The sequence below is a fragment of the Saimiri boliviensis genome, chromosome 11 (genome assembly GCF_048565385.1).
Source record: "Saimiri boliviensis isolate mSaiBol1 chromosome 11, mSaiBol1.pri, whole genome shotgun sequence".
Classification (NCBI taxonomy): Eukaryota; Metazoa; Chordata; class Mammalia; order Primates; family Cebidae; genus Saimiri; species Saimiri boliviensis.
This window is the reverse complement of record NC_133459.1, coordinates 78116826-78261004: the sequence shown is the minus strand read 5'-3', so window position 1 is coordinate 78261004 and position 144179 is coordinate 78116826. Positions and strand designations below refer to the sequence as shown.

At 34.9% G+C, this 144179-nt stretch overlaps 1 long non-coding RNA gene across 1 annotated transcript; it reads right to left on the bottom strand.

Moving 5' to 3' along the window:
- Positions 1–25487: 25487 nt before the first annotated feature.
- LOC141580408 (uncharacterized) lies at positions 25488–139693 on the bottom strand. Its single transcript, XR_012512616.1, has 4 exons — positions 139514–139693; positions 134235–134282; positions 27904–28035; positions 25488–25711 (listed from the first exon to the last, which is right to left on the bottom strand). It is a non-coding gene; the product is annotated as an uncharacterized LOC141580408 (long non-coding RNA).
- Between the last annotated feature and the right edge of the window lie 4486 nt (positions 139694–144179).

Sequence of the window (144179 nt, the reverse complement as noted above, 5' to 3'; positions counted from 1 at the left end):
CTAGCAAATGAAATTACCCCTGAGTTCAGCCTCCTGTATAAGTTTGAGAAAAATCCGTATTTAACTTTCCAAAATTTATTTCTGGTCACCAGTAGTAGTTTGTACCATAGATAAATTCTATACATATCTACTTACCTTTGTAAAATACTCTCTGATTACCTTGTATATTTTAACATTTTCTATTAAATGTATAAGTAGACATTTATTTATCTACTTATATCATTTTATACAGTCAAAAACTAATTGACTTTCATAATCATTTTGATAGTATGCTTTCTTCACCTAATTTTTTGAGTAAGTAAACTGTAGAAATGGAAACAACAGCCTCCAAATGAATTAGTTAAAAAATATTATAGGTAAGTTTCTTTCATGATTTCTTTGTTCAGAAGGCTACTAATATTTTATTTTTTATTTTGAATTGTTTCCCCACTATGGTAATTTTGAGTAAAAGGCAAGCAGAATCCTCAATGTCTGCTTAAAGACATATGGTCCAGTGAAAATTGTAATACTCTATAGGGGACATTTTATACTGATATATTTACAATATTTCCCTTCCCCTGTCTCTTTGCATACTAGAAAATGAACAAATGTAGGAATAGAGTAGATTCACTACATAATATTAGGTGGAAAAATATGTAAATAGCACATTGGGGTAATATCAAACTTTTTAGCCTTTATCATAAGCGTTATATCAGTATGCAGGAATCTTCAAAATAGAAAGCAATTATACATCTTTAGTGAAGCATTTTTTTTTACTGACTAAAATGATTGACCTAGCAGTTCTAAAACCCCATGGAATTATATCAAACTGGCACAAGACATCCAGTTGTCAATTTTAGTTGACATATTAATCCATCTCTCCCTTGGCTATGCTTTAGTAAATCAACTGCACTGCATTAATCAGAAGGCTAGTGGGTGTAATTGGGTGACAACTGTGTAAAAGGGGAAGAGCGTGGGAAAATTGCATAAATTCATGTCTGTCTTAGGGCCGAAGTAGAAATGTATAAATAAATCTATGAGTTGGCCATTAATTCATATGGACTAATACCAGAAAGCTATAATCTCTGAAGATACTTACTAAATGAATTAAGTTAATATAATTTTCAAAAAATATGGAAATGTAGGAACTTATGAGCAGACATTTCATATCTATGCATTCTTATGTGTTACATAAAAACAATAAGAATTTTCTGCACCTTCATTAGTTAGGGTGGCCAATCTGAAACTGTCCAGTCATTCTAAGCTAAACTCAAACTATACTTGTTATTTACTACTGAATGCCATTTGGAGATTTATTTCCTAGCATGTTATTATGTTCTGGTTTATGATATGTTTCCAGAGGGTTAACACGTTTCATGTCATTATTAATTCAAAACATATTTATTAATTCTAGTTAAGAATTTGGAAGCGCTTTCACTAGTTTTGCCTCTCTAGCTCCCAAAAGAGATGTATTGTGTGGATTTATCAAATTAGTATATGACTATGACTTATTCATTCTGAAGTGATAGAACATTCAAATTATGTTTAAGAAAATTATAACAGTGAGAAATTTTATATATTTTTCTCTTTTTCTAGTCTTCTGATTTTCCTTCTCATCTTACCTCCAAGAAGCTTTAAAATATTGGCCAGGTTAAAATGATACATAAAAATTCAAACTTTTTTTTAAATCCCTGATAATAACTTGTGGTAAGAAATGAAGTTGTGGTGGATATGGAAAGATATAAGAAGAACTTGACACACCAGTATGGTTGAAACTTATATTATAATTGCTTTTCATAAGGTACTTTAAAATTAGTTTTAAGGTTTGGGATCTGAGTTTTACCCAAGAGTATTGTTTACTCAGATGACAGAAAATAATTTAACTTATGATAACTGTACCTAACTAGAAGACATTTAGTCATTTTAATTTTACAAATGAATTTTCCGGAATGATATGTTTAGAATCTTTCTATATGTCTGTAAGGAAAGAAGGAAAATGCAAGTGGTCAGAGCTCAATTATAAGCTATATTTGTCACCATGTAATCATAACCTTTCTCATTTATATTTCAATCACAAATGTCATTTTCACCCTTTAAGGATTTTTATGAAGTTGTTAGTAATATAACATCTAGAATTTAGACCTGGAAAGCAGAGGAACATATTGAGTAAATGGAATGGAATATCTCTGCAAACCACGTCTACTAAAATGCACATATATTGCTCAAATTCTAAGATTGCCATCTTGAATTAGATTTTATAGTACATGAATATTGTTGATAAATTCTAGAATAAAATTTAAACAATAGCCTTATACTTATAGCATCTGAAAGTTCTGTGTTTGCAGATATAGAGTTTATGGATTTTTATGTGACAGAGAAAGCTCTTCAGCAAAACAGCCTAGTTCATTAAGAGGCTTCCAGACTCTGAGGAGAGCCAATTCTAAATGGGCAGTAGAGTATCTCAAAGACAAAGCTCTAAACTTGATGCGAACTTAGAAGTGGATGCTTAGGCTGTATTCTCATCTTGCAAATAAACACTTATCTTTGAGGACACTATTATTTTACAGTGAGCAAATAATCCGCACTTTAGATAGATAAAAAGAGAGATGCGTATTAGTCTCTGATGTTTGAAGGGAAATTCAAAACAAACTTGTTGGTAAATTTTTTTTGTCTGTGTGCGGAACTACAACATTCCTTTGCTTTAGATAAAGCATTAACATCAGTCCAAATCAGTAAGGAAAGTCAGATTTTCAACAGGAATTTTTGATAGTTTTAGATCAAAGGATTAACCCATATTCAATGATTAACTAAAGTGTCTGCAGGGATTGCATTGGATGCTTACATAGTAGCTGTGTCTTCACTTTTCAAGGTAATGTTTCACAGTACATTGATTTTAAAAATATGTGTTATCCAAAATAGAATTGAATTCAGCTTTTTTGTTCTTTCCACCATGTAATTTTAAATAGTTTATTAGAAATGATTGGCAGCTGGATTTCAAATTTTATATATTTCATTTCAGAGGGAAATAAAATTCCTTCTTGTTGAACAATGCATTTTGCATGAGCTTTTGCATTTAATTTGTTAGATCATTTTCCTTCTGCTGGGACATATACTCAGTAAGATTTTGGTTTTCTTTTCTTGATTGTTGTTAATGTTGCTCTGATTTTTTTTTTTCCTCACAACTACTGATACGGTATAATAGGACAACCAACACCATTATCAAGATAGGTAAGATGTGTTATAATCACAGACAATGCTTTTATAATGATAAAATCAGTAAAAACAATGCCAGAGTGGGAGAGGATTGACCAAAAAAAAATCACACAAAAGTCAAATAAAGTAAGTGCTATTGGATACTTATTGCACATAATATACAAAATTTAAGATACTGATTTTCAAATATCCATACTTTATTCCTTAGAAAGGAAATGAAACAAATATAATGCAGTTAGGAAGGCAAGTTACACGATTACAAAAATGAGTCCATTTAAACATTTTTCAGGCCACTCAGTGGTTGTCATACTTGAATTACCAATGCAGCCAGACAAATTACCAACCACCAAGCTTTTTCTTCCTATGCTTCTTGTCTCAGAGTCCTTTATGATTTCATTTGGGTTTTCTTTGCATATTTTACCTTTGCTTCTCTCAGAATATAAGTTGTCTAAGCTGTATTCAGTTATAATTACATAAAGTCAAAATCAGTGCTAAATAAGGATTTTTAATAATTACCAGTGAGCTTAATCCCAGCATGTAAAAATGGTGTATAAAACCTGAGTTTAAATGAAATCATACAGTTTCATAAAGCATATTCTATGAGGTTTTTGTCTTTCAGCCACTTCAGCATAATGATTAAATTAGATTGCACAAAAAAATTAAAAGAAGCATTTTCCATAAAGCCATTGATCAAATTTAAAAAACTAGCTCTTACTAGTATGTTTTTAAAATCAAATTGTATTAAGCTAACTTTCTTTATTCTTATTTATTCAATGGCTATGTAATTAAATCCATCCTTCTCTATTATGCCATTAATTATTCATATATAAATATTATCACAGTAAGGTTTTTGCAGCATCCAACTAAAATGTCTAAGAAAAGATGTATTCTGAGACTAAAGTGACGAAGATATTGTAAAGCTATTGCTGAATCAGCTAAACTTGCCATATTGATTAAAGTAAGCATTTAACTTTCACACACACAAGAAACTTCTAGTTTTCTTTTCCTGAGTTACTGTCAATTATTAAAATGACATGTTTAACTGCTGCTTCTGCTCTTTCAAAAATGTTTATACGAGAATTATTGGTTATTGCCAATTAAAATTATGCAGGAAAAGTTTACCTATGAAAAAGACCATGCCGTTACATTAATTTGTTCTAACATTTTAACATCTTACGTTATCATATGTGTTAGAAGATTTGCTGCTGATAGATCATTGTAATGAATGCATGTGGGACTGTATAGACTTTAGGAAACTAAATTCACTATGGTCATAACAATGGACTTTGCTTTCTGACTGTTTTGGCCTCTTTCACTTAGATAACCACTAGATAGGGCTAACCTGGAATTTATCATAGTGGGTTCCAAGACACCTCCAAAGCACATTCTATTTCCTACCGATTTCCACTAACTTCCTTTCCAACTTTTCTTTTTCCAGTATCTTTCTAACTCAGTTCCAATTCCAAGGCCTATCCTAAACATGCTCCTTTGCCTGACTCTTTTCATCTCTGGTATTTCCATCTCTTCTCTATTCCTCCAAACTGTCCAAACTTCTATTCTGCATGTTAAGTCATCTAGTAGATGAGATACACATGCAGGTAACTACCTTGCTCTTCATTGTTTCTGGCTCTTCAAACGATCCAATTTAGTAATAAATATGAAAATTTCCAAATTTTCTATTAGGACTCTTATTGCTATGCTTAACATTTTAATATTTTATATAGTTTCTGACATTTTAGTTCCATTTATTTCAAAAAATCTAAATTAATTTGACTTTACCTGAAACACATTTGACTACTCTCTCACATCTATAGCCAATATAGGATCATAACAGTCTTTAGAGACACCATGAATGTTTGAGGTACATCAAATCTGTAGTCCAGAGCAATAGGTGTCTAGATGAGGTTTTTAAATATTAGATTTATACTTTATTATAGTTTTGAAGTTTAGATGGGCTTTCTAAAGAACTAAAAATTATTCCCATGAGAGTGATTAAAAACTTGAGTAAAGCTATAAGGAATCAGAAAAAGGATCATTGTAACATAGTAGTACCTATTCACAGAATTCTTTTTAGTCTTTTATGTATTTTTTATGTCATAAAGTAATGCTGAATATGCAAGCTAGTATCTTGCCTTTAAAACATTTATTTTTATCTATGTAGTTTTATATCACAGGCATTTCTTTACATTCTATACAGATACTTCTGATAATATTTAGAATTTAGACTCTGGAGGCTACCAATCTAAACTTTGTTCTTGGCTTTGCTCCTTTTAGCTGCATAACCTTGTATAAACTCAAGTTCTGTGAGCCTCTATTCTTAGATATATGCCATGGCGGTAATTATAAGGCTGTGATGGCTAATTTTATGTGTCCACTTGAAGGGCATTTTGGATGAGATTAACATTTATATCAGTGAACTTTGAGAAAGCAGATTGCCCCTCCAAGATGTGAATGGGCCTTATATAATCAGCTGTAGAACTGAAAAGAATTTAAAAAACGGGCCACCCCAAGTGAGAGGGAATCCTCCACAGAGTGTCTTTGGACTGGGTCTGCAATATTGGCTTTCCTGGGTCTTCAGCCTACTGGCTTTCACTGCAGATTTTAGAATTGTCAGCCTTCATAATTGTACAGGTTAAGTTTTTATGGTCAGTCTCCGTGTGTGTGTGTGTGTGTGTGTGTGTGTGTGTGTGTGTGTGTATCTTAATGATTTTGTTTTTCTGGAGAACCCTGAATAATACAAGTGCCTACTTCTTTGAGTTGTAAAAATTAAATGAAATAATAAATGTAAAGTACTCAGTTCTTGTCATATAATTAATGCTGTATAAGAATAAGCTAGTCTTCCTTATAATGCTTTTCATAATATTTAAAAGGCTATATATTTTTAAACTACAAATAATGAATGTAGTTTATGCTGTAATGAAAATCTGAATGCATCTTTTTTATTTTTCTAAATTTCTGTTTTTTTCCATAAGAAAAGATTCATAGACATAGAATTATTGGGTTAATAGAAGCAGCTATTTAAGTTCCCCTGCAACTGTTTGGCAAATTAATTTCCAGAGAAGTCACCACATTATTCTCAAGCCATATATGAAGGGGCCACACTAACTGCACCCATGCCACATGCTGTCATTCTGAAGTGATGCTCTTTCCTTTTTCTGTATTGACATAAAGTGTGCTTCTCAGTTTTAGAGAGGGTTTTCAGGAAATGACTATGTGTTACTCTGTCATATACAGCATGCAGTGTGCTGGTCCTGTATCTGGAAATCCTCTGGTATACTTGTGTTGCTTTCCATATTACAAAAAAAAAAAAAGTTCTTGTTATTATGCATGGCTACTCACATGAATAAATAAAGCAGATTTCTACATCAGAAATACGTGGAGGTATTCTGGCCAATAGTTCTGTCCCATATACCTGTTTTACAATTACACAGGTAACCTGAACAGTTCTTCATATTTACCAAACTTCTGCTTCTCATTGAATATTTATCTTCCTCACAAATCATTAGTTGAATTTACTAAACACTTTGCTCAGGATTTTCTTATTGCTCTGTGTGTGTGTGTGTGTGTGTGTGTGTGTGTGTGTGAACATGTTTTGTGGTAAGTCAGTTTCTTGTGATCTAACCTCCAGCTTCTACTGGCAAGTAAGCTCCTCAAAGGCAGACATGAGATCACATTTATTTTACATTAAAACATGACTAAAAAAATCCAAGCGTTTACAAGTAAATATAGGCTAAAATTGTCAATACTTTTAAAATTCGCAGCATGCACTGAAACATGCTGATGGGTGAATTGATTGTTTCAGATTGTTTCAAGGATTATTTTATGAATTGGCAGGCATTTGAAAACAAAGATTAAGGTCTCTAAAGGAATGTCCTGACCGCAGGAAAGAATGGCTAAAGAGATATTTTTCTTAATTTACTACTCTTAATTTTATCTTCCATGGTTTTAGAGACTGTTACTTCATTGAACATTAAAACAAAGCAATAGCAAAAGCCAGAAAGAAAAAAATAGCAAGAAGTATAGACAAGTAGAATTGAGAGTCCTAAAAATTATCTTGATGCTCATTTTTCTTTGGTTTTAGCTTATAAAGTATCTTTCTAGATATAAGTTGCAGGTAATGGAGCTCCATATTCCCCAAGTTTTTGTTGCTTTCTGTGATGTGACCTTATAGTCAGAAGCTGGATGATTTGGCTTTAGGAATTTTTAATGTTCAGTAGAATTTTTTTTTTTTTTTTTTTTTTTTTTTTTTTTTTTTTTTTTCTTTTTGAAATGGAGTTTCACTCTTGTTACCCAGGCTGGAGTGCAATGGCGCCATCTCGGCTCACCACAACCTCCGCCTCCTGGGCTCAGGCAATTCTCCTGCCTCAGCCTCCTAAGTAGCTGGGATTACAGGCACGTGCCACCACGCCCAGCTAGTTTTTTGTATTTTTAGTAGAGACGGGGTTTCACCATGTTGACCAGGATGGTCTCGATCTCTCGACCTCGTGATCCACCCGCCTCGGCCTCCCAAAGTGCTGGGATTACAGGCTTGAGCCACCGCGCCCGGCCCCAGAATTTTTTAAACAGATTACAAAACAAAAATTCCAAAGGAGAATTCATTCTTTTAAATGACAACAAACTTAGCTTTGAAAACAACAAAAAATGGAGAAAGTTGCTGTAGGGGATGTTTCTGGATCACTGTGGCTTGTATAATGAATGGAGCCAGGATGAGACCACAAAATGTCACAGAATTCAGGTAATGGAAGAATGGCAGTCGGCTGTGTGTATCTTGCAGCTTATTCATGTCAAACAATATTGCATTTATTGGTCCATCTCCCTTTATGCCACAAACACTACCAGGATTTCTGACTTATTAGTAAATTTTAATTAAATCACAGTAAGATGAAACAAATTTAACTGAGTGAAAGAATCTTTGTAGCTTCTTCTATATTGTTTATAAGGTACATCATTGTCGGTTAGGAAACATGTCACTGTGAATAATAAAATAGTAACTAACAATATTTTAGTGTTTTCTAGGTGTCATGCACAATATTCGGCATTTTATGTAGATTCTTTTTTAATCGTCTTTCAATTATTCCATGAAGTAGGCTGTTATGACATAAATGAGACAATTGTGGTTAACTTGCGCATGGCAGAACTGAGTTGCAAAAATAGGCAATAAAAGCTAGCAAAAAGTTATTTTAAATTATCTTGCGGAAATATGTGTTTAGAATAAAAGTCCGCTTTTAGTGTTAAGAAGCATTTATTCTTTCTCTGTCTTTCTTCACAGAACACTGTTTTTATGTCAAATTTTCTCCATCTTCACTTGCAGGTGGTCACTTGATCTGTCCAAATTAGAAAAGAATGGCACCTGTGTGGTCCCTAGATTTTCTAGGTTGATGGTACTCTTGATGTTTGAATAACTGTTTCATGCACCCTGAGGACAAAATAGAGACTCGTTTCATTTATTAAGTGATTAAGTAAGAACAACTTAAATGCACAGAAATTAAAAGAAATACTCTTATTTTGTTTTAGATAACTACAATTACAAACAAATGGGATGCCTATGCCTACTGAATACTACGCACTCAAACAGTGTAATTTGATCAAATGCCACTATCTTAATTTTCTGTGACACATTGTTTTTTGCATGAGACTTGTTTTTCATCACAGCAATTGCCAAAATCCTATATTTGTAAATACACGACACCACTACAAATAATGTTAACAATATAATGTTGAAAGTTTGAACTACCTTTAACTAGCAGTTTGCATGGTATTTGACAGAGATTGAATAGAAGAATATTTCAACATTGAAAAATTCCTTGCAGTGGTTCTTTGAGTTTCTTGTAGCACCCAAGGCACCTAACACAAAGTTTGGAAACGATGAGACTATACGTTTTGTGCTGGTCTCCAAAGCACATGATTTATATGGAAACCATCTTCCGTATTGGCAGAGAATGTTCAGGAATTGACACTTTTATATAGAGATATTTCCAATTATGGCTGAAAGAAATAAAGTCATTAAATTTTGACTCTATTACAAGTTTCTAACTCTCAGCTGATTTTTTTTTTAATTAAGAGAGAAAACAGGCAATAAATACTGACCTGTATAGATTATTATAAGTTCTCAATTAAGTAGTAGATTCACTCTTATTTCTTCCTTCTGACACTAACAGCCATAAAACCATGGACAATCACTTTGCCTGTCTATCATTAAGCTTCCTCATGAATGAAATGAGGGGCTTGAGCTATGTTGCCTCTGAAACAAGTTCCCGCTCTAAATGTCTTTGTTTTCAGGACACTACATAGATTTCTCTGACTTTGTTCCTCTAACACAAAGTACTTTGCTAATAATCTGTACATACTGGCATTTAATTAAAGCCACATCCACAACACTGATTTCTATTATCATATTTTATGTTTTTATAACACTCATTAATTATTATTTTTTCTTTGCAATTTCTTTTGATTGGAATTATATCACAGGCAGCAGTTGTGTATGTGTGTTTGTTTATCTTTTGAACTGCTACACACATTAAAAAAAAACAATCAAAATCTTCAATAATGGAAAACTCAACAGTTTGGAACTATCCTTTTTTTCACAGTAAGTTATGTAGATGAAATTTCATTTCGAATAGAAATTTTCATATTTATTTTTAACTCATGTGAGTATCCCATCAGACATAATTTTGTCTTCAAAATTTTGGTTCTTGTTTGTATTTTCTTTGGAATGCATATAAAGGAGCCACTGAGAAACAGAATCTCAGTCTATTTTATCAAGAAATGAAGAGGAAGAGAAAGAAGAGCAGACATATCTTAGGGAAGAGAAAAAAAGATGGGAATCTCTAAAGAGGATGGGTTGTAACAAGATTTACTCTCTAGCATAACCAAATTGGAAGAAGCGATTTAAATGTATGTGGCAATCTGAGTCTATTACTACTTCAAAAATCCTACCAATTTTGTAAGTTTGCTGAAATCTGTTGACTAATTTAGAATGAGGAACATGTTTGGGAGAAAAAATTACTCATAAAAATTTTTAATTAAGACTTTTTGATATTTAATACTTTGAGTTTTCCAAACCTCATCAAGCATTAAGTAAAAAGATTTATATTAACAGAAATAACTAAATGTTTTCTAACTTTCTCAAAAATTTCAACCAATATAGAGGAGGAATCCCCAAGAGCAACTCAATGAGCTAAAAAAAAATACTTTGTTCATACTTATTAACTTCTATTCTCTAATTTTTACTGTTTCAGAAGCTACATGGATGTCATTCCTAAGGCAAAAATTGCTGGTGCAGTGTGAGGCCCACTGTGACAAACAGCAATGGTGGTGGGACTGGCATTACTTAATACCACCTTGAGTTCCTAAATATGGCTCTGAAATCTGCTTCTCTAATCTTGGCTTAAATTTTAACCTGTAGACTTTAACAACCTGCAGGGCATCTCTGGCTAGATTTTGTAAACTCTAAGAATTTCTAGTGCAACAAATCAGAACACAACACTATAAATTTGCAGTCAGACCCACATGGCCCTGCCCCTGTGCTACCCATTGCAGCCACCAGCATCACCATGCCTCCAAAGATTCAAAAAGCCATTTTCAAGTCCAAATATGTCATCAACTTTCACATTCAATAGGAAACCAAGCCCTGTTAATTTTTGTTCCATGGCATTTATATGGTCTATCTGCTAGTCTTCATTCCCACATTATTGCCTTGGTTACACCCCTTCCTATTGTGATAATGTCCTAGTTAGTCTCCTCATACTCTGCTCCTTTTCACGTTTGATTTAATCTATATGCTAACTCCATAATTTTCTTTCTGCAACTGAGCTTTGTATTTTTTGTTGTCTACAATATAAACCAAAAAAAAAAAAAACAAAAAAACAAAAAACCTTCCACCCCAACAAAATGTGAACTCCCATTGCATTTAAGTCTCAATGCAATCTGATCTCCTGCCTATGTTTCTAGATTTATTCCCCTAGATCTCCCATTCACGCTCACACTTTGGGTTTTCCAGTAATAGAAAAACTCACTATTCATCTGTCTTTGTCTGACAGTTGCTTAGCCCAACCACTGAATTCCAATACCTCAGCCTGAAACACTGAGGAACCATTCTTCTACCACCTAAGTTCTTTGTTAAAATTCTGGTCAGTTTATTCTAATTAGGGCCCCAAAAATATGGAATCTTATCCAATAACAAATAGAATTACTTGATTCTCTTGCAATGTTCCTATAGCATGTAATTTTTAATTCTATTATATTGCAGTCTGATTTGCATCATTGAGACTATCTCTTCCTATGAGAGTATGAGTTCCTTGAACAAAGAAATCACATCATCTTCATGTTTGTACTAATATCAATTTCATAGGGCAGATGCAGAATAAATAGTTGTTATGATGAAGTTAATTAAATTATAGATTGACCAGATAGAATTTTACAAGATTGAGTTGATCAAGCTCAGAGAGGACAAATATTTCCCCCAGACCCTTTGATCACAGTGCCTCTGATATCAGCAGGAAAGCTGCTCCCATGATTATAAGAAGCCACTGGATCTGGAAGGAGCAGAACATAGAGCACCCCATCTTTGCCCCAGTGGGGAATCCTTCCCACGTGATTGCAGAGAGTCATCCAGTTAGGATCCTTGATGTTTTTGCTACAAACTTTATCCTCAAAAATGGGTTGCATCGGGTTCTGCATCTCTTGCCATAACTCCATTTCAAATCTAAAACTTACAAAATGTGTTTGGCAGAAACAAAATACAGCAGAACTCCTGAGATGAGAAGATTGGGAAATACATTTTGGATTTTCTAGCCTCTTCAGTGCAAGATAGCACATCAACAAGTGTTTGGAATAGAGGTTATGTGGGAGCCAATGCACAGTACCTACGAATTCTCTGCTGGAAATATTTGTCATCCATACCCTTCATCCCAAATTTAAGCTTTCAAACAAGAGCATTTGGAACCACAATACAATACTAGCTAACATGATGCAATATCCCTCTATAAATTCAAATGAGTTCTATCAAGCACCGTTTTCATCTCTGCGTGATCATTTATCTTCTAATTCTGTCACAACCCTGAACCACGGATGAAATTATAAAGTTAACCACCACCCACACTGAAGATAAAATTATAGGCGAAAGGATGAGATGAAGGAAAAATAGTGAAGTTAGCTGATAAAAATATACACATAACAGAAGAAGGAACAATACATTAGCTACTGAAGACCTCATTTGTACAGCTGGTAGTGATATCTTAGTTGGTATTTATGATTTTGGTCCTGCTCTTTCAGGTCCATTTTCTACTTGCTTCTCATCCAATGCCTAAGAGGACTTTTTATTTGGATGAGTGATTCAAACATTCATATCTGAATGGTCTGAGTTCTTAGAAGACCTCCTTATATTAAAGTGCTATATTTTGCCATTATTATTATTATTTGCAATGAATATGTCAGTTCTATCAGGCACACAAAGGAATGCACTGGGTTCTAGATCTTTCCTATGTGCCTAATGCACAATGGTCACCTTATTTCCCCTGATTAATGAGGATCAATTGCACTCACCCACCCCATAAAATTCTTTGTAAATATTGAATAAATATGAGAAACCTGGAATGGCCAGGTGGCAGGCTCAAGTCTGACTCCAATTGGCTATCATTGTGTTCCCTGATGGAAGAATTTCTTCTTGAGTACGAAGATCTCCAAGCCAGGAGAGGTTAAGGTCACAGGGATTGAAAGCAGCATTTTGTAAATGAGTCATAAAGTGAAATACTGAGAGGTGAACCCCCTATTCCCATTCTTAACCCCCCAGACTCATGTATTTCAGCTGTGACAAAAACAAAACAAAAACCACCATTATGCTTATTGGTTAAGAAGTTAATCCGTATGTACACATCAGGCTATTTTTTAGTTAGCAACATTACTGAGTAGCACATATAGTCTTCCACTCTCTTAAAAGCCTCCCAAACTCTGGATGATGGAGTATATGATATGACCCTTCAGTGCTCTAACGATTATCCCCTTGCTCCACTTCTTTTGCTCTAAAGATTCTTGGTCAGAAGGAATGTGGATATATTAGTGTGAAGAATGCATGCAGTAAACTCAGGAATGTTGTTTGTAGAATCATTGTGGCAAAGAAGACACATCTGTATGCAGAGTAAGTGTGTATTTCACCATGGGCAAACTGTTACTTATTCCATTATTGAAAGAATACACATAAGCAACATTTTGCCGGGAGGTAGGTGTTTTTTCCGAGTTATGGTGTTGTATTAGAAGTTCAATATTACTTTCTCTGTTAGTAAACAGGGTACTTAGGCTATGAAATATAATGTTTATTCCAGATGTCCATGTGGCTAGCTAAAAATCAGGAATTCTAGTACTGAGAAAGGGAGAAACAGATGTCAGGAAGCAACTCATAGGTTCTGCCAGAACACCAAGCCCAATGGTGCTGATGTAATCTAGTCTGGGTTTAAATTCAGGTTATTTTAAAATTATTTACTATAGTTTAAAAATAACCTGAATTTAAACTGAGACTAGATATAATATTGATAAAGCATTACAAATTAAAATTTAAATAACTTTTCTTGAGAAATGGTGCTAGGTCATTTCAAATGCCATCTCATATTTTCCTAATTCAAATAACCTATTTTAATATAAGCATTTAATATATTTGCTTTAATATAGGCTTTTAAAAGACTACGATATTTTAGGATTTTGCCTGGAATCAGAGGGACAGAACAAAAACATAAGCCCACACTTTTCAAACTCAACAGCCATTTCTTAGGCTGAGATGCTGCTTGACTTGTTATGTGATTGGATGGAGTAGCTAAAATTTTGGAAATGTTTGCAACGTACTCAGTACTGTTGTGCCAGGCACTTTGTTAGCATATCATATATTTTCTTATTTAATCATATTGACCAAATGAAACAGATATTGTTGTCATCATCTCCATTTTGTAGTTGAAGAAATTAAATAATTTAAAATTTTACCCAAGATTGTATAGCTAATATGCAGGACTCATTCCAAGGCTATAGGATATCCAGGTATGTATTGCTAAATATACCCAACTCTGCTTTTGTAGGTAAGATTAGATGGTACCAATGACAACTGAAATACTGGAATAATTTGTTTCAAGAGTTAAGAAAACATAAATCTGGACTATCATAAAAAATACCTGTTTCTTTACAAAGAATTATCTGAATAGTATCAAAATAGTCTAAACAGAAATTTAATGTAATTTATATTCTACAGAAATATTGAAGCATGGATTTCAATAAATTCTTTTAAAACCAAATTATAGTGAAAGTGAGTACTAGACATCATGTGTATTGTCACCCTAAAGAGTAAAGGCATTCAGTTTTATATAAATATATCTTTATAAATTATTTTTAATAGCCAATTTGTGATCTAGATTTGTACTTGGCAAACAATTGAGAATTAGCATTTAAATCAGGCATTTGTGTTTAGAATTACAATTTTTAAAAAGAATTCAACATCATTTATGTGGAATAAAAGTCTAAATAAATATTCTGACATATTTCAGGAGTTTTTAAAAGAATAAGAAAATCTTATTTTACTCTAAATGTAGAATAGACTCTTGTACAATACAGAGCAGGTATTTTATCAAAAACAAAAAAAAAAAGTCAGTGAAGCAGCACTCTAAGAATAGTAAAATGCTTAGTTTCCCTGGAATGTGTTTGACAGTAAGATTTTTAAAAGATCTAAGAGGCTGACCTTTCTCCCCCACAAAATAAGTAGACTTTTTAAAATGAGCACATCTGGTTTATGTTCCTAAACCTCTGGCCTTTAAAAGCTTTGTTCCCAATTCACACAAAATACCATTCAGGATTGCTTGACATAGTGACCCTTCCCTGTAGGTGGTTAGGTGAATAAAGTGATTAAGTAGATTCAGGAATTTAGCATATACCTAACAAGTTAACATTTGCATCCTGAAGTGATTAGTAAACAGTACTGTTCATTGGTATACTTGAAGCAGTTTTACCTTTTGAAGTTCTAATTATAAAATAGTATTGTTTTTGAAAAAGCAGATTTATCTTTCTTGTAAATAATTATACTGGTGCTATTATCTGGTAATTTAGAACAAAGCACATAGTGTTATAAACTAAAGCTATTTTGTTGTATTTCAAAGCTCCAATGCTGTTACTAGAAAAAAAAATACTGAAAGGGAGGTTAGGTTGTTTCCATAAATCTAGATGGCCATTCAACATTTAACCAATTCTTTGGTACTCAATTGAGTTAAACATTAAATGGTGCATTGGCAAGGAAGATTTTATTTCTATGAGGACCACTAATAAAATACTCTGAGTTATTTGTGTAGAATGTAATTCCTTCTGACTTTGCCTTCCATTTGCCTTCAGGATATACCAGTTTAAAAGTGTTCAGCACACTACACCATGCATAACAGGTAATCTGCCTAATTAAATCCTGTAAAGATGTTCTCAGTAAAATGCTGAAGAGCTCCCATAACCTCTGCTTCACCCTCCCCATGCACCAGAGCTTCTGAGATTGAGAAACCCCAGCCATTAACTCAAGTGTTTACACTTGAAGCTCAAATTCTACTTTGCCGGAATGGCTCATTTCACGTTTTACAAATCTGTTTTCTCATTTATAAGCAGAAAGTAATTTGTCAATTTTTTAAATATTATAATTCTCAACTTGTTCTGAGAGAAAATGATCTAACATACAACTGCAATTCATATTGCAAAAATCACACTGTGACTGGGACTGCTATATTCAGAGATCTAATAAGATTTACATCCATATTTTGAGTGCATTCATTTGGTATATTTCAATGAATTATTAATTATGACCAACAATAAAATATTATTTTGCTCAGATGCACAGCAATAGGAAAGATGCCCAAGAGAAATTTATCTGACAGCTCAAAACAAAATGGCCAAAATTCACTCATAGGTTACTCGTCTAACGCAGCATGATGCATATTTGCCCATCAAAAGCACTCAGTGTGTGTTTTTCTCAGCTTGTCAATGTTTTGTCAAGAGAATAAAAGACAAACTTTAGCCTTCAGATTAAAAAAAAAAAAACCTTTAATGATTGAAAATAAAATATGATAGATGAATAATTTCTGGAAAGTTCTTTAATTATACTGGAAATTGATAACAATGATTTAGCAATGATTCAACTAGCATCAATACAGGCAGAATTTTCACCATATAACAAAAGTCCATATTGTATCTTTTATTGACCTATTTCTGTTAATGCAAAAATACTAGCTCTTATCATATTCCCTTCTAATCATTATTTTTATTCTACACAGTAAAATCCTAAGAGAGAAACCTCATGCAAAATACTGACTCATCTTTTTTCTTTTATTGCACACATTGGACTGATTGCCAAATCAATCTTACATATTTACTCAATGTACCTTTTTCAAGTTTGCTCTTTCTTTTTTAATCCTTAGATAGGCTGTTTCAGACTGGGCTTTTGGCAGTATCTTTTTTCTCAACTGTACAAACAGCACAGTAATAAACCCTCCAGTCTGTTGCCTCTCAGGTGCCTTAGGGATATTTCAGAGATGGCAACTAGGGCACTGGCTAGTTCCTGGTAAGCTTCTTCAAACCACTTCAGTGGAGTTGCCAGCATCTAGCTGCTAGTCACTAGATTCTCTGTCCCAGAAATAAGTTAATCATAAACCCCCAGAGATAATGAGTCCTGTGAAGGGCAGATGGTAGCTAACCATACATATACTTGATTTTAGATGCAAATAATTGGAGATAGATCAGTGTGTTTACTAGGAACACTAACATTCTAGTACATGAGAGCTATGTTTAATTTCCTGTTATGCGAGGATCTCAGAGAGGTTGCTTAATTCTGTGTCTCAGTTTCTTCATCTGAAATAACGATACAATTAAGCTTTATTCAGAAGACTGAGAAAATGTTTGTACAATGTTTGCAAAGCTAGCAAAGATCAACTCGCAAAAGTTATAATTGGACCAACTCTCAAAAGTCAGAAATCCACCTTTCATGTCAATATAGTTATCTCATGTCATTGCCTATCTGCTATTACTCTGTATTTAAATTTTCACAAATCCCTCATGATCTTCAATCTGTACTTCAAAATCAGTATTACTGGATTTTCCACTTCTCTCCAACTACTGCATTTAATTTTGCTTGTCTCTCTCATTTTAATCTTTTATAGGAGCTTTTGAACAGAAGTCAGACTGCCAATTAATTATGAGATTCTTTTAATCTTTAGATTGTTTCAAGAGAAAGTAAAAACCCAGAGTTTTATGTGAAAGGTCATAGAAAAAAATTGACAAATAATGCAAAAAAATAAGATTAAGTTGGTACTATTGGCCCATATTAGTTCATGGCAAAACTCAATTTATTCCCTTTGTTAGCAGGTTACCCATCATAACTCAAATTGCATACCAAATCTCTGTCACCTACTACCTCCTAGAGGCATGCAACTTTGTGTTGTTTACCTTGGAACCCTGTCCTAAGGCTAAATTATGAGTCTAAAGTGCCTGTATATTAGGTTCGTCTTCCTGTTTTTATGCTTACTTTGAAAATACATACTGACATAGCTTAGCACAGTCCTGTTTAGGCATGGAACATTTACAAATATCCTGTCTTAGTTCCCTATTAAGGATTTTTGTTTAAACCTCAATATCTAATATATGCAAATTCTTGGTTTCTAAAAGTCAACACAAATCAACAGACTTGTTTTGATAGTGAATGATCTATGTAATATGAACTGCAATTCATATTGCAAAAAATTACACTGTGACTGGTTCTGGGTCTGCCATATTCAGAGGTCTAATAAAACCTATACGTATATTGTGTATGCATTCATTTGGTATATTTCAATGAATTATTAATTTTGGCTAACAATAAAATATCATTTTGCTTAAAAGTACAATAGGAAAGTTGCAATATGAAAGATAATACAATTTATAGAAAGATAAACACAACACAAGCCCTAATAATAATGGGAAGAAAGGCAAGTTTGAAATAAAATTCTAATACAAGACTAAATATACGGAGATACCATGGTAATGGGAACAAAGACACTGGAAGCACAGAGGGGAAAAAAAAATCTCATGAGAAAACGTAGGAAGGCACCTGGAGACAGTGACATTTGAACCAGGCTTTGGTAAGTGTTGTCAATTTGGAGCAGACATTAAAGATGGGGAATGGGAGTAGCTGGTAATGTCGTTTGGCTGTGCCTCCACCCAAATCTCATCTTTAATTATAGCTCCCATAATCCCCACCTTTTGTGGAGATCCCCAGTGGGAGGTAATTGAATCCTGGAGGTGAGTTTTTCCTATGCTGTTCTCATGATAGTCAATAAATCTTATGGGAGCTGATGGTTTTATAAAGAGCAGTTTCCCTGCACATCCTCTCTTGCCTGCTGCCCTTTAAGACCTGACTTTGTTCCTCCTTTGCCTTCCACCATGATTGTGAGGCCTCCCCAGCCACGTGGAACTGTGAGTCCATTGAATCTCTTTTTCTTTATAAATTACCCAGTCTCAGATATTTCTTTATTAGCAGCATGAGAACAGACTAATACATGTGGAGAAAAGCATACATGCAAGATATGCTTGAAAGTTAGGAGAATCAGATGTTGATGAGGAGTGAGTGGAGGATAGTAGAAGGTATCTGTGTTAAGAAGATGGTCACTAGAAATACCATGTGCTTAAGTTGATAGGCCAAAGTTAATGAACTTCATTTCAAAGGCAGGTAGATAATCACTGCAGGTTTCTGAACAAAATAGTCAAGTGACACGAGTTTTATTACAGAGTGGCACAGTAAAATTTCACAGGCATAAGGTAACAATGACCAGAATGAAGGTATTTGAACCCTTTCCAGTACAAATATCCACTGATTTAGAAACAAATATCTATTAGTCAACATTGACAAGATAGACATTTTTCACCAGCTGTGAGAAATATAAAAAGGCAAAAACTTTGGAGTGTCAGGACCTGGCATAATAATTGAATGTTGTTTTTCAGTTATGTTACATAATTTGAAAAATTAGTAATGAGAATCCATTCTCCTCAGTGTCTGTTAATGAATAGAAGTGTCCCAAGGCACAGTACCAAATTAAACCTAGCCTTTCTTTGTGCTACAAAAATGGCAATGCTGTTCAACAAACCCTTTCCAAATCTGATCTTTTGTCTTCTATTTTTAATTGTAAATATCTGACTTTTAATTCATATTGTTTACGGAACTTTTTCAATGTTGTGATAATATATTAACATGTATCTCTATTATGTTAAAACCATTTCTTTTTTCAAGATCACAGAAAATATTATTCATACATTTTATCTCTTTGACATTAACATTTCCAGGATCAACAGAACTAATGAATATTCCATCACAATTAAACAAACTTTCTTACTTTCAAAGTTACTATAAGAGGTGTTTTCCAACTTGCTATGAACAAGTAACACTAGCCAAAGGGTTTGATGCTTTTTAAATTACAAGTAAAAAAGACTAAAGAGAAAATGATGGAAGTGAGATATTCTGAAATTGGCTCATATATGTAGCTCCGAATGTCTATCTTTGACATAGATCAGGCTTTTAAAAAATTATAATATCAGAATGTAAAATAAATTTTATGCTTGTTTTTTAATGACTCAAAAACCAATTACGTGATCCTGCTATCTTCGTTTAATATCATCCTCATAATCCATGTGCTGATTCTGCTTTACATTCAAACTGATTGTATAATAAATCCTCATGGTTGGAGTCTTAAAGAGACACATATTATATCAAGATTTAATGAAAAAAATGTATTATGATTTTTCTACAGTTCGAAATGTTATTTCCTCCTGTTTATCCTTATTTCCCAACATTGACTAGCCATGGTTAACATAAACTTCATCCACAAGAAAATCTATACCATAGTTAAATCTGTTAGAATTATGGGAAGAGTCGGCTCATCTAAATTAACTATAAATCAGAATATATCAGTCATTAGTATCACTCATTCATTGTTCACCTGCTCTGCCTCTTTGAAAGGTGTGTTTTCTTTTGCTTTATGCTACGTATGAACTCCATCGTCATATATATTCCTAGGCATAATGAAACGAAATATTTTCTATATGGATAGTCATCGCTCCTTATTAAGACATGTGGGCATCTCATAGTCATCTAAGTTGTTTTAGTTTACAGTACGTGCCTCTTGCCTTGCTTCTTCATCTTGGCACGTGAGACATTTTTTGTTCAGTTGTCTGTTTTTAGCTATAGGCACTACGTTTGGTTTATACCTTTGTAGCAAGAGACACAGTCATTCTTTAACATACATTAACCTAATATTACAAACATTTGGACCCAGATCTCCACTAGAATATTCACTTCAGGAGACAAAAAGTCATAACCTATCTTGCTTATTGCTATATCTTCGGCATTTTAGCTGGCTTTCATTGACACCACCCCAACAGAAGAAGTGGGTATATTCCCTTATTTCTTCCCTATGAGTGTGAAAGTCTAGGTTCCTCAGTTAGCCTCCAGTAATACTTGAGACCTTTATATGACACCACATTGGAGAGGGTACTGGGTTACCTCATTATAGCCAAAAGAGTTTCGAAATCTCAGCTCACCACTCAGCTTTTGCTATCGTGGGTGATGAGGAAGCCGTATTTTTTTCTATGGTGTTTGACTGAAGTAGAGTGGTCTAAAAGTTTTGTCATTCTGCTCACTTCCTAGTTCTTTGGTTAGAGAGAGAGGGCGCGTACTTTTGATGATGATGGTGGGCTCCGTGTGTGTGTGTGTGTGTGTGTGTGTGTGTGTGTGTGTGTGTGTGTGTTTGCTTTTGTTTGTTTGTTTTTGTTTTTGGTCTGCATGCATTGGTGCCAGCTTCTTCTGCTCTAAGTCTGGGATGTAGGAAGAGGAAAGAGGAAAACAGAGCAGAATCACCACTCTGCTGTTTCCTTGGTCCCAAGGTCCACAGCAAATGTGCCTTCTTATCTACACTTTATATAACTTTCTTATGTTTGTTTTATATATATAATGTCTTGGCTTTAAGTTCTACCTACAAGGGGAATAGAAAAAAGTGGGTCTACTCCATCTTCTACACACTTGGGAGCTAAACAACACGCTTCTAAACAGTCCATGGTTCAAAGAGCAAATCTCAAGGATAATTTAAAAATATACATTAAGACATGAATAAACCTACCTGAGTAAACTGAGGCTGCCGAGAGCTGACCAATAGCTAGACTACATATGGGACTTCAACCAAGAGATGTTGTTGCTAAAAAGACTATTGAAAACAGCCTCTGTCCGTCATGGCCAAGATGTGCCCACTGATAAAAATTGGAGCCAACAGAAAACACCATGGAGAATCACAAATTAAAATATAATGGAAAAAATATAATAACTTATTTCTTAATGAAAGTTCTCATTGGGTACTATAGCCACAGCAGGGTAACGATTATGGATTTTTTTGGATGGGGTATGCTTTTCACTGAAGAGAAAGAATATACTTTTGGCAGTACTACAGTTTCAGTGTTAAAGATAACCCTTGGTAGTGTCTAAAGCCCGGTATTTATTCAGTGCAGAAACTATACATATTAAAAGTTTAATATACAATTTCTACATAATTTGCACTTTGATCAATAATATGTAAAATAAAGTAGACATTATTTATATACCTCCAAATAATCTAATATTAAAATTTAATTTTTTGTTTTCTGCATTTTACACTTTAATTTTGTTTTAAAGTTTGTTCATAAATGCTAAGGTCACTTTGCAATGATTATTATACAATGAGATTTCTTTCTTAACTGCTAAGGCTTTAAGATTTCTTTACTGTAGATTCACATACAGCAAAGGAATCTACTATGCTGCAGATTCTAGAAATGTCCTGAACTGCTTCTGAGGAAAATGGTCTTGCCTAAAGTCACAGAATTGGAACAACTTCTCTAGTCAGCTCTTTACATACTTTCTCTACCAAATCACCCTGTCTGTACTCATAGCTGTTTGGACCAAGAATAGAGGCTGATTAACAAAAATAGGAAATTTGATGGTTCATGACTTCAAAACCAGCAGGAGATAAGGTTTAATTGCTTGAGAATGTAATTTTCTGGCTGATATACTAACAGAAAATTGTCAGTATATTAAGCTGCTATTGGATTTCCAGAACGATTGCTGTGTCCTGATGACACTGTTTACTATTTAACTTCTATCTGAACAGGCCTAAACTCCAGGGCTTATGGCCAGGGAAGTGCTATGACTATTTGGATCACTGTAATTTCAGGAAATGAGAAAGAAAAGGTGATGCTTATTTTCCCAGTCTATAGTTTCTTCTATGCAACTATGCAGATAGGTAAGGCAAAATGGAATTATAATGACATGAATTATAAACATATTGACCTGTCCAAATCCAGCCATCAAAGCAAGTCATTTATGGTATATCCAGAGTTGTCAAATGTATATATTTGGATTTAGAAATTTATGTAAAACTCAAAACCATGCATTTATGTCCACCTTTTGACTACATCTAGCTTTTGTCTTAGTGTCTCTCTGTATGCTTTCTCAGTATCATCTCTGTGTGGCCCACATAGCTAATTATTTCTGTATTGAAATCAGGCCTCTACATATTATATACGTGGCATCACAATGTAGAAGGTGAAGGAGTGTCCTGGGTCACCTTGTTTGGCATGGCTTGTATGGTACTTCCTTAAGGCTAACGCTAAAGCTAATTGACTTTATTTTCAAATATATAAAAGGATAACAGACTCTTTTTGTAAAGAAGCAGATTTTTACTTTCAATTTTATATTATGGAGAGCAACTGAAATTAAAATGAATGTTTTTTTTTTTCTCTTGTTGTCTTTGTGCTATTGATTCTGTTTCAGTTTTATACCTGTTTTTCTTCAAAAAGTCATCTACTTGTTTCTCTTATTCTATTTGGATATTGTATTAGTCCATATTCATGCTGCTGATAAAGACATACTCAAGACTGGGAAGAAAAGAGGTTTAATTGAACTTACGATTCTGGGTGGCTGGGGAGGCCTCAGAATCATGGTGGGAGGCAAAAGGAAGTTCTTACATTGTGGCAGCAAAAGAAAAATGAGACAGAAGCAAAAGCAGAAACCTCTGATAAGCCCATCAGATTTCATGAGACTTATTCACTATCAGTAGAATAACATGGGAAATACCAGCCCCCATGATTCAATTACCTCCTCCTGGGTTTCTTCCACAACAGATGGGAATTCTGGAAGATACAATTCAAGGTGAGATTTGGGTGGTGACACAGCCAAACCATATCAGATGTCAACATACTAATATATGTTATTATTTTCTGCTCTATCAGTGGGATTAAAGAGTTCACACAATGTAAGTAAGAGCATTATCTATGTTATATAAGGCAAATATGAAACCACTTACTTAGCTCTTCTTTCCAACCAGATATTCCATCACAAGCTCCTGTAATATGGAAATTCTGGTGATCTTTAAAATGGAGTATTAAAACTCCAATACTTAAGTAACCTAAGGAAAGCTTTTATTTCTCACACCCCAAAGTTCTTAACCAATACAATTTTTCACTCCACAAAGATACACTATCCTTTCCTGCTAGAACTTTACTATTCTTTTTATGAAACTTGTAGACTTGCTGGGAAAGATGCTAGCAGTAAAATTCTTCCTTAAATCTTTTAATAATACCTACATTTTATATGTATAAGATTAATGTTTGCCTTTAAAATTTCTAGTACTTAGCTGATACTAGAAATAATTCATGTCGTTTTTAACATATTCAAAATAATTATCAAAACATTTCAGATAACCTATGTCTTTTCAAAAATGTTGATTATATAAATATGACTGGATAATACTTTGGAGTATTAACTTATGTTTAATTCTTCTGCTTGTAACTTTTTTCTTTTCACTCCACTAAGATAGTTGGTTAGCTCTGTGCTTTAGCGCCTCAAAAGAGGTATGTGGTGAATCTGAATGCAGTAGTAATCTATAAAATATCCTGTAATTTGTCTTCTAACAATTTTAGTATATTAAAAAGATAGACATCTTAGGTGAAACAGGAAGGAGAAAGGGTTACCTCAGGCTCAAAAGACATTCTCTTGGCTGTCAAGAGGAGAGAGTTATAAATGCTCTGCAGTGATAGGAGCTGGGGTCCTATTTTCTGACAATTTTATGGTGAAGGCAGTGAGATCCCAGAAAGATATACCCCAAATGACATCTTAGGATGTAGTAACAGAAGCACCAATGATTCTGTTGTCAGCAAGTCTCCCAGACCTGATGAACAGGCACAAACAGGTGAATGGAACATCTTCACAGCCAAGCTGGTAGACTGTTGACTGATGAACAGAGACTGCAACACATGGCCCAATTGTTTTGATGCTTTGTAAGATTCAGAAATCTTGAACATGTTGTCAAGTGGAGGACTGGGTAGAAGTTAAAACAATACTAAGGTCAAATATATTCTTAGGGACATAGACTATATATAGCAGAAGACAACTTGCTTTAAAAAAATCAAGAAATTGCATTTTCCATATATCTTAATTTGTGAACTGAGATTTTTACTTTGCAAATTTTCAGACACTAGTCACATTCATACCATAAAACATGACTCTATTTGATATTATAATATTTAACAGTTTCAATTATTTAGTAATATTTTAGGAGGATAGTAGGAGGTGTTTAAAATAGTATTCATATTTTATCTTGTGTCTAGTTTCACAGGGAGATCACCATTTTAAAGATGACAGATTTATATCTTATTAAAAATAAGAGTGTTATTTTGTTACACAGTATGTGTTGCTGCAAAGTCTAGGATTTAGACCTAAATCCATGAATTAATTCTATAAAAATAAGACATTAAGAAATTTACACTTAAAATGCCTAAGAATTTCAAGGAGAATCTTAGATTCTTTACTTGATTTCAAAGGATCAACAGTTGATGGTCTCCCGTATTCCTTTCCTCTCATGAGACCAAATGCTTCAGAGAAGTGACCTTCTAATGTGGTAAATTGAGATCTAACTACTAATTACTAATTGTTATTGCAATTCTTGACCTGATCTCTAGAGCTGGAAATCAAATCCCTGTCTCTGGAGTGTAACTAGATCTAATAGGCAGCCTCTGAGTTGATGCAGAGAGAGCATATTAGCAATTGAGTGACTTTCAAAGTGTTACCTTAATGAACACTGTTGGATATAATGTTTTGAAGCTCAGACTAGGTGAATGTACTTTCCTTTTCTCTGACTAGGTGAATGTACTTTCCTTTTCTCTGACAGTAGTTAAGTATAAAATTTCTCTATTCCTTTATTTAGAGTGAAGAAGCACATCAGTGAAAAAAGTATAGAAAAGTTTTTCATTGGTACATTTTTAATAACTTCAAGCTGTTAACAGTTACATTGGCCCTAGGTGCGGGGTGGCACATGTTATAGTTAACTGATTAGTACAGAGCCTCTTGACATACAGACATTTTTCTGTTACTGGTATCAGCCATGAAAATGTATTTCTAAGCAATTAAGCCTTAACTCCTGCTGGTTTGAAAGCCATGAACCTTCAAATTCCCATTCAAATTATTCAACACCTACCATGGGTAGAAAAAGAAAATACAACTTCACTAGTAAAAGCCACAAAGAAATCTATTGATAGGTTTTTAAAATTTCTTTAACATGAGAAAAATGCAAAAATGTTCAGATTGTAAATTAGCGAACTTTACAATGACCTCACACAACTTTAAAATGACCTCACTTTCTTTTTTCATAACTCTAAGGATTTACTTTATGAGTTCTTAGGTTTAACAACATACTTCAAAAAGAATGTGGATGGCAAAATAAATATGTGAAAGGTTACATGTAGGGGAGCAGGGAGAAAGACAGGGCAAAGAAAGCAGGATCATAACTGTGTGGCTTTTGCTTATTCTTACCTGAAGTAGATAACAACTTGGCAATTCTAAAATTAGACAATTAGATTCTGGACAAGTAGATATAGTAATTGCCAAGTGATCCCCATTATGTTTATGAACAATTCCTTCTTCCCTCCTTCCCTCTCCCAAAAGTTTCATGAGCCCTAAGGAGACATTTTTGTAGAAGTCTCTTTTCTTTTCTCTAAAAGGAATAGAGACCTGGGAGAGTAATATAAGATAGGAATGAAGAGTCATACTCATCAGTAATAGTTTTTGCGTAATATTGGGGGATGTTTTGTATGTTTTATTCTAGAGGGTTGGTTATCATTTTCTGTGCCTTATGAATCAACTTGTTCCAATATCTCATAAGCAGAGTTGCCTCTACGAAGGTAGCATTATACTTTCAAAACATTTATGATAATGAGAGCTAGACTTCACATGTCAGTTAGTAGAAACTGTGGTATGTAACTTTACCAAACTATTTAAAGTGGAAGGCTCTGTTAATGATTCCCCTTGTGTTTTGTACATACTATACTTCTTAATAGTAGTTTCTTATTTTCGTTCCATATGTAAACTCAAGAAGATTCCTTTGTTAAAGGAAGTTAAATCTATCATTGTAATGCAAAGCTCTACATAGCTAGGTGACCTCTTTTTTTTAAAGCCTCTGAAATGTATTACGAGGCAATCTAGGCATTCTGTTAAATATTCTCTCACCTGGTTTTAACTTTGGATTTTTAATTGTTAGGCTTTTGTTCTAACAAGAATTAGATATTATGTTTTGAGCTATTCAGATGGAAGTTATTACATATATGCTACCAAATTATCTTGAGAACTTTGTGGGATTTAATGGGTCCATCTTTCTAGGGTAAGAAGGGAGAATGAGCCAAGTAGAAGATCTATGATAAAATGAACTACCACATTGGAATTACATCTGGAGAAGTAAATTTTATTTCAAGTGTATATTTTCAGTTTACTAACAGAAATTATATTATTACATCAGCGTGAAGATAGTCCTCACTAGTGAGTTAGTTGATTGTTATTAGGGTTCATCATAGCAGGTTCAGACAGCGGCCAAGGTTTGTCATCTGTTGCCACTTTTCTTGTTGCTTTAATCCGTGCTCTTTTATATGTTTTATAATAATGTTTATTAAAACCTACCAAAGTCCTTTGGAGAATTTAATATACAAAAGAAAGGAGTATTTTTCTCCAGGATGTTAGAGTCTCCTCATGGAGATTAAGAAGGTTTACTGAATTTTAAGTAACAGCCCACCAACTGGAAAATTTAAGTGCCACATGAGTGGTAAGAACGGTGAAGACTTAAAAGAAGATGAACTAACTTACAGATCAGTTGTTGGAGTGACGCTTCACCAGGAAAATGGTGTTTGAGCTGTGTGTTGAATGGTGGCCCCAGAGAATGATTAAGTCTAAGGATGTAGGGTGATGTGGTAAAGAACACAGAAGTGATTTGAGATACATTTTTTATTCTAGTAATAAATGAATAGTTCCCTGAACTCTGATTGTGGCAGGAACTGCAAATCAGTCTAAAGTATTTGACTTCTCTTACAAACAAGGGAGAACATTTAATTATTTTGAGCTTGGTCAAATATTGTGCCTTACAAGATTAATCTTCCAAAGAACACGTATGAAGACAAGACTATGGTAGTAGGAAAGTCTATGAAAGTATTCTAGATACAAGGTAATGAGGCTCTGAACTAGAACAATGGCAGGGAGAATAGAATAGATGAGATATTTAAAAGATGACTCATCTGAGAAAAGTGTACAATTCTTAGTAATTGATTTTATAGAAGAGTTAGAGAAACTAGCCAACATGATTTTAAATTTATGATTGTTTGCAACTGAGGGAAAATTAACGCCTTTAGAGATGTAGAGGCCAAGAGTAGTGGCTCACACTTGTAATCCCAGCACTTTGCGAGGCTGAGACAGGTGAACCACTTGAGTTCATGAGTTCGAGACCAGCCTAGGCCACATGGTGAAACCCCCCATCTCTACAAAAAGTACAAAAACTAACCTAATCTCGTGGTGCATGCCTGTAGTTTCAGCTACTAGGGAGGCTAAGGTAGGAAAATGACTTGAGCCAGGGAGATGGAGGTTGCAGTGAGCAGAGACGGTACCGTGCACTCCAGCCTGGACAATAGAGTCAGAACTTTTCAAAAAAAAAAAAAAAAGAAAAAAGAAAAGAAAGAAGGAGGAAAGAAAGAAAAGAAAAGAAAGAAGAAGGAAAGAAAGAAGAGACAAGAAGAAAATTAAAAAAAAAACCTTCGTTATTAAATGTGCATTGGCTCCAGCATATTTTAGAAAGATATAAAACGATCAGTGATTGGGCATGCTGTTTAAAGCAGCATATTAATTTAAGAAAAATATCAAGTTAATGCTCCTGTAGGTAGTAGGTATATGTCAAACCTACTGACAAATATTTCTATTTCACTACGGGAGGAACATTAGCCCTGTTCACTTGTGTGTTACCCGATGCGATAGCAAACAATGCTCCATTTCCTTCTCAAATTATAACAAAGTCATTTGCACTCTCCATCTCTCCATAGATATTTTGAATTAGTTTGGAGCTATTATTTTTAGTTGCTTGGGAGTATACATGCAGGAAAAGAAAGTTTTATGTTAGTGAGACTTTTTTCAACCTGTTTTACTATGTTTCTTTTAGAAAGCAATATACCAACATCATTACAGTAACAATAAAAATAGTAAAGTACAAATAGGAACACTTTTATTCTATGAAGGTCATCATGAAGTTGCATTTGAAATCTCAGAGAGAAGTAATATATGAGAAAATTTTTACAACTTTCTGTTGGTCACATTTCTTTTAGACATGATGATAATATTACAAAGTGTCACATAGAAATAGCTTTGAAAAAAATTAAGCACAACAAAAAATGTTGCACAAGTGATTTTGTATACCTTGCCCAGTTTTGCCCAGTTTTTATACACTTCTTGGAAGTACCTTATGGCCTCTATCATTCTTGACCCTCTTTGAAAAATTTTAAGCAAAAGATTGGGCTAAGTAGTGGAGGAGGTATGACCTAGATATTCCTGACCCAAGTATCTAAAACACTCTCAGGTTAGAGTTTGTAAAAATAAGTCATAGTCTAGTTTTTAAAATAACTTTAGTCATAAAAAATTCTGTGATTGGTAAAGCAGCAATTTCTTTCAATTTTAAAATCCAAGACAAACATGCATGTTATTTCAGAATTGATGTCTTTTCAAAGTTCTACTATAACCTAGGTTTTATATTTATAGAGGGAGACAATAGTTTACTATGTACTAAGTGGTTTTCCAGAATAAATAAATAAATAAAAACTCTCTGTTATACTGTATAACATGAAATGAATATATAGTCAATCACTCAATCACGGTTCTGGGAAGAAACAAAAAAAAAAAAGAGGAAGAAAACAGGACAGGAATTTCCAATATTCATTCCTATAATCATTCCATTTAAACATTTCATTAACAAGAGTCAACCACTCAGAATTTGAGACATAAAATATTTTGTTATAAAATTTATTATGTCTTGCTCTTTATATTTACATATGGTGCTGAGAAGTTTCTGAGCTTCCTGGAATTTCTCTGAAGAATTTTAAATATTACAGTAAAATTTCCAGTTGCTAAAAATGTCTGATAATAAAGCAAGTTTGAATTACAAAGGTATCAGCCTAAACCATTTGAAAATTTCAATTTTGTTCATAATGCTTTGTTTTCAAGGGTCCGGTACATACTCTCTCTTTCCATGAATATTTAAATTTCCTTTCTTTTCTAAATGGCCTGAATAACCAAATTTCCCTAATAGGCTTTAGTGAAAAATAGCTAATGAAATCAGACATTACACTGCTATGCAACTGCTTAAGAGAAACATTTTTCTTATTAAAACATCTATATTGAATTATCTTTAATGTTTAAGATTCTTGCCTCATTCTGTCAAACTACTCCACACTATTCTTATTATTTCTCGGAGCAACACTGTGAGATTTTAAAGTGGCCACCATTACAATTTTATTTCAGTAATCGGAGAAACTGAGGTAAAGAGATTATAAGGGCATCACACAGCATGCCAGTGGCAGGCCTGGGAACAAAACCAGTATCTTTAAAAATTTTCCTGCCAAAAGCGTACTCTAAAAAACTGAAGAAATTTCTTTGTCTCCAAAAAAATGGGGAGTGGAGAGGAGACAAAAGAAAAAAAGAGAAATCATGCAGTAGTAGAATATCACAATTGCTAGATGTTATTTTGCCTAATTAGTGTTTCTGAAAAATGTCTATGAGGTTTATTCATTGCTAATAAGACATTTATTATCTCACAACTTTGCAGAAAGTTCAAGTGCTTAGATGTAGAACAACTATAGAACAATAGATAGAGCAAAGCAAATATAGAATGAATACATTATCTTGAGCTACTTAATCTTTATGCCTCAATCTTTGTTATCACTTTATATAGCAATTGCATTATTTTCCTCAACTCCTCTCAAACACACACACAAACACACACACACACACACACACACACACACCCCTAATGACTTTGTTTAACAAATATAGTAGTTGTCAACAATGAAGCATTTTTAAGTTATCAATTTTGCTTATTTATGGACAAACAGAAAGATGTCTTTGCAAACTGGTTAGCATATAGTAATGAATAAGCTTAGTATAATTTCAATTTAAGTGAAAAATAAAATGTCTGAAGTGTACAGTTGTGGTTTAATGCTATATGTGAAAATATTTCCAAAGATTGATCTTTAGTAAAGATATGTTAATAAAGCATTACTGGCTGCTCACTTAATAGAAGTTGCCTTGCCCTGCTAGGCATTAATAACATATGGATAATAAAAGATCCTTTCTTCAGAGAGTAATTACCTATATTTCTCATATTTTCCAGAGCCAAAAGCCAAAAATCCTAATTGATAAGCATATGGACTGCAGTAGCATATTGTAGAAACTCTCCAGCAATAAACATACACAATACTTTTCAATTTCATTCTACTTCATTTATGCAAAACTCAACATTGTTTCTTCAAAACATCCTGTTTTCATTTCCTCCTCTCTGAAAAGCAGTTACACTTTAATCAGCGTCACTGAAGCATTTTTACTCCCTCACTCTTATTTTGTTATGAGACTCTATTTTTGGCATATTAAATAATTATATTACTTATGAGCTTACTATTTTAATTTTTATCAAATATTATGTATGAAAATTGAAATATGATTGAATACATTATTAGTTGAACTTTTAATATTTTTTATACAAATGGTAGTTGCATTTTGTGAGTAATGGTATCATCAGATATGAATTCTTGTTGAGATTTCACATTCACTTTTAATTATTTTTGTTTACTTGTTTAACAATTAGAACTAATTTACACTTACATAATTCAGGTTATGAGAAAATTCAACATATAAATTAGAATTTAATTTATACTTTCATGAAGTTTCTTTCTTATTTAATTGCAAAAACTTGTTTCCATAATCTTGTCTGTGATATTGCAATGACTGTTCAAGCATCAGACAGGTGGTTATCTTCAATTACTTTCAGAGTCACTTTCAACCCTGATATTCTCTGATATGATGCTATATATAGAACATTAATATAGGCATCTTTTAAATATCCTATGAAACTAACATTACTCAAACTAGAACTCCTTGGAATACCTAAAATTTTATCAAGTATTATTTCCAAACAGTTATTTTGAGATTTAACAAAAACCATAATATATCATATGCGCAATCATTGTTAAACAGAGAGCATACCATAGGCACTGAACAATTCTGGGAAACCTCAGGCTGTGCATGTTTACACTGGTTTCTTTGATCAGTCACCCATAATACATTAAACATCACTGCCCCAAACAAATATCTGTAGCTTTCTGATATCCAGGGTTTAGTTCCTTGTTTGCTGCAGGCAAACAAGCTTTCAGCAAAGGAGCTAACTTAGCTTCTTTGACTAGTGATTTCCATCTTTTTTCCTAAGTTTTTATTTCTATTGTTTTGAAACGGTGTGTAAATAGCTGATCCAAATCTTTATTCCCCTGACCCTTTTTCATGTCATAGTGATTTTTTTTTATTGTGGTTAAAAAGCACACAGCATGAGAACTGCCCTCTTAGCAAATTTTTAAGCATATAATAGAGTCTCGTCAACTATAAGCACCATATTGTACTGTAAATCTCTAGAACTGTTTTTATTTTGCATGGCTGAGACTTCATGCCCATTAAACTGCATCTCTTCATTTTCACTTCCCCGCTATTGGTTTCATTTTTATGTCCTCTTATTTGGTTTTTTCTTATACCTTCATTTCCTGTTAGATCTGAAGACTTTGTATGCTTATATACGAAACGTCCTGAAACCTTCCAGAGGCTCCACCTTGGCCAGCAGCCTGGATGGAGTTTCTCTAGGAACCTCATCCCACCTAGCTGTCTCATTAGCCCTCTAAAGAAGTACATCTAACTGCTGTTAGCATAAGGATAAGGACGAAGACCAATCTTAACTGCTTCCGACTGACAGGGGGTATTGCTTTGGTAAAACACCAATCAGAGCTTTTTGTTTGTTTGACGTAATTAAGAAAATACAGTGTTATCATGCATTGTAAGATCCTTAGATATTAATGCACAGCATCTTCTCATGTAGTAGAGACTTCCTTTACCCTCCAAACCCAATCCATGCAATTGTCTCATTATTCTATGAAGGAGTGGTCAAGCACTGTTTCTCTTGGATATTATTATGAAGTTCAAGGTTAATATGTAAGAACAAAAGCCAGAAGAGATGAAAATCTATGATTTGCAACTGAAAAGAACAATTAGAAAACATAGATCTAGAAACATCGGAGAAATGGGCTAGAGTACCAAAAGATAAAGTGGACTTAGTAAACAATAGAGTTTTTGAGATTTTTAGAGAGAGTCTTAAGACAGGAGTTGAAAATATTTTGTAATCAATGCATCTATGAATTTTGTAAGAGAGATAAAAATAAAAATTCAAATTGCTTTCATTTCGTTTCGGTTGGTAGACTGTTGTCTAATGACTTTGAATAGGTATCTAAATTTGGAGAACAATTATTTGGGATTTAACAAGTAAGATAATTACTATACATCATATCTTATTTAACAAATAAGATAATTATGATACATCATATATACAAAAATATACTTTCACAATGACCACCAAACTGATAGTAAGCAGAGTGCAGGTTGATTTTAAAAAACAGACATAAATGTTTCTTGGAATATGATAGCATTATCAGGGGAAACTTTAGAAGCTTCTTTGAATTTTACCTTTGGAGGACCAAGAGATAATAAAGTAATGAATGCTCCAAAAAGGACAAAACTTACGAAACTCACTATATTAGGAAAACTGAATACAACCTCTCACAAAAGTATAAACTCAACATTAGTTTAAGCCATCCTCAGTAGACTCTCACTTTCCTAGAAGGTAGATATCACTGGATGTGTTTCATGACTTTTCCTTAGTTTAGCTAAAGACAGGGTTCTTGTCTGTCCCATGGCCATGAAAATTTAGGCTTGCAGACAGTTGTAGAGGGTGAATAAATCAGGATTTTATTGGGTGAAAAAGAAAAAATGGGGGAAACAGGGAATCTTTGCAAGGCTGGAGTTCCCATGCTGGAGTGCTTCCCACAGCTTGAATCCCAGGTTCCACACAGGAAGAGCCAGGGCCAGGATCCTCCCTGAGGCAAATGTCGTGGAACCTTCAGGAAGCTCCACATCAGTGGGCAGTCCATTTCTCCAGGGACCCTATCCCACCTGGCTGTCTCATTCCCTGCTCTAAGGAAGTACGTCTAACTGCCGTTAGCGTAAGGACAAGGATGAAGACCAATCTTAATTGCTTCCTGCTGACAGCAGGTGTTGTTTTGGTAAAACTGAAGTCAGAGCACTTTCAGAGGCCAATCTAAGGGTTCCCAACAGACGGGACGATTGTCAAAGGTTCCAGTTGCATGACTGGGATTTGATGACCTGTAGGCAAGAACAGACGGGGGGTTATTAGGAGACAAAATGAAACAAGGGGAAGGGTCAGGACAGCTCACAATTTCTGAATCCTTTTACTAGTTTGCACTGGGAGAGGGAGACCTAAAGCCCAGCTGGTTAAAAAAAACTTCACCTTGTTGCTGTCTTGTCAGGCCTCTAGGTTCCTTTCTCCCAGCCCTATTCTAAGCCAACCAGTTTAAGATTTGGGAACTTAACTCTTTCCAGTTTGGAGGATGCCTCTGAGGGGAGTGTCCCATAGTACTGAGTCATAGTTACCTATTAGTGAAGAGAGAACAGAGGAGGAGAAAGGAATAAAAACAGGCATATTTTCAAAGGAGTCCCATGGATTCAGGATGCATTCGAAGGGGGTACAGACTGAAGATGAATGGCTACCCATCTAGGAAGAGGGAAGCAGGCATCCCTGGTTTCCTTCTCTTCCTAGCAGATACCCAGGGTTAAGTGAGGGGAGAGAGAAGAGCTTCCTCTTTTTGACCTTGCCTCCCAAGTTCCAGTGACATTGGCAGGTGCTGCCATGGGTGTCAAAGTGACTTGTACCTAAGAAGCAAGGGAGTCTAGAGAATAGGAATTATCTGCTCTCACTTCTTTCTTTTTCCCACATACTGTCTGTCAGTACCCTGAGAGTTCCATAGACCTCATTTATGCCATTGACATTAATGTGGCCTTTATCCATGAAATAAGAGGCTTGGGATTGGCTTAATCTGCAGGAATCAGCCATGTTCACCTGCCTGGGGCTTTGACCTGAAGCTTGGAATTGAGTTTGGGACACAAATGTGTCTTGAGGAGTTACATGGACTCCTTATTAAAAGCCAAATGCTAAGGTGAAACTGTGGAACTAAGTCCTCCTTCAACAAGGAAGACGAAAGAGTGTCTTGTGACACATCTAGGTATGTTATGCTTGTTAGGATTTGGGTGCACGGTGCTTGGCTTAGGTTGGTTCCCTTGGTTTTACTTTCTCAAAAAGGAAACCTTCGGGTGATGGGTACTATTTATTCCCTATTTATTCTATCACTTGGCAGGATTTGCAGGATAATTGCTCAGAATTGGAAGATCGATCCAGATTTCTACATTACCCATTTCTTTTGTTCTTTCTGAGTTGCAGCCAGTGACTGCTGGTTGGTTCACAGGAACAAGCAGGGTTAGTCTAAAATGTGGGTGAAAACTTAAAAACAACTAGTGAGTTTAGGATTTAATGAAAAATATATAAGTTTGGAAACATAATTTCTCTCTCTCCAGTCCTCATGTTTGTTAAAAATATAAATTACCATAAGACTGAGTGTTTTGCAAAATAGACTTTAGCTTTATGCTTGGGCTGATTATTTGCATAAAGTGCAGCAAGAGTAATTATTTCTACATAGGCCTTTTGGATTGGCTTTAATGGAATTCTGTTCCACGAGAAATCTCAAATAAGACCTTTTAAAGCTGAGCCCAGCCATGGGTTAGTATCCTCAAACACCTGTGAGTTGGGTTATCCTCTCCTCTGAAGGTCCCAAGAAAAACTTGGAGGTCCTGGACCTGTTAGAAAGTGGCATTCTTTGCTGAATACAGGTCAGGTACCCTCTACAGGGGCTGTGTAGGCAAGCCCTCACTGGGGTATTGGTTTTGCAAGTCAAGGTTGACTCCTTAAGGGGGAGTATGCCCTCCCAGTCAAAGACTTGATAAAATTACCAGATTCTCCAATTGTGTCCTGTAGCAAAGAAAAAATGGATTCTTCTTGCACTGATATAAACAATCATATTGCCATAAGTTAAGAATAGTCACAGACAGTTTTGAAATTTTAGAGGAACCAGGCAGAGAAAAACAAACATACTCCAGATTTTGATCCCAGGATCAAAATTACTTAATTAATTATTAAAGACCATAAATAGTTTAAGTAAATAGTTTAAGATAGGTTTCCTTGACTCTGAAAAACAAAACAAAACAAAAAAGGATCAGCAATATTCCAAGCAAAGATTAAAAAGATTGCTTCAGTTTTGTGAATTCAGTCCATTTACTTAACTCTTGTTCTGCTTGATATTTGTGAACATTTTAGCTCTTCATGATTCCTGTACATTTTCCTTCAATGTCAGAATCTCCAAAGTAACCAGAAGTTTGTATTTGACAGCATCTGTTCGAGTCCTACTTGAAAATCATAAACCATTTTTTTTGAAAAGGATTAAAATAAGACAACAGTTTTCTGTGAATAGCAAAATATCCAGGGTAGTTATATTTAGAAACACAATTGACAAAGAAGTTTGGCTATCTTTGTGGTTTACAATAGTTTAAACGTAACAACCTTAATTCTGATTGATAATATATACTCAGACATTAGAATTTGAGAAATCCCATGAAGTTTGGAACATATATTAGCATTACTCACAAAGATATAACCTAAAGAAGATTGAGCATCATTTTGGCAATCCCATGTACCTAATCATGTCAAATAATCCTCTTTACCTCTCCTTTTTGGATACTTCAGGGGCCCTCTGAAATATTTGAAAAGTCAGGTGCCAGGGAAGACAATTTTGAAACTGAAGTTTGATTTGGGGAAGACTGTCAAATATGTTCGATAAACACTCAATGTTAAGAAATAGAATTCCAGATTACCGTAAGTTATTTATTTTGCCAAAATGATGACTGGGAAATTTTAAAGAAGTAAAAACCTTTTATAACCCTTTACAGATTTTGCCAAAGAGCAGACTAGCATCTTAAGGAAACTTTGTTATGCTTTTATTTCAATGCTCAGTTTACAGAAAAACCATATAATACTCCTGTTTAAATTTAGTTTATATGTTCACGTAGAGAACCTGTTCTGCAAGACAAATTTCCACAGTTCTTCCACTGCTTCTTTGAACCTTCAGCTTTTTCCTAATTTAAGTCAAAACAATCCTTCAACCCTAGGCAAAAGTTTACATTTCCCTGCATTCTTATAACCTTTTATTAAAATACACATTTTACTGTTCTTACACACCTTGCATGTAAATCTATTTCTTGTAGTTTCGATTAACTCCTAGCAATTTTTAACTTTAAGGTAAAATTTGGTAAGTTGCTTTAATTATGTGCTAACTGCTGGCAAGGTTTGCCTTCCTAATTAAGGGCATGGTTAGTTCTATTTAGCCCCAGGCCCTACCAGTTGTGAAGCCGGCAAAACAAATAGTTCTCAAAACCCGAAAAGCAGTTTGCACCCTCAAAACACTTAGCAAAACTTGTATCTGACCAGCGCTTTACCAATAATCTTTCAGGCTGTTTTTATTTCTTTTTGTTGTTGTTGTTGTTGTTTTTTTAAATATATATATACATATATTTTATTGAATTTTAGGTTTTGGGGTAAATGTGAAGAACATGCAAGATTGTTGCATAGGTACACACATGGCAATGTGGTCTGCTGGCTTCCTCCCCATCACCTATATCTGGCATTACTCCCCACCCCCTGCTGTCCCCCTCCTGGTTCCCCCCCACAGACCGGAGTGTGTGATGCTCCCCTCCCTGTGTCCATGTGTTCTCATTGTTCAATGCCCGCCTATGAGTGAGAACATGCGGTGTAAAAGATTAAAGTCATGTGAACTGAAATGTTCCACAGCTTTTAACTTCCCTTTAAAAAATATTTGATCCAAGTGTTTGTCTTTCTTTAGGCCAAATTAGAGATCTTTTGACAGACATTACACACAGTTCACACAGAGACAGGCAGAGGAAAACCCAGTTGCTGGGTGGGACCTTTTAAGAGACAGATATGGAGCCTGAGGTGGCTCATCCCGTAAGGCCCGGTTTCTAAACGCCTTGCCAAGAGTTACCAGCCATGCATTCAGGATATAAAACAAGATGGAGGCTGGATTTCACAGCCAAAATTTTGCGGAGCATACAAACAGTGATAGTTGGGTGGGCAGCAGGATGAGGTGAGGGCTGGCCTAGTAAAACATCTTCTAAAAAAAAAAAAAAAAAAAAAAAAAAAAAAAAAAAGAAAAAAAAAGTTAGCTCCCGACAAGGTGGAGAAGGGGAAAGAAGAAAGAACAATTTAAAAATACCTGGGGAAGAATCTCTTGTTCCTAGGCAAGTGGTTACTCCACCAGGAGAGGAGCTAATTGTTGCCCAATGGAGCTGAACCCCTTTGGCCAGGGAAAGGGAAGGTTTCAGCAGTTCCTGGCTGTGAACCAGCCACCGGCTGTACTCGACTCCTGGCCATGCATTCCAGCCCCCGCACGGAGTGGGAAGCTGCTGGGAGCAGGGACTCACCAGTTGGTCCCGAAAAAGGACGGAAACGGCCATGACAAGGCCAGGGAGTGATGGGAGTTGGCGGCCTGGTTTCTCCCGCCCTCAGAAGTCTGAGGATGAAAAGGCTTAGAAACAACAGTGAGAGGTTTTGACTCCAGATTTTGAGGGTGTTCCTGGGTCCTCAAGGGGTGTGGTTTCAAAGGCAGAAGTTTTCCGGCTCCACACCTTCATCTGGGAGGTAAATCTCTTTGTGTGGGTTTCCCAGCGGGCTACGTAGACAAATCTTTTGTCCAAAAGCCTGCGGAAAGCTCTGGGAGGAGGGGGCTCTGTTGCGGACCAAGCAGCCAATCCGGTATCAGAGTCAAAGATCAATCACTCCAGAGAATGTTTGAAAGAACTCCTCTCATTGGACAAGAACACGAATGAGGGACTAACTCAAGGGTTAAAACTCCTTCTGCTTCCTCCCTGTACAGATTCCTTTTCTGGATCCCCTCCCATGGCAGCCTGGGAGTTGCTCGTGCGCGCGCTCTCTCTCTCTCTTTCTCTCTCTCTCTCTCTCTCCTTCCTTTCTCTCTCTCTCTCTCTCTCTCTATCTCTCTATCTCTCTCTCTCCTTCCTCTCTCTCTCTCTCTCTCTCTCTCCTTCCTTTCTCTCTCTCTCTCTTTTTCTCTCTTTCTCTCTTTCTCTGTCTCTCTCTCTCCTCGCCCCCCCCATCTCTCTGTCTCTCTGTCTCTCTGTCTCTCCCCTCTCTAATAAATTGCTTTTCCACAAAACTCTTTGGGTCCATGATATCTACTCGAATGGCAAACTCACTGAGCCTCCAGGGGCCCCTTTCCCCGTTCCTCTGGGTAAGAGAGACCAAGAACCTCTTCCGAACGGGGAACTGGCAGCGTCTTCAGGACACCCCGTCCCCATTGCAGTTTCACTCACCACTTCTCAAGCCCCGACGTTGTGCACCAAAAATATTGCAGGACTTTTCCTTAGTTCAGCTAAAGGCAGAGTTCTTGTCCATTTCATAGCCACGAAAATGTAGGCCTGCAGGCAGCTGGTGAGGGTGAGTAAAGCAGGGTTTTATTGGATGAAAAAGAAGAAAAGGGGGAAAGAGGGAGTCGCCACAAACCAAAATGACTGCGCTTTCCCCACAGTTTTTGAATTAACTTCATCTATATGTGTGGTAGGCCTAGTAAACTACATATCATTTGATTACTAATAGCTTCTTCCTTGCTAACAAGATTCTGTTATTATTCTAAATAGCATTATGTCCAGGCCTGGGTAAATAAACTAAAATGACAGTCACGTTGCCAATTTGTCAGCTTTGCTGTCTGTTTTACCAAGTATCTCTAAAGAGGGGTAAGGGCATATTTTTCTGTGAAGTTTTTTTACGTAGAGCCCCGTGCTCCCATGCTTCCCACCCACAGCTTGTATCCAGGTCCCCCTTGAATCAGGTCCCCAAGTAAGAGGGGCCAGGCTCCTCCCTGCTGCAAGTGTCATGAACTTCCTGAAACTCCACCCCAGTGGGCAGGCTGGCTGGAGTTTCTCCAGGGACCCTCCCCCACCTTGCTATCTCAGACGTACATAGTTCAAAGTTGGAGGCTTTTTTCCCACATTTCTTCAGAGAGCAGACACACTGAGCACTTACCTGTTCAACCAGAAGACAGTAATAATGCAGTCACAAGATTAAGAAAGAAGTAACATTTGCAAATATTTTATTTTTCACACACACTCTCTTTCTTTCTCATACACACACACACACATTTGGCAGAATTTTTTAAATTGTCTAGTTATTTAATCGATACTGAAACTGGAAAGATTCCCTTGTCCGCTCAAAGGGAATGTGATGGGGGTGTGGCTTGCTTCTTCAGTGCTTCATTGCTCAAACCTCTAGGGGAGCATACAGACAGGCAGGCTGTGGGACTCCGACCCCAGCAGTGCCTAGGGGTGAATGTGTATAGCTGAAAGCCCATGGGCATGTGTTACAGGATGCTTTTTTAGTTTATCCGTCTATAGGTGGCTTGTGTTGGCTCAAAACCCGCTACCTTATTGCAAAGACGCAGGGCTTTCTGTATCTCAAGGTTCTTGCCTTGGTGTACCAGAAGAACCAAATCAATGCGGGCTTGGAGAATGAGTTCACGATTTTATTGAGCGGGAGTAGCTCTCAGCAGATGGAGAGCTAGAAGGGAGATGGGTTTTACCCTGGAGTCCGGCCAGGAGGCAGCCCTGGGCTCTCCTCTGACTGCCCTGGCTAAACTCTGCCTCGTTCTGCTAGTCCATGGCCTGCCAGTATGCCAGCGTCTGCCATGTGCTCTTCAGCAGGCGTGGGCCCTGCAGTGTCCTTTCGACATCCAGCTGCTTGTGTCTTCTTCTGCCGATGTGTTCTTCTCAGTGTCTAGCTGCTGGTGTGATTACCTGCTAGGGTGTCGAGGTTTTTTAGGCACAGGTTGGGGCTGTGGCAGGCCAGGATGGCCTTGAGAAATGCAGCATTTGGGCATGAAAGCAGGAAGGCCTCTTCTCACCGAGGTCCATGGGCACAGGCTGGGGGTGGAGCATCACACCATTCCCTTCCCAGCACTTCCCTTCTCCCCCTCCATATCAATATTACTCAACTCCACATCTGGTCTGTGTCTTTCACCACAGTTCTTGAATTAACTTCATTGATATATGTGGCAGGCCTTGTAAACTACCTATCTTTTATTAATAGCTTCTTCCTTGCTAACAAGATTCCATTATTGTTCTACATAGCATGATGTCCATGCCAAAGTAAAGTAGTCTAAACCAAAATGATCATCGCGTTGTCAATTTGTCAACATTCCTGTCTATTTTTCAAAGTATCTCTAAAGAGGTGTAATGGTATATTTTTCTGTGAGTCTTTTACTTTACTAATAAAAGCGGATAGCGGCAGCTGGCACTGTGCTTCCCGATATAATTCTATATTAAATATAGATATGACAATGTGCTGTCTGATCCTAGAGCACTCATTTCACAACCGCAAGGTGACAAGCATGAGAAAGTCGGTAAATTAATGACGGTCTAGCAGAAAAGTAGAAAGGGCCTGGTTCCCTGATCCTATCTGTGATCACTTGAAGTAGTGGTAAGACCTACCTACTTCTACGATTTTTACTATGTGAGAAACATAAACTCCAATTTATTTCGTCTACCCTTTTGGGAGTTTGTGTAACATGCAGTTGAAAACACTATTAACTTATACATTATAACTTGTGGCGTAACCGTCAAAGTCTCAGATCTAAGATTAGATGAAATATGAAACTATAGTCTGGAGTACATTGTAATGGCTTTTAAAAAATCATTTACATAGTGCAGCAGATATTTTAATTCTGAAATAACAGATTAGTATATTAAGACTTTAAGAAATTAATTTTGTGACACTAGTATATAGCAAAAAAAAAGACAATTCTAGTTCTTTCTGTGCAATTTTAACACTACCATTATTTTCTATATCCAATTAGATATTGACTGCATGCTTGATTGATTGTTTTGTTTGCAAAGAAATTGTATTGGGTGTGAAATTATACAAGCTCTTAAAGCTAAACAAGGATAAATATTAGACCATGACTTCCTTGAGAGCAGTCACTGGATTATGCTTAGTTACTTGAAACAACACAGATTTATTATTTTACATTTTTGGAGGTTAAAAGTCCAAAAGAATTCTTACTGAGGGGAAACCAAAGTGTCAGTAGAGACATTTTCTTCTGTAGGCTCTGATGGAGGGGAGAATCCGTTTCTTGAGGCTGTTTGCGTTCCTTGGTTCATAATCACTGTCTTGATCACTTTAATCTCTTGATTTCGTCATTATGTCTCCTACGACTAAATGTAATTCTCCTGCCTTCCTTTCATAAGAACATTGGTGATTACACTGAGCCCAAGCAAATAATCCAGAATAATCTCCCCATCTCAAAATTCTGAATTTGATAACATGTTAAAAGTCTCTTCCACCAAGTAAGGTAACATAGTCATAAATTCTAGGGATTAAGATCTGAACGTCTTTGGAGGATCTTTATTCAGCCTAACTTAAATAGAGAAGGGTACTAATGAATGTAAGAGTAAATCAGTACCGTTAGATAAAACGACTCTATTCATAGTACATTGACATAATCGCTGTCTTCTGCTTATTAGCATATGGCTTTAATTCAACTCTTGCTCTCCACCAGGCTGTACGATCTCACTAAGGTAGTGAGAGGCTGAGACACTGAAATAAGGTCCTGCTGACTTTGAGCTCATGCATGAACTGAAATGGATTTCTTCTACATAGCATATAGTCTGAGATTATCCAGTGTGGCACTATCCAGTCTGAGTTCTCTACCCTTCAATTGAAATATTTCGATCATTTACATTATTGTAATCATTAATTTTAGATGAGTTAAATCTATCATCTTTCTATTTATTCTGCTCTTTCTTTTCTCCTCTTTTCCTGCTTTTTGAGCTTTATTATTGTGATTTTTATATATACACATATATGTTATTATATAGATACCCAGATATATATGATTTTATCCATAGTTCCTGGCTTATAACTCCCATAGCCCTTGTTACTTCCTAAGTGACTAAAACAATGAGCATATCTTTTGTTAAACTTTTGTCCTTTTGACATTGGTACCTGAAGCAGATTTGGAACAGCTTCAGAGTGATAAAGATGAAAGACAGTATTTTGTTATAATGTCAGGATGCTTTAGACCTCAGAAGCAAATCTCCTGCCCTCCTTTCACCTGTTCCTTTTTCTCCCCAGGGCAGGCCATAGAAACTAAAAGCGTTCTCTGATCTTCTCCTGCCTTTCTGTCTTGGAGCTAGTCATAAAGAAATTCTCTGACCCTACCTTGTCCGATTGTAGGTCATAAGATTTTAGATACACTTTCAGAAGGGGTTCTGCCCCATGCCCAGGAGAAAGGAATACTGCACAGAGAGACTGAGATGAATCTGAACAGACAGGCCTTGTTAAGTTCCTTCACTTGGTTTATCAGTATTAAATCATACTCTTTTTGTCCAATCACATTTCTACATGGTTGTCCATGATTCAATAATGCTTATCCAATGAAGCCTCCATAAAAGGCTCAAGAGGACTGGTTGAGAGAGTTTGTGAAAAGCTGAACACGTGGAGGTTTTTAGAGAGTGGCAGCCTTGGAGAGCACGTGGAAGTATGGTGCCCATCCTCCCATACCTAGTCCTACCTATCTCTTCATTTATGTCCTTTGATATATCATAATGATTTACGGTCCTAATGCCTCAACATGGAGTCACTTGTGTCAAGTAGCATTGAACCCACAGTGAAGTTTTTTCCTCCCTCCGAGCAATAAACATATAGGTAACAGATTGAGGTGATAATGTAACTAGGTTTTGGGGCTGCTGGGGAGTCACAGCTCCCCAGAGAAAATGTTGTAGGTTCTTGGTCTGCACCCTCTCAAGAAAGAGCTGTGCACTTGTAAAAGTAAATACCAGACCTCAATCAGAGTTTTTGCAGAAAGTGATTTTATTTAGGTAGAAAAAAAAGAAAAAAAGGAGAAGAGAGAAAACTTCCACGAGGAATGTGGAAGGGGATTCCAGAGGGGAAATCCAAGAGAGATAAAGATGGCTTCCATGAAGGGTATGTTCATGGAAGGGGACCCAAACGTGGAGTCCAAAGGAGTGTGGAAGAAGGGGACTTTTAACCTCTAAGACCCCTGGCCAATGAAAGGAGTTCCTTGGAACTTTCACTGGGGTGATTGACTTTTGGTTATTCCCCGTGCCCATGAAATTTAAACATAAACTGTTAAATCTCCCAGATGGAGAGAGATGGGAGGGAGGCATGGCACTGGGAAGTTCTTGCCCTTAAAACTACGCCCCCTCGTGGACCCGGAAAGAGAACACATTCTCTCAGTAAGATACACCTGCTATTGCCCAATATGACCCTAAACCTGAAACAAACTGACAGAAAGTAAAAGGAGGTTGAGGAAATGAAAATGCACAGATGTGGAAGATCACAAAAGTAGCAAGGACCCGGTATTATCTGACCTTCCTTCATAGACTCTGCTGGTGAGAATTCTAAGGCCTTCTCCTGACTTGGCAGCTGCTGCAGGAGACCCTTCCTGAAGGTAGTAACCCCCCATGTCAAGATTATGTCCCAAGGTATGGACTCACCTTGTCAAAGATATCTGAATAGACGTTAAAATATTGTCTTTTTCTGAAATAGCAGAAGGATAGCTGGGACCTAGCAATCCCAGTAATTTCTGTCCAGTATAATAAAAGACAATATTTTCTTCCAGGTTAAAATTAGGGCAGGATTTCTTGCAACCTATTATGAAAGACTGACATTTCTTTACCTTTGGGTTGCCAGTTTTTAATACAGACACACTCGGTATGCAGCTTCCATGTAGTCCCACCAGTATCACTTCTTTGGGACTGGAGAGGCAGAGGAAATAGGTGTGAACATGAAACTTATGCTACTTGCTTCATCGTTATGAACAAATCCTTGTCTCTTACTGAGGAGTCTCATATTTTCTGCCAGCTTACAGGAAACCGTGGCAAACTAACCTGCTAATTTGAAAATAAGGTAAAATGGCAGGCACTCACAGTGTGGTTTTCTTATGTTGTCATGTATAAACCCAATTCATTATTTCCAGTCCTTGCATAATAGCTCATGGTGTACCTCCCCTACATTTTACTCCTTAAGTCTCTCAGTAATGGACACCCAGGTCTTTTTCAATTCCTTGAAAAAAATAGCACTGTTTGAACAACTTTGTATATGTCTCTTTATGAATTTGTGAGAAAATAATTGCCTGTTTGATGAGGGGTGTAACATATCCAAGAGTAAAACTGCTATAAATATACGTACACTTAATGTGTGTACTGGTGCCAGATTGCTCTCCAGAAGGGCTGCAATAATCCATACACCCACCTGCAATTCACGTACATATCACCTTCAACCTTTAACATTATTTTGTTTTCAGTTTTTTGCCAATATAACAACTGTAAAGCTATTTATTATTTTAGCTTCAATTTGCATTTCTTACTATTAATGAGAATGATGCCAATAAATTTAATCTTAACTTCCTCTGTTTCTTAGGTTACCAAGTTAACTCTGTAAATTGCCTGGACACGTCTTTTTCAATGTTCTTATAAAGTTTTCTCTCTTCTTCTTTTAATTTTTAGAAATTTAAATTATCTTTTTGGTATTAATATTGTGTCTATTTTTAAATTTTCAAATATCTTAGAATCAATAAATTATCTGCTGTTTTGTTCATATCCTTACTTTTAGATTTATGACATTGATTAAGATATAATTCACCAATAATTTTGTTTCCTGGACTTACCAACCAAAATTATTTTTGACTGAATATTTCTGTGGATATATCATAATGAATGACTCAAAGAAAGTATTACAAAAGATCCTAAGGCTTTTCTGGAAATCTTCTCCTGAATCCTAGGCTTTAAACTATAGGTAAAATTCCTAAGATCTTCCTTCAACCATGAGCAAGCACACTATGCCAAGTCTGGGACAATGAAGATAATATCAGTATTGGTTTACACATCTTTGTTACAGGATAACTACATGCAATGTTTTGGTCTGCCTTTGTCTCTTGGTGTTCTAAAATATTTGTCTAAATGAAATCCAAAATATCAAATTATAAACTGTCACAATAGGGAGGCATCCCATTTCTTTACAACCCTAACATGGTGACATTTTCATACACTGCTAGAACACACACTAAAGATCTGTCTTCTCTGAATATGTCCCCTCATTTAATAACTCTGCCTAGAATGTACTTGGCCTGTGTTATCCTTTGGATCTAACTTAAATGTCACTTTTCACCGAAGCAGAACTTTTGTTGTGGGGTGGTGCTGGAGGGCAGGGAGAGTACAGCAATATTACTTATTAGATCGTATGAGCCTGTATCTTAAAACAACTATTAGTCCCTAATAACGAGAACCATTCCTTAAAAGGAAAAACAAACATATTCAATTGGCTTGAAACAGATAAGGAGGAGTATTCTACCACAACTACTTGGGTTGGATCTCTGTTCTCCTTTAGTTTGATCAACTCCTTTACTAGCAGCTGTTCTCTCTTGAAAGAAGAACTTGGGAACCAGAGAGAAATGTGATTCCCTTAAGTCATTTCCATTTACTTGAATTGTAGTACTGTCACCCATAGCACACTGGCTATTTAATAGGAACGAGCTAATGATGGACAGAAGGAACTTAACTGGCAACATATGTTGGGGCCAGTTTAGTCTGGGGAAATTCTCAGGCAAGTAAGTATATTTGTATTCAGCTTTGTTCACTCTGAAGCCATATTGTTTGGCATCAGAATGAATGTGTATAAAAACCCAATAATCTATTGATATTGTTTAGGGAAATTTTTAGGATTTTTACTTCTTAGGTGGAACCTTATAGCGGTACTCTCAAAAGCAGTGAAATCTGGGGGTTGGACTGTGCTGCAAGCATACTGCTGGGTAGTTGCTACTTTGTGATATTACAGAATATTATAGAGCTTACTGAAATTTTAGAGAGAGGCAAGGTTAAATATTAAGGTCTAGCATTGTTTTCTATAAATCAGGATGTTTTACAAAAGAGCTAAGCCCCTCCTACCCACTTCTGATGAAACCTCCATATTCTACATTGAAAGCTGTTTTCCTACTCATCTATTGGTGTGTTTGGTTAGGCAGTTGAATAGAAACCTGAAGAGGAGTAGAATATGCTAGTTACGGCTAATGGGAAGAATGGAGGGGATAGCATAGGTATAATAATTTACATAACTTGACCAGAGTTTAGGGTATGTTTAGAAGAGCGGTAGAATATAAATTTAGAATACTATCTAATGGAAGTATCACAGACATGTAAAAATGAAGTAGGACCTGAAGAATAACTGTAAGATTTTGAGGAGTCAAGTGATTTCAAAAGAGTTACATTTGAGAAGCTTTATTTGGCAGTTTACTGTTGCACAAGTTTGTCTAGAATAAAACAGGAAGCAAGAAGATCCTTTGGCAGGCAGTCAGAGTTCTCCAGCTGGATGGGCAGAAGTAGTGATGGTAGTGAAAATGGAAATTAAGGGATGACAGATGCTTTGGAATCTGGAAATTCTTAGATGAAGGCAAAAGGAGAGAAGAATTTCTGATGACTTGTAGTTTTTAAGAGTGGGTTGCTGAGAATACAACCTGTAAAAGAGAATAAAAGTCAAAACTATTTTCATAACTAAACGATTAAGTCTGGTTTTAGTATCCATAGCCTTTAATGTGGTGGAAAATATCTGAATGTAAGTGTTTCATTAGCCTCTAAAGATAAGAACAATAGGAAAATAGAATGTTTGGGCTAAATTTACAAGCAAAATAAACATTAGTTAAGAATAATTATTAATATAGGAACAAGGGTAAATTTATTAAGGAAAAGAATAGAAAGGAAAAAAATAAGCTCTTTGGAAAATGCCTTTATTTAGGGAGCAGAACATCTCTTTGTCTCATGATATATGGATTGGCTATATCCCCACCCAAATCTCATCTTAAATTCCCACGTGTTGTGGGAGGGACCTGGCGAGAGGTAATTGAATCATGGGGTAAGTCTTTCCCATGCTGTTATTGTGATAGTGAGTAAGTCTCACAAGACCTGATGGTTTTAAAAAGAGGTATTGCCCTGCACAAGCTCTCTTTTTAGTTGCTGATATCTATGTAAGACATGACTTGCTCTTCCTTGCTTTCTACCATGATTGTGAGGCTTCCCCAGCCACATGGAACTATAAGTCCAATTAAACCTCTTTCTTTGTAAATTGCCCAGTCTTGTGTATGTTTTTATCAGCAGCATGAAAATGAACTAATATATCCCATTTATTGATAGAGATGGACTTAAACGATATCCCTTGCCGCTGAACACAAGAGGAAAGTTATATTTACCAGTGACAAGATATTCTACTGGTCAAGTCCAGTGAGTTTTCTGTGGAGAGCACTATTAGTCTTTAGCCATGGAAGCTAATTTAATGGTACTATTGCTTTAGAGTGTGGGATATTCTGCATTTTTTAATGAGAGAGAAATAAAATGATTGGCTTATTTTGAAACAAATTTGAACCATCATAAAAATTGGTAGAATCAAAGCTATAAATTAATCTCTTTTTATTTTTGGAAACTTGATGAGCTCTATTAGACGATACAGTAGTTGTGCTGTAGTAGGCTACCTAACAATAATAACAGAACATATTATTCAGAAATCATGTGTCTTTTTTATCTAGAACTAGGCATATGAAATTCAGTCTCAACAAGAATAAGGCCATTTGTCACTAAGAGTAAATAGTCTAGGTCTATTGCAGAGGTTGCTTCTGCTAATTTAATAAGTGCACATTCCTTAATTAAACACTTGTTATATTCCAAATACTCTTAGAGGCAATTAGCGGTAATTCTCAAACTTTTGTTGGTGGAAAAACACCTGCTTTGCTTCTTGAAAATTCAGGATTATGATATAAACACTACTTTTCTGATCCAAAAATTGTAATTGACAGGTCAGAGTGGTACCCACAATTGTATATTTTTAATCTCCAGCTGATTCCAATAGAAGTTTTCTACAGAAAGCACTGACTGAACATGGGCCGAATAAGGCTCAAGCTCTGCCTTGGCTAACTAGAATGGAGAGCACACATAGTCTAAGTGCCGTAGAATGTGATACTATAGAAATAGAAACATAGAAGTATGTGAATAGTATGAGTAGAAATATATACAATCTATATCAGGAGGAACAAAAGGAGGGCATTGCCAATTATATTAAGTGCTATCTCAGAAGTGATTCCCTTGCTTGTTTTTACATGCATATCTGTACTGAATGGTCAAGATGAAAAATATGCTAAACAAAGTAACCAGCATGACCGAAAACATGAAAATATACTTTAGTATAATATAGTCATTAAACATGTATTGTAAGTTTTTAATTTAAATTAGGGCAAAAGATAAAATATGTTGTAAGAAGTTTAGATTCATTCTGTGTGCATGGGAAGCAACTGAAGAATTGAAGCATTGCAATGTAGTAACTTCATCAGGGCTGCATTTCCAAAAGTTCACTGGCAAAAGAATGGAAGGAAGATGGTTGACCAGAAGGTAAAGAAGTGTCTTAGTTAAGTGTTGAGTAACCTAGACATGAGGAGTTTAAAAATATCTGAATGCCATGACTCAATTTTTGCTGAGACCTGACATAAGATTATGAGAATGTCTGTGTCTGTAAGAAGACAAAATAACAAATAATTTACCTTAGTATTTTCTATCTAAAGAATGCTTTTCAAACTTAAAAATTTGTTTTCAAGCTTATTTTCCAATAAAGTTTTATACAGAATCATAAAACATACAACAGGTAAACAATGGAGCCACTCTGCTCCAACTGGGTGTGGTAAGAGATAGAGGAAATATTCTCTCCCCATGGACTTTACTTTTCATTTTGTATCCCGGCATGGCTCTTTAGAAAACACTAGCATTTTGAAACAGTTTGAAAATCACTAAATTAGAACCTTCTGTAGATATTTGAAGATTTTATTATTTAAGTTATTATGTGGATGATAAATTAAGGTGACCACAGTAGCATTGTTTTAAGAATGGAACTTTAAATGTGTATGTAAGAGAAATCTGTTTCTACAGATTCTCCTTATATATGAATATATAGATGTAACACATAAGGTTGACAGCAGAAGTAGGGTATTAATAGTTTTCATGAAATGTAGACATTACCACTTTTAGACCAACTTATTTTAAACTTAAAATTGTACTGAATTGTGTGTGAAATATTCTGTGTATTTCCTTCTTTATTTTATTTGATAAATATAGATTCCACTAGCTCCAATCTCAGAAACAAATCATCTCTCTTTTAGGCCTCTGTCTTTTTTGTCTTTCCATGTAATACTTTACAATAATAGCCTAATCATTCTCAACTCCTTTGGTATTTATTGCAAAGACATTAATTCTGATGGGCTCATTTAGTATTAATGTGGATGTCATATGTACTTCAGTAAGAATAGGATTTCTTCTGGAATTCAGCATTAATTAACAAGGTCATTACTTAAAAGTGTTACTCGTTCCTTTTAAAGCAGTTCCACTTCAGCATACTCCTTCCTGAAAAGTACATCGAGGCTCTTTCTATTAGAAGGGCTACTTACAGGTACTTGAATCTATTGAGAGAAAGTTGTGGAAGTGAACAGAACACAATAGACAAGGTGTGGTAATTACTAGTCAACTGATTAATAGAAAGCTGATATCTTAATTGAGCTTCTGTGGTCCCCACAATAGCTTGAATTGAATAAGAGATTTGATTGTACTTTAAATCTCTCTGTGGCATAAAAAAGCAATAACGTTAAATAAAACGTTCAAATAAGCCCTTCAATTTTTTTGTGGAAAGTTAAAAACACACACACACACATTTAAGACCATAGCAATTGGTGCATTAAGCAGGAACTTTTTTTGGACTAGAAACACATGTATATTGATAACTAAAGTTATTTTTAATGCTAAATATGTGTTTTTGAATTTTATGGTGCTCATCTGAAAAAATATCAGTTGCTTATGTTGTGATTTTAATTCATTATTCTTAATGCTTTTCAGTATGAAAGCATAGTTATTTTTATGTTCATCCATTGTGCCAAGGTCAACTTATTATTCATTAAATAATAAGAAAGTTTAAGTGTCTTAACTATAGTATTGGGATGTCTACCATATCACATATCTTTATAAAAAGATTGACTTGATAAAATGGAAATGATTTTAGATTCATATAAATGGAAGAGTGATTTCATTTTTTCCCCCAGTGACTTCTCAGTAGTTCATCTCTAAGCATTTTAGCATTGCAGAAAATCCCTTTTTATTCTCAGTTTTGTTCAAAGCTAAGACCACTATTTCACTTCCCCTTAAAAATTATGTTTTATTGTTTTAATTTTATGTTAGAGTCAGGGGGTACGTGTGCAGATTTGTTACATGGATATATTGCATAATGGAGAGGTTTGGGCTCTTACTGTGGCCACAACCCAAATAGTGAGCAGTGTGCCCAGTATGTAATTTTTTTAATCCTTACTCCCTCCCACCTCCCCACTTTTGGAGTCCTCAGTGTCTATTATTTTTATCCTTATGTCCATGTGTATACATTATTTAGTGCCCACTTATAAGTGAGAACATGCAGTGTTTGATTTTCTGTTTCTGAGTGATTTCACATAGTATGATGGCCTTCGTTTCTACCTATGTTACTGGAAAGGATATAATTTCATTTTTTATGGCTACGTAGTGTTCCACAGAGTATATGTATGACATTATATTTATCCAGTCAACTGCTGATGGACATTTAAGTTGATTCTATGACTTGCTACTGTGAGTAGTGCAGCAATAAACATATGACTGCAAGTGTTTCCTTTATACAATTTCTTTTCCTTTGGGTAGATATGCAATAGTGCGATTGTTGAATTGAATGTTAGTGCTATTTTTTACTTATTTGGGAAATCTCAATGCTGTTGTAGCACCGGAGCGAGCAGAAAATCAACACAAAAGTATGCCAAATTTCAGGGTCTTTATTGCCAGCAGCCACGGAGGACTCATATCTCTCCAACCTGTGGCCCTGAGCTCAGTGGGAGCAGGGCCTTTAAGCTGCAAAACCACATCCTTATTCAGGGGGGCCCAGGGGTGTGCAAGGCAAGCTGTCTGTACAGAAGCTAAAGTTAGCAGTTTGCTGCAAGGGGAGGTGGGTAGCAGTGGAAATTTTTACCCTTAACACCTCTGAGAACTGCAGTACAATAGCAGTTCCGAGAATTACCTCTGCCCAGGGCCCAGGTGGTTTCTCTATAAGATGGCAGTGCTTAGGCTTCTGTTTCAGCCCCTATCTCACTATGTTTAATAGAGGGTATATTAACATACATTACCATTAACAGTGCATAAACATTTTCTTTTCTTTGCATCCTTGACAAGATCAGTTATTTTGCAACTTTTTAGCCATTCTGACTGATGCAAAATTGTATTTCATTTATTTGATGATTGGTGATATTGAGCATTTTTTCATGTTTTTGCCCACTTGTATAACTTCTTTTGAGAAATATCTGTTAATGTTCTTTTCCCACTTTTTAACAGGATTTTTGTTCTTGTCAGTTATTTGAGTCATTGTAAATTCTAAATATTAGTCCATTGTCAGAGACATAATTTGCAAACATTTTCTCCCATTTTGTAGGTTATTTACTTTATTATTTGTTTTGTTCTTCAAAAGCTTTTTAGTTCAATTAAGACCCATTTGCCTATATTTGGTTTTGTTGCATTTGCTTTTGGGGTTTAAGTTATAAATTATTTACCTAGGCCAATATCCAAAAGAGGTTTTCCTAGGGTTTCTTCTAATATTTTTATAATTTCAGGTATTACATGTGGGACTTTAATGCATCTTGAGTTAACTTTTGTTTATAATGAAAAATAGAAATCCAGTATTAGTGTTCTACATACGGCTAGCCAATTTTCCAAGCATCATTTGTTGTATAAAGTGTCTTTTCTCCGTTGTTTATTTTTACTAACTTTATGAAAGATCAGTTGATTTTAGGTATATGGCTTTATTTCTTGGTTCTTTACTCTGTTCCATTGAACTATGTGTATATTTTTGTACTAGTACCTTGCTGTTTTAGTTACTACAGCCTTGTAGTATAATTTGAAGTCAGGTAAGATGATATCCCCAGCTTTGTTGTTTTTGTTTAGGTTTTCTTTCTTTTCTTTATTCAGGCTTATTATTATTATTATTATTATTATTATTATTATTATTATTTACAACCTTTAGAAGGATTTTATCTAATTTTGTGAATAATGATGCTAGCACCACTGATAGAAACTCTGTTGAATCTGCAGATTGCTTTCGTTAGTGTGGTCGTTATAATGATATTGATTCTTGAACATGGATATAATATTGATATCCATGAACATGGGTTGTTTTTCCATTTGTTTGTGTCATCTGTAATTTCTTTCATCAGTGTTTTTGTAGTTATCCTTGTATAGACCTTTCACCTCCCTGGTTAAATGTATTCCTGGAGGTTTTATTTTGTGTGGTTGTTGTAAACAGGATTGCATTCTTCATTTGGTTCACAACTTGAACATTATTGTTATAGAAATATTACTGTTTTCATATGTTAATTTTGTATTTTGCAACTTTACTAAAGCCCTTTACAAGGTCTAGGAGCCTTTGAGAGGAGTCTTCAGAATTTTCTAGGTATACTGATTATGCCATGAGCCAACAGAGATAATTTGATTCCCTCTTTTCTAAATAGGATATCTTGTATTTCTCTGTATCTTGCCTATTGCTCTGGCAGGGAATTCCAGTATTATGTTGAATAGGAGTGGTGAGAGTTGACATCCTTGTCTTGTTCTTAGGGGGAATTATTTTAACTTTTCCCATTTCAATATGATGCTGGCTATTGATTTGTCATATATGGCTTTTACTATTTTGAGGTAGTTTCCTTCAATGCCTAGATTGTTGAGGCTTTATCATAAAGAGATGTGAAATTTTATCAAATGCTTTTTCTGCATTTATTATTTATAGTTTTTATTTTTAAATCTGATGTGGTGAACCACATTTCTTAATTTCCAAAGTAGAAACATCTTTGCATCCCTGGAATAAAATGCACTTGATCATGAATAATTATATTTTGGATGTTCTGTTTTATTTTGTTTGCTAGGATTTTGTTAAGGATTTTTTTTACCTATGTTCATCAGGAATATTGGCCTATAGTTTTCTTTGTTGTTGTTGTTGTTGTTGTTGTTGTTGTTGTTGTTGTTGTGTCCTTGCCTGATTTTTAGTATCAAGGTAATACTGGTTTCATATAATGAGTTAGGGAGGAATCCCTCCTATATGGATTGTAAGGAAGCAGTGAGATCCAAAAGAAAGTTGAAAGCTAACAGAAAGAAACCACAAAAAACAATTCAGGAGATGAAACATGAGATAGATATATTTAATAAAAACAAAGAGATCTTCTATAAATAAAAAATTAACTGAAGGAATTTTGAAACACAGCTGAAAGCTTCAGCTAGACTAAGGAAAAGAAAGAATTTTAGAACTAAAAGATTTCTCTCTTTAATTAACATGGTCATGCAACAACAATAAAAAAAAATCTAAAAAACAGATATAAAAAATTTGGAGAATACCTGGAGGATACTATACAAGATGAAGATCACCAAGGCATATAGTGATGAGACTATCCAAGGTCAATATGAAAGAACAAATCTTAAAGGCAGGTAGAGGGAATCATCAACTCTATAAAGAAAACTCCCTCCGACTATCAGTAGAAACCTTAAAAACTAAAGAAGGATCAGGTCCTATTTTTACTCTTCTTAAAGGAAAAACATTTCAGTCAAGAATTATATATCCTACGAAACACAGATTCATAAATGAAGGAGAAATAAAGTCTTTTCTAGACCAGAAGACACCAAAAGAATTCATCACCACTAGACTGTCCTACAAAAAAATGCTCAAAGGAATTCCAACCATGGAAATGAAGGAGGACAATACACTCTATCATAAATGCACACATAAGTAGATAGCTCGCAAACCCAATAAAGCAATTAAATGATTGAGACTCCAGGGCAACTAGCTAACAAAACTATGAAAGGAATAAACCTTTAAATAGCAAAATGCACCTTGACTATGAAGGCCTAAATACTCCACTTAAGAGAGACTGCCAAATTGGATTAAAAAACAAGACTCAACCATTTGCTGCCTGCAGGAGATCCACCAGTGTTTAATAAAACCTACAGATACAAAGTAAGGGGCTGCAAAAAACATCATGCAAATGGAAAGCAAAGTTGAGCATAAGTAGCCATTCTTATATTAGATAAAAGAAATTTTAAACCAACAACAGTTAAAACAAAAAGGCATTATATAATGATAAAATCTTCAATACCACAAGAAGTTTTAACTATTCTAAATGTATGTGCACCCAACACTGGAGTACCCAAATTTATAAAACAAATACTACTAGACCTACAAAAAGAGATTGATAGCAATGCAATCAGAGTGGGAGACTTCAAAAATCCAACAGTAACACTAGACAGGACATTAAGGCACAAAGTTAAAAAAGAAACTCTAGACTTAAACTAAACTTTAGATCAAATTGACCTCATAAACATTTACAGAACATTCTACCAAGAAACTGCAGAATATATATTTTTTCTCATCTCTACATGGGACATTCTCCAGAATTGATCACGTTTCACAGAAAAGCAAGTCTCAATAGATTTTTTAAGAATTGAAATCGTATCAAATATCTTCCCAGAACACAGTGGAATAAAATTAGAAATGAGCACCAAGAGAAACTCTCAGAACAACGTAATTTTATAGAAACTAAACAAATTGCTATTTAATGACTTTTTGGAAAATAGGAAAATTAAGGCAGAAATCAGCATGTCTATGAAATAAATAAAAACAGAGATACAGCATACCCAAACCTCTGGTATACAGCAAAAGTAGTTTTAAGAGGAAAGTTTATAGCATTAAGTGCCTACATGAAAAAAGGCAGACAGTTTTCATATTAACAACATAATGTCACATCTCAAGAAACTAGAAAATCAGGAACAAACCATACCCAAAGACAAGAAAGAAAAGCTATAGCAAAAGTCAGAGCAGAACTAAATAAAATTGAGAATAGAAAATGAAACAAAGGATCAATAAAACAAAAGTTGGTTATTTGACAAGATAAACAAAATAGACTGCTAGCTACTTTAATCAAGAAAAGAAAGAATATTCAATAAGCACAGTTAGAAATGTCAAAAGTGGCATTACAACTGATACCACAGAAAAGCCAATAATCATCAGAGATTACTATGAACATCTCTATGTGTACAAACTAGAAAACCTAAAGGAAATAAATTCCTGGAAAATTAAGACTCCCAATATTGAACAAGGAATAAATAGAAATCCTGAACAGACCAATACTGAATAATAAAATTGGATTAATAATTTGAAATCTTTCAACAACAAAAAAAGTGCCCAGGGCCAGTTGGATTCACAGTCAAATTTTGCCAGAAGTACAAAGGAGAGCTGGTACTTACCTTAATAAAACTACTCTAAGAATGACATCTAGATTCCTACTTTAACTATAGGGAATACAGCTGTAGCTTTAAAATCATTCTGGGTATTCTCTGTGAAATCATCTGCATCAGGCTTATTTTCAAGTTTTCTATGAGTTATCAGTAAATATGATTAAAGGAACTCATTAGCACTAACAAATGGTAGTTCCTTTTGTGCTACAAAAATATCAAAACAAATTTCTAAATCAACTGAAGACAGTTTTTTTAAACTTTCTAACAAATTTCCTAATGTATAAATTAAATATTATCTGATGTTTTTAGCACAAAGGAAACATTTTTATTGAAACACTCTAGGAATGTAGCTTGGATGGTATAGTGAAAACAGTACTAGGCTGAGTGCTGAATTGCTAGATTCTAAATCTGGAACTGCCACTACTTGCTTAAGTTTGAGGTTCAGCATTAACTATAATTACACTTCATCTCTTCTATTGTTAATACAGAGTAAATTAAGAGTCTAGGATTTACTCAAGTAAATGTTATGACACATATTACCAGTGGCAATTTTATTTTGGCAATCTAATATTTACATATATTATAAATCACTTTATAATATTTGTTTCTGGCATATTTGGAAGTCGAATACATCCTTTGCTTTTCAAAAGTATGGAAAGACGAATCCATACAGGCATTGTAATTCAAAGCCTTTGGGGAGGTAGTTCTTCGACAACTTTCTGTTTTTTTCAGTTATGGATCTCTTCAGGTTTTTAATTGAATCATTTTCATCTTCCCTATTCCTGAATGCTAAATGTCTCAGGTCTGACTCTGAGAACCTCTTCTCTTTTCTTTTTGCATTCCTTTTTTAGGTAACACCTTCGGCTCCCAGAGAACTGATTTCATTTCAGTGTTAGTGGTCACCAAACTTATTTCTCAAATGTCAAACATTTTAAAAACTTGCTTCATATCCAGCTATTTTCTTTACTTCTCGAGTAGAAGGCTTAACAGTAATATCAAATTCATATGACTCAAAACAAACTCATAATTCCCTTTACCCCACCAAAACTAATTCTGCTCTAGTATTTTCTATCCCATAAAGTGGTAACTGCATTCATACAGCTATAATCTTACTCTCATGTGGCATTTTCACATTTTCTTTCTTTCTTTCCTTCTTTTCTATTTCTCTCTCCCTCTTTCTTTCTTTCCCTTTTCCTTCCTTGCTTTCTTTTTCTTTCTCTTTCTTTCCTTCTTTCTTTTTTCTTTCTTCTTTCTTTCTCTCTCTCTCTCTCTCTCTCCTTCCTTCCTCCATACCTCCCTCCCTCCGTTTCTTCCTCTTCTCTCTCATTTCCTCTCCTCTTTTTACTTTTATTTTTTTTTGAGATGGATTCTCACTCTGTCACCCAGGCTAGAAGGCAGTGGCAAGATTTTGGCTCACTGCAACTTCCTTTTCCCAGGTTCAAGCAATTCTCCTGCCTCAGACTCCCAAGTAGCTGAAATTACATATGAATGCCACCACACCTGGTTAATTTTTGTATTTTTGGTAGAGAGGGGATTTTGCCATGTTGGTCAGACTGGGCTCAAATCCCTGAGCTCAAGTGATCCACCTGCCTTGGCCTCCCAAAGTACTGGGATTACAAGCATGAGGCAGTGCACTTGGCTCATCTTACATTTTCAATTCATCATCTGATACTAAACAGAGTAGTAGATGATAAGAGACCAATACTGATGCCAACAATAGCTAAAATATTCAGATACATTTAAAAAATCATATATTTAAACTCTTTAGATACCTGTTGAAGTAGTGAGAAAAGGAGCTAAATTTCTCAACAAGAATGACCTTTTTCAATGATCAAGGCTCAGCCAAGGCAGGCTACTATGGTGTGTGTGGCAAGGTGGTGCAAGTTAGTAGAGGGAAATATTGAAAAATCAGATGAGTTTTGCCAGTCTGATGTGGTTTGGATCTGTGTCCCTACCCAAACCTCAATTTGAATTATAACCCCCATTATTGGAGGCCGGGTATGGTGAGAGGTGATTAGATCATATGGTGAAGTTCTTATGAATGGGTTAGCAACATCCCTTTGGTGCTAGTCTCTTGATAGTGAGTGAATGAGTTATCAAGAGATCTAGTTGTTTATACTTTTAAAAGTATATCTCACCTCCCCACCTTCCTCCTGCTCCAGCCTTGTAAAGTGCTGCTCCCCATTTGTCTTCTTCCATGACTGTAAGTTTTCTGAGCACTCGTTGAAAACTAAGCTAATGCTGCCATGCTTTCTGCACAGCCTGTGGAACTGTGAGCCAATTAAATCTTTTCTTTATAAATTACCCAGTTTCAGGTATTTATTCATAGCAGTGTAAGAATGAACTAATACACAATCCTACAAGGCTGGTAGCACAAGTTTGGAGAGCTGAAAGGGATTTGGGAACTTGGCTAATTTTTCCTGTAGCACATTTGCTGAAATCTGAGATTGAAGGGGCTAAAGGGTCAGGTTGAAATCCCTGAATGTGAGAAGAATATTTCCCAAAGTTTCATGCTATTAAGAAACAAATACTCACCATGAAGCAATAGCCTCCAAAACAAAATAGGCAAATAATTAATGCCCTAGTGGAAGCAATGAATTTCAAATAAGATCTGGAACCTCTTTTTACTAAGACACAGCATCTGGTGCAACTAGGGGTAAATATTCAGGCTAGGCTTAACAAAGGCCTTTTTGGAGACAGATAAACAAAGAACGACTTTGGCATTCACATAAAGCTGGAGTGACCTCGCAATGGCTTAAATCATATGACTTGTCTCCTTATCTATCAATCTCCAAATTTTGAACCTCATGAGGAAGAATTATGAAGAGTTGAGTTAGAGCTAATAACTCTAAAAGATAGAACTTAATATTCTGTAGTTATTTGGGACTAAAAAGCCAAAGACTCAGTCCTTCCTTACACCTTATGTAAAAATTAACTCAAGATGGATTGAAGCCTTAAACATAAGACCTAAAACCATAAAAACCCTGTAAGAAAACCTAGGCAATACCATTCAGGACATAGGCATGGGCAAAGGCTTCATGACTAACATAACAAAAAACAATGGCAACAGAAGCCAAAATTGACAAATAGGACCTAATTAAACTAAAGAACTTCAGCACAGCAAAAGAAACTACCATCAGAGTTAACCAGAAACCTACAGAATGAGAGAAAATGTTTGCAATCTATACATCTGACAAATGGCTAATATCCAGAATCTACAAGGAACTTAAACAAATTTATAAGAAAAAAAAAACCATCAAAAAATAGGCAAGGATATAAATAGACACTTCTCAAAAGAAGACATTTATGTGGCCAGGAAACATATGAAAAATCTCATCGTCACTGATCATCAGAGAAATGAAAACCACAATGAGACACCGTGTCATGCCAATTACAATGATGATCATTAAAAAGTCAGGAAACAACAGATGCTAGAGAGGATGTGGAGAAATAGGAATGCTTTTACCCAGTTGGTGGGAGTGTAAGTTAGTTTACACATTGTGGAAGACAGTGTGGCAATTTCACAAGAATCTACAACCAGAAATACCATTTTATCCAACAATCCCATTACTGGGCATATACCCAAAGGATTATAAATCATTCTATTATAAAAATACATGCACACATACGTTTATTGCAGCACTATTTATAACAGCAAAGAATTGAAACTAACCCAAATGCCAATTGATGATAGACTGGATAAAGAAAATGTGGACATGTATACCATGGAATACAATGCAGCCATAAAAAAGAATGAGTTCATGTCCTTTGCCAGGGCACAGTGAAGCTGAAAACCATCATTCTCAGCAAACTAACATAGGAGCAGAACACCAAACACCACATGTTCTTACTCATAAGTGGGAGTTAAACGATGAGAACACATGGACACAGGGAGGGGAACATCACACATTGGGACCTGTCGGGTGGGGACCAAGGGGAGGGACAGCATTAGGACAAATACCTAATGCATGCAGGACTTAAAACCTAGATTACAGGTTGATGGGTGCAGCACACCACCATGGCACATGTATACCTATGTAACAAACCTGCATGTTATGCACATGTATTCCAGAACTTAAAGTATAATAATAATAAAAGAAACCAAAGACTCAAAAGGCCCACACTTAAAAGACTTGAAAGATCAATCTTTAGGAAAAAAAAAAAGTGAAGTAGAGGTAGACTGTAAGTTTCATACAATCTGCAGTCCAAGTCCAGCAAACTTCAATCATTAATTGGATTGTGGAAATAAGTCTTTTGCACTAAATACCCGAATAAAGAGGAAAGCAACTTGCTGTAGTGAACAAAGCATCATCTCAAAGATCTACAGCCTTATAATATACAATGTCAGAGATTAAATCAGAAGTTAGTAGACAGCCAAGCTTGTTTTATAACTATTTTAAGAGAAATGAATAAAATTAAAACCAAATATGCAATGTAGAATATCAACAGATCTAAAAGATTTTTAAAAAATATATTAATAGAATTGGTTAGCTCAAAGCAAAACTAAATAATAAAAAAGAAAGAAAACATAAATTTCCAATACCAGAAGTTAAAAGAAGCATATCACTATAGATTCTATAGGCATTAAAAATATATTATGAACAAATTTAAATATTTAGATATTCAGAAGATATTATAAACTAATTTACAACTATAAATTTGATGAATTATATAAAATGGATAAATTTTTCAAAAATATATTTTAGCAAAATTAAAAATAATTACCCATGAATTATTTAATGTCTATTAAAATTTTGAAGTTTTTATTTAAAAAGTTTTGCATAAAGACTCTAGGACCAGAGAAATTTACTTATAATTCTTTGAAAAATTTTAAGGACTAAATGACCAGCTTTCCCTATTTTTTTTACGTAACAGAAAAACAACAAAAACTTTTCAACGTGTATTATGAGACAAACACAAAGCCAACATAAGAACATTTTAAGAATAAAAACAGAGCAGTCACTCTCATGAAAAATTATAAACAAAATACTTGCAGAATGGATCTGGTAACATATAAAAAATGAAGATACATAAAACCAGGTGGAAATTGTTCCAAGAATACAAGAGTAGTTTGCTATTCATATGTAATTAATGTAATTAATCACATTGGTGGAATAAAAAAGAAATATTGATTATTTTGACATATATAAAGCATTTGAGAAAGTTAAAAAACATTTATGAAAGGAATTCTTAGCAAACAATTAGCAGAATATAAGTTAATTATTTTAAAATATCTACATATATCTACATATATCTACAACAAACAGCTTTGTTAATAAACGTTTTTCTTAGAAACTGAATATGTGCTATCACCATTCCTACTCAATACTATACTCATAGTCTTAGCTAGTAAAACTATGTAAGAAAATAAAAACAGGTTTTTTTAAAGGAAAATATTGACATTTTCCACAGATAATCTGGTTGTGTGTATATGTCTTAGTCTGTGATCCTACAACAAACAGCAAAGTCTGTATATAAGGAACAGAAATTTGTTACTTGACAGTTCTGGGGACGAGGAAGTCCAATATCAAGGTGCCATCATTTGGCAAGGGCCTTCTTGCTGCATCATCCCGTGGTGAAAGAGTGAAAGAGTAAAAGAGTAAAGCCAGGGTAAGAGGGAACCATGCTCATCTTTTTATAAGAAACTTACTCCCATTATAATAATCCCACTTCCACAATTACAGCATTAATCAATTTATGGGGGCATTAGACCTATAACCCAAACACCTCTTAAAGGTCTTACCTCTTAATACTTTCACAATGGCAATTACATTTGAATATAAATTTGGGAGCAGGCATTCAACAAATCATAGCATTCTGACTCTGGCCCCCTAGAAGTCTTCTTCTCACATAAAAAATAAATTGATTTCATTCCTATACCCTCAGAAGTCTTAATTGTTCCAGCACCAACTCAAAAGTCCAAAGCCCCAAATCTCATCTAAATCTTATATGGATGAGTCTCAAGGCAGAACTCACCTAAAACAAATTCTCCTTCATTTGTTAAGTCTGTCAAATCAAAACAAGGTATCTTCTTTACAAATACAGCAGTGGGACAGGCATAGAATGAATATTCCCATTTAAAAAGGGAACAACTGGAAATAAATGAATAACAGGTTTCAAGTAAATACAAAAGCTAACAGAAGAAGCAACATTAAAGCTTAAGACTCCAGAATGATCTTTGGTCCCACATGCCACCTTCCATACACACTGGGGTGGAGGCTGGGCCCGCAAGGCCTTAAACAGTTCTACCATCATGGATTTACTGGGCTTAACCCATGCGGCAGCTCTCATAGGTTGGAGTCTCCTGCCTGCAGCTCTTCTAGGCTGGGGCTACACACTGGTATATCTACGGTTATGGGGTTGTAGGGACAGCCCCACTCTTGTGGCTCCACTAGGTTTGCTCTAGTGAGAACTCTCCATGGTGGCTCAACCCATATGACAGATTTCTGCCTGGATCCCCTGGCTGTTCAATGCATTATTTGAAATTCAGGTGAAGGCTGCCATGGCCCCACAGCCTAAGCATTCTGTCCACCTGCAGGATTAGAACCATGTGGATGCTGCCAAGACTTATTGCTTGTGCCTTCTAGTACAGCAGCATAAGCAGCACCTGGCCATTGTGAGCCATGGCTTGGGTGGGTGGGGGTGCTGCCCTGAAATGCAGGGAGCAGAGACTCCAAGCAGCACTGGACAGTGAGCCTTTTCTACCCTCAAAGTTCTAACATTCTGTGCCTGTGATGGGAGGGGTGGCCTTGAAGATCTCTGAAATGCCTTCAAATCTATTTTCCCATTATGTTGATGAGTAGCACTTGGTTTCTTCTAGCCATGTTAGTCTCCTTAACAAATAGTCACTAGGCCACACCACTGATATTTTCTCTCAAAATACTTTTTTATTTGCCAGACTGGGAATGTTCTGTCTGTTTACATTCTGCTTCCCTCTTAATTATAAATTCTGAATTTAAATCATTTCAGTAATTTCTTATTGTACTGTGTTCAGATAAAAGAACTATGTGGTTTCCTCAATATTTTGCTTAAAATTTTCTTCTACCATATATGCTTGTTCATTGCCCTTAAGTTCTGCCTTCCTTAAGGCCCTAGGTCATGGACACAGTTCAGCTAAGTTCTTTGCCACTTCATAACAAAGATGGCCTTTACTCCAGTGTCCAGTACAATATTCCTCATTTTCATCTAAGACCTCATCACAGTGGCCTTTAACATCTATATTTCTATCAGCATTCTGATCACAACCACTTAAGTAATCTGTAAGAAGTTCCATCTTTCTTTATAGTTCCTCTCTTCTGCTGAGCCTTCGCCCAAATCACCCATAACACTTCTTCATTCATGGTAACCCAGGCTTTTTCTAGACTGCTCCTCCAAGCTTCCAGTCTCTGCCCATTATTCAGTTCCAAAGCTGCTTCCAAATTTTCAGGTATTTGTTATAGCAACACTCATTCCTCTGATATTATTTTTCTGTCTTAGCCCATTTTGTGCTGTTATAGCAAAATATCATAGACTATATTAAATAAATATTAATTTATTCATTTATAACAAATAGAAATGTATTGACTGACAGTTCTGAAAGATAGAAATCACAATATCAAGGTGCCAGCATCTAGCAAGGACTTTCTTGATGCTTTGTCTTATGATGAAAGAGTGGAAGGGCAAAGAGTGGTTGATAGAGAAGAGCAAGAGGGGGTTCAAATTCATACTTTGATAAGAAACATACTGCTTCAATGTATGAATAACATTGATGTATTAATGAAGGTGATACCCACATGACCTGAATATCATATAAAGGTCCTACTTCTTAATACTCTTACAATGACATTTCAACATGAATACAGGAAGAGACATTCAAACCATAGTAATGTAGAAAATATAAAAATATCTCCAGAAAAACTATAATATTTGTTAAGTAAGTTTATTAAGCATACTGGTCACTATGAAAGCACAATTGCATTTTTATGTAACTGCAACACATAGAAAATAAAAACGTTAAGATGTATTACTTTCAATTGAATTAAAAACCACCACACACCAAGAAATAAATCTAACAAAATATGTGCAAGGCCTCGACCTGGAAAACTGAAAATTATTGAAAGAAAATAAAGAAGCTAATATAGTAAAGATGTCATGTCAAATTTTACTATGTTAATCTGTAGATTTAATGCAGTCCCAGAGGATAGAGCCAACAAGCCACAAAGGATTTTTCCCCTGGCCTTAAACCTAATGCCTGACTAGATTTTAAAATTGCTGGAACCAGTGAGTTACCATTCCTTCCATTTTCTCCCTTTTTAAATGAAAGTGTTTACAACTGTGATTTTGTGCTGATCTCACCCCATTGTATTTTTGGGGAAAGATAACTTGTTTCTTGAGGTTAGTATGTCAAAAATAAAGAAAAAAATTTCCCCAGGATGGATTCATTCAAATACTCACCAATATCTAATTTATATGTTGAGACATGGGTTGTAAAAATAAGTAATTCAAAATCCAAGTTGTTGGAACTCTAAATTATTTTTAGATTTAAAGGAATGTGACTATGGTGTTTGAGTTACATGACAGCCACCTGTAACCTAGGCAGCTCTAATAGATTAGCCTTCTTCCTTACTTCGTTTTATAAAATGTAAATAACTAAAGGGCACCAGGGAAGACCCTTCCCACTTCATTGTGGATCTTTATTATAGATTAAATTACCTCTTACCTTTCTCACATAAAGATGTCATGCTATTATATTGCCTTACAATGGAATGTTAAATACACTCTTTAAAATTAGAAAGAAGATGAAAATTAGCTATAAAGAAAGCAGGCCTTATCAAAAAGAAAACAAGCTGTAGCTAAATAACTTATAACACATAAACTAGCCTTGTATAGAAAATGTTGCAATCTTATTATTTTTTCTGCCTATATTGACAAGATTAACTTTTAGCATCAGAACACTGACCCATTTTTCAGGAGTCTATGTCTCCTGGACTGGCCATTCCAAAACTTTTGCTTGAATAAACTCTTTAAAACTAAATTCTGATGCTTTTGATTATTTCAAATTGATAAGGTCTTTTCAGCTGATGACATTTATATGAAAAAATGGACTTCTAGTTGATGTTGTAACATTTTGAGACACTGGTTATGTTGGGGTGGGATGAAAGTATGCATATTAATATTTTGATAAACAGATTCTTTGAAGGTTAGAGAGTAGACCCAGGTAAACCAAATAATAACCTCTCTGCAAAGATCTTAAATGCCTAATCCTGCCTTTTAATATCTTATCTTTCACACAATAGAGACTATGAAGATATTATTAAAGATTTTAAGATGAGAAAATTATGTCTGAGTGGATCCCGTGTAATTACAAGGGATCTAACAGGGAAGCAAAGCGTGTCAGAGAAAGAAGAGTTCTAATGATAACTGAGTTGAAGATGGAGAAAGGGGTCACAAGTCATGTAATGCAGATAGCCTCTAGAAGCTGAAAAAGATGAGAAAACAGGTCCTTCCTAAGAGCTTCCAGATGGAACACAGTTCTGCTGATGTGTTGATTTTAATTCAACACGTTAAAATGGTCTGAACCCCATTTCAGACTTCTAACTCTCAAAACTATAAGATAACTTTATGTTTTAAATTTTTTTTTATTGTGGTGAAAAACAAATATATTTGTCAGGGCTCTCTAGAGAGGCTGAACCAATAGGATAGACATACAGACAGACCGAGAGAGAGAGAGAGAGAGAGAGAGAGAGGATTTATTAAAGGAATTGGCTTACATAATTATGGAAGCTGAGAAGGCCCATGCAGACAGCCTTGTCTGCAAACTGGAGAACTCAGTTCAAGTCTACAAGCCATGAAACCAGGGCAGTTGATGGTGTAGTTCTCAGTCTGTGGCCAAAGACCTAAGAACTCAAGGAAGGAAATGAGGATGCTCCTCAAAGTCCTAAAGTTCAAAAGCCAGAGAATATGGAGTTCTAATGTCCAAGGGCAGGAGAAGAACATCCTAAGTGTAAGAGAAAGAGAATTTGCCATGCCTTTGTCTTGTTGTTTCATTCAGGCACCCAGTCAATTGAATGGTGTCCACCTACATTAACGGTGAATATTCTCTACTCCGTCCAATGACTCACATGCTGTTCTCCGCCAGAAATACTCTCACAGACATATCCGAAAGTATGCTTTACCAGCTATCTAGGTGTTTGTTAATCCAATCAAGCTGACACCTAAAATCAACTATCACAATGCATAACATGAAATCTCCTCTCTTAACAAGCTTTTAAGTGTAGAGCACAATATTAACTATAAGCACAATATTGCATAGCAGATATCCATGATTTTCTTTTACTTTGCATGACCGAAACTTTATACCTATAAAACAAGAACACTCCATTCACTTCTCTCCTAGGCCCTGGAAACCACAATTTATTTTCTGCCTCTATGAGTTTGACTACTTTAGATACCTCAAATAAAAGTGACATCATACAGAATTTGTCCTTCTGTGGCTGGCCTATTTCACTTAGCATAATGTCCCCAAGGTTCGTCCATGTTGTCACATATGATAGTATTTATTTCTTTTCTAAAGTTAAAATATTACATTATGTATATATCAAATTTTATTTATTCATTATCTCAAGAGGCATTTATGTTCCTTCCATATCTTAGCAATTATGAATAATAGTGCAATGAACATGAGACCGCAAAAAGTGTCTTTGAGAAACTGATTTCATTTTTTTTTGGGGGGGGGTAAATACCTAGGAATGGGGTTGGTGGAACAATATATATGGTAGTTCTACTTTTAAGTGTTGGAGGAATCTTCATAGTGTTTTCTGTAGTGACTGCACCATTTTAATTCCTAGCAAGAGGTCACAAGTTTCACTTTTCTTCACAGCTTTGCCAACATTTTATATTTCCTTTTTCGTTTTTGTTAATGACCACCATCATAGTGGTGGGATGATAGCTCACTGTGGTTTTTCTTTCCATTTCCTTGTTGATTAGTGATTGATATGGTTTCAATGTTTGTCCCTTCCAGATCTCATGCTGAAATGTGATTTTCAGGATTGCAAATGGGGCCTAGTGGAAGGTGATTGGATAATGGGGCAGATATTTTATGAATTTATCAATGGTTTAGCACCATCCCCTTGGTGATAAGTGAGTTCTTGCTCAGTTAGTTCATGCACAATCTGATTGCTTAAAAGAGTTTGGGACTTCCCACTTATCTATATCTTTGTACCTCTCTTGCCATTTGACATTCCAGCTCTCACTTCACCTTCCACATGAGTAAATGCTCCTGGAGTCCTCATCTGAAGCATATGTCAGCACCATGCTTCCTGTACAGCCTGCAAAACCACAACCCAATTAAATCTCTTTTCTTTATAAACTACCTGGCCTCAAGTATTTCTTTATAGCAATGCAAGAATGGACTAACATAGCAATGTTGATCATTTTTTACATACCCATTGGCCATTTGTTTGTTTGTTTGTTTGTTTGTTTTTTGAGACAGAGTTTCACTCTTGTTGCCCAGGGAGTGCAATGGCATCATCTTGGCTCACTGCAAACTCCACCTCCCAGCTTCAAATGAGTTCCTGCCTCAGCCTCCCAAGCAGCTGGGATTACAGGTGCCCACCACCACACCTGGCTAATTTTTGTATTTTTCGTAGAGACAGAGTTTCACCATTTAGGCCAGGCTGGTCTTGAACTCCTGACCTCAGGTCATCCACCCACCTCGGCCTCCCAACCTGCTGGGATTACAGGTGTGAGCCACTGTGTCTGGCCTGTCCATTTGTATGTTGCCTTTGAAGAAAAGTCTTTTTAAGTTCTATATTCATCTGTTAATTTGATTATTTGTTTTTGCTATTGAATTGTAAGAGTTTCTTATATATTCTGGTAATCCTTTATGAGATATGTGGTTTGCAAATTTTTTCCCATTCTTTAGGTTGCCTCTTAACTCTAATGATTATTTTCCTTGCTGAATACAAATATTTTTAGTTAGATATAGTGGCACTTACTTATATTTAGTTGTGTTACCTCTACTTTTGTTGTCATATCCAGGAAATTATTGCCAAGAACAACTAAATAAAACTTTTCCTGTACATTTTCATTTAGTTCTACAGTTTCAGATATTAGGTTTGAGTATTTAATTCATTTGAATTTATTTTTCATATAACGACAATTGTATTTCTTTGCATTTGTACATCCAGGTTTTAACACAATTTTTTGAAGATATAGTGTGTATTTTTGGCAATCCTGTTGGAGATCAACTGATAATTTATGCATGTATTTAATTTTCGACTCTCTTCTGCTCCATTGGTCTACATGCTTGCCTTTATGTCAGTACCATACTGTTTTGACTCCCGTAGCTTTCTGACATATTTGGAAATCAGGAAGTGTGAAAGATTCAGCTTTTTTTTTTTTTCTTTCTCAAGATTGGTTTGTCTATTCAGAGTTCTTTGTGTTCTATGTAAAGTTTAGAATTTTTTTATATTTCTATAAAACAGGTGATATGAACATGGGATACCTTCACATTTATCTGTCTTTGTTTACATGATGTACTGTTGTTTTCAACTCATTCATCTCCCTATTTTTATTCCTAAGTATTTAATTATTTTTATATTATTGTAAATGGGATAGATTTTCAAATTTTCTTTTCAGTTAGCTCCAAGTGTATACAAACAAAACTGTTTTGTGAGTTGATTTTGTATATGAAAATTTCACTGAATTTACTTATTAGTTCTAACAGGTTAATTTTAATGAAATCATTAGGGGTTCTATGTATAAGACTATGTCATCTGTAAACATATTATTTTATTGGTTCCTTTCTAATTTGAATGTCTTTTATTTCCTTTTGTTGACTATTGCTCTGGCCAGGACTTCCTATATTCTATGTTGAATAGAAGTTGCTAGAGTGGACATTTTTGCCTTGTTTCTGGTCTTAGAATAAAATCTTTTAGTTTTTCACTTTTGAAATTAGCTATGAGTTTTTCATAGCCTTTATTAGGTTGAAGTAGTTTCCTTCTATTTCTAATTTGTTGAGGGTTTTTTTTTTCCCCGTAAAGGGTATTGAATCTTGTCAAACAACTTTTCCAAATCTATTGGAGTGATCATGTGATATTTATCCTTCATTTCCTTAATCTGATGTATCACCTTTATTTATTTAATGGAAGTTGATTTTTATTTAGCTATTGTCTGAAATTTTTTAATTTTAGTAGGTTTTAGGGGAACAGGTGGTGTTTGGTTACCTAAGTTATTCAGTGGTGATTGCTGAGATTTTGGTGCACCCATCACCTGAGCAGTGTGCACTGTACCAATGTGTAGTCTTTTATCCTTCACTGCCCTCTAACTTTTTCCAAGTCCCCAAAGTCTATTGTGTTATTCTTATGTCTTTGCCTCCTTATAGCTTAGCTACCACTTATAAGTGAAAATCTATGATGCTTGGTTTTCCATTCCTGAGTTACTTCACTTCTAATAATGGTCTCCAACTCATCCAGATGTGAATGTCATTATTTGATTATTTTATTCGTTTTTATGACTGAGTAGTATTCCATGGTGTGTGTGTGTGTGTGTGTGTGTGTGTGTGTCACATATACTTTATGCATATGTTGATAATTGGAATGCTTTTATGAAGATATGTCCCTTCTATGCTAATTTTGCAGAAGGTTTTAATCATAAAGTGATGCTGGATTTTATTTAATGCTTTTTCTGTGGCTGTTGAGATAATGATGTGATTTTTGTTTTTAATTCTGTTTATGTGGTATATCACATTTATTGACTTGCATATATTAAATCATCCCTGCATCCCTGGTATAAAACCCACTTGATCATGGTGGATTATCTTTTTGATAACGCTGTTGGATTCAGTTAGCTAGTATTTTGTTGAGGATTTTTGCCTGTGTGTTCATCAGACATATTGGTCTGTAGTGTTTTTTTTTTCAGTTATATACATTTTTGGTTTTCATATTAGGGTAATACTGGCTTCATAGAATACTTTAGGGAGGATTTCTTCTTCCTCTATTTTTTGAAATAATGTCAATAGGATAGGTACCAATTATTTGAATGTCTGATAGAATTCAGCTGTGAATCCATCTTATCCTGGGATTTTTTTTGTTGTTGACAATTTTTCAGTTGTCATTTTTATCTCACTGCTTGTTATTGCGCTGTTCAGAGTTTCTTTCTTTTTCTTCCCTTTACTTTTTTCTTTTCTTTTTTTTTTCTTTTTGATGTAGAGTCTCACTGTGAAGCCCAGGTTGGAGTGCAATGGCATGGTCTCTGCTCACTGCAACCTCTGCTCGCTGGGTTCAATTGATTCTCCTGCCTCAGCCACCCAAGTAGCTAGGATTAAAAGCATGCACCACCATGCACAGCTAATTTTTTTTTTTTTTTTTAGTAGAGACAGGTTTCACAATGTTGACCAGGCTGGTCTCAAACTCCTGACCTCAAGTGATCAGCCCACCTCTGCCTCTTAAAGTGCTGGCATTACAGGCATGAGCCACAGCACTACGTCTTGTTCAGAGTTTCGATTTCTTTTTGGTTTAATTTAGGAAACTTGTATATTTCCAGGAATTTATTTATCTCCTCTAGGTTTTCTAGTTTGTGCATGTAAAGGTGTTCACATTGGCCTTGAATAATCTTTTGTATTTCTGTAGTATCAGTTGTGCTATCTCCCATTTAATTTATAATCAAGCTTATTTGGATATTCTTTCTTCTTGGTTAATCTCACTAATGGTTTATCAGTTTTACTTCTCTTTTCAAAGAACCAGCTCTTTGTTTCATTTATATTTTGTATTGTCTTGTTTGTTTCAATTTCATTTAGTTCTGCTCTGATCTTTGTTATTTCTTTTTTTCTGCTGGGTTTGAGTTTGGTTTGTTCTTGTTTCTCTAGTTCCTCAAATTATGATCTTAATTTGTCTCTTTCAGGCTATTTGATATAGGTATTTAATGCTGTCAACTTTCCTCTCAGCACCACCCTTGCTGTATCCCAGATGCTTTGATAGGTTGTGTCACTATTATCATGTAGTTCAAAGAATTTTTAAATTTCAATTGATTTAATTGTTAATCCAATAGTTATTCTGGAGCAAGTTATTTTATTTACATGTATTTGGATGGTTTTGAGGTTTCCTTTTGGAGTTGATTTCCGATTATATTCTACTGTGTCTGAGATAGTACTTGATATAATTTTTATTTTCTTAAATTTATTAAGACTTGTTTTGTGCCCTTTCATAAGTCTACCTTGGAGAATGTTCCATGTGCTGATGAATAGAATATATATTCTGCATTTGTTGTGTAGAAGGTTCTGTAAATATCTGTTAAGTCCATTTGTTCTAGTGTATAGTTCATTGTTTTGCTGTTGAGTTTCTGTCTTGATGACCTGCCTAGTGTTTTCAGTAGAGTATTGAAATCCTTCACTATTATCGTGTTGGTATCTATCTCATTTCTTAAGTCTAGTAATAATTGTTTTATAAATTTTGGAAGCTCAAGTGTTATGTGCATAATATTTAGAATTGTGATATTTTCCTGTTGAACAAGTACTTTTATCATTATATAATATCTCTCTTTATCTCTTTTAACTGTTGCTGCTTTAAAGTTTGTTTTGTCTGATATAAGAATAGCTACTCCTGCTTGCTTTTAACATCCATTTGCATGGAATATTTTTTCCATTCCTTTACTTTAAGTTTATGTGAGTCTTTATGTGTCAGGTTAGTCTGTTGAAGACAGCAGATGCTTGACTGGTAAATTCTTATCAATTCTGCCATTTTGTATCTTTTAAGTGGAGAATTTAGGCCATTTACATTCAATGTTAGTATTGAGATGTGAGATACTATTCTGTTCATTATACTATTTGTTGCCTGAATACCTTGTGTGTGTTTTTTTTTCATTGTGTCGTTTTATAGGTCCTGTGAGATTTGTGCTTTAAGGAGCTCTTATTTTGGTATATTTTGAGGATTTATTTCAAGATTTAGAGGTCCGTTTGACAATTCTTTCAGTGTCACTTTGGTAGTGAAAAATTCTATCAGCATTTGTTTGTCTGAAAAAGACAATTTTTTCTTCATTTATGAAGCTTAGTTTTGCTGGATACAAAATTCTTGGCTGATACTTGTTTTATTTAATGAGGCTAATAAAGATAGAACCCCAATTCCTTCTAGCTTGCAGGATTTCTGCCAAGAAATCTACTAAACCTCATCTGCAGTTATAGGTTACATGATGCTTTTATCTCACAGCTTTTAAGATTCTGTCCTTTGTCTTGACTTTAGATAAGCTGATGACTGTGTGCATAGGCAATGATAATTTTGTAATGAATTTCCCAGGAGTTCTTTTCACTTCTCATATTTAGATGTCCAGATCTCTAGCAAAGCCAGGGAAGTTTTCCTCAATTATTTCTTTAGATATGTTTTTTGAACTGTTGGATTTCTCTTCTTTTTTGGGAACACCAATTGTTCTTAGAGTTTGTTTTTTTTTTAAATAATTCCAAACTTCTTGGAGGCTTTTTTCTTTTGTTGTTGTTGTTGTTCTTTTTTCTTTGTCTTTGTTGGATTGGGTTAGTTCAAAAGCCCTGTTTTCAGGCTCTGAATTACTTTCTTCTAATCATTTAATTCTATTGCTGAAATTTTAAGTGTATTTTGTGTTTCTCTAAATGTGTCTTTCATTTCCAGAAGTTGTGATTGTTTTTTTACTTATGCTCTCTATTTCTCTGAAGAATTTTCCATCCATATCTTGTAACATTTAAAAAATTTCTTTAAGTTAATATTCACCTTTACCTGGTGCTTTCCTTAAGTAGCTTAATAATTGACATTCTGAATTCTTTTTCTTGGAATTCAGAGATTTCTTCTTGGTTCAATTCATTGCTGGTGAGCTAGTGTGATCTTTTGGGGTATTAAAAATGAATGAATGCCATTTTGTCATATTACCAGAATTGCTTCTCTGGTTCCTTCTCATTCGGGTAGGCTATGTCAGAGGTAAGATCTGGGGTGCAAGTGCTGCTGTTCAGATTCTTTTGTCCCATGGGGTGTTCCCTTGATGTGGTCTTCCCATTCCCCTAAATTGTGGCTTCCTGAGGGCCAAACTGCAGTGATTGTTATTTCTCTTCTGGATCTAGCCACCCAGTGGAACTACCCAGCTCTGGACTGGTACTGCTGAGTGTCTGTAAAGAGTCCCATGATGTGATCCATCTTCAGGTCTCTCAGCCACGGATACCAACACCTGCTATGGTAGAGGTAGCAAGGGAGCGAAATGGACTCTGTGTGGGTCCTTGGTTGTATCTGTGTTTAATGTGCTAGTTTTGTGTTGGTTGGCCAGTCAGGAGGTGGCACATTCAAGAGACCATTAGCTGGAGTAGCATAGGAAGGATATAAGCTTGCACCCTAGGGTTGCCTGGATAAGTATTTGGGTTTATCAGGTGGTGGGCAGGGCCATAGAGCATCCAAGAACTTGTTTCCTTTGTCTTCAGCTACCAGGGAAGGTAGAAAAAGATCATAAGTTGGGCAAGTTTAGGCACATCTGAGCTCAGACTCTTTTTGGGTGGAGCTAGCCATGGCTGCTATGGGAAATGGGGCTGTGGTTCTCAGGTCAGTTATGTTCCCAGGGGGATTTTGGCTGCCTCTGCTGCACCATGCAGATCACCAGGAAAATGGGGAACAGCCAGCAGTTACAGGCCTCCCCCAGCTCCCATGCAGCTGGAAAGAATGTTCTCACTCTCATCTTCCCACCTCCCCCCTCCCCCCGCCCACCTCCCCATCCTTTCACCAGCAGCATAGAGTTATTTCAAGGCATCCAGTGAGCAGGGCTGAGATCTTGCTTAGGCTACCAGCCTCCCCACTGAGAGAGTAATCAGGGTTTTCAGGATACATGTCTCCCATGGCTTCTCTGCTCATATCTGCAAAACTGGTTTGCCCCCTTTCCTGGGTTCTGTCAAGGAAACTTCATGCTCTGCCAAAATGGTTACTAAGTTCAACTGGAAGTTTCCTTCTCTCCATGATCTTGCTCCAATTCTACTTGCAGACCTCTCCAAGGAACCAGGTGAGACAAAGACAGAAATGGCTTCCCTGGCAACTAAGAGTGCCTGCACTGCTCTTCCCACTTTCTCTACCCCTGTATTTTGCTTGGATCTCTAAATTCATCTCAGCTCCAGATAAGATCAAATCCTTCTTCCACGATCTGGACGTTCAGGTTCCCCAGTGACAATGTGTGTTCAGGGGTGGACAATCCTCTTTTCACACTTTGAGCACTCACAGCCTTTTAGCTGTCTTCCGGAGACTGCAACAGCAATCCACTTCCTTTAGCAATCCAACTCCTGTTGATTCTCTCGGCTTTCCTAACATGTTCCTGTGATAGTTCTTGGAGCAAAAGTTCAAAATGTGAGTTTCCACAGGCTGCTCTGTTCACCCAAGTAGTACCTGCAAGTTAGTACTGTCTTCTATCTGCCATTTTTTCCAATTCTCACATTGATTTATTTTTGTATGTTGAACCAGGTTTTCATCCCAAGGAAAAATTCCTGACAAAAGTGAAATATAGGATGCAAACTCTGCTCCTCATCCTCTTTCCCTGGGTAGACGCTTGTGTTGTTTCTTCTCTCAGTTGCACAAAGCTATGCCAGCCACAGTAAGCCACTGTTGCTCTCTTTGTTCTCAGTGGCCCACAGGCATCTGAACTATGCTAGTTTGGTCAGTGCTTCAAGTGAGGTGAGACAAAAACTAGTCCCTAAGGCAGTGCTGTAATAGGCAGGAGGCTGGACACATGACCCTCTCAACTCCTGACCTGAGAAGTAGTCACTGCTAAGGCATTCTCTCTTAGCACTGAGCTGTTTCACCATGGGGAACGGGCTGAGGTGAGTAATGTGAAATTGCTCTTCTTACCCATCTTAGTGATGCTGTGTTCAATTTGTTCTCACCTACAGTACTGCAAATTCTTAACTAGATTACGGAATTCTCATCAAGGTATTTTGGTTCATATGCTGTTGTTAAATCAGTATTTCTGTGAGGGAAAGGGGCTGCAATTTTTGCTCTGTCATCTTACTGATGTCACTCTCAAAACTGTGTTATTTTAAGCTAGCTACTACATTTGTGGTACTTTGTTACAAGCAGCAGTAGGAAATTGATACATAAAATATTTAAAATACTAGATAAGACATGCCAAACATATTTGTGATTATTAATACAATGTGGAGTCAATTTTTAAAATAGAAAAATAGATCACTAGAACAAATAAAAAATCCAGAAATAAAGTATATATAGTTACCTAATTTATGAGAAAAAGACTACTCCACTGAAGTGGGGAAAATAATAATTTTTTCAATGAGTTGTCCATGATAAATTAGATATCCATATGGATTTTTTTTTACCCCTACCTCATACCATACACAAAAATCAATTCCAGATATATTTCAGATGTCAAAAGTTAAAAGTAAAACAAAGTTCTGGAAGTAAACACTGAAAAACATCTTTGTGATAGGAAAAGCAAGTTTTTCTTAATCATGACATGAGATTACTAAATATGACAAAAAGTTGGTAAATGAGACTGCTTTACAATTAGAAACCTCTGTTAATTAAAACACATCCTTGCAAGAATGAAAAGGTAATTCACTGAATATGAGAAAACATGAATGCACATGTACAACAAAAGACAAATAATATACTAAAACTACTATGAATCAATAAGATAAAATCATCCAACACAATTTATTTAAGTTCAAAATAATGTACACTTCATGAAGGTTAGGCCAGTAACTATCTGAAAAGTGACTTTACATTAATAATCATTAGGGAAATACAAATTAAAATCAGAATGCAATATTACACTTCCATGAAAACAATTTAGAAAGATGAAAACTGTCACATGTAGGTGAGAATTTGGAAACTCATGCAGAGTTAGCAGGGCATAAAATATTACAGCCACTTATACAACTATTTGGCAGTATCTATTAAGACTGAGTCTATATATCTACCCTGTGACTCAGCAATTCCACCCCATAGTATATGTCCTACAAAATTGCATACACATGTTCTCCAAAAGGCATATATTGGAATCTTCATGCCATCACCCTTTCTAACAAATGTTTCCTTGCCTTAAACTTGAGGGTGGAATGTTCTAGATAAGAATTTCTTACTGTGAGAGTCAAATTAAAAGAATTGGAGAAGACCAGTAGCCAACCATGATGAATACAACATGAGAAAGACATAAATCTTTTTTGTCATAAGTTATTGATATTTGGAGCTTGTTACTACAGCTGATAAATATTAGTAATAATATTATTAATATTAGGAGTAATGGAAACCATGAACAGTCTAAAAGAAAAATCAATGCGTCCCACTCACAACAAGGTAGTAAGTGGTGTGTTCATGAAGTGACAAAGCTGATTTGTTTAGTAAGACAGTTGGCAATCAGAAAACATCTATCAAAGGAAACAACTGATGCTTGATATATATGTAACCTTAATTGAATTTAGGCCTTTGGTTATAATTTGTTCTTAAATTTGAAGGGAAATCAAATCAAATGTAATCTTAAATATTGTGATAGTGCATATCTGGAAAACTCATTCGCTCTTGTAATATGATTTTCTCTTATAGAATTTTAGTTATATTTTCAGCTGTTAACTAAAATAAGCTTTATTTATGGAATTCTTAATGAATAGAATTAATGTGTATTAATAGTGGTTATAGTATCTTTTTATATAAGATGTCTTTAGTAGTTGAGGTGTAACAAAATGTTTGTTTAAATGTATATTATAAATATTATCAATATAGATTCTTTGCTGGATTATTTAACTAAGATTTCCAAATACTGCAGAACTTTCTAGCTAAATTCCAGCATTTCTAGATACTACAACTGAGCTCTTAATGAAAGTATGACTTACTAATCTCCTAGAATTAGAAATGATGAAAATCATGGAATAAGAATTTTTCAACCACAGAAAATAACATATCTAAGCAGACTGTCATAAAACTGAAAATCAATAAAAGTATGAATACTCAACCAATTAAAAAATTTTTAAAAGATTTCAAATATTTATTTAACAAAAATATCTCAAAGTTGTAAATGTAGACTAGTTGGATAACAATAATTGCAAGAAACTCATTTGTCTTAAAAGGTTTCTAGTATGTATTTTCTAGGGAGGCAAAGTCATAAATTATTAGTATAAACTTGCAATATTATGCATTCCAGTTTCTTTGCAATTTCACCTGCATTTATCTTTTCATTCTGTGGACTTCTGCCTAGCTTTTTCACATTTGGAACTGTTTAAGAAGCCAGAATGTTAATGGAATTAGCTTGTTATTTTTGAATAGGATTGTGCTGGATTGTCATTCATGACTTGTTTCTCAGAAATTTTGTGAACTGAAAAAGCATTAAGGAATTTCAATTTTTTTTTGAGGAATTGGATGATGCTGGTTTAATACAACACATTCTATATAATTTTCCTATCAAATAACACATCTCTATGTACCTTGAATAGATCTCTATATAATATAATGAATGACATATTCTTTTTTTTTTTGTCTTTTTTTTATTGCATTTTAGGTTTTGGGGTACTTGTGAAGAACATGCAAGATTGTTGCATAGGTACACACATGGCAGTGTGGTTTTCTGCCTTCTGTCCCCTTGCCTGTATCTGTCCTTTCTCCCCATGCTATCTCTTCCCACCTCCCCACCCCCCCGTCCCTCCCCTATTTCCCCCCAACGGACCCCACTGTGTAGTGCTCCCCTCCTTGTGTCCATGTGTTCTCATTGTTCAACACCCGCCTATGAGTGAGAACATTCGGTGTTTGATTTTCTGCTCTTGTGTCAGTTTGCTGAGAATGATGGTTTCCAGGTTCATCCATGTCCCTACAAAGGACGTGAACTCATCATTTTTGATGGCTGCGTAATATTCCATGGTGTATATGTACCACATTTTCCCTATCCAGTCTATTATCGTTGGGCATTTGGGGTGGTTCCAGGTGTTTGCTATCATGAACAGTGCTGCAATGAACATTCGTGTGCATGTGTCCTTATAGTAGAATGATTTATAATCCTTTCGATATATACCCAGTAATGGGATTGCTGGGTCAAATGGGATTTCTATTTTTTAGGTCCTTGAGGAATCGCCACACTGTCTTCCACAATGGTTGAAATAATTTACATTCCCACCAACAGTGTAAAAGTGTTTCTGTTTCTCCACATCCTCTCCAGCATCTGTTGTTTCCAGATTTTTTAATGATCGCCATTCTAACTGGTGTGAGATGGTATCTCAATGTGGTTTTGATTTGCATTTCTTTAATGACCAATGATGATGAGCATTTTTTCATATGTTTGTTGGCCTCCTGTATGTCCTCTTTTGTAAAGTATCTGTTCATATCCTTCGCCCATTTTTGAATTTCTTTTTTTTTTTTTGAATGTTTTGTTTGTTTTTTTCTTGTAGATCTGTTTTAGTTCTTTGTAAATTCTGGATATCAGTCCCTTGTCAGATGGGTAGACTGCAAAAATTTTTTCCCATTCTGTTGGTTGCCGATTCACTCTACTGACTGTTTCTTTTGCCATGCAGAAGCTGTGGAGTTTGATTAGGTCCCATTTGTCTATTTTGGCTTTTGTTGCCATTGCTTTTGGCGTTTTGGTCATGAAGTCCTTGCCTATGCCTTTGTCCTGAATGGTTTTGCCTAGATTTTCTTCTAGGGTTTTTATGGTGTTAGGTCTTATGTTTAAGTCTTTAATCCATCTGTAGTTAATTTTGGTGTAAGGTGTCAGGAAGGGGTCCTGTTTCTGCTTTCTGCACATGGCTAGCCAGTTTTCCCAACACCATTTATTAAACAGGGAATCCTTTCCCCATTGCTTGTTTTTGTCAGGTTTGTCGAAGATCAGATGGTTGTGGGTATGTTGTATTTCCTCTGAGGCCTCTGTTCTGTTCCATTGGTCTATATCTCTGTTTTGGTACCAGTACCATGCTGTTTCAATTACTGTAGCCTTGTAGTATAGTTTGAAGTCCGGTAGTGTGATGCCTCCTGCTTTGTTCTTTCTGCTTAGAATTGACTGGGCTATACGGGCTCTCTTTTGGTTCCATATGAAGTTTAAGATGTTTTTTTCCAGTTCTGTGAAGAAGGTCATTGGTAGCTTGATGGGAATAGCATTGAATTTGTAAATTAATTTGGGTAGTATGGCCATTTTCACGATGTTGATTCTTCCTAACCATGAACATGGAATGTTTCTCCATCTGTTTGTGTCCTCTCTTATTTCGTCGAGCAGTGGCTTGTAGTTCTCCTTGAAGAAGTCCTTTACGTTCCTTGTTAGTTGTATTCCTAGGTATTTTATTCTCTTTGTAGCAATTGTGAATGGCAGTTCATTCTTGATTTAGCTCTCTTTAAGTCTGTTACTGTTGTATAGGAATGCTTGGGATTTTTGCACGTTGATTTTGTATTCTGAGACTTTGCTGAAGTTGCTTATCAGTTTCAGGAGATTTTGGGCTGAGATGATGGGGTCTTCTAGATATACAATCATGTCATCTGCAAATAGAGACAATTTGATTTCCTCCTTTCCAATTTGAATACCCTTTATTTCTTTTTCTTGCCTGATTGCTCTGGCTAGAACTTCCAGTACTATATTGAATAGGAGTGGTGAGAGAGGGCATCCTTGTCTAGTGCCAGATTTCAGAGGGAATGCTTCCAGTTTTTGCCCATTCAGTATGATACTGGCTTTGGTTTGTCGTAAATAGCTTTTATTGTTTTCCGATACATTCCGTCAATACCTACTTTATTGAGGGTTTTTAGCATAAAGGGCTGTTGAATTTTGTCAAAGGCATTCTCTGCATCAATTGAGATAATCATGTGGTTTTTGTCTTTGATTCTGTTTATGTGGTGAATTACGTTTATGGACTTGCGTATGTTGAACCAGCCTTGCATCCCCAGGATGAATCCTACTTGATCATGGTGGATGAGCTTTTTGATATGCTGTTGCAATCAGTTTGCCAGTATCTTATTGAAGATTTTTGCATCTATGTTCATCATGGATATTGGCCTGAAATTTTCTTTTCTTGTTGAGTCTCTGCCGGGTTTTGGTATCAGGATGATGTTTGTCTCGTAAAATGATTTGGGAAGGATTCCCTCTTTTTGGATTGTCTGGAATAGTTTCAGAAGGAATGGTATCAGCTCCTCTTTGTATGTCTGGTAGAATTCGGCTGTGAACCCATCTGGACCTGGGCTTTTTTTGGGTGGTAGGCTCTTTATTTATGCCTCGACTTCAGACCTTGTTACTGGTCTATTCAGGGTTTTGGCTTCTTCCAGGTTTAGGCTTGGGAGGATGCAGGTGACCAGGAATTTATCCATTTCTTCCAGGTTTACTAGTTTATGTGCACAGAGTTGTTTGTAATAATCTCTGATGATGGTTTGGATTTCTGCGGAATATGTGGTGATATCCCCTTTATCGTTTTTTATTGCATCAATTTGGTTATTCTCTCTTTTCTTTTTTATTAATCTGGCTAGTAGTCTGTCTATTTTGTTGATCTTTTCGAAAAACCAGCTCCTGGATTTATTGATTTTTTGAAGAGTTTTTTGTGTCTCTATTTCCTTCAGTTCTGCTCTGATCTTAGTTATTTCCTGTCTTCTGCTAGGTTTTGAGTTTTTTTGATCTTGCTCCTCTAGCTCTTTCAATTTTGATGATAGGGTGTCAATTTTAGATCTCTCTTTTCTTCTCATGTGGGCACTCATTGCTATATATTTTCCCCTAGAAACTGCTTTAAATGTGTCCCAGAGATTCTGGTATGTTGTGTCTTTGTTCTCATTGGTTTCGAAGAACATCTTTATTTCTGCCTTTATTTCATTGTTTATCCAGTCAACATTCAAGAGCAAGTTGTTCAGTTTCCATGAAGCTGTGCAGTTCTGAGTTAGTTTCTGCATTCTGAGTTCTAACTCGATTGCACTGTGGTCTGAGAGACTGTTATGATTTCTGTTCTTTTGCATTTGCTGAGGAGTGATTTATTGCCCATTATGTGGTCAATTTTAGAGTAGGTGTGATGTGGTGCTGAGAAGAATGTATATTCTGTGGATTTGGGGTGGAGAGTTCTGTAAATGTCTACTAGGTTTGCTTGTTCCAGGTCTGAGTTCTGGTCCTGGATACCCTTGTTGATTTTATGTTTGGTTGATCTGTCTAATATTGACAATGGGGTGTTAAAGTCTTCCACCATTATTGTGTGAGAGTCTAAGTCTCTTTGTAAGTCATTAAGAACTTGCCTTATGTATCTGGGTGCTCCTGTATTGGGTGCGTATACACTTAGGATCGTTAGCTCTTCTTGTTGCAGTGATCCTTTTACCATTATGTAATGTCCTTCTTTGTCTCTTTTGATCTTTGTTGCTTTAAAGTCTATTTTATCAGAGACGAGAATTGCAACTCCTGCTTTTTTTTGCTCTATATTTGCTTGGTAGATCTTCCTCCATCCCTTTATTTTGAGCCTTTGTGTATCCTTGCATGTAAGATGGGTTTTCTGGATACAGCACACTGATGGGTTTTGGCTTTTTATCCAATTTGCCAGTCTGTGTCTTTTGATCGGGGCATTTGGGGATAGTATTGTTATGTGTGAATTTGATACTGTCATTTTTATGCTACCTGGCTGTTTTGTTGGTTAGTTGATGCAGATTCTTGATTGTGTTGATGCTCTTTTACCATTTGGTGTGTTTTTGGAGTGGCTGGTGCTGGTTGTTCCTTTATATGTGTAGAGCCTCTTTCAGGAGTTCTTGTAGAACAGGTTTGGTGGTGATGAAATCTCTGAGTACTTGCTTGTTCGCAAAGGATTTTATTTTTCCTGCACTTACGAAGCTTAGTTTGGCTGGATAGGAGATTCTGAGTTGAAAGTTCTTTTCTTAAGGATGTTGAATATTGGCCCCCAGTCTCTTCTGGCTTGTAGGGTTTCTGCTGAGAGATCTGCTGTGAGTCTAATGGGCTTCCCTTTGTGGATAACCCGACCTTTCTCTCTGGCTGCCCTTAGCATTTTCTCTTTCATTTCAACCCTGGTGAATCCGACGATTATGTGCGTTGGGGTTGCTCTTCTTGAAGAGTATCTTTGTGGTGTTCTCTGTATTTCCTGTATTTGAATATTGGCCTGCCTTGCTAGGTTGGGGAAGTTTTCCTGGATAATATCCTGAAGAGTATTTTCCAGCTTGGATTCATTCTCTTCATCACATTCAGGTACACCTATCAAACGTAGATTAGGTCTTTTCACATAGTTCCACATTTCTTGAAGATTTTGTTCATTCCTTTTTGCGCTTTTTTCACTGTTCTTGCCTTCTCTTTTTATTTCATTGAGTTGATCTTCGACCTCTGATATCCTTTCTTCTGCTTGGTCAATTCTGCTGTTGAAGCTTGTGCATGCTTCACGAAGTTCTCGTGTTGCGTTTTTCAGCTCCATCAATTTGCTTATATTCCTCTCTATGCTGTCCATTCTCGTTAGCATTTCGTCCAATCTTTTTTCAAGGTTCCTAGTTTCTTTGCGTTGGGTTAGAAAATGTTCTTTTAGCTCACTGTAGTTTCCTACTACCCACCTTCTGAAGTCTGATTCTGTCATTTCATCACCCTCCTGCTCCATCGGGTCTGGTTCCCTTGCTGGTGAGGAGTTGTGATCCCTTTTAGGAGGAGAGGTGTTCTGGTTTCAGGAGTTTTCATCCTTTTTGCGCTGGTTTCTTCCCATTTTTGTGGGTTTATCCACCTGTTGTCTTTATAGTTACTGTCTTTCAGATTGGGTCTCTGAGTGAGCTTCTAGTTCATGGATGCTGAAGTTCCTTCATTTTTATTTTATTTTATTTTATTTTTATTTATTTATTTATTTATTTTGAGACGGAGTTTCAGGATTACAGGCTTGAGCTACCACGCCTGGCCGTTTTTCTTTTTTTTTAAGCTTTCCTTCTAACAGTTTTGCCCCTCTGCTGTAGTACTGCTGAGGTCCTCTCCGGGCCCTGCTTGCCTGGGGATCACCTGCAGCAGCTGCAGAACAGTAAGGGTTGCTACCAGTTTCCTCTTCCTCTATCTTTGTCCCAGAAGGATGCTCGCCAACTGTCAGTCCGTTCTCTCCTTTATGAGGTGAGTCTTTGGATCTATGGGGGTCAGGGAGCTACTTGAGGAGACAGTCCATCTTTTATTGGGGCTTAAGTCCTGAGCTATGAGCTCCGTTGTTCGTTCAGAGCTGCTGGGCAGGTACGTTTAGGTCTGCTGCAGCTGAACTCATAAAGCACTTTTTGTTCCCAGGTGCTCTGTCCCGGAGAGTTGGGGCTTTATGAGTTTCCGTTGCGCTACTGCCTTTTTTGATTTTTCTTTCAAATCTGCTCCACCCAGCAAGCAGCATACCTAGCCACTGTCTGCCTGCAGAGGCTTTGCTGAGCTGCTGTGGGCTCCGCCCAGCTGCACTGTGCTCTTCCCTGCAGTCCTGTTTATATGGGCATAGTTAGAACTGCCTCAGCAATGGTGGCCCCGCCTCTGTTATGGTGGGCTCTCTCTGTTGTGGCAGGTTGCCTCAGGGACAGCGGCCTGCCTTCGTAGCGGTGGAGAGTCTCAGTAATGGTGCACCCCTCTCCCCCACTGAGCCGGACCATCCTGGGTTCAGCTGTCCTTGCTTTGAAACACTCAACCCAGAGGGTTTCCAATTACTGTTTTTGTTTTCCTTGTGGTGGGGGTGGGGGGTGGGACCAACCGAGCCTGATCACCTGGCTCCCTGACTCAGAGTCTTTTCTTTTATTTTTTAAGTTGAACGACCCTGCGTTCCAGTTGCTTGTTGAAAAGGCGCTGGGATCTCCCGTGCTGCGACTCACTGAGTCGGCTCAAACAGCAGAGCCGGCTCCTGACAGATTTTTTGCCTAGGAATATCCTGGCCTGGCTCACTATTTCAGATGAATGGGCAACTCTGCCATGTCAGGGCTGCGATCGCCAGCTAAGAGGGCTCCCAGACCAGTGGCTTTTGTTCGGAGAACCGCCGCAACAGGGTGTGGTCACAGCAGCTGCACAGGCTGAATCAGCCCTGCAGGGGCCAAAACAGCCGTACTGGCTGGGACTGAGGCGCTGGCGACCCCTCTGCCTGGGTATCTCCTGGTCTGTGGGCAATAAAAATTCCTCTGGAAATGCGGCGTTCACTCACCCTCTGCACTTTCACTGGGAGCTGAAGTCCTGAGCTGTTCTTAGGCGGCCATCTTCCCAGCATTCGAATGACATATTCTTAAATTGCATTAAGTAAGCCTACAGTTCCTTTTCCTCTTTAATGAAGAACAGAGTCACAACATTTCACCCTCATTATTAATGAGGGAACAGCAAAATAGAAAAGATAGGCATAGAAATACTGTGAAGAATTACAGTTTGTTATTTTTTTTTAACTAAATGAGAATTACACTGTCCAGTTCTCTGAACTCTCAGATTTGGGCTAATGAGAGGAACGTTTCCATGGCTGAGAACTGCTGTTGATACATATTTCGTGTTTCTTTTTTCTCAATCAGAAATCATGGAGACTATGAGAATGAACTTCATCTTTGTCATCACCAGTAATACAGAGAGCGTATCTTGATGACAATATTAGAAACATGTGGGATTTCTTTAAATCTATATTTTTAATGAATAGAAATAAAGATATTCTGTTAATATAATTTGCACATTCATGAATAGATATTTTAATTGATTTATGAATTAAATTTTAAAATTAATATCACCTATCTCACAAAGAAAATATGAATAATTAAACCTAATTAAAAGCAAGTTCAAGGGTTAGTGTATCTGGCTTCTTAAAAAGTTTAAAAATGCTCTGGAACAGTTACATTAGACAAATTCATGTAGGACAAATTGTGACACTCAGGGAGATTAATAACCATTGTCTACTTCTTTAAGGCCATGCAAAAATGAGACCTAGAGAGCATTTCTGATCTCTGCAGAGAAGCATATGCTAAATGTTTGGGCAGTACCTATCTGCCCATCTGTTTCTGCAAAATGGCACCTTTAGGGGCCTTGGCTTGCTCCAAAAAGCCCACTGTTAAGCTACTGAATGTTCAGCTGACAATGTTTGTAGGGCTGTTGACCTAAAATCCATTTATCGAAACAACTCCCTGATGTATTGCCTTTTCATATATTTAGTTGTTATAATTTTTTTTAATTACAAGACATAACAAAGACCAACATAGCAAACAGCTGGATATCTACCATTCAGAATTAACCAATGCTAACATATGATGTTTTTCCCTCTGAATGAATGGTACATTTTTTTTTCTTTTTTTTTTTTTTTTTTTTGAGACAGAGTTTTGTTTTTGTTGCTCAGGCTAGAGTGTAATGGAGTGATCTTGGCTCACTACAACCTCCACCTCCCAGGTTCAAGTAATTCTCCTGTCTCAGTCTCCTGAGTAGCTGGAATTACAGGCACGCACCACCATGCCCAGCTATTTTTTTCTGTTTTTAGTAGAGACAGGTTTTCAACATATTGGCCAGGCTGGTCTTGAACTCTTGACCTCAAGTGATCTGCCAGCCTCCACTTTTCAAAGTGCTGGGATTACAGGCATAAGCCACCATTCCTGGCCCTAAAAAGTAATTTTTTTTAAAGACTCAGATAAAAGTAAAGACCTTTAAAAAATACCATTCCTTTTTCTATTTCCCATCCAAACATCTATCACAAATATAATTCTATTATAAATTCAATGTGTATACTTCTTGCCAATGTTATTTCACTGCATATCTATTATCCAGTAATAATATAACATTACTAAATAGTATATTAACTTTTTTACAGATGCTATTATACTAAATTAGGGCAAATCTATGAATAAGTCTCCCATCTAATGGAATGAATCTTTGTGACATACATGGGAGACCTACAAGATTCTCGAAACTTTTATATCAGAAGGAACACTACCAAGTTGGACTGAAATAAACAAAGAAATATCAAATAAATCAAAGACATTAAATTCCCAATATTCTTACAGCAAGGAACAGGTTGATAAATCTACTCAGCTGCAAAGACCTGTTACCTTTCATGAAAAAAGGTGATTCTGAAGGCAGATCCTTAATACCAGATGGCAGACATGCAAGCTGCAGAGGATTATTCTTAATGAAATTTGTGTGGTTCAAGCAATTTCAAAATTGTTTGATATGTTTCTGCAGTTTCATAGACCCACATGTGGAAAGAAATTGTGTCTAATGATAGATTATACTGCAATTCACCCATACCTAACTTAGATGACTTAGATAAGGAGATTTCAGGCTTTTAGGTGATGAAATTTCTTTGAAATTGTTGAAGTTTTAGTTGATGCTGTAATAGGTTGAGATGTGGGGAACCTTGGAATGGGGTCATCATATTTGGGATGGGCATGAATCTTTGAGGGGCCAGAGGTTGAACTTGGGTAGACAGAATAATGGCCCCCAGAGATGTCCATTTCCTATTTGGTGGAACCTATGGATATGTTACTATATAGCACGAAAGAGATTTTACAGTGGTGATTAGGTTACAGACTTTGAAATGGGAAGATTATCCAGGCTTATTCTGGTGGTCACAATATAATCATATGAGTTCTTAAATTTAGAGAATGTTACTGGCTGCAGTCTGAGAGATACAGTGATAGAAGACAAAATAATGAGATTTATGTAGTAATGTGAGAAGGATTCAGTAGTGTTTGACAGGTTCTGCAATGCAGACACTATGTGCGAAGACCAAAGAGAGGCCACTAAACACTCACAAAAGCCCCCAGGCTGATAGGCAGCAAGGAATTAGACAACTCAGACCTATGACCACGTAGAACTGGATTTTTTTCAATGCCTGAGTGAGCGAGAAGGAGAGTCTCTTCTAGGACCTAAAGAAAGCAAGACACCTTAACACCATGTTAATCTTAGCCTAATGAGATCTATGTCAAATTCCTGACTCAAAGAACTATGATATAATACATTTATCTCATTTAGTGTCTAAGTTTATGGTAAGTTTTATGGCAGCATAGAAAACGAGTACATTATGGCTAACTCAAGCTTATATTTTCAGATATAGCTATAGGTTTATATTCACAGATTAGGTTTGTTCATTTTAATTGCTATGTTTTAACATAGCAATATACCACACTTTATACATTTCTGTCCTGTTAAGTATTTATATTGTTTCCATTTCTTTCTATAAGAAACAATGGCTGGTTGTGGTGGCTCACACCTTTAATCCCAGCAGTTTGAAAGGCCAGGGCAGGTGGATCACTTGAGGTCAGAATTTGAGAACAGGCTGGCCAACATGATGAAACCCCATCTCTACTAAAAATACAAAAAATTAGCAGGACACAGTGGTGCTGAGGCAGGAGAATTGCTTGAACCTAGGAGGCAGAGGTTTCTGTGAGCTGAGATTACGTCACTGCACTCCAGCCCAGGTGACAGAAAGAGACTCTGTCTCAAAAAAGTAAACTAACAAAAATAAATAAAATAAACAATGTAGAAATAAATATCTTTATGACAGTATGAACTTTAAAAGATTTTCATTTTATTTCTAATCTTATATTGATTACTCTTAAATATTAACAGATATGCTTAATTTACCAAAATATAGTTTGTTTTAACTTCTTTTTGAATAATACTGGGATATTATTTCACTTTAAATCTCCCTCGTGCCCCATCTTAGTTTTCCTATAATCTAATTTTACTTTCATTTTGTTTTTAAGCACCCCATTGGTCATGATTACAAGATTTTCAGTTACTTTTTATTTAAACATACCTGTATTTTAATAATTTTCTTGTTTACTACTACTTCTTACATAAAACTACTTTCTTTTGAATTCAACTATCTATTTCTCAAAGTAAATTCTTCAATAATTTTCTAAGGGATGGTTTGTGATCATTCATTTAAAATTGGCATTTCCTTTAGCTCAGTATGTCAAAATTATCTGCCATCTTCTGATTTTTATTTTCCAAATGAGATCCATGCTATAATTCTAATCATTGTTTTTCTATAAGAAATCTTTTTTATCTTTTGGTAGATTTTTAAAGTTTTTGATGTCTTGCAATTTTACCTTTATATTTCAGGAATTGGAATATTTTTGACATTTTCAATTATGGTCAAGATTTGGTAGAATTTTTCAGTCTGTAATATAATGGATTTCTTTTTTTTTAACAATTATTTAAAAAATTTTTGTGGGTACATAGGAAGTGTACATATTTATGCGGTACATGTGATGTTTTGATATAGGCATGTAATGTGAAATAAGCACATTATGGAAAATACAGGATATCCATCCCCTCAAAAATTTGTCCTTTGAGTTACAAACAATCCAGTTATATTCTTCATGTTATTTTATAATATACAATTATTATTGACTATAGTCACCCTATTGTGCTATTAGATAGTGGGTCGTATTCACTCTTTCTGTCTTTTTTGGTATCCATTAACTATCCCACCTTCCTCCCACCCCTCCCCCAACCCCTCTCCTTTCCAGCTTCTGGAAACAATTCTTCTACTCTCTATGTCCATGAGTGAGAACTCATGTATTTTTTTAAGTCTTGAAAAGGAAATAATCCTCCATTATTGTCGCTTTAAACTCTACTTATTTACCATTTTCTTCACTTTTGCCTTCTGAAATGCCTATTGACATGAAAGCCCTTCCCGTTATATATACCACATTCATTTTATCTTTTATATTTTGCAACTCTTTATTTCTCTTTATTGCAGTCCAGATTATTTTCTCAGGTCTACATTTAAATTATTCAATATTTTTCTCAGCTGCATTATCATATTAAACAAACCCTTCCACTGTATTCTTTTTAGTTTTTAAATATAATCCCATTATTCTAAATTTAATTGTTTTTCATTTCTAGAGTTTCTCTTTTTATTCTTTATTAAGTTGCCCTATTTTTTCTATGTGCAGCTAATCTTATGCTTTTCATCTCTTTCTTTTACTCCTGGGTAATTTTAAGCATACTTTTCTGAAAGCCTTTTTGTTAAGTCTACTTCATTAACTATTGTGTTTTATGAAATGTGATATAAGTTCATTTGAGTGGCATTGTTTTCCATCAAATCCTTTTTTGTGAAATTGTCCATATGAGGTGTGTTTGGTTAGTACCCTGCCCAGGGTCCCATGTCTTTCACTGTTTCCAAACTACATTTTATTTTGACTTTGGGTTTCTACATTGTTCTTCCAGAGTAATGTATATCCTACACATGAGTAAAAGTGAGCTTAATTTTTTATATTTTTTTCTCACCAACCTGGGTAGATGAAAGCTGTCCTCACTGCTGCCCAAGGCTTATATCTAGAGAGTCTAGAGTCTGAACCCATTCCAGAAGCAAATGCTAAATCTTCAGACTAATCATTAAAGTTGATGTGCGGTTCAGGCATCACTGGATCCCTCAGAGCCATCCTTTGTTTATTCTTCAAATTTTGCATTTCCTTTTATTTCTGGCACTTGATAGTTCTCTTTATTTGATTTAAGTTTAGCTGTGCATTTAATTCATTATTCTTATGTATTGGGTCGGGTATTGAGTCATTTTGAATCTGATTGTGGGCCGGATTTTCATATCATTTTTATGCTTTTCTCATGTAAACAATGATGGAATAAAGGAGGCAATCTCCTTTTTAAAACAGCATGCTATTTGTTCACCCACTTGGAATTGTTTATTTAGGAGGAAAGCTGACTGTGGCATTTCATCACCCTGAGTTGCTAGTGCTTGTATAGACATCTGTGCCACATGGCAGCAAACCAGAAATGTTGGTGCCACTGCTGGCATTCTTAAAGGTGGTGAAATGTTTTGGTCTGGAATGCATTCAACTCTTCCCACATAGAACGTCACATGTGAATGGTCCTGAGGAGGAAATCAGGACTAGTTTTAAAAACAAATATGAAATGACTGTAAGATTTACAGAAGTGAAAAAAAGTGGAAGAAACAATAATTATGAAAAGCAGTTTAATTCATGTGTAGTAGGCTATTCTAGGGTTAAAATAAACACAACAGTGTTTCTCTGATTTTGCTTGTTGTGCAATATTGCATGACTTCCAACCATTTCTCCCTAGAGAGTTTGTAGATTTCTTAAGGGGTGTTTACATACACCATTGAGCTGTTTTCCTTGATGGCCACGCAATTTTTAGCATTTTCATCTGTTTTTTTTTTTTTTTTTTTTTTTTTTTTTTTTTTTTTTGCAGAGGAGAGCAGACATGTGTTTTGATACCTCTGTGTTGTACTGGTGCTCAAACCAACAGTGTCACCAAGGCTCATTGAAGGCACAAGAATAAGCCAACACAGAATATCCTCTCTTGCTTGTCCAGTATTCCAGATGCAGGCTTCTAGCCTCAAGCCAAACCTGTTAAACATATTTTTCACTCTAACACACTTTAATGTATCCTCAAATAATAAACATACATTTCAAAAGCTTACAGTGGCAGCAGGAATAACTTAACTAACTTTTGGTAAGAACTTAACATGTGCCAGGCATAGAAGTGCATTACTTGTATTGTTACATACAAACATATCTTTAATACAGGTACTATTACTATCTGTATTTCCTTTATGAAGAAAGTTAAATATGAAAATTTTGAAGAACTTTCCTCAGGGCTCTTAGCCAATAACAAATCATAGATGGAAAATAAAATTTACCTGAAAACAGAGCTCAAGCTCTTAAACAATATGCTATTACATATTTAGAAAAACAGTTTATTAATAACTTAATTGTGCCTGCCACTGTGCTAATGCTTTATGTATTGTATTTTATTTTTCCTTGAGAGTAAACAAAAACATAGCTACCGTTATTGTAATCCTAATTGAGAAATTAAACTCAGCCTCAGAAACAGTAACTTACTCATGATCACATACCTAAAGTAACAAAGGTTTATTCAAGTCAAAATCTGTCAGCAGTTGCCGTCATAACCACTGTTCTGCTACCTGTTCTCCAGAATAACAGTACTTTGAATTCTCAATGATTTGATGAATTTTAAGTAAATTTTGTGTATTATCATTTGAATTTTATTTCAGTCTCTTAAAAGACTGAAGTTGAGAGATAAGCATTGCTGCTATATTTAGAATTGATCTTTCTTAACTCTTATTATCCTTAATCCTTGAACTGGAATTTTTGTCCTTTATAAGTTTTGCAAAGAATAAATTATTTACTTCTGAAATTAATGTAAATGAATTTCCATTGCACTGAACAGTAAGATCAAGGCATGACCAAAGTTTAGGATCAATTTTGGAAAAGATAATATGAAGTCCTGCTCTTTAGCCTAACACTTGAACGAAACAAGACCAAAAAGAAGTTGAGAATGTGCATTAAGGTATCTCTTACTATCATAGCAAAAACATCAAAGTTATTTCATACATATTTTTTTCATTTGGAAGTAATACAACTTTTAAAAGTTCATATCCATCCTATTTACCACTTGGTAGAACAGCTAAAACTATAATGTCATCTACGTGTCTTTATTTTAGTAGGCTTGAACTGTTTCTAAGAAGAAATTTGGAGAATCTAACTTACTTTTTATGATTTGACACAGGCAGAGCAAAATAGTAAACAATAAACTGATCATTTGAAGAAATGTTGCTGTTTTAAAATAGATTTTATTTATGCTGTTTGCCTTTATCGATACATGTTGTCAAAAATATGCAAAAGAACTTCACTACACTGAAAGTATTATCAGTAATATTAAGTCAAAAATATTTTCTCAAATGTAATTAAAAACAAAAATAATTCAGTATTTTTTTTTTCTTCACTACTTTAAAATATAGCAGTGAAAAATCCCTGGATGAAGTTATAAATGTTTCCAACAAACAAACTGAAGAGAAACATTAGTCAGTTTCAAGCCTCATTTACTCAGTGATGGGCAGTAACAGTGTCATAAATCACTGACTACCTTTTAAGTCATATGATCTTTTGTGCCATAGGCCTTTCAATAATTTTATTTTTGTTTAACCAACATGGAAATATATTTTAAAAAAATAAGTATTTTTAAGAGCACAGGAACATGGAATATAAACAACACATTTGAGTAACGAAGAGTTCCAATTAACAATCCAAGGCAGTTGGTGGCCTGCAGTTTATAAATGTCAGGTATTAACAATATTTGATAAAATTATCTTTATAAAGAAAAATATATATCAGAGAAATGCTTATTTAGTAACTATTATAAAAGCAAGCTGCAGTATTTTAAGAGACAATTTCAGCATTTCCAAAATGAAATACATCCTCATTTCAACTAAACAATGTACCATTATTGCTTAGCTAATTAACGACATATGTTTTACATCATATCTTAAGGATCTGTTCTAATATTTAGGATGGAAACAAGACATTTTAATGGAGTTGCAAGTTTATGAACAATGGCTTATACTTGAAACCTAAACCATGTAATGAGAACATATTTTGAATTGCGTATCCGTATTTAAATGCCAGATTGGAAATTGTAAATTATATGCAATTTATTTAAAGCTTATATTCATTCCTCATTTCAAAATGTCACTTCTTTTGGGAAACAAGAAGTTTCCCATTTTTATTAATGGGAAACAATGTTTTAAAACCAAAGGCATTACTTAGAGAAAATAGTATGTCTGGAAGAATCATAACTCTAAGTACATTACATGTTAAATCTATTAGAAATACAAAATAATTGCATACAAGTACTGTTTAATGCACATTAAACATTTGAATAGTGCCATTGATACTTTTTAAAACTTCAAAACTACTTTATGAAAATTTTATAGCATTTTGTGCCTCAGTATTGAGTAAAAATTGAAACAATATTTGCATCCCAAAATGGAGCTATAAAAAATAGATTGACACATTCACATATTTTTAGTTAAAAATTAAACACATTATACCCATATCTATATCTATAAATATATATTAGACATAGATGTATAAATTTTTAATACCTATATATTCTTTCTATATTTTCCTCTATCTCTTTCACATGTAATCCTTGGCTATTTTTTTCTCTCTCTCTCTTTTGATAGTGAGTCTCTTGTTTTCTTACTGCTTTTGTTGAACAGAATATATTCTAAAAGTGTAGGGTCTCTAAGAAGAGAAATAAATAAAATTTTGTTTCTCTGAAGATGTTACAAAAGTAATACATTTCATAGAAAAAGGAAATTTTAGACTATCTGCATGTCTTTGGCAAAGCCTATTGCAATAGAATTTACACTTTAGTAGTGTTGAATTTAGGGAACAAGTGATAGCTTTTTTATGAAATGTTCACTTGTCCTTTTCTATTGTCTTCTGAGGCAGAAGTGAAAAAAAGAAATGCTCTAAAAACTAAGCCTCTCTGGTTTTTGTTGAATGTAGATAGCCTTTTTTTTTCCCATTGTATATATTAAAAGGAAAACTTCAGACAAATTAAATTTGGTGAAAATTATTTTAGCAAAGAAACTATTCATGAATTAGGAAGTACGCTTGACTAGTGACACTTCAGAAATCTCTACCCAGCAATGAGGACAGAGCATAGAAAAAGATAGATACAGATAAAAAAAGAAAGTGACAGATAGAAAAAGACAGATCCAGATAGAAAAAGAAAGTGACAGACAGAAACAGTCTTACTGGTTAGAGCTGGGCTTTTACCAGTTTGGGGCATGTCTAAGCAGTTGGAAGCCTGTGATTGGCTGTATGTTTTGCTGCTATGATTGGCTGAGACTCAACTACTTGACACAAGTTGTTACTCAAGTTAGGATGCTTTTTGTTTATATATTAAGTTAAAGTTTCCATTTATGGAGGCAGCTTTAGGCAAAATGTAAGTTAATATATCATAGATAGACCTTCGTATACATAAATTCAATCAACAATAGTACGATAATATTAGGAATAATAAAATAAAAACAACAAATTGACAATAAACAAAATAAAAAAGAAATACAATATAACAGCTATTTACATGGTATTTACATTGTACTTTCTATTATAGATAATCTAAAGATAATCTAAAGTATGTGAATATGAATAGCTTATATACAAATAATATACCATTTTATATAGGAGACTTGAGCATCCTTGAATTTGGTATCCAAGCGGGGTCCTGGAATCAGCTCCCCACGCTGTATAACCAGCTTAGTCAATACACAACCTAAAAATATGGGTTGCTTAAAAACTGTTTTTTTTTTTTTTGAAATTATCATAAAGTTTCAAAAGTTCCTTTTTAACGATACTTTATAAAAAATTTACTCTCTAATATAGCAAGCCACTTAAAAATTGCCCAGTGAAGTAGAAAATATAAGTTGGCAGGAAAATAATTACTATTTTTACAAAACAAATATTTTTCTGTGACATTTTATTCTTTTTATTAGACTTGAAAATATAATATTGCTAGTCAGAACAAATGTTTAACAATAGTCAATCAAGGACCAAATTCAATTAAAGTTTTAATTTGAAAAATAACGAGTAGGTCCCTTACAATTTGCATTCATTCTAGTATTGAGTGTTTCAAAAACCAAAAGGAAAAGCTAAAACAACAAAAACAACATTTAACAGAAAGCACTCTTGCTACATATTTACCTATGTAGTTGATAAAGTTAGAAAACAGAGTTAAGAATGTCATTTTTAACTATGTATCATTATATTACCATTAACATCATCATTCAAAGCAAAAACAATTCCCTTTAGAGAATACATATATGTATATATTATGTATATGTATATATACAAATTAACAATGATTTTATTGTGCATATGTATATACATATATCATATGTATATATATAAAATATATCATAGATATGAGATGAGGGATGTTCAAGTGCCCTTGGAAGTAGATAATTTGAGGCTCAATCTTCTGCTCTGCCTCTTGAAGTATTTGCATGAGTTGGAGCAATCTACTTAATCTCTCACTTTGAGTAATATGTTTAAAACACTGCCTAGTACTTAATGAGAAATAAGTGCTATCTATCATTATTACTTTAACTATTATTAATAATATATTTTGTTGTCCAAATAACTCTGTAAGACAAGTAGTATAATTATATCCCTTTCATAGATAAATAAACTACCGTAAGTTGCCTTAGGTGATGTATCTAGAAACAAATAAAGCAAGAATATAAACACAGGCACTCTGACTCCGTAGTCTAAGCTACCTATTTATGGTTACCTAAATGGAAAAATAACAACGCTAATTTATCTTTTTTAGTGAACTATAAGCTTACTCAAGACAGAATTCATGTTTGAAAAATGGGATGTTTATCAATAAATATCTTTTGAATGCGCAACTTCTTACAAAGCATATGTGTACTCAAATGCAATACAAAGATACAATTTTATGTGTGTTTATATAATTCTATCTAATTAACATGAATAAACAAATGTGATTAAAACAAAATAAAATTAGTTAAATTTAAATTGAATTTTAAAATAAATCTGATTAATATATTTTGTCATAAAATGTTAAGATTTTCAGTCATAATCTTTCATTTTCTAGAATTTAGATATAAACAAATCAAAATCACCTATAATCATTTGTAAAGTAGAAAACAATACAGCAACATTCCAATTATATGGTAGATAATAAATATTTTAGCCTGGGTGTTAAAGGAAACCAAATGAGACAACACAAATCAGAAATATTTATTGTCAGTAATCATTGCAATCTACTCCCATGGAAATACTAAAACAAAACAAAAACAAAGCAAAACAAAATGTAAAGACTAAGCTACTGGTTAACAGTCTCCTAGAGAAAGAACAGAAGTCTAACTGAGATTAAATTAGTGATAGAGAAAGATAAAATATTAATTGCTCATAGCAAATCCTAGGAAATGAATTGTTTACAGCAAATTGGAAATACAACATTAAGACAAAATAGGCTGTATTTATTGGTCCATTATTAAATGCCTAAGGTATATTCTGAGGCAGAAGGCCATAGGCTCTTACTTATAATGTTTTTAAATGAAATCATTTCACAGTATCAAAGAAATAATATTAGCCACATGTATTCTGAGCCAAAATATACCTTGCAAATAAAATAAATCACTTTATTTTATTGAAAAGCTCTCCATGTGATTGAGGTAAAATTTTGCTAGGTATACAAATTAATCTCTGAGGAGCAAATTTAGTTTAATTAAGAAAGATGCTTCACTGAGAATTAGTAAAGAATATCTTGGCTTTATGCATATGCATTAAATGGCAATTTTCCAGAAATTCTTACCAAGTCTAATATTCAATTAAAAATGGTTTATTTTTAAAACCACAAGAAAAAATAGTGAAGAAAATACAACTAGATAAGGGAAAAATGGTGATTATAAAACATGAGTGTCAGCATGTGATGATTAATATTGAGTGTCAACTTGATTGGATTGATGGATGCAAAATATTGTTCCTGGATGTGTCTGTGAGGGTGACTTGTTCTATGGACACCACTCAGCCTCTTTCCCCAGCCACCCCTGTAATTGTCCAATGGGCTCATGAATAAAGTGGCCATGGTGGCAGGGATGGAGGTTACGCATGGGCTCAGTGACATGGGCTTCCACTAACCAAGGCTGACTTTAATACAGCCACTGCTGAGTGCCAGATTTGCCAACAGCAGAGACCAACACTGAGCCCTCGATATTTCACCATTCCTTGGGGTGATCAGCCTGCTACTTGGTGACAGGTTGGTTATATTGGACCTCTTCCATCATGGAAAGGGCAGCAGTTTGTCAGCACTGGAATAGACACAATAGATATGGGTTTGCCTATCCTGCATGCAATGCTTCTGCCAAGACTACCATCTGTGGACTCACAGAATGCCTTATCCATGTCATGATATTCCACACAGCATTGCTTCTGAACAAGATACTCACTATATGGCTAAAGAAGTGCAACAGTGAGCTCATGCTCATGATCTTACCATGTTCCCCATCACCCTGAAGCAGCTGGATTGACAGAATGGTGGAATGGCCTTTTGAAGTTACAGTGACAACACCAACTAGGTGACAATACTTTGCAGGGCTGGGACAAAGTTTTCCAGAAGGAATATATGCTCTGAATCACGTCCAATATGTGTAACTGTTTCTCCCATAACCAGGATTCATAGTTCCAGGAATCAAAGGCTATAAGTGAAAGTGGCGCCATTCACCATCACCCCTAGTGACCCACTAGCAAAATTTTGGCTTCCTGTTTCTGTGATGTCATATTCTGCTGGCCTAGATGTCTCAGTTCCAGATGGAGGAACACTGCCATCAGGAAACACAACAATGATTCCATTAAATGAAAAGTTAAGATTGCCACCTGGACACTTTGGGCTCCTTCTACCTGCAAGCCACAGGCTAAGAAGGGAGTTCCAGTGTTGGCTGGGGTGATTGACCTGGACTATTAAAATGAAAGAAATGTACTCCACAACAGAGGTAAGGAAAAGAATGCATGGAGTACAGGAGATCCATTAGGGCATCTCTTAATATTACCATGCCGTGTGATTAAGGTCAATGGGAAACTATGATAGCCCAATCCAGGCAGGACTACAAATGACCTAAATAAACCCTTCAGGAATGAAGGTTTGGGTCACTCTACCAGGAAAAAAATAATAACCTGCTGAGATGCTTGCTGAAGGCAAAGGGAATATGGAATGGGTAGTGAAGAAAGTAGTTATCAATATCAGCTACAGCCACGTGACCAGTTGCAGAAATTCGGACTGTAATTGTCAGTATTTCCAAGCACGTTTTTGTGCACTTATACATTTGTACTAAGAAAATATCTCCATTTTCTTTTCTTTTTTCTTTATGATGTGACATAAAATTTATTAATATCAGCATTTAAGTGTTGTTAACTTTATGTAATAGCATTTGAGCTGGGGACTGGTGCATTTCCAATTGTAGAAAGGATAGCTGTATTATGTTAGGCATAATTATGACCTTATTAGTGTCTTTATTTGAAGATTATGTATGATCTCAGGAGATGTATGTGGGTTTACATTGATAAGAGATGGATTTATGGTGGTTAATACCATCAACCTGATTGAACTGAAGGATGCAAAATATTGTTCCTGGGTGTGCCTCTGAGGGTATCAACAAAGGAGATTAACATTTGAGTCAGTGCACTGGGAGAGGCAGACCAACCCTCACACTGGGTGGGTACCATCTAATCAGCTGCCAGTGTGACTAGGATAATAGCAGGCAGAGGAGCATGGAAGGACTAGACTGGCTAGGTCTTCTGACCTCCATCTTTCTCTCATGCTGGATGCTTCCTGCCCTCAAACATCAGACTCCAAGTTCTCCAGCTTCTGGACTGTTGGACCTATACCAGTGCTTTGCCAGGAGCTCTCAGCCCTTCAGCCACAGACTGAAGTCTGCAACATCAGCTTCCTACTTTTGAGGTTTTGGGACTCTAAGTGGTCCTTGCTCCTCAACTTGCAGAAAGCCTATTGCAGGACTTCACCTTGTGATCTTGTGAGTCAATACCCCTTAATAAACTCCCTTTCATATATACATCTACCCTGTTAGTCCTGTCCCTCTAGCTGACTCTATTATACAGCATAGAATAAATATTATAATGAAATATTTTATAAAATTTGATTGATGTTTATACTGTTGAATAATGTAGGATCAAATCTAAATTCATTCCAAAAATATTGATGATTATAATCAAATATATTTGTTGGATTGCTCAGTGAATAAAATCAAGAACTGTTTTGAACCCAATGATATTCTGCCCTAAACATTCTGATGACATTCTGTAGCTCTCTGCCTCATATTCTAGATACTTCTACAGTCCCAGGCACCACCTAGGCACTCAGAAACTACTTTCTTTTCACAAAACATTGGTAGATATGCCTGACATGGTTCTATCTGATTACTAGAAATAAAGTTCAGAAAGAATGCATATACAAGTAACTAACTTAGTCAAACCCTAATAGAAAGTTGATTAACAGAATAACAAGATCTACACAGGAAAGAGAAAGAGGGAAAGAGAGAACGATATTGAGAGGGAGAGAAAGACATAAAAAGCCATAGTAGAGGGGCTGGCAGCTGGAAAGTGGAGGGACACACTATATACAGCTGCACGAACCCACTTCATTGCTTACAGCTCACCTCCCATTTTTGCTATTAGATTTTGTTTACACGTAGGTCCCATCAGCCTACCAAGTGCTCTATCTATATGTGGTTTTGTTTGACAGAGTTCCAACTCCAGTGCTTTTTCCTGGAAGAAATTCTCAGTGGATAATTCACTCAAGTTTCTTCTAGTTAGTCATCATTATGAAACATCCTCAACTACATTAAGCAAAGAATTAGAGTTTTAAATGAGGTCTGACCTATCCTCTTCCTCCCATGTTACAATATACCAAGGTGAAAATATTGCACATATTATTCTGGGTTGCATATCCCTCTTGGGTTTGCATTAATCTTACTTCTTGTTTCTGCATTATCTTAATCTTTTTTTTTTTTTTTTTTGATAAGGATTTTTGCTCTGTCACCCAGGCTGGAGTGCAATGACATGATCTCAGCTCACTGCAACCTCTGCCTCCCGGATTCAAGCCATTCTCCTGCCTCAGCCTCCTGAGTAGCTGGGAAAACAGGCACACACCACCTATGCCCAGCTAACTTTTGTATTTTTAGTAGAGATGGGGTTTCACCATGTTGGTCAGGCTCATCTTGAACTCCTGACCTTGTGATCCACCCACTTCAGCCTCACAAAGTACTGGGATTACAGGTGTGAGCATTATCGCGCCTGGCAGCATTATCATATTCTTGAAATTCTGCATCTAATGATCCTTTGGGAAGCATTTACCCCTACAGTAAACTACAATGACTTTTGATTTTTTTAAAAAACATATGTCCTTCTTTATTTTTCAGTTACAAAGAATCACCAATCTCTCTTTAGCATGCTTACCATTGAAATGATTATAATAACAACAGTGATGATGGTAGTATCTGTATTCATTTTCTATTGCTGCTATAGCAAATTACTACAAACTCAGTGGCTTAAAACAGCACACATTATAGTTCTGGAGATCAGTTTCTAAAATCAAGATGTCAGCAGGGTTGCATTTCTTTGGAGACTCTGGAGAAGCATTTGTTTCCTTGCTTTTTCTAGATCATAGATGTCATTTACGTTTGTGGTATCTTCCACGATCTCTAAAGTCAGTGACTTCACATTTTTACATTTCTTTCTACCACTGACTTTTACTATTCTGCCTCTCTCTTTCACGTATTAGGGAATTTGTGATTATATTGGGCCCATATGGATAATCCAGAATAATCTCCTCATTGCAAGGTCAACCAAGTAGTAACCTTAATTCCACTTTGCATCATTTAACCCCTCTTACTCTATTACACATTATATTCACAGGGTCTGGAGATGAGGATAGAAACATCTTTGGGAAAGTATTTTTCTGCCTACCACAATATATAACATGTATTGAGCAATTACTACCAGACAGGCACCATGTTAAGAAATCTGTTACTGTCTCGTTTTATTTATTGTTCTTTGAATAATGAATCCTTGAACACTTTCAAAGATAAGGAGCTTTTATATCTTCAGTCCTTTCTTTGCTGTCTTTTACTGTTTTCTCAACTGTCCATGCCTTACCCTATGGCATAATTATATTTGACAGGCTTTTCTAACTGGTGTATGAATAGTGAACAAAATATGCCACAGAATGAGTGCTGAAATTATTCTTTGAATGTATAAGAATAAAAGTAAGTGTTTATTGACTACTTGTTATCATTATTTGCACTGCTTCATAGGACTAATCTTAATTCATACTACTATCTTCTACTGCTATAGATGAATGCATGTATACTTCCAAAATTGACATGTTGAAATCCTAATCTCTAACACAATGTGAGGGTATTAGGACATGGAGCCTTCACAAGTGATTAGGTCATGAGGGTGGTACCCTGATGAATGGGATTGTGCCCTTATCAAAGGGATCTCAGAGAGCTTCTTCATTCTTTCCAACATGTGAGGATACAGCAGGAAAGTAACCATTCATGAACCAAGGAGCAGGCCCTCACCAGGCATCATATCTGCTGGCATATTGATCTTGGACTTCTTAGCCTCCAGGACTGTGAGAAATTCCCATTGTTTATAAACCATCCAGTCTGTGGTATTTCATTATACCACCCTGAACTAAAGTACTTAATAAGTACTATTATTATTATCTTTTATAGATACAGAAACTGAAGAAAACTGATAATATAACCTAGGTAGGTTATATTATGAAGCTAGTAAGTAATAAAAGGTAAAATTCAGTTTCAGGCAATCTTGCACTAGAGATAATTCTTGTATGAACAAATTCTGCTGTCTCTAGTAGCAGGAACAAAAGTATATTTTAGACTTCTCTTTATTTTCTGATATTCCTGGCTACAACCAATTTTCATGCTATGAAGATAATAATTTTTGTAATTGTCACAAAAGTATTTGCTAAAATTGTTTAATTGATTTCCAAATTTTGGATCAATCTTGTCCCTTGAACCATAATCCCCACATTATATGAAACCTATATCCCACTTGCACATGTCAGTGAAGAAAGTATGCTTCTCCAAGCCAGAAGCTCAGTCCCATGGACTCTGAGAATAACCATGTTGCTATCATCCACATAATTCATATATACCTCCACATAATTTATATACATACCGTAGGCCCCAGTATAACTGAGAAAGTCAGAACTTCTTTGATTTCAATACATCTAAGTTACACCATGATTTTTGCCTCCACCCAGTGGATGTTCAGTGCCTGATATACAGCATGATGCTCTTTGACACACTCATAATCCTGTTTGGAGATGAAGACAAATATACAAACAATGCCAAAGAAAACATGAATTGAATTAACTTTATAGAATTATTGACTCTCTCTTGCTATAAAAATGCTAGGATACTTTCTCTCCTTTTATAAGAGAAAAGCAATAAGGCAGATATAAAATGACAGAGTTCAGTGGATAAAGAGACCATTCATTACTCTGAGTATCCGTGAGTTTCATAAAAGAAGAAGTATTTGAACTAAACCTTAGGTAAAATTTGTTATTTTGATTTGCAAAAGAAAGGGTATGAAAATTCTAGAAAAGTAAGAAAAAGGAAGGAGATTATATTGAGAAATGGTCAATCTTTTGTGGCTGTGAACCCACGTGAAGGGTCAGAGTAGAAAGAAAGGCAGAATTAGTGTCTGTGACAGATCACAGAAGCCACAAGCACCAGTTAAGATGTCTTTGGCTCGTGCCTGTAATCCCAACTACTCAGGAGGCTGAGGCAGGAGAATTGCTTGAACCCAGGAGGCGGAGGTTGCGGTGAGCCGAGATCGTGCCATTGCACTCCAGCCTGGGTAACAAGAGCGACACTCTGTCTCAAGAAAAAAAAAAAAAAAAAAAAAAAAAAAAAGATGTCTTTGACTTTCCTCTTCTGGCAGTGAAGAGCCCCTGAGGGCTTTTGAGCAGGTGAACCACACGATCAGAGATGTCTTTTAGTGTAATTCATTTGGCAGAGGTGTGCAGAATTGATTAAATGAAATGTGTTTGAAAGATTGCAAAAACATCTGAAAGACTTATTGAAGACTGCACATATTGCATACACTAACTGAACATTCATTCTCTAGATCTTCACATGACTGGCTTCCTAATTGGATTCCAATTTTTCACAATTTCAACCTTCTCAGAAAGGCTGTTCCTGATTACCTATCTCCTTGGAATATAAGACCTCAGTCACTCTCTTTCTTTCCTTTATTCTTCATAGCATTTACTGTTGCCTATTTATATATTTAACTTACTTTCTTTGTCAGCACATTATGAATGCAGAAACTATAAAGACAGTGACATTATCTTTTTTGTTCAGCATAGTAACCCTAATCTAAAAGAATTTTGATACATGGGACACCATATATTGTTATTAAAATGAATAAATGACTTGAAGACTAAGAATCCACATCAAAGTGACGTGTCATTAACAGAAAATAGGGTACCAAGAATACCTATTATTATCTGGAAATGAAAAGTGTTTCACAATTTCCACCTGTGCTACTAAACATAATAAATGTAGATCTAAACAAATATATTTAAATGTATTTGAAGATAATCTCAAACGTTAGTGGTGCCTAACTCCTAAACTGATTTGATCCTAACATGTTTCCACCTTGATTCTCCAGCCATGAATTTTTAAATTTCTTGTTTCCAAAATCAACCTGTCACACTCATTCTGACTTGGCATTCATCCTAACTCTTATTTTTAATTTAGATTTAAGAGGGCACGCTCTTTAAAAGTCCCTTGCTACGAATGCTGTTCTTCCCCAGAAACCTAAACCTCTTTCTAATCTCTTGATACCCCTGCACAGGTAGGGGTAATTTAGATCAAAACTCAGTGAAATGTCAATCATTAGATTCAGGGATGTACTCAGTGGTATTGGCATCATTTTTCCCGCTATTGAAAATTTCAATATTCATGTTCTACCCAACAAGTATTTAATTAATGCTTACTATGAGTAAAATCTAACCAACTTATATTTGAGATGAAAAACGTCTCTTAACTGTAAATTAGACAAATACTACTGCCACCCATTTAGATTTGAGAGACTCAGTCAATTTAAACTTAAGAATTAAGTCTATATCAGTAAAAGGAAAGTGGAGCTATATTGTATGCAGCTCCCTGTTTTGAATTGCTCATGTTTATACACAATGGCAAGATTGTAATTAATAGATTCAAAATACATGTTCTGGATTGCTTTTCAGTTTTTTGTTCTCACGGTGGAAAAATTGGGATCATTCTTTATTTCCTAATGTAGCTTTAAAGCATGCCCTTGGCTATATATAACAATCAAACTGCACACTTATTCTCATAGTTTTATTTCATCTGTGACCTTATATTACATTGCAGCTCTTTGTACCTTAAAAAATAAATACAAACTATTAGATTCATAAAATTCATGTGTTTTGACATAATAAAAAAATTGTTAGTTGACTAACATGACATACATGACGATAAGAAACAGTAAAACCAAAGAAATTATCTAGGTAAGAAATGTTGAATAACATGATGAAAATATAATGCAATCTCTTTTTTATTGTTAAACAATATATTTACTATTAAACAATATATTTACTATAATTTTGAGGTTCCAGTGCCATAAACTGTCTGTGATATCTGATATATGTATTAAACAAGGAAGAAATTTGATCTAAAGAAATCATTTTTATATTTTGCATAGCCTGCAAACCTCAAAATAAAAGCTGAGAAAGAATTTAAGCAGTAAGCTCAGATTTTGAAGTATTTGGTTTTTTAGTTTTCTGTTTTTGGGATTTAAAAATATCTATGTATAAAAAAAACAAGAAACCCTTTAGCCATGATAGTCTGTCTTTCTCATAAACAGTTAAATCTCAAGGGAGCATTTTATTATTGTCTTCTTTTGAAACCTTCCAAACACTTCAAGAACAAATATGCTGATATGTTTCTAACTTAAATATTTTGATAATATATAGCCTTTGAAACCTATCTACATAGGTAGAAACCTATCTAAATAGCTACAAGCTTTTCCTAAAATTTTTTTTCTGAGTAAAATATTTATTTAACTGAATCCTTTTATTTTCTAGATATAGCTCAATATAGCTTAATATAACCTGCCTTCCAGTTAATGTGTTTACACAGAGATCATTTCTCTTACTCATACCTGGCTGTGTGTTTGTTTCTGTTTTTGTTTTTACAAGAATCAGTCCTAGTTGCTAGCTGGTTACTATTATATGTGGAATCCTAGAAAAGAATGAGAACAAAAAATAGTGATTTCATTTTCTGTATAAAGGAAGCAAATTACTACATTATACTGAAATTATTTGTCTTACGTGTTTCTTCCTCCTACTATTATTTTTTCAGCTTTATCTCCAGTGCTTAGTACAGAGCATGGCATACAGTACCTGCATATTAAATGCCATTTGAATAAGCGTAGCAACCACAAATGATAGAAAAATTGTTTAAATGTAATGAAAAAGTTTAATATAAAGGATAAAAATTTAAGTGTTTCACGATGTTCTTTAAATGATTAACATTAGTTATTAAAATCCTTAAATTATGCTCATCATTAACCCTATGGAGCTGATAATTTTGGATTTGTGTTACACAAACAAGAAAACAGAGATTTAAAGTGGTTATGTAATTTTTTCAAGCTTATAAACCTAGTAAGTAGGTGCTAATAAACCTGGAATATGTACTGAGGTCTATCTCCAATTGCAGTTCTTCACTACTACCATATTACATCCGTTGCTACATAGAAGAGTAACTACAGAAGGATTGATGTTGGTTCAAGGTACTGAGTGAGAAAACACGCAGCGTCTTTGTATATACTAGCATAAAATCAACATTTTTCTACCAGATTACTAGGCAAGTTTCTTTCTTTAGTTAGTTTTAGTCTTTTTTCCTTACAATGTTAACCCTTCAAAGGTAAGAAATGTGTCTTTCTTTTTCACTATCCTATCTTGTACTTAGAAGTGAACTAAGCTTTATTGTACCGGAAATTTAGCTAGTAAAAGCTAAATATATCTTTATTCAATAAATGAATATGTGATAATATGAGATAACACTGTGAGTAATAATTAATCTAAATTCATTGCTGATTTGTAATGAAACTATTATTACAGTATTGCTTCTCAGTTATTGGCCTAAGTTCAAATGTAATATCACCATATGAGTAGAACAGAAGACAAATACTGAAAAAAAAAAAAAAAGCTTGTATACTTTTAACAGCTTTAATATGTAAAAGGCCAAACAAATGCTAGTAGCTTAGGGTAGGGTAGTTTTGAACTACTTATCCTAGCTTTGAATAACCTAGGTTCAAAACAGAGCTCATGCACAGTGACAAACGTGAAAAACAAATACAACTCAAACATGCAATTATTATGTGACTTTTTATAAATCACTCAATCCCAACTGTATATGGCAATAATAACAGTATCTGGCTCTTAGCCTTGTTGTGAGACTAACACATCTTTAGAAAACAAATCCCTTATCTGAGCGTCTAGCACATAATAAGCACTTTTACAAATTTATTATTGCTGGAATATAAGCTCTACCTTTCAATTACATCTGATTACTTTATAAATTCTGAGTCAAAAACAAAAGGTAATTCACATATTCAGTAAAATGCTTTGAACCTTCTTTATAACTTAAAGAAGCTTTTATTTTGTTTTAGTATTTCTAAAAGAGTGATTTGTAAGTTTTGGGTTCATTCTTATTGGGCAATGCTAAATGACTAAATGTAAACTACTCATTTATAGCTTCTAATTATAGTAGTAGTAATATGTATGAATAATTGCAACAAACTGCGAATCCAAGCAATAGAAGGTGATGTTATGAGTCGGTTTTTAAGTGTGCTTATTTTATCTTATTTTGCTAAGCCTTTCCTTCAAACTTCAGTTTACCTAGGGAGAATACAGCTATGCAGTTATCTAGCATACCATGGGAAACTTTGAAAAGGGAAAACAAGCAAAGGTTTTCTTCTTTAAACCACTCGTTTAATGTATTAACACACTTATGAAAGCTATCTGACCAAGAGTAATTCTAACTAAAGTACCTCAAGGTGTTAACATTTGTTTCAACGGATCTAGAAATGAGTGAACTACATTAGTGGGTTAAGTGTATTTATTCACTGAATATTTTTATTGATTATTGTAAAAGAAGGATTATCATTGACTTTCTGTGTCAATATTGATTTTCTAATTGAATTATATTAAAATTTCAGTTTCAAAAGTTTTTATTTTTTCATAGAAAGTTTCTTTTTGCAATCTTATTTCTTGAATTGTATTCTTATCAATGTGTTCAAACTAGCAACTAGAAAGAAAAAGTTAGATTATGATAATTCCATGCCACTGCTGATCACTGACTAATAATCACGTGGAACTTGCCAATAGTCGAATGATTGCCTTAAAATATTCAGTTTTGTTGAAGTCTAAACTGTCATATACCATTGGAAAGGTTTGTGTTATCAGATAGGTCATTTTGTTTTTGTCACTATCAGTTCACTCCTAGGCGTAGAGGTCTTAATCTTCCTTATGACATTCTTGTCAATAGGGAAAAAGAAAAAGCTTCAGAAACCTTTGCTCTTATGTATTTCTGCCAATCAAGGTAATCCAGGAGATAAATGCAACAATACGAAAAGACCCTATTCCTTTGTTCACCACTAATTCATCACACTTTTCACAGCTGGATCTTAACTGAAGCAACACAGATTTGACCTTTAAATCTTAACTAGGCTGCGTTTGATCCTGTCTCCCACAGGTATAACTTCATTGAATTCAGTACTTCCATTGCCCTTTTTCCATAATTTGACTTTGATTTATCTTTTAACTATCAGCAGTCAACATTAACACTCTAAGCCGTAGGTGTGAAAATCAAGTGCTGTGCATTATCAGGCCTGTAATCATATGTATCTATTCAATACCATTCTATTAACTGTGAAGCAAAAATTACAATTTGATTTTATTGATTTGACAACAGAACAAATTTGCACAATTAGTTATCTCTTGCTGTAACTTTATCTTCCTTGGGATTTTGAGGCTGAGATACATTTACAGGCAGAAAAAAAAAAATAAAGTCATTAATAAGGTCAAAATATGGCAGTGGTTCAGGTACAATATTTGGTTATTTCTAGGATTTCACATAAAACACTTTTATCAATGTATTTATTTTTTCCCTTTCAACAGACATGTGATGCCTTCTAAAACCGTACTGAAAGTTAATTCAAGGATGTTTATTGAACAATAAAAACTTAAATCCTTAAGGACCATTCCTTCTTAATAATTGTTTCTCTTAAACTGGTATAAACCTACCTGACCCTCCAGTAATTTTTTACTTTTAGCCAACTGAAAGTTAATGAACCACACATTACACTGGGGAAGAGAACTGACTTTTTACAAGGAGCTGGAATGTGTTGAATGTGGCGAGAGAACATTAACAAATCTGTCAATTATTCTAGAAGGTGTTTTGATTTTTATGTGTTCTGTTTGCTTGCTCAGTATAGCAAATATAATTCCCTTCATTTTGTTTAGTATTATTTCTAATAATAATGTCCAAATTATTATTAGAAATAATAATTTGGCTTTTTCTCAATCTATAATTTCACTTTCAAGGCAGGTTTCTCAGAAGTTTCAACTCAAAAGTTGTACTTAAGTGAAAACTTTTTAGGTGGCAGTGTAAGTTTTATAGTTGTGTTCTTGCTTCATAACACATAGTCCAGTAATCTTTGGGGAGTAGATAAAGTTACATTTTCATAAATTTCTTAGCTGTTTGTGCTGGTTAACTGGTCTTAATTTGAATCAGGGTCCTAACCATATTATTTTTAAAATCTCAAATGTAAAGCAGTATGTTATAATGTTTCCTCAAATTTTCAGACATTTTAATAATAATTTTATTCTAATATCTAGAATAGACCATTCATTGATAACTTGGGACATTATTAATATTCATAGTCTTTTATATTCTTATTAACAATTTCTGCAAGTGCAAAGGAAAGTTTATTTACTAACACTATCCACTACATTTTAAGCTCAAAGTTTCCAAATCCTGATAAAACTGAAAGCCTAAATTTATAACAAATCTGAGAATTTTTTTTTATTGCATTTTAGGTTTTGGGGTACATGTGATGAACATGCAAGATTGTTTGGCAGTGTGGTTTGCTGCCTTCTGTCCCCTCACCTGTATCTGTCATTTCTCCCCATGCTATCTCTTCCCACCTCCCACCCCCCGCCCCTCCCCCATTTCCCCCCAACGGACCCCAGCAAATCTGAGAATTTTAAATTCAAAATAAATAAAATAATTTCAAAAAAGAAGCAAGAAAGAAACAACACTCTTCTATAGTGGGAGAGGACCTTTATTTCCATTTATTTAACTTTCTAGGGCTCAAGAATATTTTAAAAAATTATTGTCTAAAATATCATGAGCTAACATATAAAAATTATCCCATCTTTGGGAAAATAATCAAAATTTGAAGTATCAGGATTCTTCTTCTTTTTGCAATAGGTATATAAAATTTTAAGGGAAATTAGGATTATTAATTTTAGTCTAGATTTTTGTTAATTGATTTTCACCACGATTTTTAGGTCTAGGAATAAGATTACATTATAAAACAACGTAATACTGAAGGTTAGAGTTTACCTATGTTAATTGTGAAGGAATAATATTACATTGGATATTTCTCAGTGCTCTCAATACCCAATTTATACTTCAGTATTGTAACAGCCAAAGAATGACACTTTAATACTTTGTGAATTCAGTTGTGGAAATCATGCACAAAAGAATTTATTGATGAAGTGGTGATCTATAATGGTTATTAAATTACAAAGGTGTGTATGGTATATGCAGTCATACAAATAGATTAGAAAAGAAGAAAGTTTTTTTCTCTGAATTACACCACTGGTAAATAGAACTCCCCTCAAAACTAAAATAAAACATAGCTACCAAATACTTCTGTTCCATAAATAATTCTTTAGATGCTATGATTCTCATACTATTATTTTGATTACTCCATTTATTTATAATAATTAAAAACACATTCCATAAAAAATTCTTATATTTATTGATGATTTTAAATACAATTGCCTGAGAGAGCCGTACTACTGCAGAGGTTAACATTTAGGAATTTATTTATTTATTTTTTCTACTTTTTAATTGACAACATTCCTTGAATTGGTAGAGTATTCTGTTTGACTATGATTTGAGCTACATAATAAGTCCAGTTAATAAGAAATAAATTATTTTCAGAAATAAAACAGTTACATTTCCTTGATTATTCTTTTTTTTTATAAGTAGGCAGTAAATAATCAAACAAAATTATTCTAAAAAAAGTATGTTTATATGATGATAGATCTCTCATTTAAACTAAGTGAACAAAATTCTGGCTTCAGATTCATTAATCCAACTTTCATATTTACATTCTAGAGATGATGGACAGTGTATTTCCTTGCACGTTAGAAAATATTTATGGATAAACTAATAAAGAGATTGAAGTTATCAACATTTAGCAAATGTGAAAACCTCTCGTTTATCTTTGACTCCTCCCTCTATTTCACTCTAATCTACCTGTTGTCTATTGATAAATTAATACTGTAAACAAATGCACACACACATACAATTCTCACTGGCATGAAATATCCTTTCAATATTTTTGGGAAGCCAGTGGATCATCAGAATCATTCTATTGCCTTGGTTCAGACTTGACTGATCTGCTGTGGGCTCACACATGAGGCTACAAGCAGGTAACAGTCGTGCTAGGGACTGACTGCTATTACGGCCTTAAATGGGGCCACTCAGCTTTGCTCCTTACCATGTTTTATCCTAGAGTAAGTTGGCTTGAGCTCATTTTCATATTGGTTGCAGTGTTTCAAGAAAGAAAATGGAAATTAAAAAGCACCTTTTAAATTTTTACTTGTATCAAGTTTGTTATTGTCATATTGGGCAAAATAAATCATATTGCTAATGCTAGAGTTAATTTGGAAAAAGGGATACCACTTCCTCATGGAAATCACTGCAAAGTCAAATGGCAAGGAGCTTAGGCATTTGTATAGGTAGAATGTTGGTAGAACTTTGGCCAACAATGAATTACCCCTATATCTAATTGCCGCTAGTTTTCTCTAGATATGAAAGCATGTGTTCTCTGCCCTGTTTCTAACATTACCACTCTTATGCAAAATCTAACTCCTACTTGAATTGATTAATCTTGTAACTAGATTTTATGTCTTCTAAGAAGACTCCTCCTCCGTATCTCCTATACATATTTTATGGCTTTGCTTCTATATTATTTAATGGCAATAACTTGAGAATAGGATTGCATTCTTCTTTACATCTTCAATAGTATTGTACACATTGGACACAAAATATACATTCTTACTTTTCATGAGTGAAATATATTAATGAATAAATGAAAAACCACACAATAAGCAAAGCTAAAAATTCAACATTAAGCATATTCATATGTAATCATTTCACTGGAATCCCTATGAATTCAGGTCACTTTCCCAAAAATTCTTAGAAGTATGGCAGCTTTACTCAAGTATTAATTATATGATTTGTTTACTGTTAGATATGAGGTATCAATTTTGCAGTATTTAAAACCTTCCAAATTCAGTTATGCTCATTCCTTTTTTTCATTATGATCTTTTACATCTATGAAATACAATGGGATATTTAAAGTAGAAGTGGTGGTGTGTTTCATGTTACATTTGAGTTTGAAAAGGTATAGTCTTGAGATAACTTTTACATCAGCAAAGGAGTAGTATTAGAACAAATACTCAATTCTCCTTTAGATTATCCTCATAATTGTTCCATAGCCTCTTAGTATGTATACCACAACTGAGGGGTAGATTAGTCCTTTAGGAAGTTTTATCAACCTTTTAAAATACATACTTCATAATTATTGTTTTAAGAAACTGATTGATAACAATATGGCTAAAATTTTTTCTAAAGTTTTCCAAAGGCTTAACTATATCAGCTAATAATATATTCACAATATTTTATGGCTCATTGCAGGTTCTAAATGCATAGTTTATATTAGATGGCTGATAGAAGATAATTTTTTCAAAATATCTACAACATTGTAAATCAGATCTCAGTAGAATAAGCATATAATTTATCCAAACCAGCCACTGCTCAGAGTGAAAGGAAAGCCATTAATACCTATGAAAAGAAATAAAGGATTTTTTGAAATGAAATGAGACATATGATTACCAAAGATACTAGCAACTCTTTATAATAAGATTACCAGATCAAACTGGGTGTGCAAATGTGTGTATTTCTTAGGGCAGATATTTGGAGAGCGATACAAAGATCTTGTGGATAAATTTTGTTATATAATGAAGTTTACTGATAGTCATAAGAATATGGGTGTAGAATGGAGGAATTGTGTACTCAGTGTTGTAGGATAAGTAGCTAATTGGCCTATAGCTACAGCTGCCTTTAAGTTTTCTTTCTTTCTTCCACAGTTGTTTATTATGTAGGTGTAAAGGAAAGTTTAAAAATTCAGGACCTCTCAACTCCTTATGCAAAAGAGAAGGTCAAGCCTGGAAGCTGAGAAATGCAATGCCCTCCTCCAAATGAGTAACTGTTACTAGGATTATGTATCAACCAGATTCCCACAAGGTAAAAGGCCTTGGGCATCTACAGAGAACTTCCCCCACAGATGATTCCTAAATAATTTCTTTGCAGGCCTCTCATAGACAAGGGCCCGACAATTGTAACTTTAGGTCGACACTGTAAATCTAGCTGCTAAAACTAGAGTCTGTTTTATTCTACACTGATGATGTCCATTACAAGCTTATCTTCCCAGGAGCAGAACAAAGACAAGATGGACCAATCATTCCTCCACCTACCTGGAGACATCTGCATAACTGACTTTTCCTTTACTCATTTTTTCTCTTCAAATATTCACTTTAGGTTATGCAAAATGTAGACTTACTGGGGGGCACTAACTAAAGTCCCACTTTAAGAAATGTATTGATTCACCTTACTGCCTAACTGCTGTCTTCCTACATGGCTTCCCCCACCTTTAAGGAAATGAATAAATACTAAACCTCCTGAAAACCTCTTCAGAAAAGTAGCCCCAAATGTATCTGTGGCTTGTGTTTTTTCCAGACACACCCCAAAGCTGACTTAATAAACCTTAATTGAGACTTTATGTCTCAGTCAATAATTTGGGTTGTCACAGACTCTGGGGAATAATAATAATAAAAAATACATGACTAGTCTTTGTCTTTATGCCATTCACATTTTAGTGGATGAGGCATATGTTTAATTAAAAATTATGCTATTAAAATTTACTTATTTTTAAGATGACTTTTATAGACTACAGCAGAACAAAAGGTCTGATAGAAATCTAACATTTTGGAATGCAGATGGATTTGATCAGAAAACTGTTTTCTGAGGAAGTAAGGTTTACACTGTAACCTATTCAATAGCTGGACTTCTGATAGCTGAGCGCAGAGGGAAAAATAGACTTTCAGCCTAAGGACCAACACCAGGCTATTGAGGTGAAAATAAGATAACAACAACAAAAATAAATGAACAAAAAATACGCTTAGAATGGCTAGGATTAATAGCCGGGAAGTTATTAAGCCTGAGGGAAGAGGCTAGATTATGTAGAGAATTATAGCCAATTTAAGAATTTTAATTTAGTACAAAGATCGTGGTAAGTTAAGGTGAGTAAGTGTCTTATTCCATTTTGTTGCTAGTTTGATTAATTTAAAAAGAGGAGACGTTTATTTAGCTTACAGTTCTGCAAGCTGAAACATTTAAAGGCAAGGCCCTGGCTTCTGGTGAGGACTTTCATGTTACCCCAAAACATGGTAGAAAGATCAAAGCAGAAATGAACACATGCGAAGAGGGGAAAACCTGAGGATTGTTCTGCTCTCTCAGGAGAACCAGTCCATTCTCATGAGGACTTATTCAGTGTCTTGAGAGTGAGAAACCGCTTGCTACTCTGAACACAGCACCTTATGAGGGTTTCTCTCTCATAATCCAAACACTTTCCCTTAGGCCCCAGCTTGCAACACCATCATATTGAGGATCAATTTTCAACATGAGTTTTGGTGGGACAGACAAATCATATTCAAACAACAGTTAATCAGATAAATCTCCCCAATTTAGCAATTTAATACAATTAAATATTATTTTTTATATCAGAATACTCTATGTGACTGACACATGTTGTGGCATTGTTGGGGAAGACAGTGGGGCAGAGACAGGAGCTCTGAGCCATATACATTCACTCAAAGATTCAAGCTTCTTCAATTTCAGGGCTCTGCCACATTGTACTCATATCTCCAGATGTTGCAGTATGCCTTATTTTTCAGCCTCTAGATGAGTAACAATAGACATTTTATAGACCAGTGTACATTTATTTCTCATTACATTGGCCAGATCTTAACTACCGAGTCTTACCTTACTAGAGAGAATTTTGGTTTGTCTGTCTTGCTAGTGAACAAAGGAAAAATAAAATGAGTTTGATAGGCACACAGCATTTTTGTGAGAACTAAAATCATTTACTCCCCCATTTATTCTGAACACTGCAAATAAAAACAGTACCTATTGTCTACCTTAATACAACTCTGCCCTTCCACTGTCGTTTTTAACATTACTTTGCTTTGCCATGAATTTCCTGCCTAGGCAAATGGTTTGGTTTTTCACTACAGGAATTTTATGAAAAATCCATCAGCTCTTCAGTGGAAAGCATTAAGAGAGAGTTGTGTTATAGGATTATTTGATTATTTCACTTCAAAATATGCCCTCTGCTGTTCCCACTAACCTTTACCAATTGGTAGGAATTTCTTACCAATTCTTAATCATTCCCTGCATTGAAATCCAATGCACTCTGCTGTTCCCACTAACCATTACCAATTGGTAGGAAATTCTTACCAATTCTTAATCATTCCCTTGCCGGGCGCGGTGGCTCAAGCCTGTAATCCCAGCACTTTGGGAGGCCAAGGTGGGTGGATCACGAAGTCAAGAGAGTGAGACCATCCTGGTCAACATGGTGAAACCCCATCTCTACTAAAAATACTAAAAATTAGCTGGGCATGGCGGCGCGTACCTGTAATCCCAGCTACTCAGGAGGCTGAGGCAGGAGAATTGCTTGAATCCAGGAGGCGGAGGCTGCGGTGAGCCGAGGTCACACCATTGCACTCCAGCCTGGGTAACGAGCGAAACTCCGCCTCAAAAAAAAAAGAAATACTCATCTTAAATTCTTTCTTAATAAATTATGACCTTACCACCCCTCATCTAGAACATGACCATAGCTTAAAAGAAGTGGACTTCTTATATTTAGTGTAATTACAAATGAATTAAGGCTTGTGTCATTCATTAACAGTTCATGTTGGTGGTGCTTGAAAAGCCAGCATTCAACAATTTTTTTAAATTAAAGCTTTATTTATTTAGGATATGTAATGATGTTAGATTTGTTTTTGCTAAAAAAAGCCCTTATGATATACTTTAGAATTTCCCTAAGACTTGCACATGATTGTGCAGCCAGTATTAGCTAGAAATAAATAAATGACTAAATCTCAGGAGATTAGGACTAAATCAAAAGGGTATATCTTATATTCAGTTGAGATGATTTATATTGTTAAACAAGAGATGTTATAAAACCAACATATATCTAAGTTGGGGGAGAGAGAGAAAACATTTACAGATTATGGTAATTCTGACAAATGCTCCTGTTTCATAAAAATTCAGTGTGGGTAAGTAAAGCCATTTTATAAATCAAGTGAATTTTATAACTGAGATAGAACCAACAAAACAAAACAGACATACAAAAACCCAGAGTAATAGCAAAAATAGAGAGAATTCATTCCCTAAGCTATTTTTCTAAAACATTACCACTCGAAGGAGGAATTTTGTAGGGAATCTAATGAAAAAATAATGATAAGCTATTTTATACACCTGCATAGATTTCTGTGGTAGCTGTAGAGTAGTGATGTCTAAAATTACAGAAACAGCACTGTTAATGAAACTTTGTCAAATTTTTGACACTGAACAAAGATGTTGAAGCAAAGATTGCTTTGCAGTTATTTCTGCAAAAAACTGATTGTTCTAGTGGAATTACTGAAAACAAGCTTATTGAACATACTTATATTCAATTATATTACAAGTGACATACTTCAGATCCTAGGGCATACGTAAGACCAAAGTGAGAGATGAGAAATTGTGACCAAGGAGAGCATCAGAGACTATAACAACATAAGATAAAATAGACTTTCAGACAGAAACTATTACAGAAGACAAAGAAACACAATATATAATGATAAAAATCAATTCACCAAGAAAATATAGCAATTATAAATACATATATACCAAATATCAGAGTTCCAAAATATAAAATGCAAACATTGACAGAATTGAAAGTAGAAACAGACAGATATAAAATATTAGGAGACTTCAATATGCCATTTTCTATAAGGAATAGCACAACTAGGTATAGTATCAGTAGGTAAATAAAGAGTTTGAACAATGCTTTAGATCCAATAGACATAGCCAAAGTACACAGCACACTTCACCCAACAACAGTGGAATATAAATTCTTTTCAAGTTCTCATGGAAAACTCTTTAGAATAAGCCATAAGGTAGGTCAAAAAACAAATATTAACAAATTTTATAAGACTGGAATTAAACAAAGTATCTTATCTAATCATAATGAAATGAAATTAGAAATCAATAATAGAAGGAAAACTGAAAGGATCACGTATGTACAAACTAAAGAAGATAATATGAAACCAATAAGTGAGAAAATAAAGTACAGGAAATTAGAAAATACCTTGAGACAAATGAAAGTGAAAATATAGCATACCAGAACTTATTAGATGTAGGAAAAGCAGTGCCCAGAGGGAAAATTATAGCTGCAACTGTTTACAGTATAAAAAAGCAAAATCTCAAACAACCTAACTACATCTGAAGGAACTAGAAAAAGAACAAACCCAAAGGAATAAAACAAAGATTAGAACATAGATAAACGAAATACAAAAGAGAAAAAGAGAAAATTAATGAAACAAACAGCTTGGTTTTTGAAAATATAAGCAAAACTGATAAACTTTCTAGTTAAACTATAATTTATACACTGCTATTTAGAATATAGAATCTGGAAGTGTCTCATTTCTGCAAAAATGTTCATTGGCAGTTGACTTTATAAGTCCATCAATAGAATTATTTATAATATTTTTATTCACAATTATTAATATTTTTACTCAATTATTGGCATAGACAGATGTATTTGTTTTTCTAATATAAGTTGAGTACATTTTTTTTCTTTCTCCAATCACCAATTAAAGTTCAAAGGCATTAAAATATTTGAGTGAAATAAAAGTTTGGTTTTCAACTGAAACAGACCCCATCCCAAAATAAAAACCTGGTGGCCTGGATTTTCTTGAGAAGGTGATTATTCCCAAGAAATAGAAGGGAGTCATTGAGAAAAATGAAACAGAGAAAGAAGAAAAACCAAGAAAGAGTGTTTTAATGAACTGTTTACTGCTGGGTATAACTGGGGCTCAATTCTGCTAGGGACCTTCTAAGGAAATGTGTAGAATATACTTTGAATTTTCTCATTAGTCTTTGTAGAGGCTGAGGTTTTTATTCACAATTCCTGTGTCCCATAGGTTGGTTACCCTGAGAGATATTAACTTCCCCACACTTTGTTGCCTACTGCTGCTTTGAGGAAACTGAACTAAGATATGCTAAGCTGTATTCTTAATTGCTTGGTCTAGGACATTGGCAATGATGCACTGGAATTGTTCCTTATAAAACTGCTGCAAATTTATGAGTGTGCCAGATACAGTACTGTGCAACAGAAGTTCATCCTTTGCATCACTCATATGCTCTGTGCTGTACGTAATTCCCCTCTGTCACTGTCTCTTCAAAGTGGTGGATGATCATAATGTCAGAAAATTTAAAGAAAGATGTAATTATCTTTAACAAGAGAGTTTAGTTTCATAATTCAAATTATAACCCATTTTAATATAAAAATGTTAACATATCAGAAAAATGTATAAAAAGTCCTCAAAAATATTTCTAAGATAAAGTAAAAGTTTTGCCATTTCATTACAGTGTTCAAGTGATATAGTTCTCTAATAATGAAGCCCAGAGAGTGGCAATATATATTTGGTAACATTTTAATTGAAACTTCTAAGATGATTTAGAAAATTGGCAGATTAAAGGGATACAATTTAATCAATGAATGTGTTTCTTGTGTGAATAGAATAAATTTTGATAACTTTATCAAAATATGTATTTCACTTCTTAATTCCTCACATACAAAAAAATGGATAATATAAACCTAATATAAAATTTCAAATGTGTTTTTTTTGGGTGAACAGTGATTTCATGGCACAGAAGTACAGATATTAAGAGCTTATTTTTAGTATGCATGAAATCGTATAAATTATTTAATATCAATTTGACAATTTATTAATTTATAATTCATGCCTCTCCTACATCACAAACTAATTTGAAGCTATTACTGAATGAGAGAAATTTAAACATTTTTAAGTAATTTTTTTTTTTTTTTTTTGAGATGGAGTTTGGCTCTTGTTACCCAGGCTGGAGTGCAATGGCGCGATCTCGGCTCATTGCAACCTCCGCCTCCTGGGTTCAGGCAATTCTCCTGCCACAGCCTCCTGAGTAGCTGGGATTATAGGCACATGCCACCATGCCCAGCTAATTTTTGTATTTTTAGTAAAGACGGGGTTTCACCATGTTGACCAGGATGGTCTCGATCTCTTGACTTCGTGATCCATCCGCCTCGGCCTCCCAAAGTGCTGGGATTACAGGCTTGAGCCACTGCGCCCGGCCTTAAGTAATTTTTTTATTGGTGCTTCAATTTCAAGCATTAGACACCAATTGAAAAAATGCCATCTCGGTATCACATAAAGTCATTTTGTCAAATGTATTTCTTTTCTTTCCACTGTATATTGTAATTTTAAAATTCACAAATAAAACTTGGGATAAAAGACATAGTGGTTCAGCATTAACTTTCAATTTTATAATAAACTAAGAGTTGGGAGAAGAACTTTCCTTTCCTTGCTAAATGAATATATATCTTTACAAGAGAAAAATAGGCATAGCAAATATTTTTGAAACCAAATTTTAAATGAATGACAAAGAAGAAAACAATATCCATCAAAAGAGCAAAGTAAAAATAAAACCACTTGGGAAATAAAAAGTACTTTTCTAGTTATTCTTGAGCCAAAGACAAATAAAAACATATTACTCTATTCAGATAACAAGTATATCTATCAAAACATTCATATCAAAGATATATTAGAAAAAAAACTTATAGCATAAAGTGTTTAGAGAAAGCTAAAACAAGAAAAATGAGTAATTAAGCATGTTTTGCTAAAAAAAGAGTCGTAAAAGAAAATAATAAAAATATAAAATAATTATAAAAATCTCATTAAAAATGCAAAATTTATTTATTTGAAGAAACAAATACAAAATGCAAGCTGATGTCAAAAGATAAAATTAATACAGATACGAAAGATGATAGTACAAACGTTGTTAAAGATATGATAGTTAAAATATTTTATGGTAATAAATTTAAAAAATTTTAAATATCTTATTGGTCAATGTTATTTTTAAGACATAAAATAATTGAAAAACTGTCCAAAAATTGACAAATAGATGGTTTCAGGCAGTTTTGTGAGCAAGCATTTCAAGGTACAGATCACAAATCAGTGGGCATCATTGCTCTCAGTTTTGAAATACTAGACTGCTAATATAAATAACTAAATCAATGATACTCAATATTACTAATTTATTTGACATGTATAAAACTAATATGAAATATAAAGCATAAAATATTTTTATGTAGGACTTTACTGGGAAAACACAAAAATTTAAAATGTTCATAATCAATACAAATCTTCAACACAGCATCTAGTTACAAAAAAAAGATTGAAGACACATATTATCAGAAAGAGAGCAAATTTATGCATTATATGTAAACAAAATTTCTTAATACATATCAAAAGGTTTAAATAGCACATATCTTTTGAGTTAGCAAATGGTCTCCCACGAATTTATAATAATCAAATATTGACAGAAATGTGCTAGAATTGACGCACACATAGGTTTATTACAGGTTAGTTTATAATAGCAAAATATGAAAAAAGCATATGTCTAATTATGATACATTAATAATATGCAATGTTATATCACTTACATTAGTAATTTTAATTCAAGTTTTTAATCCCTGAGTTATTCCTGCCCCATTCATGTTCTCGTCCAATGAGAAGGGTTCTTTTGAATTTCCTCTGAATTGATTGATCCTTGACTCCTTTGGCTGCTGTTTTATAAGGCTGCGTCACAGAGCTCCCACCTCCAAGAGCCAGAGGCAGGGAAATCAGAGACAAAGGCCCTACCTGGCTTGCCAGAGGCAGGAAGGTGGAACAAAGGTCCCTACCCCACCAGAGGTGGGGAAAACCAGAGAATTCCTGCACTACAAACAACGCCCCCAGCCCACCCTGAGAGGTCCCTTTAACGCAGTCCCTCACTCCACTAATACTTCTATTAACAAGTGATCTTTAAAAATGTCTGGACAGAAATATTAGATGTTCTCTGCAATTAGTACTGAACAACTATATATGCAGACATTTTTATTATGTTACAATCATGAGACGTTGAGAAGGTCAACAAGAAATCTTAAGAACAGGATGGAGACATTTCTCATAGTTATATCTGGGTAAGATATCCACCCATCAGTGAGAAGGATTTGGAAAGTAATGTTAAAACAACACTCCAGCTTTTTTAAAAAAACCCTGTGTATTTATTCCTTACTTAACTATTTAGTTTTAAAGGGTTTTCCTTCTCTATGGGGATTTCTGCTTTCTTAATATTTTTCTTTTCATTATCAAATACTAAAAAAAGGATCTTTGACCACAGCCAAAATTATTACATCAAGGCCTAGATCCAGTGTGCTACAACCAATTGCGTTTTTGATATTCATTCAATAATAGCTCTTAATAAATATTTTGAACACCTATTACGTGCCATTTGTAAGTCTCTATAGCATCATGTCCAAAAAATGAACTCAAATCTTTTCCCACAAACTCAGTTGTGAAGTCAAGACACATTTCCAGGAACTTTGTATCATTTCCCAAATACCATGTGTAATCCATCACTAAGTCTTGTCCCTTTTGCCACCTAAATTGTTCTTGGATTCATTTACCTTTCCACTATTCTAGTGTCACTGTAATTGTAGTAGTTCAAGTCTCCATCATTTATCTTCGGGATTACTACAATGTTTTCCTTCTTGGCTTTCTGCCTTTCACGGTTACTATTCTTGCCTGCATTTCTTACACCTTCCTTCTATTCTTATGGATATGATCATAGTACTCCATCTCTTCTGTCTACTTAAAATTCTAGAATGGCTTTCTTTCCCTTTGCTCAACAGATAAATAAGAAAATCTTAAGGTTCTTCAAGGCCTTTCTGATTCTACAGATTCATCTCCCTTCATTCAATGTGTCATTCTGTGTGTTCAAATTTATTTTATTTTCTTGAAACTGTTATGCCCCTTGTAGTCATCCCTAGCATCAGTATCACAGTCACTTGTACATTTGCTTCATAATATCAGCATTTTTGTTGATGTATTTTAATATAATTCTCTCTCATATGTCTTTTTTGTTACACTGTAAACTGAAACTTAAAAAATGTGTATCTATATCCATCATGTATCTCATTACTGGCACTTATTAAGTATTTAGTATTTTTACTATTGTAATGAAGCCACACAAAATATTAGCACGTCTTATAGAAGTGTGGGTGTGTTTTTTAAATATTTAATTTTGAAATAATTCTGCAGCCATCATCACTATCTAATTTCTGGAATTAGATACCTCTCAAAGAAACTCTCACTAGCAGTCACTCCTCATTGCATCCTCCCTCTCGCCCTTTCAAACTAATAACCTACTTTCTGTCTGTATAAACTCACCTATTCTGTGCATTTTATATAATATAAATAATATAGTACATGACTTTTCTGTTTGGCTTCTTTCACATAGATTACATAATGTTTCAGTGTTCATCCATGTAGGAACTCTATCTGTACTTTATTCTTTTTTATAGCTAAGTGATAGTTTATGGTATAGACATACCACATTTTGATTATTCTTTCAACAATTAAATAATTTGTGTTGCTTTCAGATTTTGGCAACTGTGAATAATGTTGTTACAAACAATTGCATACAACTTTTGTGTGTATATATGTTTTTATTTCTGTTGGATATGTATCTAGCAGTGGAGTTTCTAAGTAACACACCTTTTTTACTTTTTGAGAAATTGAAGAACTATTTTCCAAAGCAGCTACACCATTTTGTGTTCCCAGAAACATTGTGTAAGTGTTCCAACTTTCTGCATCCTTGGCAAATCCTCATCTTTTTTCATTGTAGCAACATTAATGGGTATGAAGGGTTATTGCATTGTGATTTTAATTGACATTTCAATAAAGATTATTTATAGTGAACATCTTTCTGGGATCTTTGGCTCTTTGTACATCTTATTTGGAAAAATGTCTGTTTCTTGCCCATTTTTAATTTTGGTTACTTGTCTTTTTGTTGTTGATTTATAACAGTTCTGAATATATAGTCTCAATACTAGAACCTTATCAGAATATTTACAAATATTTTATTCCATTCTGCGAGCTGTCTTTTTATATTTTTTTCTTGATAATATTCTCTACAAGTTTTAATTGTGACCACATTCAATTTATCCTTTATTTTTAATTTTTGTTGTATGTGCTTTTGATGTCACATCTGAGAAATCATTCATTGCTTAATCTAAAGTCATTGAGATTTATGACTATGTTTTCTATTAAGAGTTTCATAGTTTTTCCCTCTTACATTTAGGTAGTTGATACATTTTGAGCTAATTTTTATATTAGTATGAGGTAAGGTTCCCATTTCATTCTTTTGTATGTGAATATTCAGTTGTATACAAATAATTTATTGGAAAGGCTATTTTTATCCTTACTGAATTCTCGTGCAGTCTTACTGAAAATTATTTCACCATAAGTGTAAAGATTTGTTTCTGAATGTTCAGTTCTACTCCATTGTTATATGTGCCTATTCTTATCCTACTACCACAATGTCTTCATTACTGTAGATTTATAATAAATTTTGAAATGTGAATTCGAGGTATTACAAATTAATTTGAAAAAGTGTGACTTCCAGAGCTTTGTTTTTTGTTTGTTTTCTCCAAGACAATTTTGGTTATTCTGGATCTCTTGCCTTTTCATATGAATGTTGGAATCAGCTTGTCAATTTCTACAAAATGGCGGTTGGGATATTTATAGAGATTGCATTGAATCTTTAGATAAATTTGGGGAATATTGTCATCATAATAATGAGTCTTCTAATTCATGAACTCAAAAATGTCTTTTCATTAACTTAGGGGTTTTATAAAATTTCTTTCAATAATGTTTTGTCATTTGTACCGTATAATATTTGCGCTCATTTTGTTCAGTTTATTTCTAAGTATTATATTTTTTAATGCAGTTGAAATTGTTTTCTTATTTTAGTTTTTGGATTATTCACTGCTAATTATTGAAAATATAATTTATTTTTGTATATTTCTCTTCTACCCTACATTATTGCTGAACTTGTTCATTAGCTGTAATAAATATTATTTTTGTGGATTTCTTAGCATTTTCAAATTTACAAGATCATGCGGTCTGCAAATAGAGATAGCTGTACTTTTTCCTTTTTAATCTGATACTTTTAATTTATTTTTGTTGCCCAATTGCCCTGGTTAGCAACCTCAGCAAAACATTGAATAGAAGTGGCAAGAGTGTATATCCTTGGCTTGTTCCTTGCCTTAGAATGAAACGTTGTGTTTCATCATTAAGTAGGATGTTAGTTGTTAATTTTTCATAGATGAACTTACTAGGCTGAGGAAGTTTTCATCTATTTTAGTTTGTTAAATATTTTTTTATGTAACCAAATTCCCTCTCCTGTACTCTATGGAATTAATTTTATAAATTACAACTTTATACATAATATGTCCATTAACTCAGAATTATAACTATTACGTATTCTAAAAGTTGTATTTTAAATCAAATATAAAAGTTACAAATAAAACACATTAATGCTATTTTGTTTTGTTTTGTTTTTTTGAGATGGAGTCTGGCTCTGTCGCCCAGGCTGGAGTGTAGTGACACAATCTTGGCTCATTTGAACCTCTGCCTCCTGGGTTAAAGTGATTCTCCTTCCTCAGCCTCTGAATAGCTGGGATTACAGGCACATGCCACCATACTCAGCTAATTTTTGCATTTTTAGTAGAGACAGGGTTTCACCATGATGGTCAGGCTGGTCTCGAACTCTTGACCTTGTGATCCACCTGCCTCGGCCTCCCAAAGTGCTGGGATTACAGCAGTGAGCCACTGTGTGCAGCCTAATGCTCTTCTCTTCTACCCTACATTTTTATAGGGTCTTTATATTTGTCCATGCAGTTAATTTTGTTTTTGTTGTTTTGTTTCTTGACGTAAATTAGAGTTACCATCTAGTGGTCTTTCATTTGTGCCTGAGGGATTCTCTTTAATAATTTCTCTAGGCATGTCTACTACAGACAAATGCTCCGAATTTTTGTTTATTTAGAATGCCTTAATTTCTCCCTCATTTTTCATAAATAACATTGCTGGATACAGATTTCTTTGTTAATGTCTTCATTTGATGCTGCAAATGTGTCATCCCACTGCTTCCTGGATTTCTTTTTTTTTTTTCTAATTAGCAATCACCTGCCATTTTACTAACAATTTCTTATACTTGATGAGTTGTTTCTTCTCTCTTACTGCTTTTGAAATTCAACCTTTGTGTTTTGCTTTTGACAGGTTGATTATGACGTGTCTAGATATGGATCTCTTTAAGTTTATTCTAGTTTATTGAGCTTTTTGGATTTGTAGATTAATATGTTTCATCAAGTGTAGTTTTGGGGTCATTATTTCTTCAATTATGTTTTCTGCTTTTTGCTCTCTCTCCTCAGCTTCTGAAACTCCTATTTTGTGTGTGTTGGCGTACTTAATGTTATATGTCGTAGGTCTCTGAGGCTCTGCTCATTTCTCTTCACTATTTTTCTTTCTTTTCCCATAATTGAATAATTGCTATTAACCTATCCTAAAGTCTATGATTGTTTCTTCTATCAGCTCAAATGCTCTTCTGAGCTCCTCTAGTAATTTTTTATTTCAATTATTCTTCTCAGCACCAGAATTTGTGCTTGATTCTTGTGAAAGAAATCATTGCATTATAATAGTTTTTCTGTATGGTATGTGGTGAGGTACTGTTTTATAATTTCTTTTACTTCTCTTAACATGAGACTCTTTTTTTTCCTGTATAGGCCATACTTCTTATTTCTGTCTTGTATTTTTAAAAACTGTACATCAGAAATAATATTGTGTGGCATCTCTGAAAATCAAGTTCTCTCTTTGACCCAGGGCTTGCTGTTGCAGCTATTTGTTTCATGACTTTCCTGAGCTATGGTTTCTTTGTGGTTTATATTGTTTGTAATATGTGGCCATTGAAGTTTCTGTTTAATTAGCTTAGTGATTGGCTAATAATTAGACAGAGATTTTCTTAAATGCCTGAAAGCCAACAAGTGTCCTAGCCTTTGGCAAGGGGCTCCAATGTATTAGGATATGCCTTCAGTGCTCAGGCAGGCTGCTTAAACTCTTCTTTAACCTGCACCATTCGCTTTCACAAAGCCCCAAGGTCACTCAGAGGTGAAATCTTAAAAACTTTTCAGGTGTTTCTTTGGTATGTGAACAGCCATATGAATGGATGTATCTTTCAAGATTCCCAGGAATTTGTCAGAACTTTTCAAATCTCCCTATGGAAATCTCATTCTCTGCTTTTCTTTTTAAGTTTTTGTTCAGTTTCTTGTTAGCCTCAACTGCTATCACTGCCCCAGGCATGTGTGATGTTAAACAATTTCTACTGATCTTTTTCTTTTTTGACAGTTTTCCCTTGGGGAAAAAACTGATTGTATTAGGACATCTATAAGACCAGCCAAATAAAGGCAAATCCTGAAGTTTGGGTTTTCCAGGGAATTTAAGAGAGCTACAAATCTATTAGTCACCTCCAGTGGCTGCTAGGCTGCTCATCAATCAAGTACATTTGAGAAATACATTGGTTTGGTCCAGAAAGGTGAAACAATTCTAAGTGGAGTGGGTGGGCTTCCAGGCTATAGGTAAATTTAAATATTTTCTGGTTGACAATTGGTTGACTTGGTCTAAAGACCTGGGATTAATAGAAAGGAAATGTTCAGGTTAAGATAAAAGATTGTGGGCCAGGTGTGGTGGCTCACGCCTATAATCCAAGCACTTTGGAGGCCAAGGTGGGCGGATCACCTGAAGTCAGGAGTTCAAGACCAGCCTGACCAACATGGTGAAACCCCGTCTTAAAAAATAATAATTAAAAAAAAAACATTTAACAAATCAATTATAAAAAAAAAAAAAGGGCCGGGAGCGGTGGCTCAAGCCTGTAATCCCAGCACTTTGGGAGGCGGAGGCAGGTGGATCACGAGGTCAAGAGATTGAGACCATCCTGGTCAACATGGTGAAACCCCGTCTCTACTAAAAAATGCAAAAAACTAGCTGGGCGTGGTGGCGCGTGCCTGTAATCCCAGCTACTTAGGAGGCTGAGGCAGGAGAATTGCCTGAACCCAGGAGGCAGAGGTTGCAGTGAGCTGAGATCACGCCATTGCACTCCAGCCTGGGTAACAAGAGTGAAACTCCGTCTCAAAAAAAAAAAAAAAAAAAAAAAAAAAAGACTGTGGAGACCAATGTGGCTGCCCTTAGAGATGATAGATGACAAATATTTCCTATTCAGACCTATAAAAGGTGCTAGACTTTCAGTTAATCTCCTCTGTATTGAGAGGGCCCGAAAGGAAAAGATCTAGCTATGTTAATAGAGACTATTTACAGATGCGAATTTTCTCCCAGAAAGGACAGCTTTGCAAGGCATTTAAAAATATGGCAAATAAACATATTTTGACATAAAATATTTGAATTTTCTTCTTTGTCATATAATGTTATGCCAGAGTCAGATTGGAAAGTAAGTCATGATATGTAGAGTTAAATAAAACACGTCTGATGAGAATTTGTAGTCTGTAGGACATGACTCCCCAGACCCCTTAGGAAGAAATTTGGGCAAGATAAAAAAAGAAAAAAATCAGAGCTTAATCCTTAGTTGATTCACCAACATTTTATGACAATCTAATATGTATTATACTCCTCACATGCTATGCATTAAATTTTCTTATACTTGTAAATTAATTATCATTAAAAATAATAAGGATGTAGTAATGATGATAGACATTTGTTGTGCCTTTGTTACAGGAAAGGGGTTGAGATACAGACCCCAAGAGAGGGTTCTTCAATCTTGAGCAACAAAGAATTCAGCGTGAGTCTGTAAAATAAAGTAAAAGCAAGTTTATTAAGAAAGTAAAGGAATAAGAGAATGCTTACTTCCCAGACAGAGCAGCCTGGTTACTCATTTTTTACTATTATTATAATAGTAAATAATTACATTAAAATGCCCATTACTGTAGCATTATAAGGTGGTACATAACCTTTCAGCCTATTTGATGCACGTGTTGTCTCAATGCCAGACATGCTAAAGTTGTCTTTTACTGCAATAGGAATTCCATCTAAATCCCCAAGCGACTGTCCATTCTTATATCTCTTTTCTGATTTGTCAGCTTGTTTTAAGGCCACCTCTTCCAATACAGCAATGTAGGCATTTAGAAACTTGGTCTTCTTGGTAAGAGAAAGACATTTTTGACAGAGCTCTGTTGGTGTAATTTGGCCTCATTTCAGTGCCACAGAAACTTCTCGGAGGGTCTGGCCCAGCATGGTCCTCTTGCCCAACCTGCCACCATAGGAGCCAGGCAAGGAGGCAACCATGCCTCCTCTTTTTAGACGATATAGGGTAATTTCCTGACATTGCCATGGCATTTGTAAACTGTCATGGTGCTATGAGAGTGTAGCAGTGAGGACGACCAGAGGACACTCTCATTGCCTTCTTAGTTTTGGTGGGTTTTAGCTGGCTTCTTTATTGCAGCCTCTTTTAATGGCAAGATCTGTATGTCCTGTATCTTGTGCTGACTGTCTACCTCATTCTGTGATATAAGATGACTTGACTGTCTGGAAATGCAGGCCAGTAGGTTTCAGCCTCGTTTTACCCAGCTCCTATTCAACATGAAGTTGTTTTGGTTCACATGCCTCTGACACCTTTATTATATGCCAGTCATTGTTTAAGTACTTTACCCATATTACGTCATTTAATTTCTCATTAATTCTATAATTTTCAAGTTTATGTAACTGAAGCACAAAAAAGTTCAGCGAGTTAATGGAAGAGGTTTAAAGCAGGGTATCTCAATAAACAATGAAGTCATAAAATTCTGGAAAATTTACACAGAGTGTACAAATTTACATAGCATGTAAATTTTATATAACACTTAGAGATTCCCTGAAGCCTCTTAAGGGGTCAAATGTTAAGTACAGAGTTACAGAAGACTATTTCTCAAAGATTTCTCTCATTTTTGCTTCATATTAAATATTAGTAGAGCCGGTGCATGATTTAAAGGATAAAACTCTATGTTATTGCATGCCAGGAATAACTTTTCAGTGAGGACCTAGCATGTGTCAGACACTAAGCTATGTTATAGGCATTATCAGCTGTGAATAAAATGGACATGCTAATGAATAATATATTACATATTATAGAACTTTCAAGACCACTCCACATGTTAATGATAGAGTGAGAATTTGAACTAAGATATGTTTGATTCGACATGTCTTGTTCTACTCTGCTGCACTTAAGATCATAACCATTCCTTGAATTAATAATTACATTAAAATGCCCATTACAGTATAATTGGCCCCATATCAACATCTGTCTCTAAGTGTAGATATGAAGTTGTGTCTACTCTGATAGGAATAACTTAGATGGTTTTGATAGGTAAAATGTTGAGTAAAATTTTAAGGACATTCTTTATTCCATCTAAAAGAGATAAATTCTGTACCAGTAATAAGGTTTAATTCATCTAATTATAACTATAGGCAAGAGTCCAGCAAAACCTGGCCTGATTCCATCAGCACCCTCACCACTTCCCACACAATCCTTCACCGTTTTCAACTGCTTCAAACATCATTCAAAAATGTAGCTCCTAACTTATACCACTGTTTTTTACAATAATTTATAGTGGTTAATAATGCTTCTAATAGTTCATAATTAAACATGGGAAAAGAAAGAGTTGAATCCTACTTTGTCAAACTTTAAATTGTTTTTAATTTAAAAACTGCTTTTGCATTTATTTTCTGATTTCGTTTTGTTGAATTTGTTTTACTTTTAAAGTATCCATTAATTAGGAAATACCCTTAAATTTTACATTAAATCTCTTGACTCTGTAATTCTTAGATTTATCATATAATATGAGCTATTCATAGCATATTGAACTTAATTATACTGCATTGCACTATCCTTAAAAAATTCTCAAATTTGGAATGTCTGACATTGACTTACAGAAAACACAGATCCTATTGTAGTTTAGAAACTCTAAAATAGCCAATCACCTTCTCAGGTTTCACAGTACATTGAGATCACGTTTTATATATTACAACCAGGAGCAATGTAATGTGTTTGACATTTATTTTTCAAATATTATAACTTAATTTCTTTGTCTTCCAGAAAAGTAATTTATTTTTATTTTCTTTTATTTTCACAGTAGTATTTACTTTGGATTTGATATTTTTAAAAATAATGTTTGCTCAAGGAATTCCAATTAGCTTTTTCAGCGGATGAACTGGGCAAATATGAGTTTCTTGCATATTGTGCCATTTCATTTAAAATCCATTAGAACTCCATTAATAAATATATTTACAATTATTTTTCATGGAAATAAATAAGTATTTTCAATTGCTTTGTAGTGTAGTAACAATTGTTAATAAATGACACAAGGTATACTTTGTGAGCAGTCCTTTATTTTGATAAATAATAAAACCTACAATTTTAGTAGTTAACAAGTATTTTTCAATTACTGCTTTAATGACTTAGCATAGGAATTACCAAGAAAATAACTGCCTGAAATAGAAAATATAATATTTGGTTTCATCATAAAGAGTGTAGTATTGAGCTCAGAAGTGCCTTTGTTTTATGTTGTCTTCTCAATACAAGCCAAATTATGACATTACAAAATAAATTCGACTGCACACTGTTTATCCCCATGTGTGGATAGCAGAGAGGTTTTATTAAGAAAACATCACCATTTTCCTAGAGTTCTGCTGATTTAATAACCAAATAAAACTGCTACATCAGACCCAGCACAGCGGCTCACACTTGTAATCTCAGCATTTTGGGAGACCGAGGTGGGCAGATCACCTTAGGTCAGGAATTCAAGACCAGCCTGGCCAACATGGTGAAAACCCATCTCTACTAAAAATACAAAAATTAGTAAGGCTTGGTGGTGGGTCACTATAATCCCAGCTACTCGGGAGGCTAAGGCATGAAAATTGCTCAAACCAGGGAGGTGGAGTTTGCAGCAAGCCAAGATTGTGCCACTGTACTCCAGCCTGGGTGACAGAGTGAGACTCTGTCCAAAAAAAAAAAAAGAAAAAGAAAAACGAAACTGCTACATTACAAGAATTATACAACACATAAAATACTTTGCCAATATAATTTTGATGTCTCAATGAATTAGTCTGCCATCCATATCTCATATAGTAACATTATATTTCACTAATATTCTAGTTACATATTGGTAGAGTATATTTTACTGTTAGTAAATGTGATCATAAAAATTTATTATGTTAGGAGATTGAGACATCCAAGAGTTTTTTCCATGGTTAGTCCTCTAATAGGGATTAATTGACTGACACTTTTTACTTTCTATAGGGTTAATGATGACCAATGACTAAAATATTAATAACGCATAGTAAGTTTTTACAGATATGATGCAGTAATATGAATACTGTCTGGACTTCATCTTTTATAATTTGGGAACTGACAAATTCAACACTTGGCGATATAACCCTCTGTGGTTCAAGTGTTGTTGGGATGGCAAATTTTTGCCATCGGTGCTCTTTCCATTTGCACATAATTAATTAGTAATAAGTGCGGAGATGGTATTATGACCTAGTTATATATCTCTGTGGATATCTGCATATTGAGATAAAATGATAATACTAGACAGAATGCATAAAACTAATTTCAAATGTCATTTAAATTGTGCTTTTCCATTTATAACTGTACTTGTTGGTGAGATGTATCTCATTAGAATTTTTTTAAACTGTTGTTACTGAATATGCTTGAAATATTATGCGTCATATTGATATTTTGAACATGTAGCTCAATATCTTTATATGTGAAATGTCACCTCTGGTGAGATTATTATTCATCTAAACAGTTATCAAAAACTATTTGGATCTTTAGGAAAAGCATGTTTTTTTGTGCTTACTCTTGTGTGCTTTAATGCATATTAAGTTTATTACAAGTCTCTAAATCACATACCTTAAATAACATTATATATTTGTGATACATGTTCCTTTCACCTAGACAAACTGACTAAATTTATGAACGCAGGTGGAATCCTTACTCATTATTTGTGGAACACTCCTGTTAAATTTGTGTGATGACTTGTGGACATAGAAGAAAATCAAAGCATTTGTCATTTGAAAGGTTAATGGTATTAAAAATTTTTCAAGTAGCATTTTGTAAAAAGGTTGTTAGAGATGGGACTGCTTATATGTATATATTTTATAATTTATGTATGTAAGTTAATAAAGTGCTGTGATTTCATTCAAAGATGATTTCACTGAAGTTCATCCCATGGAGAGGTAGCCTAAGCCAAAGTCTTAAGTAAGAGTGACTACACTAATGAAAATAAACAGAATTAATTATTTATCAGCTAAAGCCTCTACTTTCAGGTGCGAAAGGCCCCATGTGATGTATAAACTATATTTGTTTTAGTAAATACCTATTCCTGTGTCAGGAGCATGCTCTCAGTTTCTTTTCTTTATACTCATCTAAAAATGTTTCAAAAATTCCATCCTGTGATTGCTGCATAATTCCATCACTTGCAGTACTTGAAATTCTACAAGATATCCCAATTTCTTGAGTCACCTTATAAAAGGTGTGCCAAGGGAAATATACTTATTTTTGCTATTGTTTTGAAAATAGGATCTTACCAAATTTCAACAGAAACAGCTACTAAGAAAAAAAAAAGAAATTATGCTGCAATGAAACTTAACAGTTAACAATAATTATTAACCAACAGATCATCAGCACATTTATTTTTTTAATGGTTCACTCAATTTTATACTCATTCATTTGTTCATTTGCTTCAAATATAGTTAAGTGTCTACAGGTGCAAGTTGTTCTGTTGGTTGCTGGGGATATAGAGGAAAGAAGTCTCTGCTCTCCTAGAATTTAGTCTTTCAGGACTCTGGATATTACAACAAATATAACTCAGTAAAATATTTGGTTACAGTTATCATTTGTGTCACAAATGGGAAATATAGAGTGCCGTGAAACATACCAAAGGGAAACTTACTGGATCTATAAGACAAACTGAGAAAGTCTTCTCCGAAGAGGTAACGTTTAAACTAAGATTTGATGAATAATAGTTATTTGGGCAAAAAGAACAAGGGGATGGATGATTCGGGCAGATGAAACATAAATAGAAGGCTTGGACTTTCTCCTTCCACATAGCAAAATAAGCATAGCATCTTAAAAGTTCAACAATAAATACTACTATATGAATTGCTCTAACTTCAACACAAGAAGATTTTGTAATAGCTGTACATACAACAGGAAGAAAGCCATAATGCCATATAATTTATTCATCTTTGAAATCACTGGATTCAAAGAATATCTTCAAGGAAACATATTTTCCATGCAAACACATATTCAATTGTGGGACAATACATATGTATTACTCAGTGCTCAAAATTTAGAACTCCTTTGCAAGTTCCAAGATGTATGACTCATATATACATGTACTAAAAAAAAAAAAAAAATTACACTCTGCTCCATGGAATGTCATTTAGACAGAGTCGAATGAATAAACATGTGTAAGCAAGTTAGAAAATGCAGGTTCTAGTTTCAGTTTCACCAGCCTAAGGTTTTGTTTCTTTTTCCAGTATAGGTAACATTATCTCCTGATAGGGGCATTATGAGATTAAAATGTGTAATGTTTGTTTTGAATTTTGAAAATTGGTATGAACTGTACTCATGGGATATTTTATCATTTTTCCCCTGAAAATTTCACACATATTTGAGTTTTTCCTATCTTTGATCAAATGTCTTCCCTTTACTGGAAAGTTCGACATGTACTCTTCTTCCCCCCACTAAAGTTTCAATTAAAATCCCATTACTTTTTTGAGACTTTTTTCCACCGTAGAAGTTACTTTTTTCTCCCTTCTCCAAACTCTCTTAGCGCTTACAAATTATTTGGTGACTGGCATTTATTGACTTGTATGCTTATTTTATTGTGCATTTCAAAAGCATAGTATTTTGATGTTGAAAGGGAAATTAAAGTTCACTTGGTCCACCAGATTTCAGAGGTCAGGCTTTCCTTTGAGTCATTTCAACCCTCTTGTCAAATACATTTTGCTTGAACAGCTCCTCTGACAGATCGTTTGGTATCCTTTGATTAAGTATATATTACTTCTTGACATCTCTATGAGAAAGTTGTTTTTCTTTTTTTTAATTAAGACTAAATATGTCAAATGGCTTTTATACCTGCCAACTATTTCCTGATCCTTTCTATCATCATCTTTCTTTTTCAGGGCAAAGCAAGCTTTCAGGTATTTTAGTTATACTGGTTACTACTCTTGCCTAAAAATATTCCAGGAGAGTCTCCCTCCCTCTCTCTCTCTTTCCCACTTTGTGTATATGTGTGTGTGTGTGTGTATTATAGAATATTCATAACTAAATATATTATTTAACTATAGTTCTCTTTTGTTTTAAATATTATAATTCTAGCATTGCAGACTCAAACTTCATTACATTTTTGATGATCATATCAAGTTTATCTTATTTTATATTGAATCCACAGGTCTTAGTCTCAGGTGATTCTGCTAAATCATATATATCCATCATAGATTACTGCAATATCTGTTTTGGATATAATTTCTAGGATGCTAAATTATGTTCTGTTACTTCGGATGGTAGACAGTAGATTGTAAGCCAGTAAACCATAAAAAATGTTTATTTTCTTTCCTTAAACATACTTCAGACTGCTTACAATGAGAAGCCATTTGCTTTTTTATTTAAATTCCATTACATAATGAACTTCAAAGCAAATAGATGCCCATTAAACACCTAGGAAAGATGTGATGATGATTGGTTTATATGTATTTTTCATTCATATGTATGCGTGTGTAACTGAATTTGCATATCCATTGTGAAAATAAATAGAATCACTGTCCAAATGATAACCTGCTCAAGATTTTATTTACATATACGTGAAGGTACATTTGACATATTCATAATATTGGGAAATAATAAGACATGCCCTTTATTCTAAAAGAATTATATAAACATGAAATTCCTTAATTTTTCTTTCTATAAATGGCAAGGAACACATGCTTTTGAGTCACTAGCAGGGGCTAAAAGATTTTATCATATTGTGAAATACTTGATGTTTTGTGTTTCCAGTACAATAGTACATCTTAATGTTAATGTAGTATAGCTAACTGAGTATGTTTGACACATTATCCTCTTTCTAATGTTGTGCTTAGTTTTCTCGTGATATACAGCCATAGGACCTACCCTGTTTATCATGTGTTTCTGTCAGTGCTTCATTTTTGACCTTTCCTTCTTCAAAAGTTTCAAAGAGGTTCTACAAGGTACTACTCTTTTATGCTATATGAACTTGAACCAATCTAGTGCGTTTCTACTCTACTTGTACGTGACTTTCTCCTTTTATCTTATCTTAGAGGTTTAGTTTAAATGCCATATTTAAACAAAAATGTTTTTGCATGCTGGCCTGTTCCTAAAGTTCTGTATCATGTTCAGAACACAAAGATTAAGTCATATTTTAATAGATAAACAATGCAATCTTCAGCATTTTAAGAAAAAACTTCAAAAAACACACCAACTATTGTAGTCAGCAGTGTCACAGATAACAATATCTGTTCTACTTTAAAGACAAAGAGACTTATCACAGGCAATTAGTAACAAACCACACCCTAGAACTTCACCATTAAGGAAACTGCTGCCTCAACCAACCATGATTAGGCAAGATGTGGCATCAGAAAACTAACTATAGAGTTGGAAAATTTCAACTATATTTGTTAGTCCAGAATTACACACCAATATTACAGTCTCCAGTAACAGAATGAACCCTTTCTCTCCTGCTCTTATTCTGTCAAGTTCTAAATTGAAGTCTTGCTTCCAAAACCATTATTATAAGGGAAACTATACACTGTGTTAAAAATAATCTTGGATGGGCACAGTGGCTCACGCCTGTAATCCAGCACTTTGGGAGGCCAAGGAGGGCGGATCATTTGAGGTCAGGGGTTCAAGACCAGCTTGGCCAATGTGGTAAAACCCTGTCTCTATTACAAAATACAAAAATTAGCGGTCAGGTACAGAGGCTCACTCCTGTATTCCCAGCACTTTGGGAGGCCAACTGGGGTGGATCACTTGAGGCCAGGGGCTGAAGACCAGCCTTGCCAACATGGTGAAACCCCATCTCTACCAAAAACTACAAAAATAGCTGTGCCTATAATCCTAGCTACTCAGGAGGCTGAGGCAGGAAAATCACTTGAACCCAGGAGGCTGAAGTTGCAGTGAGCTGAGATCGTCCTACTGCACTCCAACCTGGTCAACAGAGTGAGACTCTGTCTAAAAAAAAAAAAAAAATACAAAACTTAGCCAGGTATGGTGACACGCATCTATAATCCCAACTACTCTGGAGGCTGAGACAGGAGAATCGCTTGAACCCAAAAGGCGGAGGTTGCAGTGAACTGAGACTGCACCACTGCACTGCAGCCTGGGCAACAGAGCAAGACTCTGTCTCAAAAAAAAAAAAGCAGAATGGTTTGCATCATATATCACATCACGCATTGATGTTCAAATTTACATGTTGACTGATATTGAAAAAAATCATGTATATTAAGAAATATCCATTGTAATTTGAGCCTAGATTATTAAAAATTACATGTTCACAACTTCTAAATCTAACTTACTTTCAATTTTTTCTCTCTTTTAGTGGGAGAGGAAGTGACCTCTCTGAGGGGAGCAACATTCTAGACAGAAAGAAAAACAAGGGAAATAATTTTGTCTATATTTCTAGGAAAAAAAAGATGAAGAAGAGAAGAAAAGGGGTAAAAAAAAATAGCACATATAAGCCAGTGGCACAGGAGAAGAGTAAATAAGTAGGAAATTAGAAGAAGGTGAAGTCAAAGAAGTTACAGAAGCATAGATTAAAATGATCTTGTTATCAAAAGGAATTTGTCTTTAATTCAGATAGGAAGCCCTTAGGGTTTTGAGCAAAGAAGGAATGAACTCACTTGACTTCTATGTTGAGAACAGATTGCAGGGAATAAATCATGGGTATAATAAGGCAACTAGTTATACTAGTAATATGGGAAAGCAATGATAGTGAAATGGATCAGGTTGCTATAAATGGAGGTAGGTTTTAGAGATAGTGATGAGTTTTCAATGTACATTTTTATGGCATTTTACATATTTAGAATTAAAAGTGGGAGACATTTCAAATTGTTTTGATAATTAGAAATAGATTTAACATGTTGGGCATTTAGTTAACACAATTTAGCATTCTTTACTGATCGGAAGATACACTGTGAGTTCATGTGTATGAAACAAAATTTCATTCAAAATTACAGATATATTGTTGGTCTGGTATAGAGGAAATATAATTTCCAACTTTTGAAATATCTTGGCTGAATTAAGCAATTTATACCGTTTTAAAGAACAAGATAAATATTCAGTATCTCAAATGGAAGACTTTGCTATCAAAAGACAATCTGCATCAATATCAGGAATGTGTATATGGATCTCCAAAATTTTGAGAGAGCTAGATACTAGAGAGAGCTTGAGTGATACTAGAGAGAGCTTTCCAAGAATTGTTTACTTCCAAATGACACTGTACAACTGAGTGACTCCAACCAATAGAGCCTATTTTATTGATGACTGACAGCTAAGATTTTGCACTTAATTAACTTATTTTGCAAGTCACTTTCATAAAATGTTGAGAGTGATTTATAAAGCCTTTATGATTTGGGGGAGAAAAAATCAGTTGGAACACATATTCATCTCCGTAAATAGCAACATTATTTAACTCTTCTACCATGCAGAAACTATAGGTTTCTAAGGGGTGTGAAGTGCATCTTGATCTACTAATTACTAAAGTGTAAAACTAATTAAAAATAGAAAAAATAAATATCCTTGCCACATAAACCACATTTTATTTAAACTTGGCACAGTTAAAAACAGGATCAAGCACAAAGAATTTCCAGTATGCTAGATGCTAAGAGAGCCGGTTATTGATAATCAGAAGTAATGTGAGGTAGAAATTCTATTAGTGATGAAGGCAGGTATAGCCTAGGATAATCCTGCTAACTAAAGTGTAACAGACCGCATGTCTCCTAAAAAAGAGGGATGCAAAGATCACATAGCTTTGTGAGGAGCTGCTCACTAACTGCGAGGTAACTGCGAGTCAGTGGTGGAAATGAAGAAGTGTAGAAGGAACCAGTTAACAAGAGGCAGTTAAAGTTTGAAGGTTTCTAAAATAATCATGGGTTAATCTTATCAGGAAGAAATCAAGAAACTAATATGTATAATAATATGGTGCTTTAATCAATTTATTGCAAGAAAATAAAATAATTAAGAGAAAAGAGTTTTTCATGGTGTATATGTACCACATTTTCCCTATCCAGTCTATCATTGATGGGCATTTGGGTTGGGTCCAGGTCTTTGCTATTGTAAACAGTGATGCAGTGAACATTTGTGTGTATGTGTCCTTATAATAGAATGATTTATAATCCTTTGGATATATACCCAGTAATGGGATTGCTGGGTCAAATGGGATTTCTATTTTTAGGTCATTGAGGAATCGCCACACTGTCTTCCACAATGGTTGAACTAATTTACACTCCCACCAAAAGTGTAAAAGTGTTCCTATTTCTCCACATCCTCTCTAGCATCTGTTGTCTCCAGATTTTTTAATGATCGCCATTCTAACTGGTGTGAGATGGTATCTCAATGTAGTTTTGATTTGCATTTCTCTAATGACCAGTGATGATGAGCATTTTTTCATATGTTTCTTGGCCTCCTGTATGTCTTCTTTTGTAAAGTGTCTGTTCATATCCTTCGCCCACTTTTGAATGGGCTTGTTGGGGAGGTGGAAAGAGATAGCATGGGGAGAAATGACAGATACAGGTGAGGGGAAGGAAGGCAGAAAACCACACCGCCATGTGTGTACCTATGCAACAATCTTGCATGTTCTTCACATGTGCCCCAAAACCTAAAATGCAGTAAGAAAAAAAAAAAAAAAAAGAGTTTTCTGACAAATGAGTAGGGGCATACATAATAACTTGAAAATGATTAAGATAGTTCACCTGTATACAGTTCACTTCTCTGAAAGAAAATTAGAAAGAGAAATATAGAATATTAAGGCATAATAAAGATCTTATTGAAATAGTTACTGCATGATAGGTAGTAAAAGGAAAGCAAGTGAGGTTTAGTAATTTAGATGTATTAAGCAGTTCCTTTCAAAATAAAATGTCAGAGGCTTAAAAACGTTAACACCATGTCAGGTAGTATCACCTCTATCCCCTGTAAGGTGTTTGATTGAAGAATACGTCCTCAAACTTGCTGTGATCAGTTTTCTCCTCTAAAAGTACAGATTAAAATAGCATTTACCTCTTGGACTTGTGGTACTTAATCTATATAAAACGTTTAGAAAAGTCCGAGGCACTTAGGGAAGATTTGATAAATGTTAACTATCGTCATCATTATTATTGTTATTTTAAATTATTACTTTATAATTAAGCAGAATCTATTACGTTGAGGATTGATTCTGCTTTCTATATTATGTACAGTCTGAATTAATATAACAAGCATTTGTTGTTTGCCTGCATTATTTGAGACTGTGTGTTAAGTGCCAGGGTAAAAACTGACCAAGATAGACGCAGTCATTCCCTTTAGGCAGTCTGACTAAGGACGTATGCAATTAAATTAGTTGAAGTGGAAAAAACAAATGCCTCAAGAGAGTCAAATGTGGATAAAAGTGCTTTAAGAATCAGGTCTTTTCAAGCAGTAACTTCAGAGATCTGGCCTGGTATTCGTAAAGCTAAGGAAGCTTTCATTAAGCGGTAGAAGCCCTAGTTACTGTTCTTTTCTTAATCTAAGTAGGTCTAAGGAAATATATTTTTAAAAAGTGACTGTGCGATAACACATTATGATGGGAATTATGACAGGGAAAACAAAAAGGGCGCTTCGTAGGAATCTAACGGAGCCTGCGAGTATTCTGGGAAGAAGGAGTGGGGTATGGATAATCACAGAAAAGTAATACAAAAATTATATTCTCTTAATTAAATTGTAGACCTATAATGGGAATATTATATTAAAATCCACCCTTTAAAACTTGTGATCTACTAAAGAAATGGAAAGATTGATTAATAATATCGAAGCCCTTAAGAATGTAAACACTGTTAGATGGTAATTGTTATTCAGGCTGCCTTGGACAAAAAGAAGGAAAAAAACAATTTTAAAATATAAAAATAATTGGGGGAATGAAAATTGTAATTTGGTACAAGAAATATCACAGTAATGCTTTATCTCTATTTTTTTTTTTTTCATAAACTCCGGTCTAATCAGGATCATTATATGATATTACCGTAAATCTGTCTCCTCCTTCCCCACTTTCTCTACCCCATACAGCAAAGTGCCACGTGTGGTCATAATCTGAATATATGATAGAGAAAGGAGAATCAGATCATAAAACTCAAAAAATAGAAGTCTTAAAAATAAGCATAATGTAAATTGAAACTAGATGTCCCATTTTAAAGATAACATATTACCTTGACAAATACTGTCAGTAAATACCACATTTATTTCAGAGCAGAATATCTTTTCTCTATTCCTTCCCCTCTATCCTACCTCATGAGAATATTATACCAGTAAATCTCAAAATCATCTGGAATATAATTTCAATATATGAAAAAATCTGTAATTTGTCAATAGTCTATTCAAAACTAACATTTAGAAAGATGGCAGCAAACTAAACATTATGTGTCAAGTTAGGAGCACTTAAGACATCATTTTTGAAGTCCTTTCTGTTAACCTTTAACCTCCTGGTGTTTAGATAATAATTTATTCATTAAACTGCTAACTCTCTTTCCAGCAGGATTTGCCTATGAATTTTTAACTGGGGCCAGACCTCCAGATGTCTTTCTCCTCCAACTAAATTCTCTTCTACCATTTCTTTTCCATGCTGCTCACTTTTTGCTTCCCAGAATCAGTTAGCTTCAGAGAGATCCCAGTCTGTATGTATGGCTCCCCAACTAAATATGATATTATTCTGAAATTATTCTCTCCACGTAAGTTCAGTACACATTAGAGCTATAAAAATATTTCAAGTTTTGTATAAGATGTAGTCTAGGCTCATATTTACTTATTTTTTTTCTCCATGTTAATTACTCTGTTTTTCACATGATTGAAGTAGAGTAAAATAGTCTCTTAATACCCATCTGCAATTCTATTTTCTTTTATGTTCAGATTCCCTAAATAGCCTCACAGATGATCATTGCTTTCCATAACCTCTAAGAGAAGATCTAAGGAAGAACTGTGAAATCGAAGACTAATGATCTAACTCTTCTGTGAGTCACTCTGCCCTCTAGAGTGACTGTTTATTACTTAATTTTACAGCCTAGTGTTGGGATCTGCCTTCAAGTGTTCTGTGTCGTGTCCAACACACTTTGTCATTCTCTTTCTGATTTTTTGTGATTATTGTTGCTGTTATTGTTAGCTTCCTGTGTAAAACTAGTTCTCAGCTTGATGATATAAAAGCTGTTTTGGCTGTAACTTTTATCTCTTGCATTTATATAAAAAGAAAATAAATATTTTAAACATTTGTTACCATTAATAAAGCCAGGGGTGTGTGTGTGTGTGTGTGTGTGTGTGTGTGTGTGTATGTGTGTGTCTCTGTGTGTGTGTGTGTGTACATGTGTGTATCGAGAGAGAGAGAGACAGACAGTGAGAGAGTGAGAGTTTAATCTAGGTGTTAACCCTGGGGTCTTGGAAAAGTTCCCATTTGAGTAATTGAATTTTTATTAACTCACTTCCTCTTGCAGGTATTTTTCATTTAATGCAGCACAGTGTTCTGTATTATTTCTGGATGCTAAGTTGTTGCTACATTTCTCCCGGTGGTGACTACATTTCATCAATGAATAAAGCTGTAACTGATACGTGAAATTATTTTATTTTGACATATGTACTTTGGAATCCTCCCCTATCTTAAAACAGATACTGGAAAAGAAAAGAAAGATGATAGCAATATAGATAGAGGAAATTGAGATATCTAGAGGATTCCTGTTATTTAAAAAATAGTCTTATTTCGTTTTGGTATTATCCCCTAAATTCTGTAGACTTTTGTTTCAGAAAATAAAGAAAATAAATGGATTCACTCATTTATAGGTGATCCATTTAGGGAGTCCTTGGGAAACAATCGCATAGACCGAAACAGAATGTAGTGGGAGATAGATATGGCATTTTATTTATTCATTTTTTTTGTCCTCTGAATAATGGCTGGTGACAACACAGATGTTAAACACAAAATATTACAGGGATTAATTCATAGCCCTCTAGTTTTCATCCAAGGTCATGTGCAGTGCAAACAATAAGTTACAGCCAGGCAGTCTGTAGTGGCAATTAAGGACCACCTAGGGTGGGGGTGAAGCTGAAGGTGGCTCTGACCCTAGAAGGTCTACAGTCACTTCAGCATACCTCCTTGGAATGCCTTCTTGTTCATATAAATTAAACAAAAGTGAATTTTCTCCCCTTTTGGGAACAAACAATCCATGCCTCAGATCCTGCAGCCTAAGCATTTCCTCCTTTAGAATTGCAACTGAATCTCCACTAAACAGCAATTAGCATTTTAATAGTATTAATAACATACACGATTTTTAACAATCTGAAGCGTTCTGCTTTTCATTGATGTCTTTTGTTGCAATTTTGTCTAATAGTGTGCCCAGGGTAGCAAAACATAACCAATTAAAACATTTGCCAAACAGCAAGGAATCTGGATAGTTTCAATGCTGCTCAACTAAAAATGAAAGTGGTTGTATGAAAATAACATTTCCAGCCAACAAGACCAGGGAACATACTGGCAATGTAAGTTGCGTAGTACTTTATGTTGCGATTCTGCCTCAGAACTAGGGTGGACTGATCAGTGTTACCTTGCTATTGTCAGATTAGAAAAACCAAAGCTGGCAGTCTTACACAGAGAGTTCCTGGAAGCCTCAACTCCATATGGTTTACAGAAAGCACAAGTATTCAGAAAACTGGGTAGTTTTAGTTTCGTATCAGATTGCACTATTTGTATGGAATCTTAATTAGATTCCTTGGTTATGTATTCTCATAACATATTGAATTTTTCTTTCAATTAACACAGCATATCTACTTATATAATAAAATATTAACATTGAGTACTTACTATGTGCTAGACAATGAGTCAGCAATTTACCATGGACCATATCGTGATTCATGATATATGAATCCAATAGTGGGGTCTATTATTACCTTTTTTATTACAGACACTGAAGCTTAGAGATGTGATTTGTCTGAGGTTAAAGAGCTAGTCAGTGATAGAGCAGAAATACAAATGCTGGTACCCCTGCCATCAGAGTCTATAATCTAGTGTATATCTTCCCGGTGCAGGGAGGAGGGATGTTGCCTTTATTTTGTTTTGTTACAATGTCTGCCTCAGTGACAAGGCTCTAAAATTGAAGAGAGAATTGTTCCTATTTGCTTCACTGCTTTCTCTCTCTAAATTAACATGGTGCTGGGTGCATAGTAAGAGATTCCTAGATCTTTCCTAAATGAATGAAGAGTATGTCTAGATTTGCCTTGTCAAACTAGATTATCATTGCGCTTTTTTTTTTTTTTTTTTTCTTGCTTGGTGTGATTTAAGTCTTCTGTGTTCCTGAAGGAAGCGTACAGAAGTTTGAGCATTTATTGGTGCTTTATCTTCTTGGTAATGTTCATTTGCCTCTAAGGATATGTGTTTATATACATGAAAAATGTTATATCTTCTGTTGGTTCCAAAAAAGTGTTTAGGGTATATGGTCCTAAGAATTTATTCTGCCATTTTTGAAAGTTCTTGCTTTCCACAGTTAATCATCCATTTCTCTATTTCCTAAATTTCTTTTTACTTTTTACTTTTTTGGGGGACAAATTATTCCAATTCGATTGCTCATCTGGCTATCCCACTATATCAAAAGACTCTCACCCCCAACCCTTGTATATATTTTCCTATATTTGAAATAAAATGTCCCTATTTTTAATAGGCTTTATATGGTAATATCCTTAGCTGAATTGGGTCAGATTTGGGTATGAGAAACACTAAAGTGCTCTGTTACATGTAAATTTGTGGTGCCACAAAAAACGTAGCACTCAAATATAAATTTCCTCAGCAAGGCAATTTACTTCTATAGAAGAGTGCAGCTCACAAATGGAACAATGGCAAGCACACACCTGGATAAGGGAAGGGAACAGGTGCTTATTCCTGATGCAGGTAGCCCCTACTGCTGTGTCATTTCCCTATTGGCTAGGGTTAGACTGCTCAGTCTAAGTTAATTCCGATTGGCTATTTTAAAGAGAGCAGGGGTATGAGCCGAAGTGGTGGGGTGAGAAGTTTGGTGGGAAGGATGGTTACGGAACAGGTCAGAGCAGGTGACTGGGGTGACTCAGGTCAAAGCAGGTGACCGGAGCAGGTAACCAGAGCAGGTGACCAGGATGAGTCAGAATGGAGCAGAGGACTGGGGGAACAGATCTGAACTACTGATTAGAATTGGTGGAAAAGGTTGTTTACTGAAACTACAAGGAAGTTAAACTTTAAAATGGAGAATTAAAGAATAAGAGAGCTGAACATACTGACATTCGGATTCTTTGAAGAGAAACTTGGAGTTCACTATATCTATCATGCTCTCAAACCACTTCTTATGGTGACCTTTTTCTCTCAGGCGAGTGTATGCAAAGGAATAGGAGCTATTGTATTTATCTGAAGGAATAGGAGCTACAAGAAATGGTTTTGGAGCACTTTAGTGTTACTCTTACCCAAATCCGACCCAACTCAGCTGAGGATATTACTACATAAAGCCTATTAAAATAGTGATACTTTATTTTAAATATAGGAATATATATATATATATATATATACACACACACACATACACGTATATATATATATATATATATATATATAGAGAGAGAGAGAGAGAGAGAGAGAGAGAGAGAAGTAGAGAGAGAGTCTTTTGACATGGTGGGATAGCCAGATGAGTAATAGAATTGGAATAATTTGCCTAAAAAAGGTAAAATATAAAAAAAAATTAGAAAATAGAGAACTGGATGATTAATTGTGGAAAGCAAGAACTTTCAGGAATTGCAGAATAAATTTTTAGGACCATATACCCTTTGACAATCATGCTTCTCATATTTAAGGATCAAAATCACCTTGAGGGCTTGCTA